General features: G+C 41.9%; 4 protein-coding genes and 1 long non-coding RNA gene across 11 annotated transcripts; 2 read left to right on the forward strand and 3 right to left on the reverse strand.

The window, feature by feature from the left end:
• The first annotated feature begins 7,469 nt into the window (after positions 1 to 7,469).
• Positions 7,470 to 12,983, forward strand: LOC147628209 (uncharacterized). Of its 2 annotated transcripts, none has more exons than XM_086813264.1 (8): positions 7,470 to 9,444; positions 10,436 to 10,663; positions 11,093 to 11,158; positions 11,268 to 11,336; positions 11,423 to 11,494; positions 11,958 to 12,182; positions 12,284 to 12,380; positions 12,486 to 12,983. In XM_086813264.1, the coding sequence occupies exons 1-8, from the start codon at positions 8,167 to 8,169 to the stop codon at positions 12,521 to 12,523; spliced, it is 2,073 nt and encodes a 690-aa protein (XP_086669390.1). In that variant the 5' UTR covers positions 7,470 to 8,166; the 3' UTR covers positions 12,524 to 12,983. The 2 variants fall into 2 exon arrangements, with proteins under 2 accessions (XP_086669390.1, XP_086669391.1); XM_086813265.1 differs by having other exon boundaries at positions 12,287 to 12,380.
• A 9,937-nt stretch (positions 12,984 to 22,920) lies between these two features.
• LOC147628210 (uncharacterized) lies at positions 22,921 to 23,604 on the forward strand. 2 transcript variants are annotated; one of them, XM_086813267.1, is made up of 2 exons: positions 22,921 to 23,089; positions 23,244 to 23,604. In XM_086813267.1, exons 1-2 carry the CDS (start codon positions 22,957 to 22,959, stop codon positions 23,327 to 23,329), a joined length of 219 nt encoding a protein of 72 aa, XP_086669393.1. In that variant the 5' UTR covers positions 22,921 to 22,956; the 3' UTR covers positions 23,330 to 23,604. The 2 variants fall into 2 exon arrangements, with proteins under 2 accessions (XP_086669393.1, XP_086669394.1); XM_086813268.1 differs by having other exon boundaries at positions 23,247 to 23,604.
• Positions 23,605 to 35,553: 11,949 nt separating this feature from the next.
• On the reverse strand, positions 35,554 to 97,315 carry LOC147628211 (chloroplastic import inner membrane translocase subunit TIM22-2-like). Its single transcript, XM_086813269.1, has 5 exons — positions 97,026 to 97,315; positions 40,378 to 40,442; positions 40,210 to 40,282; positions 36,307 to 36,360; positions 35,554 to 36,080 (listed from the first exon to the last, which is right to left on the reverse strand). Exons 1-5 carry the CDS (start codon positions 97,192 to 97,194, stop codon positions 35,830 to 35,832), a joined length of 612 nt encoding a protein of 203 aa, XP_086669395.1. The 5' UTR covers positions 97,195 to 97,315; the 3' UTR covers positions 35,554 to 35,829.
• On the reverse strand, positions 49,213 to 50,589 carry LOC147628212 (uncharacterized). Its single transcript, XR_015268066.1, has 3 exons — positions 50,280 to 50,589; positions 50,022 to 50,183; positions 49,213 to 49,939 (listed from the first exon to the last, which is right to left on the reverse strand). It is a non-coding gene; the product is annotated as an uncharacterized LOC147628212 (long non-coding RNA).
• Positions 97,316 to 128,663: 31,348 nt separating the features above from the next.
• Positions 128,664 to 133,417, reverse strand: LOC147628213 (auxin response factor 1-like). 5 transcript variants are annotated; one of them, XM_086813272.1, is made up of 15 exons: positions 133,269 to 133,391; positions 133,032 to 133,185; positions 132,810 to 132,913; positions 132,605 to 132,703; positions 132,455 to 132,502; positions 132,178 to 132,252; positions 131,937 to 132,089; positions 131,727 to 131,811; positions 131,545 to 131,635; positions 131,259 to 131,420; positions 131,035 to 131,154; positions 130,606 to 130,847; positions 129,704 to 130,485; positions 129,412 to 129,602; positions 128,664 to 129,285 (listed from the first exon to the last, which is right to left on the reverse strand). In XM_086813272.1, the coding sequence occupies exons 5-15, from the start codon at positions 132,479 to 132,481 to the stop codon at positions 129,135 to 129,137; spliced, it is 2,079 nt and encodes a 692-aa protein (XP_086669398.1). In that variant the 5' UTR covers positions 132,482 to 132,502; positions 132,605 to 132,703; positions 132,810 to 132,913; positions 133,032 to 133,185; positions 133,269 to 133,391; the 3' UTR covers positions 128,664 to 129,134. The 5 variants fall into 5 exon arrangements, with proteins under 5 accessions (XP_086669398.1, XP_086669400.1, XP_086669397.1 ...); XM_086813274.1 differs by having other exon boundaries at positions 132,455 to 132,505; XM_086813271.1 differs by lacking the exon at positions 132,455 to 132,502 and having other exon boundaries at positions 133,269 to 133,417.
• Between the last annotated feature and the right edge of the window lie 10,762 nt (positions 133,418 to 144,179).

Below are 144,179 nucleotides of genomic sequence, written 5' to 3' on the forward strand. Positions count from 1 at the left end.
TTTCCCCCTTAGATTTCATCTATATATTTGTAATTTATATAATCATGTAACTTATTATACATGTGCCTATATTTCCCCCTTATATTTCATCTACGTCTTTGTAATTTATATAATCATGTAACTTATTATACATGTGCCTATATTTCCCCCTTATACTTCATCTACATCTTTCATTTTTTATCCACTTTAAACTTTGGTCCTTACAATGGCATCTATTATCAAAATCATATCCATGTTCTATAAATATAATTGTTATCTATCTATAAAAGGAATGGGTTCTTTTTTTGTAGTAGTATTTTCAACCAACAAACTCACCTTGTCTAGTCAAGACAATGTCACTTTTCTTCCACCTTCCTTAGTAAAGTGAAATTCTTTTCAAATAATCAAATGTTGATTTCTCTTTTAGCTATGCATATTTAAGATTTACATCTTATCTTGCATTTAGAAATAATAGAAATCTTTTGGCTATGCATATTGAGGATTTACATCTTATTTTGCATTTAGAATAATAGAAATTGTTATGAGACTTACCAATTGTAGTCTAGTAAATGAAATCATCTTAAATTTTCCTATTAGTGTTGCATATTGTTGGTTGACAAGGTTTTTATTAGTGTTGTATATTGTTGGTTGACAAGGTTTCAGTGTTGTATATTGTTGGTTGACAAGTTTTTTATCACTATTTATGCCCTCTAAACTTGGGGAAGCACTTGATTTGATATTGAATTTGTATGCTTATTAAACCTTATTTATTTTGATATCATGTAGTCGCTTATTAAAGTCTAGGCTTTTTCTTTGCCTACCATAGTTTGACTATTTGCACTTTACGTGATTGTTAATATCAAGGATCACCCAGTGGGGCTATATAGACTAGGTGGAAAGGATTAGATTTCAAACATTTCAGGATTCTCTATGTTATTCTCCCCATAAGATCCCTTAAACATTAAGACTCAAGATAGACAAAGAGGTCTACTTTGACATTTATGGGACATTTGAAAACATTGAAGATAACTTCTACCTCCACACTTTTACTTTATTTTTAAGTCATTATTATATAAAAATGATTGGTCTTTTGAACAACTGGATTGGAATCTTTATGGGATTTGCCAATAAAACTATAATTAGGCCAATTCTCTAGTTGTAAAATTAGGCTTGTGAGGTATCCCTTTTATTTTTTTAACTTTTTTGATAAAACATTTAAAACTCTTTTTAATGAGGAATGTTGTAAGAAAGTATTTGAGTAGTGTAGAGAGGTCTTTATATAAATTCCTCAAGTGATTTAAACACCAACATTTGGGCTAAAATTATCCTTCAAAAAGCACACTAATTTCTCTAAAATATAGTGGGTGGGACATCTAATGTATTTTAAAAAAATGAAAGAGATAAAAAGTGCACATATAAAAAAGGTTATGTTCTTACATGAGGTAGATTAAGTTTGTGATCTTCTATGTCTTAGATAAATATTACCACAACTAAATTGACTTATAGTATGAAGGAATGCCTTGGTGTTCTGCTTATATGCATGATATTAACCTTGTTAAGATGTTTTATGGGTGTTCAAGTCTTAATGCATGTGAAGTAGCTCACTATCCTTGACCAAGTCGTAGGTTGGCTAATGTGGCTAACCTAATTGGATGATATGGTTGGTTGGTTATTTTGGACCAAGTCTTGGCATGGACATGGATAACCTTCATCCATACCGATCCCTCAGTACTATATATAGACTAGTTTGGAGCCTTAGTTTATCATTGAGTTCAAGCACTCTTGGAAGCAAGATTCCCTCCCTTGGAGCATATTAATTTCTCTAACAATAGTGGGTGGGTGTGAAGTTCAAAAGAAAAAATTCAAAGAGATGAAAAGTACATTGATAGATGGTGCTTTAAATTATATGGTAGGGTAAGATTCTCTTACAAGAGCTAGAGTAAATGGAGTTTGGCAAAGAATAGGTGTGAGAAGTCAAGAATGCAATCATTTTTGGGAAGAAGGGATCAGGCAGAGATAGCACTCTCAATTAAGATAATTCACGAGAAATTGACGAGAAATTGATGGGATCTTGCTTGGAAGGAAATGATTATGTTTGTTGATAGCACTAGAAAAGTCCTAGACTGCTAGTCCTAATATGCAAACAATTGATAGCATGGCTACCATAAGAAAGTAAATACTACATTTTTCTTCTTCCTATACATTGATTTTCTTCGCAAAATAGGATGCCTCTTGGTTTTCTATGTTTTCTAAGGAGGTGATGGGATAAATTAACTTATAGTAGGCTTATGCCCTTGCTTGTGTACACATACAATCTAAAACAATCCCTACCAACCTCCACACACAACCCCCCCAAACAAAAACACACACACATACACCTCCCCCTCAGAGAAAAAGAAAATCTTCCCAGACACTCTCCCCTTTCTTGTTATTCTTTCTTTCTTTAGAGCCCAAAAGGAAAAGATAGTTCCTTTTACCCTTTTTTGAGAATATAAGTTGGCACCAACTACAAGTTCTCTTGTATTTATTTCTAAAAAGTAGTGCAAAATCTATTCTCTTCTTAGTACTCTCTAAGTTTCACTTGCTTTGTTATGGATTCCAGTGCATATGGTTAACTTTAAGAGACCACATGACATTATATTGATTTTTCACTGTCCTATATCAAGATGGGCCCCTCCTTTATTCGGCTTTTTTCAAAAGATTTTGTATAAGTAAGAGGGATACAGTTGTACTCACTAATAACATGTTGTTCAAAATGTTTCTATATTTTCCATAGAGCTTGTCCCTCCATATATACATACCCTCATTGAAATTAATGGCATAATTGAGTGCCCTAGACTTACCTCCCTCTCTCATTGGACACAAGACTAGTTTCAATCAAGATCACTTAGAAATCGAGGCTTAGAATCTTGAGTGTTAACTACACATGGGAAAATGGAATAAGTAGAAAGATCATACTCATTATCAATGTTGGAAGCCAAGCCATGGCACTACATGCAAGACCTCGTTTTTCACAAATTAAGTTGTTTAATACAAAAGCCTGTTACCGATTTGTCAAGAATGCATTTATAACAAAGGTGGTTCAAGCTTTTTGCTTCATTATTATGATTCAACATGATTGAAGAGTAACATTAAAAAATTCATTGGAATGAAAAGAAAATTCACATTAAATTTTATAAATACCTTGCTTTAAGATACTAAATGAAAGTCCCCATTCATGGATTTCTTCATTGGAACAAAATAAACATTCACATTGAAGTTTACAAACATTTTTTTGGAGATACTCTAAGAAAGTCCCCATTGATGGATTACCAAGAGAATATAAAAGTTTGAGGAAATTGGTTTCTCACTTGAAAATAGCAATTTCTTGTGTAAAAAAAGTGAAATAGTAATCGAGAGGTGATTTATCATAACATCGGGATGACTTGGAATTGTGGTGAGGCTCATAAAGTGAATTAGTTTTATCCTAACCTCTTTTTGAAACGAAAACCAAGTACTACTGTTTTTTTGCAAAACTAAACATGAATAGACAGGAGAGCTGGTGAGGTTGAGTGAGAGAAGGAAATAACACCTAACAACCTTTTTCACTTTTTTGTTGTAAATGATGGGTTGTATTCACAACCTTCAAGGACTTCATAAAGTTGTAATATTTTAAGTACATTAATTGGAAATATTCAAGGTCTTAGATACATTTTCTCACAATGTTGAGGAGAAATCAAGCATCAAGGTAAGATAAACCACTGTATCAAAAAGAACTAATTTTGATGCTTTAACCATGCTATCAATGTTTTTTGTTGATGAATGTGAATAGCTTGATGTGCATGGGGAAGCTTTTTAGGATGTATTAGCCCTTTCATCTTTGTGTTAGGCACAAAATTTGCAAAATTAAAGCAATCAAATAATTTAAGAAGATGACAAAGTTTTTTAATCTTTAAAATATTGAAGATGATATCCTATTCACATAATAAACCAAAATGTCCAAACCAGTGCTTAAAAAAACCATTTTTGAGCCAAATAAAGTAAAGGAAATCCTCAAATGTTGCCCATCTTTTCAAATTAAAAAATATCCAAAAAGTTACTACATGCTAGAATTATAACTAACTTATTAAAAAATGTTTCCTTGTAAAATAAAGACAAGGGCAAATTTCAACTAAGAAAAAAATACACTTAATGCCGGTTTTTTCTAGCATTGGACTAAACCTAGAGCATGGCCAACACATGTTTAATTTTGCTAATTAGTTGCTTTCCTTTTAATCAATTGTTGAATTTGAATTTTTCATAATGATTTTGCTTCATTCCATAATAACTAGCTCTAGATTGTAGTATTTACTTGGTTCAAAGATTGAAATGGCCAATGCATCACATGATTACCATGTCATAAACATAAGACTTAGTAGAAGTCCTTATCAAGAAGGTTGTATCTAGTACAAATGTGTTTTTTGTAATTTATAAACATCAACCAACTCAAGTAATATTCATGGAAACTCACAATGGAGTGAATGAGGATATGAATGCAATATTCTAAGCCATCTTCAAGCTATGGGGAACCGTCACAATTATGAGATGGTAGTTGGTGGTGGCTAACTTCCCTATAAAAGTTCTTACATGAATGCTATATGACATGTAGGTTTGGTGTATGTGTGGGAATTGAAAGAAAGGTGAGCTCGTTTTTCTAAGGGGTGGATGTGATGTTATGTGGTATTGGGAAGATAAGTTTTTCTATATACATATTCTTTGTGGAAGCTTTGTACATACAAGCAAACATTGTCAATTGGAAATTCTTGAATGTTGTTTAAATTGGTTGAGGCATTACAATATACCAATTAAAACAAGAAGAGTTGTTACACCACTAGAACTCTAGGTGGTGGGGAACATATCACCCATGGAAGGACTAATGACTCTTCCATTTACATGTGTAGAAAATCTCTACATGCAAATGTGTGCATGCATCTACAATGCATACATGTGTGCACGCAAATGTGAGGATGCATTTGCAATGCAATCCATGTGTACACACACACACACACACACACACACACACACACACACACACACACACACACACATTATGCCTCAAATTTTGATATACACCTTTAGATGAAATCACAAAACTTAAGTGGTTTGTTAGCAATTAAAAAAACCTTAAACACAACTTGTATAGGAGGAGATGTTTACATTGCGTTATTAAGATATTTGTTAAATTTTTTGATATTTTTTATATTATTGAATCACTCATTTTGCAAGGTGGAGGGCCTACTTGATTTGGCCTCATCAATCATTATATCTTGGCGAATTTTGTTATCTAGGTGGAGCTAGTAGAGTGGATGCGAACAAGAACATGAGAGATTGTGGATCTAAACAAAATCTAAAAAATTGGTCCTTAAACTTATTCTCAACAAGTGTAAGTGTGCATACATCAACAATATGTACCTCAAGCACGCATCCACACACACAATACACACACACACACACACACACACACACACACACACACACAGAGGAGAGAGAGAGAGAGAGAGAGAGAGAGAGAGAGAGAGAGAGAGAGAGAGAGAGTTTCTATTTGGTTTTGTTATGTGATCGCCTCATATTTTTTGTAGATGCAATTAGGTGAAATCACATAGCTTAAGTGCTTGGTAAATAAAGAAAACTTGCACAGGAGGAGATGGTAGTAGGTTTACATTGCCTCATTGAGATCTTTGTTAAGAATTTAGATATTTTTGTCTTATTGCATCACTCCTCTTGCAATGTGAGGGGCTTGTTTGATTTGAACTCTATAATCACTATAACTTGGCAAAGTTATAGTGATCTAGATGGATCTATATGAGCCTCTACCCTGGGTGGATCTAGATGGGTCTATATTAGCCCTCTAACCTTAGAGGATGTGAATTCGGAACACCAAAGATTGTGATTGAGGGTGGATCTAAGTAAGAACTTAGCAATTTGGTTTTTAAACTATGCTTAACAAGTGTAAGGGGACGTTGCTCTCTACCCCATTTGTACAAATACAAGCATGACCTCTATTATGTTCTTACACGAGGTGCTCTTGTCATAGTTGTGCATGGGAAAAGCTTGCGTGTTCAACTCTTTGTTCAGTCTCATGACAACACAACCACTTTAGCCCCCACCTACTCTCCCTTCCACATGATGTGTTTTTATGGGGGGCATCGATCATCAATATCAGAATGCCAGTGCAAACATGTAACATAGGGTAACGGGCCATGTTTAAGAATGGCACATTGCAATTAGCTAAAATTGGTTGATGATATACATCATGACATAATTTTCAACTATGGTTTTCAATGTTGCAATCCACAACCCTCTTTGCATTTATTTAGAGCAAACAAAGTCATGCTTTGCTGTTTGAAGAGGTTAACATTTGTAGCATTTTGTGTGGGCCAAAACAAGATTTTATAAATCACCATGAAAATCGTGCTATGGTTTACTTCCAATGGGACTAATCATCTTTCAAGTCATGATCATCATGAATTGAATTATGATCAAATGGCTTAGGTCTCCATCTCCCAAGACTTTTAATCCAAAGAGTTTCAACAAGTCACCTATTCAAAAAGAGTTATGGGTAGTTATTTCGATCGTCACTGAATTGAATTATGATCAAATGGCTTAGGGTCTCCATCTCCCAAGACTTTCAATCCAAAGAGTTTCAACAAGTCACCTATTCAAAAAGAGTTATGGGTAGTTATTTCGATCGTCTTTGCATAGTCAGAGGACCATAATATGTAATTGTTACATTGTATTGTTGGCGACACAATTTGCCATCGTGCTTGAGGTGAGGAGGAAGGCGTTCTCCTAGTGGCCCTTGCGCAACAATGTTGGGGAAACTATGTTTCCTTAGCCTTATATCAATCCTTCTCACAGTGGATTGAAGAATTGAAATTTTGAGTAAACATTTTTCTTAGCTAACTATAACTAAATCTTTGAGGATGTGTTTCTCCCATCAATTGAATTTGACAAGGCTTTTCAAGAAAATTGAACAAGTTGTAGGCTAAGTAAAACCTTTGTTTTCCGAATTTTTGTATTGGACCTAGGGATCCAGTTTTGGCCCCAAACTGGTCTCCAGCTGGACTACTTATAGTCTGCGGGGCCCATTAACCTCCAATCCAAAAGTGCCACGTGGAAATAGGACTAAAAGGTAGTCAACGGAACAGGGTGATTTTTGGCGGGACCGGGAGGAGCCAGTTACGACCGGCTACTGCCACCCGCGAGCTAATCACTCGACGTCAGACTAATCGCGACGATCTAATCACTCGTCGTCAGCCTAATCGCGAGCTAATCACTCTCGTCAACACCGAACTCTTCACTGCCCAACCAAAGCACCTAATTACTCCGAAACCTTTCTCTGATCTCTATGTTAGCTTCCCCTAATGGAAGTCACTGCCCAATTAACCTCCTTGCGCCCTTTAATTAGCTGATTTTCCCACCATCTGTAGACCAATTAGAGATGATCACAACCCGCATTGCAACATGGAAAAGGTAGCAAATTCAATGAATTTCTTTTGGCTCCCTTTTTGGGTTCCTTTCTTGCCCCTCCACTGCCTCCTACCTCCAGGCGCTCTCTCTCTCCCATTCCGTTGCATGTCAGCTGAACGGCAGACACACTGCACTGGTCTCCAATGATCAAGGACAAGGGCCCTTTCCATCATCATCATCATCATCATACCCCTCACCCCTTTTCACAGATTCCCCCAAATGGCCCTTGATCTGCAGAATTTGTCGAAATGTTGGTGGCGGATCGATTTGATACCTTGATGTGAGCGCAATTGGGCACTGTTATCCTGTCTTTTTCTGTCTCAGCCCCCAGTTGGTGGCAATTATACTGCGACTGGGGGCCTAGATCACTAGCAACGGCGTAGTGCGGAGCATAACCCAGCTGCTCGAACAAGGGTTTATACTAGGGTTTTCAGCATATTTAGCGTTAAGTAAGCAAGCAACGCAGATCTAAAGAGGGCAAGGAAGGGTGTCTTGTTAGCAAAAATTTTAACCAAAAGAGAGAGGAACCATGGGCCTCCCTGACCCATATTGCAAAGCCCAGCAGCCAATTGAGCTCAGGTTTGCCTTCTTTCAACAACCCAACAGCATTTAGGGTTAAGTGAGCAAACAATGCAAATCAAAAGAGGGGCAAGAGGGGGTGTCTTCTTAGCAGACCTCTGATTAAAAGAGAGAGAGATCATGGCTCTCCTGCCCCATAATGCAGAGCCCAACAGCGAGTTAAGCTCAGATTTGCCTTCTTTCATCGACCCAACAGTGGATAATCATCATCACCATCATCACTCTCCCCTCAGTTTGCCAAGTTTCCCACCCACAGTTTTGCCTGATTTTGGGGCTCACCTACATTCTGCAAGTTTCCAGCAAGAAATCCATGGCAAATTTCACCAAGAATCTTGGCAAAACCCCCCAGTTCACCTTGAAAAACACATCAAAATGCCTTTCAACTCTCCCTTCAGTTTTGCACCAGACAACTGTAGCACTCCCGCCTTCGCCAGCTATGGCAACCACAAACAGAGCTTCACAGACATGGCTGCAGGGAGCTGGGATGGAAAGCTAGCTTACATGTTGTCCTCTGCGAATGGACTCTCTGAAAACCCAATAAGCCTTCTGGCACATTTGCAGATGCCACAAGGAAGTTCTGTATCAGAAATGATGGCTAATTTGGCAAGCACTGGGGTTGCTAAAGGAGGGATTTCATCTATTGTGGATTCTTCACAGCCATATCCATATATGGAGAAATTTTTCCACAACAATTGGGGTTCTTTTAGCCATAATGTTGGTCTCACAGTTGATCCTTGCAAGGGGGGCCTAGCCAGCCAAGGTGTGAATCTCTCTGCTGGACAGAATTGCTTGCCCACTTTCTCCACAGACCCCGAGTTTGCAGAGAGGGCAGCCAAATTCTCCTGCTTCAACAAGCAGGCCAGCTTTTCTTCGTCGTCATCTGAGCTTGCCCAAGCTGCTGCTTACCTACTGGAGGAGGATGGAGGGAAAACAAATTTAAATTCAAACAGATTGGCTAAGGTGGGCAGTCAGAATAAACTGATGAGAGTGCCCAGTGGGCTTGGTACATCAAGATGCTCGGCGCCCAACAGTCCAAATGGCTACAATGTTGGTCAACAAGATGCAGTGAAGCAAACACAGGAAGTTTCAGCTTCAGCTGCTAACAATGATAATGCTAATGTTACTTATAATTTTGTCATGATGGAGGACCCCAAGATGGGTTTGGACAAGAAACCCTCCCTTTCTGCTACCCTTATTGAGGTTGATGGGAGTGACGGTACCCAAAGGTACTGCACATCCATTAATGAGTCTGATGAGAGCATGGGCCGAGAGGTTTCTTCTAGCTGTGAAAGGAATGGTGGTGGCTCCCAGACCGCCTCACATGGAGACAACCCTGGCAAGAAAAAGAGGACCAGAAACAGATCAAAAGACGGTGTTGCTCGGGTTTCAAATCTGAAGGTGAAAAACCTTTGATTGACAAGCACTTTCTGCTTTTGAGATCACATGATTCTTCAGAAAAACAACAGGTTTCTGCTATGGAATGACAAAATGATCTAACTAGCAAGTTCTTTCTGATTTGAAATGAAAAAAAATAAAAATCAGCAACTTAAGGGTAAAAATAAAAATCATGCCTTATGACTTTGTTTTGGTGCTTGCATTGCTGTTTCTTGCTCGTTACTTAGCTTTCAGATTTCTGGCCTTATGATCCCAGGTTTCTTGGCTTCTTGCCATTGGCTTTTTTAAACGTTTTAAGGTTTATGACCCCATGGCCTCGAGGCTTATGATTCTTGTCATTAGCTTCTTACTTAACACTTAGACATGGGTCATAGACAGTTGTTTTGGATACCCAAAATTGGTATTACCTTGTTCAGGGGCTCATGTAAAAGCCCTTTGGGGTACTGCATTGCTAGTTGCTTGCACTGCTTATAAAGCTTTGAAGAGCCTTGTACATATCTGGCCATCTATTTTTAGGAGCTTTTGGACACTTCAAAGCTAATGTATCCTTGTCAAACGATGCTCCTTGATGTTCAGAGTACCTGCATTTCCTTTCATAACCATGCCAATTACATGACCTTGCCCTTCTTAAGTTAAGTTTCTTCATGCATTTGAGCAACATGTATTTTCCTTTACCATGGATATTACATTGGCTTTTTAGAACTTTATCCTTCTAAATTTAGAATTTTTGATCCTATTGAGTACTTGCATGCTCTTTATCTTGCATGGTACATAGAGTTCAGGACCTTATCCTTTGAAATTTGGGTTTTATGATGCCTTGTTGCATAGCACATGGCTTTCAGGACCATTTAACCTTCTTTGACAACCCAGTAGCTACATTTTCCTTAATTATGCATAATACACATGGCTTCAAGGTCTTCTGCTTCCAAGTTAAGTTTCTTGATGCTTTTGAGTACCTGTATTGCCCTGAATCATGCATATACATGGCTCACAGGATCCTGAAACTGATGAAGCTAAAGGCAAACGCCACAAGAGCGGAGATGATGCTAATGAGGAGGATCCAAAACAAAACGTGGAGCAAAGTATTAGTGCCAATTCTGGTGATTCAATTCCTAAATCCGCCAAAGAAAGCTCAAAGCCTCCTGAACCATCTAAGCTGGATTACATTCATGTGCGAGCTAGGAGAGGTCAAGCCACGGACAGCCACAGTCTGGCTGAGAGGGTAAGCTTAACAAATCCATGAAGGACACAAAACACACACACACACACACACACACACACACAAAATACATGCACTTTGTTCCAGTTTATAAACATACATAAACATGTGACACATGCATATCACATATGATTGTTTTGAGGTAATGACCTCCTTAATATAAGTTTAGGGTAATGAACCCCTCAAAAGTACTATAGTTTTTGAAAGTCTTGTCCAAGTATGGTTTGTACACCTACTGTTAGTTGTGGTGATGACATGAGTGGAGATGTCAGAGCATGTAGTCTAAAGCTTTGAGAATAGACTCTCATGGAATTCAAATCGCACTTTGGCTTTTGCAATGTGTAGGAAATAATCTGAACTTTCTATTGGTGTATACATACTCAAGACATTGATCATCAAGCTTGGCAATGTGCATGTGTTGACATTGAACAGGTTAGAAGGGAAAAGATCAGTGAGAGGATGAAGTTCTTACAAGATCTTGTTCCTGGTTGTAGCAAGGTAAGCCTACTCTGTTTTCTGATAAGTTTCCTGCATCTTGTGTGCTTTTTATCGAATGTACAGCAGCTGCCATGAAGTGCTAAACCAATTGCTGGTTTCCCATGTACAGGTAACTGGCAAGGCTGTAATGCTTGATGAAATAATTAATTATGTTCAGTCTCTCCAGCGACAAGTGGTGGTGAGATACCACAGAAATCTGCAATTGCCTTATTTGTGGTTTTAGCTTGTGATCTTTTCTGATTGATCGTATCCTCTTGACTGCAGCTTCTGGCCATGAAGCTGGCTGCAGTGAACCCGAGAGTGGAGCTCAACATGGATGGTCTATTTGGGAGAGAAGTAAGCGCTAAAACAAACTGCTATTAGCTCAAATGCAGATTGTGTGCTGAGTGTACGGCATAGAAGGGTTCTAGCTGATTGTCAATAGTATCAGATCCGTAGGATTTGGGTGCTATTTACAAAAATCTGATGCTCATAAAGATACTAGATTTCAAGAAGTGTGCCACATAATTGTTTTTTTATTATATTTGTGGGGGTCATAGTCACAGGAAACGGCCGTTTCAGTCCCTAGAAACACGTTTCTCGGTTTCAGGACCCCATCCGTTTCAATATCCGTTTCTCGTTTCCCAAGTGATATTGTCACAGGAAGCAGCCGTTTCCATCCCTAAAAACTCGTTTCCCCGTTTCTCATTTCTGGTGACTATGGTGGGGGTGTATGCTGAATGGCTAGAACTGTTTGTGTGTGCATGACGCGTGCACCACGGCTCAGCATGGTTTAATCTTCCAATTTGTTCCTATGCAGATGATTCAGCCTCGAGTACCTCCCCACCAGCCTTTGATGTTCTCCACAGAGAACCCTAACTCTTACCCATCCCTGCATCATCAGCAACCACAAGCCCCTTTGCAAGTGGGAGGTTCATGCCCTCCTGTTGATGTACACTCTCTCGGAGGATCAGATCTGGCATTGAGGCAAACAATGAGCACACCTCTGCCATCCATGGATGCCTATGGGGACTCAGTTTCGCAGGTATGCATGTATCATTGATGAGGTGGAAGCAATTTGAACACTAAATGATCTAGTCATTGAAGTTAATCCTCATCGATAATGCAAGTTTTTGGAATGTGCAGCAGACCTCACAAGCTTGGGATGATGAGCTACAAAATGTGGTGCAAATGAGTTTCGCCCAAGGCAGGCAAACCCCTCTGACATCCCCTAGCCTTCAAGGTTTGGAAGCCAATTTCCATCAAGTGGACCTTTGTATTACATGTGCTTTGCATGGGGAGAGGGGGACTTGACATGGTTTAACATGGATGGAGTGTCTCCTTGCAGGCCAATTGTTCAGTGGGCGAACGAAGGTCGATGTTTAACATAGTTTCGCAAGCAAACACCTGCAGTTGATACAGTTTCTCATAAAATTAAAAGCTTCCCTACATTCATTGAAGGGGGTAAAGCCTCCCCCAATTTGATCCATAAGATGGGGTATATATTGGCAATACAGGCTTCTCAAATTTGGAAGGGTTAGCCATCCATATCTATGTAAAAAAGAGATCAAGTTGCCCATGCTTTATCAAGCACAGGGCATTTATATAATGAAGGCTCTCCTGTGTATTGTTTTTTAGAGGTCCTGGTTATAGCCTCTCTCTAAACCCTTTATATGATCCTTTACATGTAGCCTCCTAACTGCTCCTTTTTACATACCAGTGAACCCACATAGCATGGAACATGGGTCCTCTTGATTTTCAATTTCTTGATTAGCTTGTATTGATTCTCAAACGATTTTACATTTTTAATTTCAGAGTTTTCCCCCTGCTTAAAAAAATAAATAAATCAAGTTACCAACCTGTCTACATTTATTTATACCATGATATTGGCATCTTACATTTTACGCTTACACACACACACACACACACACACACACACACACACACACACACACACACACACACACATCATCATCATCATCATCTTTTAGCTCCACTATGAGCAATAGCAATCATTTTTCAATAGTCATTTAGCATCATGAACTTTAGTATGCTCTTGTAATCATTCCATTTTGATAATATAATCCAGATGTTGTAGTTCTTTCCATTTTGATAATATAATCCAAATGTCATAGATCTTTCCATCCTTTTTTTCCCATTTGCTCTCACATCATTAGATTTCAATTCTGGAAATTTGGAAGTAATAAAAGATATCTGCGAAGAGTGAGATTGTTTCTATCATATTGAGCTCAACAGAGCTCAATGAATAGAATTAACTTACTTAGTAGAATTATCTTACATAGAAGAACTCCAATGACTAGAATTAATTTACTCTAGGCTACACATGTTCTTCTCTTTGAATTTTCTAGAGTCCTTGTTATAGACATTTGATGCATGGTAAAGACACACATGACGTGCCCTTGCCTAAAGATTTAAGTATCAAATAGCAGATATAAAAAGATTGCAGATATAAAAAGTTTGCATTTCTATTTGTTTAAAATAGCACTAAAGAGATAAGAGGTATCTTTAGATCCTTTTTGGTGATAAAGGGACACAAATTCAAATAGAGATAATAGTCTGTGCATAGAATTAAACACATACTAGAATATGAGAGTCATCATCATAATCCCATACAAAATATGCAATTTGAAGATTTCAAACCTAAGTTGCAATATTTAAATTTAGTAATTTGCTTAAATACTTGTCTGGCCATAGAACTCGAGCAAATTCTTTGTTGACACATCATAAAATTTTCACTATTTGTTCTAACCTTTACAAAAGAAAGAAAATCTCATGAATTTTTTTCATACAAAATATTTTTTGTACAAAGATAATTATTTTGTATGAAATATTTACTCCCTCTATATAGGTTGTGGATGCCTCTTTGCACTAGTGCTCCTTGGATTTTGCTTTGAAAAGTATTCAAAAACTAAAAATCAAACCCAAAGTAGGCATTTGGGTCTTTGGAAAGTCATGTGCTTGACATTGCTAGGAGTTGACATGTGTTTGAGCTTGCTTTGCATTTGTTGTTGATCTCTTTAGTGAAGTCTTTGTTTTGTACTTAACATTTTCTAAGAGCTTGATGTTGTGTGCTTGAGGTTTCCTTAACAATTTATCCATTGTAAGGAGATAATGCTTTTGCACATTAACTAAAGCTTTTCACTTTAATGTTGACTTTTGTTTGAGCTTTTTTTATTATAAAGTTTATCATATACAAGATGACACCTTGGACTCGGTTCCGAGGAGTGCTTGGAAAAAAAAATGGCAAGCTTTTTTAAAAGTATTTTTTTTCCAAAACCATACACTTTTTTTTTCAAGCCTTTGGAGAGTGGTGTATCAAAATTTAAATTTAAAACATATATGTATAGTTCTTATCAATCACATGAACAATATTTCATGGCAACTTTTGAGGTAGGGGAAGAAAGGAGACTCCTAATTTAGCAAGAATCTGCTAGTAATGACCATATATTGATCCAAGAATTTTCTTAAATGCATATTTTTTCACATTTTTCTTTATGCAACATGTCATCAATAGAGTGGAGACCTGGCAATAAAGAAGAATTGGACAAGTTATACATAAGATGGAGATGGAATGAAGAGAAACCATTATGGTAGGTAGGATGGAGTCTCGAGAGCTCTTACAATAAAATATAGACTGCTGAAAGAGAACCCTAGGGTGAATTAGGCTACCATCCTTATGCCAAGGAATAGTTATGTAAAAATTAAAGAACAAATTCATAAGATTGTGTGATCCATAAGATTAGAATGGTAAACATAAGTTAAGTAAAAAAAGTGAAGGATTTGATAAAAGGAAAAGGCTATAATCATCCTATGCTAACGCCTAAGATATGTAGTAAGTGCATACCCATAGATGATTTTTAGATTAAGCATACAAGTAGGCGCTTCCATGTGCTGTTGAATGACAGCATGAACACTGGTTGGTACACACTTATCAGGAGGATTACCAGCAAATCTGAGCACATCTCTGAAAAACCTTGCCCGTCGATCTTCATCTTCCTCCCACCCGGCACGAAGAGAGGTACTATCATGACAAGAAGGGGCACAAACCTGCAGTTTGAGATCACCTGAGAACTCAAGAAGGCACTATAGAAACTACAGTAAAAGACTGCGAAAGAAACAAACCAACCGTTGCATATTCATAGTTAGCTGGCACAGCAAACTCAATGCCAGGAGTGCTTGGCATTCGTTGAATTCTTAAGCCAATCAAACCCAGCATGTGGGGTTTTCCAAGCCTTATAAAACTTTAAGAACAAGATTGCATTATATATATATATATATGTGTGTATATATATATATGTGTATATATATATATATATGTGTGTGTGTGTGTGTGTATATAAAGAAAACAAGGGTACATAATACAATATAGTAGATGTAATTTATGTAGGTATATATATATATATATATATATATATATATATATATATACCTACATAAATTACAAACAAAATAGAGAAAGGTGGAATCCATGGCAAGGGGGAAAAGAGAAAGAGGAAATGATATTCAATAAAAAATAATTTGAAAAATACAAGCAAAGGAGAATAAGAAACACTAAGGATAGTACCTTAATAGCACAATGCCTATCAAAACATGATAGAGTTCCTTAGAGGATTTTTGAAGGTACAATCCCAACACGATCACTAACTTTTGGGTACACATAAAGGAACAATCCCAACACGATCACTAACTTTTGGGTACACATAAAGGAACATCAAAGAAATGTCAACCAAACCATCCTTAATATAAAACCCTTCATAACATCGAAGAAATGCTAGCCAAACCATCCTAATCTAAACCCCTTTATAATCTCTATCAGGATTTGACACTAAAAAAAAATCAGGGTGAAATTAAAGAAGTATTTAGATGCTTAAGATCTTACCATTGATAAAAAGGGCTTGTCATTATCAATGAATACCATAATATTCATATTCTAAACCTTTTAGCTTGATTCAAAGGACAAAAAATAGAAATGTCTACTAAAAATGCAAAAAGTAGTGCAAGGGAAGCCAAGTGTCTTAAGAGAGAAAGTAGTGCAAGGGAAGCCAAGTGTCTTAAGAGAGAAAGTAGTGCAAGGGAAGCCAAGTGCCTTAGGAGAGAAAGGAAAACTATAGAACAAGAGAGAATATTATAAACAATCTCTTGCATTAAAAAAAAAAGAAGAGAATATTAAGGCTTCCTATTGAAGCAATGCATTGAAAAAACAGCTATAAGAATCAAAATTACACAAACCACAGAAAAGAAATACTCGAATTAAAAAAGTACATCTTGATATCAAAGAAGAACTTATTGTAGAAAAATAATTTTAAGTAATTAGGCTGGTGAATATATTTAATTATTCTCGTACGCATAAGCTCGATTCATAGAGCTCTTATTAGAAAATAAGGTGTTTAAAAGTTTAAAAAAACATTAAAAATGAAATGCTTGGGTGCTGCATAACAAAAATATTTAAGAGAGAAGAATCTTACCTCATGAGGAGAGTGGATGTTAACTTGAAATCTACAAGAAGACCTTACAAACAAAAGGAAACACAAAACAAAAGACAAGTGATTATGAAACCTTAAAATACTATGCATAATGTCCTTGAGATGTAGCCCTTAAAGGTTGAAAGTACTAACCTATAAAACCTATGCCTAATGTCTTTGTGATGTAGCCCTTAAAGGTTATAATGGGAGGCTAAACTAAGGATGTTTAAAAAATTGGTTTCAAGAAATAAATTCCTTACAAAAAGTCATTTATTATACCCCTTTATGACATAATTTAACTTGCAATACTACTAAGCTCTTATACATAAAACCTTTATGCATAGAGTTGTAGGCATAAGCTCTTATACATGGAGCTAAATTAATTATAGTGAAAGATTAATTACATTAGGGCTTGTGCATAGTTCTCTATGCATAAAAGCTCATACATAGAGCATTTATGCTCATGAAGCTCTAGACTCCTAAAGGGTGTAATGCCATAGTGGGAGGATAGCCTTACTAGCCATGGGGACTGCTAGTAGAGGCTATGAAATGCATCTCATTTTTTGGATTGATAACTATTTATGATAAGAATGTAAAGGAATGCTTTATGATCTTGATTTAATGTACGATGATGAGATTTTTGAGATGTAAGAGTTATCTTAAGCTTTGCTATTTAAAGAAAGATTAATGTCTTATGGTCCATGTGATTTGTTTTGAAGGAAAACCTTGATGAAACATGAGAGGACCCTTGGCAAGGTAACTATGAGAAAAATCTTGAGCTTTGGAGAGCAGCTCAAGTATGCTTATGAAGCCCTAGACTCCCAAAGGGTGTAATGCCATAGTGGGAGGAAAGCCTCACCATCCATGGGCAGCTCTATGTCAATAGGTGGAAAGAGGGTGGAAGGGTGGTACAAAGCCAGTAGAGGGCTATGACATCCCTCTATAATATATGTTTATGTTGAGAATGTGTGAGGTCTTTCTTGATAATAAGCAAGTCAAAGATACATTGCAAGAAGATATTACTAGGCCATGGACTCTTACGCCATTATGTTTGAATTCATTTATGAAAAAAAATTGATACTGTTCTTCTATAAGTTATAGTTGATAATCAGATGCTTCTAATGAAATAGAAGGCCTTTTAGAAGATTACAAATACAAAAAGACAAATTGATATAAGAATTCTTGAAGGGGGTAGTCATTTATTTTTTGTACACAAAAAAATGGTTTAGAGTTGAGGTGCTTTGTATATTTTTTAAAAAATTTATTAAGAACTTTACTTTAATTGAGCTTATGCATGACATATATGAATAAGAGCACGAAGCTCCAAGCTCTTATGCATAAGAGCTCTGATGCCCTACACATAGAGCTCAATGCATAAAGCTCTTATATCTCTTTATAGCTCTATGCATAAGAGCTCTTATGTGTAGGGCATAAGAGCTCTTATGTGTAGGGCATAAGAGCATTTATGCCCTACACATAGAGCTCAATGCATAAGAGTATAGTAGCTCCATGCACAGAACTCTTATATCCCTTCATAGTTAGCATAGAGATTATGCATAAGGCATAAGAGCATAGAGCTCTTATATATATTTATAGCTACTAGCATAGAGATCTTATATCTCTTTATAGCTACTAGCATAGAGATTATGCATAAGAGAATAAGAGCTTTATGCATAAAGCTCTTATATCTATTTATAGTTATCATAGAGGTTATGCATAAGAGCATAATAGCTCTATACATAGAGCTCTTATATCTATTTGTAGCTAGCGTAGAGATTATACATAAGATATCTTATATCTATTTGTAGCTAGCATAGAGATTATGCATAAGATATCTTATATCTATTTGTAGAGCTAGCATAGAGATTATGCATAAGAGCTAGACTAACATAGAGATTATGTGTGTTGCGAAGAGATTATGTAGCATAGACACCTTGAGCTTGGTACGAGTTGTATTAACATTTATTTTATGATTAGTCTTTCTAAAATCCCATTAAATAAAAAATTATATCTTTTCTCTGCGAGTAGGACATGATCATAGCCCTCTATGTGGACAACCTTATTTTGATAGGCAAACCATGTACATGATCATAACCCTTTACGTGGACAACCTTATTTTGATAGGAAACCATGTACATGATCATAGCCTTTTACATGGATAACCTTATTTTGATAGGTGGCCATGAGCAGAAGATTCAATATATGGAGGAGATGTTGAGTTCAAATTTTGAGATGAGACCTTAGACATGCATTTTTTCGGGGGATTGAGTTATATGGCATGAGTGGCTTGCATATATTTCTTAGCAAAATTATTCAGGAGGAATACTAAAGGTATTTGGTATGGCCAAGTGTATTATAGTATTAACTTTTTAGCAAAAGTATTTAGGAGGAATACTAAGGTATTTGATATGGCCAAGTGTATTATAGTATCAAATTTTTAGCAAAAATATGTAGGAGAGGTATTTGGTATGTCCAAGTGTAGTGTCACTTTTTGGTAAAGGCTTATAATTGCAACCTATATGGTTCTAGGTTGATGCAAAATTTTTTAGGGATGATACTTCTCCATTGGTGCCATTGGTGGATGTGAAGGAGTATAGAAAGCTTGTGGGGGGTTTTATTTTACAAGGTCATGGGCATATAGTTGGTGTATTGAATGAGTAGGTTTTCAAAATAGCCACAAGAGAACCATTAGAAGATAGGGATAGGGGTGTTGAAATACTTTTGAGGTATCTTTTGGAGTACAACATTTCTTATACCGCGGGCAAGACCTTAATTGGATATTGTGAATCAAATCGGACAAGACATTATGATTGCAGGAAATTAGCTTTTGTTTCTTGGTTTTTTAATTGGTTTTGGAGTTAGCTCCTAGCTTATAATGGATCTTTCTTCTACTAAGGAGGTAGCTTGCTTTGCATCCTGTGAATTAGTTTGGTTGAGAAGAACTTTAAAATGGATCTTACTTCTACAAAAGGAGGCAGCTTGCTTTCCATCCTATGAATTAGTTTGGTTGAGAAGAACTTTAGGGGATATATATGAGCTACACAAAAGCATTTAACAAAGTGCAACATTCAAACTTATATGGTAATTATGAAGAACATTAAGATATATTATCACTGTGGCAATTACGAAGAATGTCCATGTCAAAGAACCTTCTTTCCCTCATGCAAGGAATCATAGGATAGTAGCCAAAACACTTATCTTGGATCTTGGAAGTCCCATTAGGAGAGGAAAAAGAGGCCAAAAGGAGTGTCAATCCCTCTTATTTGAACTCTTCCTCTACTCTCGATCCTCTAAGGTAATCCTTCCCATGGTTAAGCAAGAATTCTTAAACCACTCTGCACTCGACTCTAACTCAATCACTCCCTCACTCAAGCTAAGTATATACACTCAACACACTATAAGAAATCACGCAAGCATGCATGCATACAACAAGCAAGCAACAGGGTAAGAGCACAAGGGAAGAAGGAAGCTTTGCACAAAAGAAATGTGTGATTCCCCCCATTCACATTATCAAATATATACAAGGAGGTAGGGGGGGTTCACACTTTCCATACATTAGAAATCCCCACCTCTAGCTTAATAGCATTCACATTATGTATAGCCATGAGCCCCATTAATGTAACAATAACCATAAGGCTTGTATGTATAGTAGAGATAGGCTATGGGCACCCACTTAAGTTGGGCGGTTGGGCAAAGCCATTCCTACTTCCATCCTCGGAAGTTATGAGGAACAATCTTCGTCTCGTTGGTATAGTAGAGATAGGCTATGGGCACCCACTTAAGTTGGGCGGTTGGGCAAAGCCATTCCTACTTCCATCCTCGGAAGTTATGAGGAACAATCTTTGTCTCGTTGGTGGCATCTTCACACAATGATCTCTACATGTGGAAGTGCTGCACCGCCTTCAGTATTGGAGTGGCTTGGAGTGGCTTGTTGTATGCCGGGAGGATGAACTTAAAGGAGAACATCTCTTTAAAGGAAGAGGGTAAGAGCACAAGAGAAAAAGAAAGCTTTGTAAGAGGGAAAGAGCACAAGAGAAGAAGAAAGCATTGCACAAAATAAATGTTTGATTCTCCCCATTCACATTATCAAAAGTTATATATATACAAGGGGCTTTGTGCGGTTGCCCAATTGAAGTGAGCAACCATAGCCTATCTCCACTTATACATACAGGTCTTATGGATGAACATCGATGGGGCCCATGACCATACACAAATGTGAATGCTATTAGGCTACTAGGGAGGATTTCTAATGTGCAAAAAGTGTGAACCCTCCCCTCTACCTAGTCTTGCTTCTATCCTTAGAAGCTGTAGGAATGGTCTTCGTCGGTGGTGGCATCTTTAGGATGACCTTTACATGTGGAAGTGTTGCACTACCTTCAATGCTGGAGTGGCTTGCAGATGAACACAAAGTTGTATCCTAAGAGGATGAACTCAGAGGAGAGCATCTCTTCAAAGGCTTGAGGTAGAGGTAAAGGTAGAAGTCGTGGTCGAGGCCAAGGTGGTGGCCATTTTGGAAATCATAATTATGGACAATAGCAATCCAATGATTCGCACACAAACACACACACATGTGGAAGAGACTAGTCTCAAGGCATGGGGGGCCAGAGAGGCTAAGGTAACAAGGACAACAATCGGGATCAGGTTCAAAGGATTATTTTTATTGTGGCAAACCAGGTGACTTTGCAGCAGAATGTGGCAAGAAGCAAAATGACATAAAAAATGGCAAACGAAAATGCATAAGCCTAAGGTCTGTCATTTTAAGCTCTTACCATATCCTTAGTCTGTTAGATCTTCTCATGGGAGTTCAGCATAGATATTATGATAAAATCGTGTAATTTTTCATGCAGCGAATATAAATTTTAAAAAAGTAAAATGTAATGTAGTGTAATTGAGTTGATAAAAAGGTTGGAGTCCAAAGTGCGACACCATGGGATCAATTCTTGGTTGCTACATGGGTGGATGTATTTATCTAAGAGTCGAGTTCAAGCCCAAAAATTCTTTTACAAAACAAGTAAAAGTCTAAGCAAACAAGTGTTTTTATGAGACATTAAGCTCAAATGTGTGTTTTAACGAGACATTAAGCTTAAACTTTAAGGTTGTGAGACTTAAAATTGTTAGAAATAAGCAAATAATCATCGATCAACAAATAGAGTGTGCAAAGGTTTAAAGGCTTTGGGGTACCTTAGGAAATATTCTTGGGTATGCTTGGGTGATGCTCACTTTTATATACTTTTGGTGCCTATAAAAGGCTCATCAACTAATAGAGAAATCTTTCTAACTCTTACAATCTTGGCCCATTCTTGCTTTTGTCATTCATGTGTGTTCATCTCTTGTGCTACCTTGGAGAATATTCTTGGATGTTCACTTTTATGTACTTTGGTGCTTATAAAAGGCTCATCAATTAATGGAGACACCACTTCTACTCTTGCAATCTTGGCTCATTCTTGCTTTTGCCAGTCATGTGTGTTCATCTTGTGCTACTCTCATTAGTATTAATCATCTTCTTCATTAGCATTAATCATCATACTTAATCATCACCACTCTTTTTACCCTAATCTCATTAGTATTAATCATCTTCTTCATTAGCATTAATCATCATACTTAATCATCACCACTCTTTTTACCCTAATCTCTCCAAACCCTACTTTTAACATGGTATTGGAGCCATGATCTCTAGCTATCGTCATTAAGCCATAATTGTAACTCCATTAGCCATAACCATCTCTCTTCCCTCAACACTAATCACCTTGAGTTTCAAGCTCTAAAGCACAAGTTTATGAGTTGTTGTGACTCTGAATTGCATCAACCCCTCTCATTTCTCATTCTCTCCAAATCACACTAGTTTTTTACCTATCTTTTTATCCTGTACAAATTATCATTAAGATGTAAGGGATTAAGATGTAAGTTTATGAGTTGTTGTGACTCTGAATTGCATCAACCCCTCTCATTTCTCATTCTCTCCAAATCACACTAGTTTTTTACCTTACGTTGTAAGGGATTAGGAACCGCCAATGAGGCTAATTTGAGCTGGCAAGACCTTCCCATATTAAAGAAAGCATCTGATTCCATGAGGTTGGATAGTTTTGATGGGAGTGTGCTCCAAAAGTTGGCAAATGAAGGTGAAGTCTTCTACTCCCAAAAACAAAAAACAAAAAACCATAAACAAAAAAAGGGATTTTCCAAGAGCAAAGCCTAATTGATGATAGGCCTAAAGGACGTGGGAGGTGATGTAGGGGGGAGTGTCATATTGGAAGGAAAGGGTAAGGGAGGTGGGACGGTTATAACCGCTTACAGATTCAGCTGAAGTTGCGAGGTGGTGAGAATTAAGAGCGAGCTATGGCGGATGAAGATACGCGCAGTAACAACAACAACCCAAGAAGGGTCGCCATGGAAGACTACAGCATGCGGCAAGACGTCTACAATCTCCTCTTCCGTTTTGCCACCGAGCTTTTGACAAGCCAACCCTCTGGTAAACCTCCAAACCTCTCTCTTCTGTTTTTTTTTTTTTTTCTAAAGCCTGTTTGCTCACCCTCTCTTCACTAATTATCTCTCTGGTAACCCTCTCTTCTGTTTTTTGTTAAGCCTGTTTCTCTTCACTAATTATCTGTTCCTACCATGGCCAGCAGATCCATTGAAGTACATGATCGAATGGAGTCATCATCAGTTGGACCAGAGAGAGAAAGCACATGAACCCAGGGTTCTTAATTGACCACCATATGGGACTCTTCACTAGCCCTTATTGTAGTGCATTGCTAGTTGGAGTCCCCCTTTTGCAAGTTTTTCACTAAGACTCTCTATCATCAACATGTTTAATCATATCTTTAATCACAGATAATTCCAATCACGCAAGGTTTCTCGAAGACATTGAGTGGATATAGCTTTAAATTCTTCACCTTATTACTTTCTCAATTCTCCATATAAAAACCAAAATCCACCTAATCTCTCATTTTTTTTCTTACTAGTATAGTGTTTCAGGTGGCCATCCTAAGAGCCATAATCTCCAAGAAGCATGCTTATGCTCTCTTGTAAATGTGGTTATGTCTAATCTGAGGGTCCTCACTATAAGTGTTGAACCTATGAAATGAGTGCAAGATAGGGGTTTCTTTAATGTGTCACACACACACACACACACACACACACACACAAACACAAACATACATACATACATACATACATATGTATATATATAACACATGCACACACGTGTACATGAATCTCCTTTTAGGTAGTTTATTTGGTAAGACACATTTATATACGTGTGTGTGTGTGCGCGCGCGTACGCGCACATGCACACAGATGCACATGATTCCGCTTTTAGGTACTTTATTTGGTAACATACAAAAGGTACAAGGATTTTTTTTCTCTAATATTATGTCCCTTTGTGGTAATAACTCTCCTCTTATTCAAGTTTTTTGGGTGATATTACCATGTAATTTTGGTCTAATTTTACTCAAGAGAAAACACCTAGACCCATTTATATTTTATCTTGTTCTTTCTTATTTTCCTACACTTATCTTGACACCTTTTAATTGCTTACTTTTTAAAAATCATAATCGTAAACAAATCAATCATTTCCATGTGTTCAATTCATCATTTTCTCTCATAAATCTATGTAACTAGAGTCCTTGATTTAGAAACATTTGAAGTTCTCTTATCTATTTACTCAATGGTAGATAAAAATGAATAACTATACACAAGGATAGCTTACCTTCATTCTTGTCACAACATGCTGAGCTTCTTTTTCATTAGTTGCCTTTTAAATTAGTAACTTTATTCCATAATCATGAGGCACCATGTTAAAAAAATCTTTAAGCTATACTAACCTTCTTATATGCTATCATGTATTCACATGCATTGCCTTGTAGTTCTTGAACACCAAGTGCGCAAACTAAGTCTTTACTAATCCCATATCAAGCATATATACACACCATCTAACAACATCATCAACTAACAATACACCCTTTCATTGATGAGCAATCTATCTCCTTGTTTATGTGTGTACCTTGTATAAAAGCAGCATATATCAATCCATAAATAAAAGAGTTCCATCATTAATTCACCAAGAATCAAGTCTAAACTAGATTAGATTTTATGCTTAAATAAACCATTATTACCATAAACTATTAGTATATCTAAGTAACCCACTTCCATAACAGCAAATCCATAACCTTATGGATGATATAAAATAATGAAACTCAATCCATACATTGGTAAAATAAGGCATTGAAAATTCCCTGATGAAGACATCCCAACAAGAGCAAGAAGTCTCATGATCTAAATAATAGACAAAACTTAGTCGATAAAGGATGAGGGAAGATACTAGCGTAGCATATCCCAAATTCATGGTTCTCGAATAAACTATGGTTCTTAAAACTTAATCATGGGTTTTATTCCTCCCTTAATCCACCCTCTTTTTTCATATTTTTCACAGGGGTCCTTATGCTGGCGAGGCTATTCCGTCATGGCATGACACACCTAATCCATAAGCTTTAAGAGATGTTGGGGGTCTATATCTTTCTTATACTTTCATAACTTGCATAGGGGGGATCAACACCCGCCTTCACATCGTATCCTTCAAATGAACACGTCAACCATACGTAGGTGTTCTCATCTTAAAAATATAATCTTTCAAGTCACACTATCTCACAAACATCAAAGAATACACCCTTTCTTTGTTGATGAACAATCTCTATATATCTTCTTGTTTGCACATTATAAAAGCATCATATATCAATCCAAAAATACGAGAGTGTTCCATCATTAATTCACCCAGTAATCAAGTCTAAACTACATTAAATTTTATGCTTAAATAAACCATTATTACCTTAAGCTATTAGTATCTAATTAAAACTCCAAATCCATAACTTTATGGATTTGGTGTAACATATCCATGGAGCTCAATCCATACATCCGTAAAATGAGGCATCATAAATTCCCTAATGAAGACATCCCAACAAGAGTGAGAAGTCTTATGATTTAATTAATAGAAAAATCCATGATGAGATTAAGGATACTTCATGATTTAACTTTATGGATGATGTAACATATCCATGGAACTCAATCCATACATCGGTAAAATGAGGCATCATAAATTCCCTAATGAAAACATCCCAACAAGAGTGAGAAGTCTTATGATTTAATTAATAGAAAAATTTGTGTGATGAGATTAACGATACTTCATTTGATTTTGATCTTAAACATTTGGCTGAAGGAAAAGCCTTTAAGCATAGATTATATGCTCCAAATGTTTCTAAAATTTAGAGAAGAATTTTAAAAGATTACCATATTCGTTAATTTTTTTGGTTATGTCGAGTTCAATAGACTTATTGGAAAGTATGAAAGTCTTTTATTTGGCTTATTGGTCATGTTGGGTTCAAGACTCACCAAAACGACTCATTTTATTTCCATGAAGAAAATAGATGGAGCACTTAAGATAGCAAACGACTGTGTGAAGGAGATCTGTAGACTTCATGCCTTACCCAAGCACAGTGTATCTTGATAGAGATTCACAATTTACCTCAAACTTTTAAAAAGCAACATTCAAAGCAATTGAGATTCAATTTCACTTGAACTCATGGAGAGACGGTGAGGATGAATCAAGTGTTAGAAGATACGTTGGAGATTTATATGAATAAAAAGCAAACCAATTGGATGGAACTTCTATCACTTGTCAAGTTTGCTTATACTAGTTCTTGGTGCTCATCAATTAAGATGTCTCCTTTTGAAGAAGTGCCTGGTCAAAACTATTAGGTTTTCAGATTCAACAAGGTATCTAGAGAAATGTTGGATAGCATCAAAAGTGACTTGAGAATGATCAAAGATTACCTAAAGAAAGCAACACCATATTATAATAAGCACATCTTAAAAGAGAGTTTTAGATGGAAGACTTGTTGTTTTGAGAGTGAAACCCAAGAGTTGTAACTTGAAACTAGGGAAAGATAAGAGTTTAATTTCTATTTGATTTAGAGTCTTAAGGAGACATAGTAGATAGGCTTACCTATTAAAACTACCCAAAAATAATCAAATTCACCCTATATCTCATGTGAGCTTACCTAAGAGCTACGTTGCTAACCCCAAACATATTTTGCAAGATGGGACTATATAAGTGAAGCAGTTTGTATAAGAAAGTCAGACAACTTAAATATGGGGTCATTAGGGAATTCTAAGTAAAATGGGATTTATATCCACTACTAGAGAATGGCACTTGGGAGGAGTGGGATATGTTGACTTTACAATACCTATGTTTTTGCTTTGAGGACAAGCTCTTTATAAGAAGGGAACGAGCGTGATGTCCTGTTTTGCTTTTTGCTATTTTTACATGTCACTTGTATATTAGATAAGTCTTAAGATTACCTTACACCATGGCACATAACGATGATTTACACGTGAAGTATGACATGGCCAAGTACATACTCTACGAGAAATAAAATTGTGTCTCTTGAGTCATTTTGTCTTCTCGAAATTTTAAAAACTAGCTTTTTTACCATTAGGGATGACAATTTTAAAGATTTTATACTCTCAATTTAAAGAAAAGTTGTATGAGAGAGTTGTAGATAATTAAGTGGAGAGCAACTTAGCTTTGTTGAACCCCTATAAATTCAATCATCTTGATTTTGGATATGAAGACCAAACACTTCAAATATAGGGTCATTAGGGAATTCTAAATTTAATGGGATTTATATCCACTAGAGACTGAGGAGTGGGATAGGTTGTCTTTAGAATACTAAGGACAAAGCCTTTAAATCTTTATGTGACCCCTTGTTTTTCTTTTCCACATGTCACTTGTATTGGAAAAGTCTCAAGATTATCTGAAAATCAAAACTACGTCTCTTGAGTCATTTTTTCCCCTCATTTGGCCTTAGGCCCAAGATCCCCCCGTAGATATCATTTTTCATTGCCCGTAGTAGGCAACCCTTTGTAGGTACTTTTTTATTCGTCCATAATTTATGCTACCGAGGAAGCACCTTGTGGGGTTTTGAACCCAGGACCTCCTGGTCCTAGACAAACACCTTTACCAATTGAGCTATCACCTCATTGGCCTTGTTTGAGTCATTTTGTCTTGTAGAAATTCTAAAAACTAGGTTTTTGTCATTTTGGAGCATTGAATTTTATGCTCTAATATGAAGAAATTTTGATTAAGAGAGTTGTATATAATTTAGTGGAGGGCAACCTAGCTCTGTTCCTATACAAATTCAATCATCTTGATGATCGTATGGCAGCTTAAAGTAGGACTTTGAGCTCTTTTTCTACATAGCTTTTCATGTCATGTTTTGTAAGAAAGATATGAGACCTAAAACGATGAAATTTGGTCTAAAGGCACGAAGCTACTTCAAGCTATGTAGCTTTTCGTGTCATGGAAAGATATGAGACCTAAAACGATGATATTTGGCCTAAAGACACCATGGAAAGTTTTGTAGAACAACACAAATAATCTCCAATGTGTGTGTGTGTGTGTGTGTGTGTGTGTGTGTGTGTGTGTGTGTGTGGAAGAGGGAGATTACACTGGTGTAATTGCTTGCCCCATTACAGCCTGTGCCTCCTCTTGAAACCAAAGAGAGACTAGATGATTGGTCATTTGTTCCAAGTAGGCCTCAACTCCGCCCTTTTCCTATACCTTTGCTTTCTGCTGTTGCGAAAGCATATCACTTGTTATTACCCCCCCCTTGGATTCAACAACATAAAAATTGCTTATGGCATCTAAACAAGCCTCAAAGGTGGTGGCGTGATGTGCTCTCACATATTTGGAAAAATAATCTCCCTCTTAATAAGCAAAAGGTCTTTCTATGGAGATGTGTGGTGGGAGTATTTTCGGTTGGGGTTTTCTTAGCCCATAGGCGCATTGCATCACCAGGTTGTAGAAGATGCTCTGGAAGAAACAGTCTCCCACATGCTATGGTTTTTTCCCTCTGCTCATCAATTCCTCGTCGACAATCTCTCGACACGTTTACGCATCCGATTTCCAAGTCAAAGATTCGGTCGAGACTTCTAGCTATTTTCCGCAGTTTCACCACCATTACCAGATTATACACCCTTTCTTAATTGGATGAGATTCTGGGCTCTGTTGACCTTCTACACAACCCGGAATCATCTTATCTTTCATACTATTAATTTCTCTTGCTTCATTTACTTCAGGAGATCTCTTTTTCTGTCTCTTCAAGATTGCCATGATCTTGGAGAGCTTCCTTACAATCAGTTAGAGGTGTTCATTGTTTTTGAGTAGTGTGTGACTTGCAGTGAGACACACTCCTTTGTACATTTAATTAATAAACAGAACAGTGCTTTCACCAAAGAAAAAGAGTGTGTGTGTGTGTGGAAGATTGCCAACTGCTTCTGCAGTGCCTGCGCCCTGCCCTCTTTGTTGCTTCTGCAGCGTCGGCTACCCCCCGCCCTTTGCAGGGCCAGCCTGCTGGTCGCCCTTCGCTGCCTTTGCAGCGCTGGCTTCTTATTGCTTCCTCTACAGCGCCTCCTCTCACTTCAGCTTCACGCCTTTCTTTGTTGTTTATAGCTCCTCCCGTTATCTTTAATGTGCTGCGTGGGTGCGACTGTGTGTGTGTGTGTGAGTGAGTGTGTGCGCGCGTCTTGTCTTCTCGTCCCAATATCATAAGCAACCCAGTTGCAAGTTTCCCTTTTATGTCTACTTCTTCTTCGGAGCGGAATTTCTCCTACAAACGCAAGAAAGACGTGGTAGATGAAGATGGCCCATGCTTGCATGATAGTTTGTCAGAAGAACTTGCTCAAGCAAGGAAGACATTGGAGGGTCCCTTGCCAAACCTTAAATTTCAGATTCCAAGGTAGGGTCTCATGGACTCAATGAAGCAGTATGTGCAAAATGCAGTCATTTTGTTTTTCCCTGGTAAGATGCCTTCAGCCCAAGATGTGGCTCAGTGGATAGTCTCCGTCCTGAAAAAACATGTTGTGCAAGGAATTTTCTTTGGTGCTCACGGGTTTTATGAGGTCTTGCTTTCAGACAATGATGCAAAAAATTAGTTGTTGGAAATGTCTCCTCTTATGTTCAACACACAAATGGTGCATGTGTTGCCTTGGTCGCTCAAGAGGGATTTCCAAAGTTTGATAAGACATAAATGCCCGGTACGGGTCGAGGTTGTCAACTTTCCTCGCACGTGGAGACATTTGCTTCTTAGAATTGCGGCAAGGTTGGGGAAAGTAGTTTTCCCCCCCTAGAATGAATGGAAACATGAATCGATTTGCATCTTGTGGGATACTGACAAACCCACCCTTCCAGGTATTGTCATTGACTTAGGGGACCCTGTGTGATAGGAGAAAGGCCTTTCAAATTAAAATGGGAGAAATTTGCAGGTGCATGTTTCCAATGTGGAAAATTTGGACATATGCAGTCAAAATGTCCCAAATTGCAATTACAGCTGCCTCCCTCGACTATCCCTAAAGAGTCAGATCTTGTTATATCAAGGCACAATATCCAACAAAAGGCTAAATTGCCAGATGTTACACAAAGTCAAAACAATGTAAATGAAAAAGGCAAAGGAAAGCAAGTCTCGATATCTCAACCACTAACTCTGGCGTCTACCTCGAAACGAAAGGAAAAAATGCAGGTCTCCGAGGCTTCAGAGGGTTGGACCTTGCCAAAAAAGCCTCTTAAAGCAAAATGACCAATAATTGAAGGAAACTATATGGTTCCTATGTCTAATGGCAAGCAACCAAATGTCTATGTGAATAAAGGAGATGATGGTATAACCATTAATGATGCTTGGGCAAAAATTGCAAAAGGTATAGATAAGGATGTCCTTACAGTTTCAAGACAACAATCCTATCTTGGGGAGCATTCTGATGCTTATTTTCAAGATGGTCTTGGTAATGATGTTTTGGATCCGAGTGATGTTCCCATGAACACCGTCTGATGTCCTATAATTACAGTTTCATGGCCTTGTACATACACTGCATTGTATATACATGACTGCACCAATCAAATGCATAACATATTGTGCAAACCTAAAAAATGGTGACTTTTATGATCTTATATTGCTAGCATGAAGCCAGATATGATATCTTTCCAAGAGCACAATCAAATGCATAACATATTGTGCAAACCTAAAAAATGGTGACTTTTATGATCTTATATTGCTAGCATGAAGCCAGATATGATATCTTTCCAAGAGCACAATCAACACGAATTTACTGGTCAATTGTGTTACTTTACCGGATATAGTATATTCTATGCAGGCACATGGGATTACTTCGGTGTGCTTATCAAGGTTTGAAATGAATTACACCCAACTCTTGCATTCAATGATCTAGCTGGATGTTGGTTGGCTGTACATTGTTTGTTACACGGGGAAATTTTTGAGTTTGCTACAGTTTGCACACACATCATCGTCAGACAAGTGGGCTGCCTTATGGGCTCAAATTAGAGCTTATCCATGGTTGCACAATGCCTTTATCCGTGGTGATCTCAATAATGCACCCTCATTGGGAGATAATTCCTCGAGACACTCACATATGCTACCTTTGGAAAGTTGCTTGGGCAAACATGGTTGGTGAAATACATGCACTAGATTTATGGCCACATGTTAGACGAAGGATGCCTAGTTACACTTCCTCGCATTTGGCCATATTTTCTTACCGTGCTAGGTTGGACAGATGGTACTTGTTAAATGCAAATCAATATGATGATTTTGTTTGCAAAATGTGAATTGACCATGCATTGCAACTTTCAGATCATGTTCCGCTAAGGATGGGTCTGACTGCCAATAGATGATATGCCCTTGTATAACAAACGCCTATTGCAAATAAACAATAGCCATCTCTTACATGAACGCTATCTCTTACATGAACGCTTCCAACAAATGGTGAAGAATATCATACCTTCGCTAGCCGCTGACGTGTTTCAAAAACTAGATGTTGCATGGTATAGATTTGTGATCCGTATGCAAGCTATTATTCAAGATTATGGCGAAAGCTTTTTGTATGAACAAAGGAAAATGGTATCAGAAGCCAAGGTCAAATGTCAGGTCTTGCAAGAACTAGCTGATGCATGCCCATTACAACGTGCTGAGGAAGAAGCTGGCTGCAAATGACAAGAGAAAACTAGAAAAATGGAAAGTGAGAGCCAAGAAGAAATCCTTTCGGGATAAGGGTTTCTCCTCTAAAAAATTCTTCCAACAGCTTTATCATGCCCGACAACAAGATAACATTAAGAGGGTTAAAATGGACAGAGGAAGATGAACATCCACAAAACAAGAACTTGCAAATGCATATGCAGCATTCTTTGCTGCCCCGCAATCCCCTTCGCTGCAAATGCAGGCTGCTAGGGAAGCCTTATTGGTTCATGTACATCCAATACTGTCCCTAGATGATGCGAATAATATGGGAATGCCCTTTACTGAAGCAGAATTACAACATGCTTTGCATGACATGGGGAGATGGAAATCCCCCAGTGGAATTCTTTGTGCAATTTCGGGACCAATTGAAAGTGCTGTTGCTATATATGATAAATCTTGCATGGGAAAATTGGGAATTGCCTTCTTCCTGGAAAGACGGAATGTTAAAACTCTTTCCTAAAAAGAGCTTGTGTGAGTCTTTTGCAAATTGGAGACCCATCACACTCATGCCAATGGTATACAAATTGGTTGCAAAAAAGCTGCCGGTTTGCATCCGGCCCAATATTGTGCCTCGGAGACACATTACAGACAACACTGCGAATGTGTATATTGGCATTGAGTATGTTAAATACACAAAACAAGATGTGCTTGTGATGCAAATAGATATTGAAAAGGCTTTTGACACAATCCAATGGAACTTTGTTGCAGAAACCATGCGACGTATGGCCTTTGGTCACAAAATGAGAAATATTGTTTACTTGCTTTATCAAGATAGCCGGGCATCGGACATTGTGGATGGAGAACTCATAGAGGCATGGAGCTTAGGCAAATCGGTATGCCATGGCTGCCCCTTGAGTGTGTTACTGTATGCCATTGCCACGCATCCACTGCTTTTACATATGGATCACCTTCTCGCCACGCATACTTTGCATGGGTTGGTTTTGCCATTACGTGATCAACTTGTGGGACAACCATCTGCAGATGATTCCTTTTTTTTGATTAGAAATCATCCGGATGATCTCAAGTCCGTAATGGAAGCACTTGACCTCTTCGCATGTGCGACAGGCCTTAAAGTCAATTTCAGGAATTCCAAACTCTTGCCATTGAAAATTGAAGCTTGGCATGCTCATATATGCCAAGGCAAAAAATTGAGCCTTCACAGATTGTGCGTCATTTGGGATATCCGCTGGCATGGAACACTACTGCTAATGCATAGGCAGACTGGATATTACAGTGCATAAAAGAGAAATTGTACTACTAGACGCTTTCCACTTGGCCTTTGCATGTGCGCCTGAGAATAGTGCAATCCATACTCATTGCATATATTCAGGTCTTTTTACCTCTTCTGTTTTGGCCAAGGGATCGGATTGATGCCTTTATGTCGAACATATTAGAGTCCTTTTGGAAATCAAAGCACCATAAGAAAGCACTCAAGCTATTGTCGATGGCAAAGCTATGTACTCTCGGTATGCATGGTGGATTGAACATCCTCAACATACATATACATGTCCTTGCACAAAAAGCTACTTTATTGTCAGATTTTGCAACACAACGATAGCCTTGGTCATGGATGCTAGCGGCCATGTGTGTTAGAATGAGATCCTCAAGCTTTGGTGAGACTGGACTACTCCACACTAAGAGGTTGTGTTCGATCATTTTGTTGGAAAGATACCTGGCTACCCATACAGTATGCACCTTATTCAAGATTGGAAGAAAGTTTTACAACATGTAACATAGAATGGCCCGTGACATGGTGCAAGGGAATTCGTTGAGGACTGAAAGCGGCTTTTGCCCGCCCATTGGCTTTCACACAACCACGAAAAGCTTTTTTTTTTGGCAAAAAAGGATATAATTGAGATCCATGATGTGGTGGACCAGGTCGAAAACATTAAGTCCTTCCCTCTGGCTGGACATAGTTTTGGATTGGATATGCATTATAGACCTTTGTGGCATGAGAGATGAGTTGTTGTCTCCCTTTGCACCAATACCACCACTGTGTATGCATGACCGCCTAGCTAGCTAGAAAGTTTTGGGGGTGCCTTTGGATATTGTATCGATTAAGAATTTATATGTGAGGCTACAGCCACCGGCATGGATTACCCATGTATGTGATGATCAATGGCACTTACAAAAACCATTACTATGGTGGAGGAAATGTTTAAGAGGGATCTGGAGGAGCGGTTTGCCATTCAAGGAACGCTTATTCCTTTGGAGATGGATGCTTGGAGTTCTCCTAGTGGATGTGCTTCTGCACTCATGGTGTATATGTGCCTTGTCATGCCACTGCTATGGTAGACAAGCTGAGACAGTGTTGCACCTTCTTTGGTCCTGTCCACGTTCCAGACGCCTAGCAAGGTTTTAGCTTGCTTGCGCATTAGATTTCCTGCACTTTTTTCAAAAAGAGTTCTGGATTTTTGGAGTGTTGACAGTTGGCTCCAACCTTATGTTGTGTTCTTCTCTTGGGTACAGTTATGGGCTCTGTGGACAATTTGGACCAATTGGAACCGATTCATGTTTAACCAACATATGTCAGACACGTCCTCCTTCTTCAGGCTCTCCTTGCAACAGACACTGCATTGTTATGCGAGCTAGGATGTCGATTTGCAAACGTCTTCTCTTTTCTTTGACTGTTTCTCAAGAATCTAGTATGGGTCCTTTTTGGACTCAACATTGTACATTGCATATTTCTTCATGGGCTTTCACCTCATTGACCTCACATTGAGGTTTTCCACTAGTAATATATCATTACTATAAAAAAAATGTGTGTGTGTGTGTGTGTGTGTGCGTGTGTTTGTGTGTGTGTGTGTGTGTGTGAGAGAGAGAGAGAGAGAGAGAGAGAGAGACAGAGAGAGAGAGAGATCTCACCATTTCAAAGATCCAACCTCTTTAATAAGGCTACTTTTATGCGTTTTTTTAAAACTTCACCAACTTTAGATGAGATGACTATATTCGTTGCAAGGATTAGCGACTATAGATAGAAACTTTGGGACCTGATTGCAAATTTTGCATGCTAATCAAGACGTGGATAGATAATAAAGAAAAGCGACCCTAGCTCTTCTTAAATTCCTGACTCAAGAGATCAAGGATTCTATGCACTCTCTCTTACTTTTCGAGCCTCACAAACATGCAAAGATCTCATGCATTACAAGGTCTCACCATTGGCAAAAACACTTCACAAGATTCTCAATGGAATCCCCCCCATTCCCAATGCTTTACATTCCCCTTCTCTTACATTCTCCTCTGCACAAGTTCTTAACAAGAAATATTCAAGCATTCACATGTATGTGTCCGATTAACAAAACAAGTCTACAGCATAATACCATTTTCAAGGAACAAATGTTCTCTTGGGATGTCTAGAGAATAAAGATCATTTTTAAAGAAACTCCACTAGAGTACAAGTTAGGACAATCTTTATTAAAGAGACCCATTAAGTACAATTAAAGTATTAACTTGTAAAATACAAGTTAATTCAAACTGAAGATCTTCTCAAAAATAAGCTGAAAGTTAACCAACATTTGAGCCAACACTTGAGTCCATGAACATACACCCTTCGCTGCACTCCCAGTCCATGAACTTTCATAACTTACAGGTCCTTTAGTTGGACCACTTCCTTCCTTGAAACACTTCCAAGTGTCTCCCAGTGGCTTTGCATCGTATGAGTTTAGCGCCCTTTACTTACCAACCTTTACTTACCGAGCCCCCCCTTAATTTTTCTTTGCTGGCCCCCTCTCATATGCCATCAGCAATGCATAACATACAAGCATTACCAAAATTTATTAACACCATTGACACCCTCAAGGAGCGTACACTGATCTAATAACCACATCAGATTAGACAGCACAAACTCACTCCATCATCTTGAACTTGAGATAGAAGAATAGAGCAAAAGAGACCGACACATCTGCATTGCTATGGGTGGTAAGCAATGGAGCCCAGGCCAAAAAGAACAATCTTTAGATTTCTTCAATCAGTACCCAATTCTCCATTGAAACTATAAACAGTGCTATTTCTCATACTTCACATCTTGAATACAAAACCAAATTTAAGGCACCCTTCGCAAGAACCTTGCTTGACTACCAGAACTCTTTGTTCACTCGTCTCCAAGGAGGAATGAAGATTCTTGAAGATTCTGCTAAAATTTCACACTTGTGTACTCCATTTTCCCTCTACTTGAGATCTCAAGACTCTCTAGAAAAGTGGGTGCCAGAACAAAAGGGGGAAGAACAGAAAAAGAGAACTCTTTTCCTACCTGCTTTCCTTCTTTACGAGCTGGAGAATGGTGAAGGGGGCCTGCTATAGCAGCTTGCGGCTTGCTAAACCTTTCCATGATATACGAGAAAGCCGCAAATGTAACACAACTGCGGAGTAATGCATCTGGATTTCCTGCATTTGGTCAGTACAAGTCATTATGTGTGTGTGTGTGTGGTGCGTGTGCGTGTGCATGTGAGAGAGAGAGAGAGAGAGAGAGAGAGAGAGAGAGAGAGAGAGACCTAGGAACACATGCGCATGTGAGAGAGAGAGAGAGAGAGAGAGAGAGAGACCTAGGAACACATCAAAAAGCGAAAAAATGAATTGATGGCATTGATAAAATTCTTCAAATAAACCTTACCTGGAGTGCTGAGAGCAAGACCAGTTGCACATCCAGCAATACCTGCATTTATAGCTGGAAGTATTGTACAATAAAGAGCGTCACATATCTGTCATTAAAACAAAACATAGATGTGCTTACAGCTAAACAAGCATAAAGGAAAAGGGGTGGGGGATGACCAATCAGAAGATGAAGCGGCTGAAAAAAAATAACATTTGGCAATTGCAATGATCAGACGCTCACCATCTTGGAGTGCCTAGAAAAATAGGGTTGCCTGAGTTGCCTTGAAGCACAAGGGTTGCCTAAGATCGATCTCTTTCATCCAGTCATAAATAGCCAGTAACCAGTTTTCGGCGGGAGCTGGAGCCCCCCCTGCACACACTGGTCAAACCCCTCCCCTTCTCCCCTCGGCACGTTCCTGCGCCTCCCCTTCTCCTGCTCTTCACGCCCCCCGTCCCTGGCACCCCTCTGTTCCCACCTCCTCCCATGTTCCCCCTTCCCACCTTGTCACCGTCCCTTTGTGCCCTGTCTCGCCCACCCCTTGTGCCGCCATCACCCTTTATGCCTGCCTGTCAGCACCGCCCTCTCCTCTCCTCATTCTGCCACTCTCCCTCAGTTCCCCGTCTCTTATCAGCCCACTGCACCTTCTCACCTCCCTGGTCTTCCTTCATGCCCCACCCTCCTCTCCACCTTCCATCTTTGCACCCCGCCTCCTTCCTCCTTCGAGCCTTCGACGCCATACTCCATCATGTCCCCCGCTTCCATACACATGCTTTCTACTCTTTGAGCACCACCAAACCTGCCCATCTCCCCCCCTCCTCCTTCGCCGCCCCCCTCTTCTCCCTCAGCTTCTCAGCACAGGTCAATGTTGCACTCGGATGTCCACTTCAAGGAAGGGATTGGGTCTATTTGCATAACACGAAACAGAGATTGAAACAAGTGGGAAAACGCTGTCCCAAGCTTTCTTTTCATAGTTTTGGACCCTTTCCTATAGTTCAAAAGATAAGTGATGTCTCCTAAAGTTGAAGTTACCTAACAGTTGAACGATGCATGATGTTTTCCATGTTTCTTGGCTAAAACCATATGTTGGACCAGAAGTGTTTGATGTTTTAAATGAATAGCAGCCAGACGTGGTAGATGAATCACAAGTCATTGAGCCTGAGTAGATTCTTCTTCATCATTGGAAGCATGGTTCCGGTCGAAGACTCCATCAGTTCTATACGAAGTTTTGAGATCGAGGTACCCACGAAGCAGTTTGACTAGACAAAGAGTTCTTTCAAGAGTACTCCCAGTTGTTGGCGGGCTACTTGAAAGCCATGAACCTGCTGCCAAGCTAAGCAAGAGGGAATGTCACATACACTCTGCACTATAGTGCATGGTGACAAGATGGCTCATCATCAGTCCAACATTGTACAACAATAGAATCCTTTAGGATTTGATATTTGTCGTACGTCGTGACCCCATTGTAATCCTCCGTCCAGGATATATCATGCATGAGCTACGTAGGTCATTCCTCAGCCTTAGTGAATCAGTCAATCAATCGAAGTCCCTACCCACTTGGAGAGAATCATTCATGCATATAGAAGTCATCGAAGCCTTAGGATTTGCATCGCGACATGTTTGCATTTTGCATAGCATTCATCCCATGTGCATTTAAACCACCTAGACCATTGCAAAAGCCTCAAAATATTATCTAGTATTTTTTCCATATTTTATAGTATTCACCTGAAATTTTTCCACATTATTATCACCATTATTCATTTATTTGCAAGCCATGAAGAAGTCGGCAAGTTTTAGAAAGCCGACTTGCTCATGTAGTGCATATAAATAGCATCACTTGCTCATCCCATCAATTATCTCATAATTCAGCCATCAAGCCTTCAAGCACTTCATCCTTCCGCACAAGGAGCATTAACGCTTGAGCATTCAGCACATCATCAATAAAACGCGGCAGCATTCAGCATTCGGCATTCAGCATTCAGCCCATACAATACCTTGCGTTTTCAGCATCTACACAGTTTTCAGCATTCATATCATCATCGTTTTGCTGCAGCCCTTCCGGTGAAGGTAAAACGCACGCATTCATTCATTTTCAGCATTCATTCACAGCCTAGAAACAGTCCCGATCAGCCCATATGTCAGCCTCGGATTTGCAGCCTTCCTACATTCCATTGGAAGAGTACATAGGCTTGAGATCGGTCATCATTGGTGCTTCTACAGCCGTGTACAGTTCAGCCCGACTCTTGGTCTTTCAGAGATTTTGTGTTTGGCTTCTCTACAGTCCAAAGTCATTCTCTTCAAAGATAATAAAGCAAATACTCCTAGCAATAGGAGGGGACCCTTCAATGGGTAATTTGGGACCCAATCTGGGGTACAGTTCTATCTTTCTCTCTCTCTCTAAATCTCTTAAAGTTTGAAGTGCTAAAAGTGGATTGCTAAAGACTCGCGAAACTCAAGATAAAGAAGGCCATGTGAGACTTGTGAGACAGGATCCCTAATTACGCATAATTCCGTTGCATGTTACAGTTGCCTCACATGAATCGTGGACATGATGCTATCTGGGTAGTAGTGGATAGACTAACCATAGGCTATGTTTCTCCCAACACAATCTACGACTAAGAGTCATGAGTTGGCTGCTTTTTTCGTGGACCAATTGTGGACATAGTCACAAAAAAACGCGTTTCGTCTAAACAAAACCTCTGAAACGTAGGTTCACGCGTTTCGTCTAAACAAAACCTCTGAAACGTTTCCACGAAACCTACGAACTTCTGCCTGGTCAGGTTTCGTTTTTTTTTCCCCCCTTTCATATCCTCCTCGTCACTTTGCAACTCCTCTCCTTCTTTCTCTAAAAAACCTCAAAACCTCAAATTTCAAGTTTCGTTTTTTTTTTTTTTTGGGCTTCCATTTCCTCCTCTTCACCTCTCTTCCTTCTTGTCTCCTCTTCCATCCTCTATTGTCTCCTCTTCTTCTCCATCTCCTTCTCTTCTCCTTTCTTCTCCTTCCTTCCAATCTTCTTCCACTTCTCTTTTTTTTTCACCACCTCTGCTTTTCTCTTCTTCTCCTCCTACCACTAGAAGAGGAGACACCTCAAATACAATCAGAGGATAATAGCAGAAAGCCACAAAATATTTATATAGACAACACACTAAGCCGGAACAACCAACCCCCCGTAGGTACTTCTTTCTTACGTAGAAACCTTACAAGGAATTCAAGATGAGTGTACAATCAGCACTGGATTTTCCACACAGGTCCTCGGTAACTTTCTTTACAAAGCTCATATGACGCTCTAACCACACTCTCTTCAAAAACAAGCCAACTCAATCTTGCAAAATAGTTCAAATAGTCCCTGAATCTGTCCCAAGGCAGTCCTCTGTTCACAGCCTGTTCTTTGCGAAGAAGTCTAGGGAACAACTCTCTACTATACGGCTAGTATGGATATAATCTACTACTCCTCTTTCTTTCATTTTCATACCTGATGCAACTTCTTGTATGCACATGCCCACACATCCACAGTCAAGCATGTACACATGCCTGCCCACCACAGCAGACATGCACGTGCACACACACAATATAATGTTCTCATCAGCACCCAAACATAAATTGCTCACTGGGTTTTGAAAAAGTCGGGACTCTTGCATGTACACACGCTCACAAATATCCTTTCTTCAAAAAGGTCTACTTTTTCTACAAACTACCATAACCGACATAATTTCCTATCACCCCCCCAAAAAACCCTTGCACACATAAAGTCAAAGAAAACCTGCATCTACTATCCATCCAAAAAAACAACTTACATTTCTCTCCATAACATAACTTGTGCATTAATAGCATCAAACACATACAAAAATACTGATGCAATACAAGACACCTCAACAGCTAAAATATACAGCATTGTAGCACATGCTGAAAGATGGTGATTCTTACCATCTTGCTTCCCTCGAATTTTCCTCAAGCAACACGTAACCAACGTGTGTACTCCAGAAAGTAAAGCAAACATCTGAGAAAAGAAATACTTAATCAGAAAAGCACGGAAAACAAGGGAGCCGTGAAAGCATTTGTTTCTTCCCTTTCATGTATGACTCTGATAATAACCTTTGCCGAAGAGCCAGCCTCCTTCAAGGACCCTTTGAAACCTTGCCTCTTGAATAATCCTTGGCCTAAGTAAGAGGATTAAAAATTTTTCAAAAACTTTGATAATGAAAGGTACATGCTAGAAATTCCAAGAACAGTACAATGACATAATTGCAAAAACATGTTTAAGTGATCTGAATGCAGGTCAGCATATAAGACGACATCTCTCGCCACCCCTGTGAACATGCCCCCCTTCTTCGCGCCAGTCCACCCTCGCCCTCACCCACTGCCCAGTGTGTCCCTCTGCCCCCGCCCGAGTCCCTTCCTCTCCCCCCCCCCCCCCCCCCCCCCCCCCCGCCCGAGTCCCTTCCTCCGCCGCCTTCAGCTGCTGCCCCTGCTCCACTCCTGCTGCCCTGACTTCGCCCCACCTTCGCCCTGCCACCGCCCTTGCCCCTTGCGCTCCTGTGCCGCCCCACTTGCCTCCTCTTCTGCTCCTGCCCCACAGCTGCCTCCCCTGCCTCCTGTACTGCCTCGCCCCCCCTTCTCCACCTCCCTGCCTCCTTGTCTGTCCCCCTTTCCCTTTTCAGCCCCGCCCGCCACCCGCGTTCTTCGCCCACTTCCTCCTCAGCCGCCCGTTTGCCTGCCCCTTGCCCACGCCTCCCCCCTGTTCCTTCTCCCCCTCCTCGCCCCATTTCCTGACAGGTCTCACAAGCTGCTCTTCAGCAGTTGGGTGACCGTCCCTGGTCTCACCCCCTTGAAGTACTCCAATGGCAGCCGCTCCATCTACCCCATCCGAGGTCTGCCCCAGCTGCACATTTTCTGATGCTGACCTCAAGCTCCTAGCCTCTTCAGTTCAGTTGTGGAAACGATCACTCTTGTCTGCAAACCGGTCAGCAGTCGACCAGTGCCTGGGCAACTCCAAGACCTTTTACAAGCAGCCCTCAATGGGGGCAGGTGTGGATCACCAGCATTCAGTTCTTGGGCAATGGCTTCATCATGATAGCTTTCGACTTCGACACTGGCAGACACCACCCTGTCACAGAGCCCATTCAGGAGGCACAGGCTTTCTTTGCTAGATGGGACCATTACTTTTCTCCTAATGCAGACCCATTGGCTGGAGTCACCAGCTTCCCGGTCACCGTTTGCTTCCCCGTGCTCCCTGAGGAGAACTTGACACTCCTTCCGGCAATTGGGAGCACCCTGGGCCAGGCTCTTGATGCTGGGATTCGGAGTCTTGTATTGTGAACAGCCCCTAAAAAGGCTAGTGTGTTATCTGTGTATGAACACTCCCTATGAGTGTTAGTGTGTGTGCGTGTGTGTGTGTGTGTGTGTGAACCCTCTCTTAGGAAAGTGGATAAGTATGCATTTAATGTGAGCCTATGAGGTAGATGAACCTCTAAGGCTTTAAAAGCAATGTACTTAGTGAAGGCTATCATATCAATCAATCTATCATTGAGTTGTGCAAAACTCTCTCTACAGTTCAGCACTCTCTCTCTCTCTCTCTCTCTCTCTCTCTCTTCGCAATAGAAGATATATTACCAAAAATTACTTTACAAATGGCCACATGGCCGCCATGTGATGTACTAGCTTTCCCTCGCTAATTACTATGAACCACAAGTGTAGCTCGGAGTACCACCAAATGAGCTGACCGCAAGGAGGAGACTTGCCACAATAGTAGCCCTTTTATACGACCTATGTGAGCTGTAATACCCACTTTTGCATCAAATATGAAGGCATTCCTAGTTAACCAGATATGCCACAAACCTGTCCACCTGAAAAAATGAAAGAAAACTAAATGTTCTAGGTTATCCGGCCCATTCGGAATCTTGCCAAGAATCCAGTCTTTAACCTTTACGGGCCTATCTGTCAACGGAATCCATACGCAAGAAAGAAAATCCCACACCTTCTTTGCCACCGGACATGAAATGAAAAGATGTGGGCATGTTTCCAAGCATGTAGTACAAAACACACAATTACCAGAAGTAATCCGCCACTTTCGCAACTGGTCCCCCAATGGTAGGCCTCCAACTAGCATGCACCATAGGAACATCTTCCCTTGATATGGAATCTTAGACCACCAGCCCTGTAAGATTACTTCCTTCCACCACGCCCTACTTTTCATGATATTCCATACCCTATTAGCCTTCTAAGTGATCCAGCGCTTGTCTTCCACCATTATATGGTACACTTGATTTGTTGTACTCTGGACAATGTCCTGAGGCTTTCTAAATGTCCAATCTAGCCACGGTTGCTGATCCTCCAACTAAGAAATATCACCAAACGGTGTAAGGCATGCCCTCACCTTCTCCCATAACTGTACATATCCACGTGGAACCCGAAAACATTGACAGATTTTTTGAAAAGACGATAAGCGGCCTCTACGTGGCAACAAAGCATCCATAATTTAAACTAGTCCCAATCGAGCCATTCTATTGAATTTTGGCCGCTCAACAAGTTTTTCAGGCCACTCCAAAAGTCGTGAAATAGCCAACACCTCACTTGCCATAGAATTCAACTACAACCATTGATCTAAAGGCTTCCATTTAGCATGTGTCAACACCTCCTTCCATGAGATCATCAAATGAGAAAGGAGAGGTGAAGTGACCACTCGAACCTGTTGGAAACCATTCACTACATCCCACCATGTACCATTAATCCTGGTATTACCATGTACAAGTGCGACCTCTTCTATGAGGGCCTTAGCCATTACCACCATGGCTCTTGAGATACACACATATCTTGCAATAAAGGCCATCTCCTAGCGAACATATGTAATCTAACATCTAATAGGACTGCCCCTTCCACTTCTTCAAAGTAGTAACATGTTCCCAAGAAATCCACATCTGCCCTGGCTTATTTTCTACTCTTTTCCATAGCATAAATGTAATTGGTTGTTGTATCTGATGCAAAGTTTTTCCCGTCCATGGCAATAAAGGCAAGAAAAAAGATATCATGCTAATCATAATGGATTGTGCCGCTTTGAGCCGAATATGCATAGGCCAACCCTGAGATTTCTAATACACAAACTTATCATTTATCCTTGCAGAAATCCATGCCAACAAAGTCTGTGAATCAACATCAACTCCAATCGGATAACCCAAGTGGCGTGTGATGCATCCCCTTTGTATGACCTACACATTCCATCCCAAACCAAGCAAATCGCTCTCGATACAACTTATCAGAGTAGATTTCCGCATATTAATGTATAACCCTGAAGCAAGACCAAAAGTATCCCAAACAACCATAGCCTTCTGAACATTCTCTTTGAGCCTTAAGAACATGAAAGAATCATTGCCTAGCCGACCATCTGCTCTCCGCTTGAAAGAGTAAGCCCTACAACTTCACCATCCTCCACTAGCTTATCTAATCGAGATAAGATTGGATATGTAACAATTGCAAACAAGAGAGGGCTAAGTGGACATCCCTGCTTGACCGATCTCGTCAAATGAATGGGCTCAATCACCCCACCATTAATCATAAGCCTAGCCACTGCATGTTGGCTAATAGTATAAATCAAAGAAGACATGCAAGTGCCAAATCCCATAGCCTGCATAAGCTTTGAAAGAAAAGACCAACTAACGTGATCATAAGCCTTTTCAATATCCAGTTGAATCATAACCACCTCTTGCCTCGAAGCCCTTGCATAATCAATTCCAATTTATACATTCAGTATATTATGCAAAATATTCTGACCTTTAACAAATCCATATTACCTTGAATGAATCAAAGTAGGAAAAAATCATTGCAACCTGCTAGCCAAGACTTTGTAAATATCTTATACATGGCTCCCCTCAATGTGATTAGTCTCCATTGACGTACATTAACTAGGGATAGAACTTTAGGCAATAAACGTACAAGCCCAATCTTCCAACTTGCAGGCATGATACCTATATTTCACCCCTCCTGAAAAATAGAAGCAAGAGGGACCTTCAACTCATCAACATACTTCGTGAAAAGCTCATTGAGAAGCCCATCCCACCCTGGACTTTTCCCTTTAGGCAAATGCTTGAACACATCTTCCACCTCATCCGCAAAAATATCTCTTTCCAATTCATTTGCAGAAACGTCTGATACCTAGTGACGAACCAAGTGAAACAAAAACTCTCTAGCTGCAATGACATTAGGAGATATGACCTCATGTGGACCCAACAAATGGCGATAAAAGTCCATACACACATCTAGAACACAAAGTAGGATGAGCAATCAATACTCCTTGCTTATCTTGCATCCTGACAATATTCTCACATGCATGCTTTTGCTCCAAATGAGCAAAGAACGCATGTGACTGACAATTAGAATCCATTAGGACATCCATTCCAGCCATAAGCTTATATCTCACATATTGAATCTTGTGCAATGTTGCAACCCAATGGGACAACCAATCGATAGCTATCTCAATGTCAGGACAAGAAGCGTCCTCTTGAACCACCTGGTTCAAATCAACCAACAACAATTCTAGGTTCCGTAACTTCTCCCTAAAATATGATGCATTATGAATCCCATACTGGCGAGCAAGCTTTTGAATATTAAGCATATAACACTCCCAAGCTGACAACCCGATAGAGATTACATGGCCTCGAAAGTTTCATAACATCTCCAACATAAACTCATGGAAAACAATATGCTCCAAGAAAGTCTGGTTAACCTTAAGAGGAGCGTTTTCCAATAATGGCCCATAAGCATCCACAGAATGGCTATGCATCTCCAATACCAAAGGGAAATGATCTTACAAAATATGATTATATTCCACATGCATGGATAATATCTCTAGCAGAAACAAATCATGCTGGCAAATATACATTCGGTCCAAACAAGCTCTTGTACCCACGTACTGTTGAAAGGCATATGTGAATCCTCTCTCATGCGGATGTAGCCATGACCACGTATCTTGTTTCAAAACTTGATTGGCAAACACATTCCAGCTGAGCCTCTCCAGCCCATCCATAATTGAGTGAGGTGTAGAAGCATGCTCTGCAATTCACATATATTAAAATCGCCCAACACAAAGCCAAGCTTAGCGTTGCACAAACACAATAAATCATCCCATAACTAACGACGTTGTGCAACACCATTAGGTGCATACAACCCCACAAGCCATAATGTTTTATCCATAAACTCCACTTCCACAACAATGAACCGCCCCCGGATATCCTCCATAACCAATGATGGCTTAAACTGAGATTTCATTGCAATCATGACCCCTAATTGTGTAGTGGGATGCCCACTATAAAACACATGAAATTCCTTGTAATCGTACACTTGTCCAGCCATGGAATGTTGTTTATGCTCCATAACACAAAACATATCCCATTGACCTTGAAACACAGTACGCCACATGCGATAATTCTTGGATAGTGAACACACACCTTTTACATTCCAAAGAGCAATCTTCATAATCCATCAAAACAAAAAGCTAATCAATGAGTGGTACCACCATCAGCCTCTCTTTCCTTAAAATATTGCATAGGATCCTCAATGCCTTCTCTCTCCATCTGTTCCCATACTCTACGCAGCACAACATCCACCTATTCCTTCTCACCTAAAGTACGGGCATCATTAGGTGATGTATCATGTCTCCACTTGACATCCGGATACTTCTTGTCCCAAGCTGAGACCATAGCCCCTTTTTTATCAAATAGAAGAGAAAACTTTACTTGATTTTCTTTCATAACTCGAGGTCTCATATTATCCCAAGAGTGTGATACCTTGTCTTGGTTATCTTTCTCTAAAGTCCCATCTTGTGGCACCAGGACGAAATATCAATCAGTCGACCAAGAGATATAGAGAGAAGAAACCACTCTTTGGCCAGCTTCTGCAGCCTCTAGGTGGAATTAGAAACAATCAGCTGATGTCGGCTAGTTTTTCAACAGGAGACCAACAATAACATGAGTAACACTACTGTCAACCTGCTCAAAGGCGGTAGCCAAATGAGAGAGAACACTGTGTAGCAACAGTACAACCAGCCTTGCAAGAGGGTGCAACTATACGGCCAACGCTGAATAGAGAGAGTGTGTTCCCGACTGCTGCCCCTTCTTTCTTCCACGAATTCAGCCCATCCTCCCTTTTGTTGGAGTCGGCCAACCCTTTTTTAGCCCTTGCTTTTTCCCCTTTTGCCACAAGTGGCCTTAGTTGCCAAAAATATCAACCTTATGTTTTTCCCAAGCTTGTAGCCCAAGTTTAAGCTAGGCGCCTTCTTTTGTTCACCTATCCATGCCCAAAATAATAATTATGTCCAACCCGTCTTTAATGATATGTGAACACACCAACTTATAAACATGATAAGCCGCTTTAATGATAAAAATCCCATAGTGCTCATGCTGCATAGCCATCTTTCAAGCCAAATTTTGCCAACAAATGCTTCACCTTTCTTCTGTGGAAAAATCCGGTTCCACTCAATGCCTGAAACACGGGTTAAGACTAGTGAAGGGACCAAATGGTGACATGGTGTACATTAGGAAACATGAGTGTAACTATTTGGCCCTCCTAGCTCTATTTCACATGATGAAACCCATGTCTGGACACCAAACAGGTGGAAGAAGACATGGGGACAAGGTCCATAAGGTTTGATTAAGAAAAAGAACCATTCTTGGTCAAAAAGCAAAAAAAAAGCAAAAAGACAAACAAGGTTGACCATGAGCCGAGTGTACCATTGGAAAGAGGAGACTGAGCCGGACCAAAAAGCTAAAAGCTTCTTTTTGAAAAAGCAGCTCTAGGGCCAAAAAGCAAGGCCCTGAAGCTAGAAAAGCAAAATAAAAACTTTTGACTAAAGTTGAGTAGTATTTTACTATTAAAAAGACCAAAAGCAAAGCAAAAGCATCACTTTCTGGCAAAAAGCAAGGCTTTCCCAAGTATAAAAGAAGCATGAGCCTCTTTTGAGCATCAAGTTGAAGAACCACCTCTTCATCGCGTTGCCATCTTCATTGAAGCGGGGAGATCATCTTCTCCATCATCATCTCTGAACCAAATCATGGGGTTTTCATCGCTGACCGCTGATTTCAGAGTGCCTTTATCAACTCCAGTGCCACATCATCATCTGTATCCGTACATCCATACAGAACTATACAGACGTGTACGGGACTGTACGGGCCAAAAAAAAAAATCCAGAAACCCTAAAACTGCTTCAAAAAACCCTAACTGCTTTTTGGAGATTTTTATCGCCCAAAAACCATTAAAACAGGATTTATATCAGTTTTTCTTTCCAGAAATAGCTTTTCCATGGTTTTCTTCATCGACAAGGCTGTAGAAGTTGTGGAGATTACTCATGGGATGAGCAAGTGACACTTGGACTTGGATCTAGACTTGATCATTGGATTGAAACTCGAACTTGGACTTCATCAATGGATTGGAACTAGAGCTTGGACTTGATCATTGGATTGGACTAGATCTTGGATTGGAACTGGAACTTGGACTAGACCTTGGATTGGAACTAGAACTTGGACTTGGACTTGGACTTGGACTTGGATATGGACTTGGACTTAGATATGAAATTGGACTTGGACATTGGATTGGAACTTAGACTTGGATTCATTGGATTTGGATTTTCGATCTGGTACTAGCCCAGTGAGAGATACTTGTGGGTCATTCCCGTGGTGTGCTCGGCATCAGAGATCTTGTGTCTCAACATCGACATCGACTTGGATATCCTACACGGCATATTTGTTTGTTTTGGATTCATTGCTTGTATTGATCTTGGCCAGTGTGCCCGTGGATTATTCCTAAATAAATTCTTGAAAGGGAGCGAGACATGTTCCCCGCTCAATGTGGTGTATTGTGCAAGATCTCTATTCCCTTCTCTCTCTCCCCTCTCTCTATGTATCTTTATCTCTTGGACACATGGTTAAGTCTGTCACTGCATGCACCACTAGGCTTACAAGGAGCATGTGAGACAGCCATCCCATGGCAAAGAGAAAATGCAGGAAGAAGAGTCCATAGCCTTAAGGGCTGAACTTACTCGTATGCAAGCTCTTCTTTATGCACAACAAGAAGAATATAAGCTCTACTGCCGTGAGGATCCATTGGTACATGATCGTTTGAAGGCCAAGAAAGCTAAATCTTATATGGATCATGCAATGGCAATGATTACTCAAGAGTTACACATGCAACCGAGGGATGCAACACGTGCATACTTGGCTCGTACACCTATGCAAAAAAAGCAACCATCCTGCATGTCTTAGTATCCCCACAGGTGCTCAAACAAGAACTTATGTCTAAGAGGATGAATCCTCATGCTATTGGAGAGGAACCATCGGCAACTTCACGCCATGCAGGAGTACCTTATGTAGCCTATGAAGGATGCAATGTTTATGGCAGTGGTTAAAATGTATGTCCAACAAAAAATGTGCATGCACAACAATTTCAACATGAGTTGCAATTTTCTGTTGGTGCAGATATTCCGCATATCTCTCATGTCTCTCATGCCCTCAAGTGTGCTCGTGAGAGAGAAGTTATGGGTGAAAATGCACCAATGTGTGTTGAGGAGCCAGCCATGCCTCATGCTTACAGGGCACACGTATCTCTGCCTAACGCACTACAGGGACTGTCCCAATAATGGACAAACATGCGGGAAAACATGTTGAGATGCAGGCTAATGCATCAAAGTCTCGTGACTTCAAAGCCGGAGACAAATCTATAAAGTTCAACGCATATCATGGGAAATATGATGCATCAAAGGCACTTGCTTTTATTGCCCAGTTTGATATTGCTTTTAGTAATGAGGATTTCACTCAGAAATCCATGATCCAGCATGTAAGAATGTTCATGAAAGGCATTGCTGTCCATTGGTGGCTCACAGAGAACATAGTTGTCAAGTACGAAACGAAGGTATGAAAAAACGGTACCGGTATGGAACTTTTAAATTTTGAAAAATAAGTTCGATTGAGGTACGATCCACTTTTAAAAACACTTGAAAAAAAGATATTTGTACACATTTAGAGATGCAAAGTCTAGAGAAGTTGTAATTTGTCATATGACATAAACTAGTACAAAAACTCAAGAGTCATGAACAATGAACACTGAACATGCCATAAATAAGAGTCGTGGCCCACGGCCTACAATAGGAAATACAAAAAAGTGTGTTGTAACCACTGACTAGTCACAACACTAAGTACAAAAATGTCTAAAGTCTAAACTCTAAAGACTAGAGTCTAGAGTCTAGACTCTAGTCCTCCTCAGAGAAATCACTAGGAGAAGGAATGCCCTCGCTAGAGGTGCTTCCGTCATCAGAGGCCAACCCAAAACTGCCCTCACTAAGGACATTGCTCTCGTCATCGTACTCGGGCTCTCTGATGCCTGCAATAGGAGCATCCTCTTCTTCAGCAACAGGTGCTAAAGTGCTCCTCGAAGTCGAGCCAGAGCCATGCCTCACATATGTAGCCACCGGGGTCGAAGTAGGGTGCCGAACAGTGCATCTGTGACCTCCTACTCGTGTGCCACCTCTAGCTACACGACCTCTACAAGTACGAGAAACTCAACGGTCAATCTCCTCTAGCTCCCTATAGAGATCGGCATATATGGCCTCCTCATCTGGATCTCGCTCCTTGTGGTTAAGAGTGTCCACTGTCAACTTGAACTCATCGACATTCACCTGAAAGCAAAGTTGAAACATTTATAAATTATTAGACTTTAGTCATGCATTTATTTGAACTTTGAACTCTGGAGATCTCTACCTGTTTGGAGATCTCCATGTCATGCATCTTCTCCACCATGCGCATGTTAGCACAGCAATATACAAGCTACTCTAACTGCATGGTGCTGAGACGGTTTCGTATCTTTGTGTGTATGAGTGAGTAGGAACTCCAGTTCCTCTCACATGCCCCCGAAGAGCAATCCTATGAAAAATAAGAGAGTTAGAAATTAGAATGTAAAAACTAGTTAGTAGTTACGACTCTAGAGACTAGAGTATACACCATATATTCAATAGTCACCTGTGACAAGACTCTCAAAGCCACTTTTTGTACGTGAGCCTTTTGATAACCAATGACTCCCACCAAAAAAGTGGCCAGACCATTGACTCCCTACTCGAGCAAAGTGGGTTCGTGAAAGCGGCTCCCCTCTGATCATTATACCGAATGAGCTCTTGGAGAAAGTCTCTTTGCTCGTGGACGGAAAGTATCCTTGGCATGTTAGGCATCCCGATCGGAAAGTAGCTCCTCATTGGCGAAGAGCCTTGGTACTTTGTAAGCGGGATGCAACAAGGCTGCAAGACCATGGATAGGTCTATGCATCCATCGCCACCTCCTCTCCACAAGCGCCACAATCGCGGAGTGAGTGGAGGCTCGGTGGGATCCGTAGAATGCAAAAATTTCACTTTAAGGTTAAGTCTTTAAGGAACGAGAAAGAGATGTGAAAACGAGATTTGAAAACATGGGACATGGGTTTACCTAATCCCCTCCATAGGAGTGTCGGGGTCCTCCTCATCAAGCACGGTGGTCGCACGAATCTCCGCTAGAGCCTCTCGCATGAAGTGGGTGAGTAGCCCTAATGTGGAGCCCTCCATGTTGGCCATGTGCTAAACCACTCGGCAATAATTATGTCCCCTGACATACCGGAACTAGCAGTGACACCACCCGTAGTTGGATAAGTAAGAACCGATAATTGAGTCGGACCCCTAGTTTGAGTACAAACCGATAAGATAATAAGAAGAATCTTTCTAGTACGATCGCGAGGTTCTTGCAAAAGGAATACCCCCAGGGGAATTCGAATCCCCGTCGCCGCAATGACAATGGCATGCACCTCGCACAAAAAGGACTCTCTCATGCATTGAACGGCTCGGGCCTCATCCGCACTAGCCACCAACTCCTCCCTTAGCCATGCGACGAAATCTGGGGAGACCACGGTCATCTAGAGCTTCGGTTGCACGTCGTATAGCCGCTCCAAGAGAAGCCACATGTAGGCAAACCGCGTGGAAGAGGGCTTCTTAAGCTCCAAGTCGCTTTGCTCACGAAACATAGCGAGCACCCTTACCTTCTTTGTGAAGAAATTCACAATGGATAGGCCTTGTGCAACCACCCTCTTCACCCACTCTAGCTTCCCAAAAAGGAGAATCCCCAATGTCATAGTGCTAATGCTAGAGCACAGTAGTACATAAATGCATCACCATAAATGCATGGCAAAGATCATGTGGACATCAACTGCATCAAATCAAGAGGCATCACATAATACCCCCCTGAAGGCAAGTACCAAATGCCAAGCTGAACTGCATGTAATCCACATCAATGCTCTGAAACTGCACCAATGATAAGCATAAGAAGAGGTCGCAGATATACGCATGTGTAAAGGCAACAGGATCCAAAAGCCATGCCTGCGAGACATGCAATGTAAGCTGCAAAAGTGAAACTCGTCAATGGAGGATCCGATGAGGAAAATCAGCAATGGTAGGGCTGATAAAAGTAAAAATTCAGCAATGGGAAAAGCTGAAAATGGAGAGAAAAAGTGGGGGCTTGAGGTGGGCATCAGCCAATGCTATGAGAGGATAGGTAAACTCTCAACGATGCCATGATCAGTGGCATGTATGGCAAGTGTAAAGATGCATAATCCCACAATGAATAATATACATGTGACATGTCAAAACCATGAGAACAAGCCAACACTGGCCAAGTGTGTAAAAGGAACTCCCAGTAAACATCACATGTGCGAAAGTGACAATGTCAACGATGTAAAAACAATCCCGTTGCAAGGGAAAACAGCATAAAAGGCATCTCCAGTAGACACCACATCAGAGAAAGCGTCTAGCATAGACCAGCATAAGGGTCAACAAGCATAAGTGACCATGAGGCATCACCAACTGCATGTGGGCAAGCAAACCCCCCCCCCCCTGAAATGCATCTACCAGACAATGCATACCATGGAGTACAAACTATAGAGCATAGTCATCAAAAGACATCTCTACGGGCGATGAAGATGTAAGGGTCAAGGCTGACACATGTGTAGCCAAATTGGCCTAATCTGCACCTATGGAAGAAGATGCCGACTTCTTCTTTTTTTCACTCTCAATACGCTTCCTGCATTCCTCTATGGTGTGCCCTGTTTTCCTGCAATAGTTAAAGCGCTTTTTTCTTTTCAGGCTTGTCCTCTATCTTGGGAGGATCCGATGGGCTAGGTTTAGGCCGAGATCTATTCCCACGAAAGGGAGCAGCCATTGTTGACTCAGCAGACATCATGTTCTTCCTATTGGAACGAGACTGCTCTTCACTGAGCAAGAGAGTCACAAGGTTGTCAAAAGTGACCACATTAGGTGCATTGCTAGCCAACAACCGCAAAGTGGTACCAAATGTCTGATAAGAGTCAGGCAAATTATGCAAAACTGTCTGAACAAGATAGCTATCTGTCAAGACCTCATCAATGTTAATGAGCTACTCTCGCAGGTCTTTCACATGCATAAGGTACTGATCGGTAGAGTCACCTTCAAGCATGCGGTCAATCTCAAGCTTGCCCCGAAGGTAAGCTACACGAGCCTCATTGCGACCTGAATACAATGCCGCCAAGGTATCCCAAGCACCCTTTGCAATGGTGCAAGAACGAATGTGCGGAATGATATGTCTACGGCACAAGAGAGCAATCAATGCATGGGCCTGAGCATCCCTAGCATCCCAAGTACGTTGGTGCTGAGTATGTGTGGCATGTAAAATGTGCAATAGGCTGAAGTACTAGGCTGAAGGGCATCAAGTGGGTAAACCCTAACCCTAATGTTGAGGGGCAGCAAGATGTAACCCTAACCCTAACCCTAACCACGCTCTAATACCAATGTTGGGTAGGAGGGAAGCTAGCCTGCACACACAATGCACACACACACACACACAACCTCAAGCACAGAGAAACCTGAGTGCTGAAAAAGATGTACTCAATAATGATATGAAATGAAAGTACAAGTGAGTACTAAAAGGCCTAGGGCAAAGTGCCCAACACACATAAGTGTGTTCACACTGGGAAAAAAACATGTGTCCAGTCACAGGAAAAAGTGCACGTGAGTAAGCTGGGTTCACACCTGAACTAGCCGGGAGTGGACATGACCAACAAGCGCCCCATTTTGCGGCAATTCGACGCATTGTCCATGATGACTTGAATGACATTTTCATGTCCGACCTACAAGTAACACAATGGCAATTTGGCAAATGCAATGACATTCTTAGAAGTTAGAAGCTTGAACATAGTACATAGTACATACCTCTATGATGGCTTGCTGGATGTGACGATAGATAGTCCCCCGATGTTTTTTGCATAGTCACAAGGGACAGGGGACGGTGACGGGGGACGAGGATGGGGACGGGACGGGGGACGGCCATAAGTAGGGAACGGGGACGGGGGGAGGAACGGCACTCAAAAAATACTTTTTTTTTTCTACTCTACACTTATTCTACTTTGAAAGTACATCAAAATGAGCACAAATTTACACTAAAATGGTAAGCTTTTGAGTCATATTAATAATTAAGTAGATACAAAATGAGTCATGACTCAGGAGTCAGGACTAAGCCTTAAGGAGGCAAAATACATGGACGGACTCAAATGAGTCAATGACAAAAAAGTGCTGAAGACTAGAGGCTAGAGGCTAGAGCTAAGTAGTAAGGCCCATGAATCATGATCCATGAATGATCATCCACGTGAAGTGCTCGCCTCATGGTCATGGGTAGCTTGTGCCAAAGAAGCATCAAGCTCATCCTCAGTCTCATCCTCACTGGCATGCTGCTCCTGCACCTCATCCTCTTGTTGCTCTTCTTGTTGACTCATCTCCCACTCGGTGAAGGAATCTGTCTTCTTGGTCACGCTCTTGCAAAGCATTCGCAAGTTCGCGTTGACGAAGACAAGGTCATTGGCACGCTCTACTCCGAGTCGGTTCCTCTTCCTAGAGGCAATGTGGCTGTAGGTACTCCAAAGTTGCTCCAAGCAAGAGGAGCTGACGGCCTGGCTAAGTATGCGGATGGCAAGCTGCTGCAGCTCTGGTCCATCTGAACCAAAGTCCTCCCACCATAGAGCAGCACCAACTTTGGAGCGGTCATGACAGCCATAGGAGCCATGAAATGACCTGTACATCGAAAGCTGGTCCCTGATCTTGCGCCTAACCGATGCATCAAGCACAAGACGATCCAAGATGATCCTCCATCCAGCGCTCACCTCCCAGTCGCTCTCCTGCTTGTTGCCTTGGAATTCTGGGTCCACCACATAAGCTGCTGCATGCAATGGAGAGTAGTAGGAATTCCACCTTTCTAGACACAAGGCATGGATCTCCTCGTATCTGTCTTCGTCAGGCACGAAGTCTTTCAACTTCTCTATCATGCGATCCATGGCCTCGTAGACCTTGCCTATGCATGGTTGCATAGCGTCTGCAATCCTCAATAGGTGGACTATGGGCCTCACCATAGCATCTGTGGTCTTCACACGCTCCCACCAAGAGGCGTCATCCGCCCGTAGCCTACACTCTTGGCTAGTGTTTGTATGGGACTCTTGCATGGCGACAAACTCGTCGCTAAGGAAAAGCCCCCTCAAAGCACCGTCGCTACAATCCTTCAACCGGCCCAACATGAGAAAGTTGTAGGCAAACCGGGTGTCGGAATATTTAAGGAGAGAGAGACAGGACCTCTTGTTGAACTCATGCCGAAGTCTTTGGTGGTTGAGGACAAAGGAGACCATGGTGTTGGCCTCCTCAATGAGCGGGCTGATCCATGGTAATGCCTCGATGTCCTTGAGGAGGTTGTTTAGGCAATGAGCCATACAAAAGGACACCGTGACATGTCCATACATACCTTGGAGAATAGCTCCCGCCGCCCTATTGGAAGGCTCCCCATCCGCAACAAAGCCCACTACATGCTCGGGGCCAACGATCTCCATGGTGGTAGCCCACTCCGCCGCAAGCACATCCGCGCTCTTCCCAGTGCCGGATGCATCATGAGATGAGATGAAGTACATCTCTCCGCGCGAATATGCAACCATGCCGTGAATACTCCTCTTGCGGGTGTCACTCCATCCATCCACAATGAGGGAGACTCCGTTCCTCTCCCATTGCCACTTTGTGTTGTCGGCCGCTTGCTCTACAATGCGCTTCTCCTTCTCGAGCAATGTAGTGCGCAAGCTCTCGGATGAGGGGGGCTTATAGGTTGAGCCATACTCCCCAATCTTCTTAACCATGACCTTGAAGTATTCCGACCTATTCAAGAAAGTACTTTACTAATGAGAAGGGAACTAGGATGATGAAAACATGAATGATGAATTAGCAATGATCGATTGCACTTACCTAGCCGCTTGAAAGGCAATGTGGTCGTGGAAGAAGAAACGGGCCACCACCATATCCACCTCCTCCTTCAACTTGGGGTTTCAATTCTCCCCAAGTGTAGATTGTCGCCGTGGGCCACGTAATGATTGAGAGGCCGTGGAGATGGAGGGTGCCGGTGTCGTGGATGGAGAAACATTCCGACTTGATGGTGAAGGTGATGGTGTGCATGATCCCGATCCACCACATGACTCCATTGTAGAGGCTTGAGTTCCTCTCCCCATCGTCGCAGGATCCACGGCCACTCGTGGTGTCCTTCTTGTTGCTTCGACCACTTCGTAGACGCTAAGCTTGTCAAGAAGTTCCCGTCTCTTCTCGGGCGTGACATTCGTGCAAAACCTCACCTCTGTCAGAATATGCAGCGGAAATGACAGCCAAACTTGGGTAGACAAGAGCAAGTAGACTGCAGAAAATAATCAGCACAAGAAACACAGAGAGATAGGTGTGTAAACTCTTCTCTATACACAAGATCCCGAAAAATTGAATGAGAAAGTGGTGGGGGCTGAGGGGCAATATATACATCTCTATGTGAGCAGTCGGCCAGCTCCAGAAGGTGCCCACGACTGTGAAAAATGCCCACGACTGCTGAAAATAGCAGTCGGCCAGCTACAGATGCCCACGCCTGAGCAGAGCAAGTCGGCCAGCACTCCTACAGCCCACGACTGAAGTAGATCAAGTCGGCCAGCAATAGGATGCTCCTGGCATCACCTGGCAGCCCTCCAACCACTAGGAAAAAATGGAAAAAATAGGGAAAAAATACGGGGAGTGTGGAAAAATGATATACGGGCGGGCACACCCACAACAGAGGCCCTGGTGTATACAAATAGACATGAGATGACTTCTAACACCCCCTCTCAGCTCCTGGCTGTGTAACCAACCCCAGGGAGCTGGAGTGCCGCCTGAGCGTAGCCTGAGGTAGAGACTTCGTGAAGAGGTCCGCCGCATTGTCCTCCGTCGAACAATAAAGTAGCAAGATGTCACCCGCCAAGATCTTCTCACGTACAAAGTGATACTGTATCTCTATATGCTTGGTCCGGGCATGGAAAACCGGGTTCCGAGCAATAGCTATACAACTCTGGTTATCACACTGGATGACTGTGGGCTCCCTCTGTGGAAACCTCATCTCGCCTAGCAGCCTCCGCAGCCATACAACCTCACAAGCAGCACCACAAGCAGCCCGATACTCTGCCTCTGTCGAAGAAAGGGCAATAGTAGGCTGCTTCTTGCTGCTCCAAGAAACTGCTCCTAAGCCGAGGGTAAAAGTGTATCCTGAAGTAGACCTCCTCATGTCTGGATCTCCTCCCCAATCTGAGTCACTCCAACCTTGGAGCTTGACTCCATTCCCTCCTGTGTAAAAGAGTCCCAGATCCTTCGTACGCTGCAGATACCGCAAGATCCGCAATCATGCGTCCCAATGAGTCTTCAATGGCGTCTGCATAAAAGAGCTCAACAGCCCCACGGAGAAGCTCAAGTCCAATCTGGTGTTCAGCAACCAGATCAATGAACCAACCAACTTCCGGTACTGCGAGGCATCAACTGGCTCACAAGGATCTGTAACGGTTAACTTTGTGTTCAGGTCCATCGGCGAAGTAATAGGCTTGCAGTTCTCCATCCCAAAGGCCTCAAGCAACTCATGAACATACCGCTGCTGAGAGACGAAAAACCCCCTCTGGGTCTGCCAGATCTCCAATCCCAAGAAGAAGTGGAGTAAGCCTAAGTCGGTCATCTCAAACTCCTTTGACAAGGCAGCCTTCGTCACTCCAATGTGCTCCACATGACCGCCGGTGAGAATGAGATCATCCACATAAAGGATGATGAGTGTGACCAAGCAGCGTTCCCGAAAGAGATACAGGTTCGGATCTGCAACCGATCTCTGAAATCCAGTCCGAATAAAGAAGGAATCAATCTTCTGATTCCAAGCCCTCGGAGCCTCCTTAAGACCATACAAGGCCTTACGTAACTTGTAAACCATCCCTTCCGATCCTGGAACAATAAAGCCTGGAGGCTGCTCAACGTACACCTCCTCCTACAGGTCACCATTAAGGAACGCCGATTTTACATCCATCTGGTACACGGGCCACCTCTGAGAAGAAGCAAGGGCAAGAATGGTCCGAATCGTGGTCATCCGCGCTGTCGGTGCAAAGGTATCCTCGTAGTCGATGCCTGGCCGCTGAGCATAACCCTTAGCCACGAGCCTGGCTTTGTGTTTGTCCACCGACCCATCAGCCGCGTACTTGGTCTTAAAGACCCATTTGACACCAATGACTGACCGCTTCGACGGCCTCGGTACCAACTCCCAAGTGTTGTTCTTCTCGATGGCGTCTAGTTCCACCTGCATGGCTTCCCTCCAAGTATCCTGTGAAAGGGCTTCCTTTACGGAAGTGGGCTCTTTATCCCGCATGATACGAGACATAAGAGCATAGTTCACCTGAAGAAGCTCCGCCGTGTTGCTTTTATCTCGAACTCGATGTGATCTTCGAGGGCCGTCCTCTATGGTCCACTCGGAGGGTAGCTCCGTAACACCTGACTCCCGAAGGGTGTCTAACAACCACCTAGGTACTCGAACAGATCGTGGGGCCTCCTGTGGTCGCGGGGGCTCAACTCCAGCTGCGGGCTCAACCTCCTGTGATGACTGAGGTGGATCAACTGGAGTGGTAGACTGGGAATCATCATCAGACTCCTCTGGATCTCCAAGAAGTGGCGGCTCCTCGACAGTGGATGCTGGAACATGCTCGTCAAAGACCACATCCCGGCTGACAACAATCTCGTTCCTCTCTGGATCATACAACCTATATCCTTTGGAAAGAGAGTTATACCCCACAAATAGCAGCTTGCGGGACTTGGAGTCAAGCTTCCCCCTCTGCTTCTTCGGAATATGTACATACGCGTCACTCCCAAAAACACGGAAGTGCGAGACATCGGGTTTCCTGCCAAAATATGTCTCAAATGGAGTCATATGGGGTACAGAAGTCGTCGGAGAGCGGTTAATGGTATGGACAGCTGTTGCCACAGCCTCACCCCAAAGTGGACGAGGAAGATCACGATGCTCCAGCATGGTCCTCGCCATCTCCACCACAGTCCTGTTCTTACGTTCAACAACTCCATTCTCTGAAGGCGATCCGGTATTGGCCAATTCCCTCTTGATGCCATGATCTGCACAAAACCGGAAAAATACAGTCGAGGAGAATTCACCTCCTTTGTCAGCCCTGAGAGTCTTGACCTGAAATCCAGACTCTTTCTCCACCATCACGTGCCAATCCTTTAACCGAGCAAAAGCCCGGTCCTTCTGTGAAAGAAAGTAGACCCACGTGAATCTGGTACAATCATCAACAAGCAGCATGAAGTAGAGAGATCCTCCCAAGGATGGTATCTGCTGTGGTCCACACAAGTCAGTGTGAATCAACTCCAAAGGTTTCGAAGCCCGCCTGGAAGCCTGCTTCGGAAAGGATTCCCTGTGCTGCTTACCACGTATGCAAGAACTGCAGCGTCCTTGCCTACTACCAACATCTGGCAAGCCAACCACCATCTGGTCCCGGAAGGCGCGCCGCAAAGCATCCACATTTAAGTGGCCAAAACGAAAGTGCCACAAATCTCCGACCTGAGAGCCTGTCAGTGAGGAGAGTGCAGAGAGCTTGTAGATGCCATTCTCCACACCGCCTTCCCAAACAACTTTGCCTGTCTCACGGTCCCTCAGAGCAACTGAATGCTCCTCAAATTCCACCCGAAAGCCAGTCTTGCATACCTCATGCATTGACAAAAGATGAAAGCCCAGGGCAGGGACATAAAGAACACGGGAAGCATGCTTGCCCCCCTTGCCGTCGGGAATAATCTCCATCCGGCCCTCACTATGTATCGGAATAGTGGAGTTATCGCCAATAAAAATACGACCTGACTGCCGTTTCAGATCCAGAAAGAAGTCACGGGATGGAGTCATGTGCCTGGAAGCACCACTGTCGAGAATCCATTCCCGGGTATCCTTCGCGGTAAAGCCAACTGCCTCCTCGCTCGAAGATGATGAAGCATCGGTGTCCACCATCTCCAAGTGCACAAATGCCGGAGTCTTCGCAGCTGACGCTAAGGACTCAGCACTCTTCCCTGTTCGCTTAGGGCACTTCCTCCAGTAGTGGCCTTTCTCGCCACAATCATTACACGATCTTTCGGCCTTCAGCTTCTCTCATTCTGGATCAGGCTTCTTCTCGGAAGACTTCTCCGGTGAAGCCTTCCCTTTGCCCTTGTTGGTATTACGGCCTTTCGACCGTTGGCCAGTTAAGGCCTCCGAACCTCCGCCGTGAGGAGGGTTCGTGAAACGTTCCTCCTGGTCCAAGACCATTGGCACAAGCTCCTCCCAAGTAATGGTGCTGAGCCTGCCACTAGTGATCAACGAGGAATAGAAAGCAGAATACTGACCAGGCAAGTGGGAAAGTAACGTGATGGCCATATCTTCGGATGATATCTCTTTCTCAGCTTGAAGGACTTCCTGCTGAAGGGCTTGCAGCTTGTTAATGTGTTCCCGCATCGTCGAAGACTTTGCAGGGTTCATAACCCGCATCTGCACTTCCAAGGATATCCGCTTCATGGGTGACACCCTGTTGTACAAAGAAGCCAAGTGCTCCCATATGCCTCTCGCCAGCGTCATGTGCTTCACATGGTTAATCACCTGTGGTGTGCAATTGAGGAATATAAACGACCGGACCCTGGCGTTGACACGGTCCCACATGTGTGCCTGTGCCTCGCGGTCCTTCCTCGTCGATAATAACTCCCCTTCCTCAGCTTCCGGCCGTGGCACCCCTATGATAATAAAATCAGCAAGATCATATGACTCCAAAACTGACTCCATCATGACCTTCCAGATGCCATAATTGGACCCGTCCAACTGACGATCCACTGGGAACGTGGGGAGAGTCGGAATCTTCACGTGCTTCTCAGCCATCTCGAGTAAATCTGCCATCTCGGAGAGTAACCTGAAAGGGTGGGTGGGTGGGAAAAAAAATCTGAAAATCAGAAAATATGCAAGTGGCTGTCCAGCCCCTTAGCCCGCCTTCCTCTTGCACCTTCTCTTCCCGTTCAGCCCGAAACAGTCCACCGATCAGCAACCTGTTGCTCCCCCTCTTGCTCAAAAAAAACGCCCAAGATCTCCTAGAGCCTAGGGCTCTGCTACCATGTCAGAATATGCAGCGGAAATGACAACCAAACTTGGGTAGACAAGAGCAAGTAGACTGCAGAAAATAATCAGCACAAGAAACACAGAGAGATAGGTGTGTAAACTCTTCTCTATACACAAGATCCCGAAAAACTGAATGAGAAAGTGGTGGGGGCTGAGGGGCAATATATACATCTCTATGTGAGCAGTCGGCCAGCTCCAGAAGGTGCCCACGACTGTGAAAAATGCCCACGACTGCTGAAAATAGCAGTCGGCCAGCTACAGATGCCCACGCCTGAGCAGAGCAAGTCGGCCAGCACTCCTACAGCCCACGACTGAAGTAGATCAAGTCGGCCAGCAATAGGATGCTCCTAGCATCACCTGGCAGCCCTCCAACCACTAGGAAAAAATGGGAAAAATAGGGAAAAAATACGGGGAGTGGAAAAATGATATACGGGCGGGCACACCCACAACAGAGGCCCTAGTGTATACAAATAGACAAGAGATGACTTCTAACAACTTCATGCCCACTCTCATGCAAGAGGTGGGCTCGCACTTTGTCGGCGCCACCCGTTCGCCGGTACGGGCAAAGCTTGCATACCCATGGCCGAGAACTGCCTCCATGAACGGATGTGGTGTAGTTAACCTCCTCCCACCATGTCCATCCCGTTGTCCTTCTACGAGAAGCCCCGGCACGTGAGGAGGATGCCATGGTTGAAGATGGCTTGACTCTTGAGCCTTGAGGAATGAGAGAGAGAGAGAGAGAGAGACTTGAGGAATGAGAGAGAGAGAGAGAGCCTAGAGGCTTGGAAGTTGGAAGAGTCAAGACTCAAGAGGCTTGAGGGAGAGGTGAGAGCCTAGGCCCTAGAGCTTGGAACTTGGAAGTTGGAAGAGAGAAGATTCAAGAAGCTTGAGCCTTGAGAGTTGTGAACTTGTGTGTGCTTGTAGCCTTGTAGAGGCTTGTTCTTATATAGATAGGCAAGAGAGAGAGAGAGGAAAGCCTCAAGGGCAAGAGAGAGAGAGAGGGCCAAGCCTCAAAGAGCCAACAGCCAACGGCTAGAAATGGGCAGGCGCAACGGCTCTCTGCCGTCCCCGCACAGCACCGTCCCCGTCGCCGTCCCCTGTGAGCAACGTTCCGTGGGGGACGTCTGTCCGTCCCCGTCCATCCCCATCCCTACGCCGTCCCGATTCGCCGTCCCAGCGTTCCAAGCCTCCGCCCCTCCGTCCCCTGTGACTCTGGTTTTTTGCCCCGCCTTTCCAGTATCCACGGCGCGTAAGAAGTATGTGCCGAGAGCGCATGAAACAAGGATGTTCATGATACCTCTCTTCTTCCGATCACTCCATCCATCGGAGAGAATAGAGCAACCATACTTCGCCCATCCTTCCCGCACGGGTGTGAGTTTGTCGTTGATCCTCTGCCTCTCATCATCAAGCGCGGTGGTGCGCATCTCATGGTAAGTGATACCATGCCATTCACCATGGGATGGCCCCACCTCCGCAATGGCCTTCACCATTTTGTGCCATTGTGGAACCTTGAGCACATTGTAGGAGAGATTGCAGTCTATCACCGTGCGTGCAATCTCCTCATTCGTGGCTTTCATCTTCGCCTTCACATAGGTGAGGTTGTTAATGTTTGCACCGATGGCGGTTTGCCTCATTACCGGAGAGCTCTCCTCCCTTGGCCTCTTTGATTGTAAGTTGGAACCGCGGAGCCGGAGCCGGATGGGACGGGCGATGGAGTCACGGATGCGGAGGTACCGGACATGGAAGCTCCGGCTCCCCCACGTCCACCTTTGCCTTGGTTGCGGATAAGCAAGTACTTCTTCACTATACCATCCGCAATTTCTTGAGGAATCTCCTTGCACGGTGCCACTTCCCCACCAAGCTTGGACACATGTGCAAGGAGCCTTGTGACACGACTTGTGTAACCCTTACCGCAAAAGTTACACGTCCATTTCCATGACCCCGAATTACCGGTAGGTTTCTCACCGGTGGTGGTATATAAGGCAAATGCCTCATGCTTGTCCTTTCCTCCGGACCTCATTGCCAAAGTCCAAGGAGAGAGAGAGAGAGAGCTTGAGAGAGGGAAAGAGAGCTTGAGAGAGAGAAAGAAAGAAAGAAAGAAAGATTTTATTAACGTCTTCCAAAAGACCGAACTCGGCCTATGAGACAAATCGGAGTACCTGTATGGGGTATCCTCTGTCATCCCAACAAAATGAAAAAGTACTGAATAAAAAAAGCTGAATCTGGGTGTGCAGAAGATGGAGCTCTATTACTAGGAGAATGCAAAGCTATATGCATGGAGTATACAATCATGATATGCAACCTAGCTAGCTCCATCCTGTACCATACTAGGGGTATAAAATGGTATACATCAATGAAGGGGGTGTCCACAGCTCCCTGAAGAACATGCCTGGGTGTGCTCTGAAGCGAGCCAGTCGCTCCGCACCCTCTCTGTGAAACTGAGCTCTGATCTCTGTCATCTCTCTCTGGTATAGGCGTGGTGTCCGAAAGCCAGGTGTCCTCTGTCTCCTGCGGGCTCTAAGTGTCTCTGCTCTCTGGAGAGTAATTCCCTGCTGTGTAGGGGCTGGGAGGGGTATGGATCTCTGAAAAAATGTAGTAATCTGTGTCTGTCGCCCCCCCTCTGGAGCTGTCTGAGCCTGTAATAATGTCTCTCTGTGGCGCTGTATGTCTAGAATGTATCTCCCCAGTATGCGCTGGTCTGCTGTCTCAAAGATCTGGCGTAGGGAATGTGGCTCTCTGAATAAAATGGGATCTCTCTCTCTGATGGCTGTATATGCTCTGCATCTGCATACATAATGCTCCTCACTCTCCACCTCCTCTCTGCACAATCTGCATACCCTCTCCTCTCGGGGGATCCGTGCTGCTCTGCCAGTCTCAATCTCCAATCGGTGTGATGAAACTCTGAGCTGACCAATAGCCACTCGGGAGCCGTGTGGTAAAAAGCCCTCCATGTATCTAGGCCTCTCTATAAATCCATCATCACTGATACTCATGAAGTGATCTCTGTAGTATAGCATCTTCGGTGGAAGAGGCTGTGTAGGCGATATCCATGTCTCTCGTGTATAGAGCTGCCATAGATCTTGTCTCAATACTCTGTTCCTCTCACTATGAGAGAGACGGATATGTGGTGCATCCCTTCCATACTGGAATGGTGGTAGATGATCCATGTCTAGGCCATGCTGTGAGAACCAATGTGTGACCTGTGCATACCATGATCCTCTGTCTCCTGCCTCAGCCAACTGTCTAGATGCCTGAAAAGCTCTGTATGATAATCTGTCCTGTGGCATCTCTCTGAATCTGTCTAGCAGGCATATAGTCTGAAATATGGCCTCTACCATCATAGGAGGCGCAGCAAACTCTGCTCGGATAATGTCATGAGGTACTGACGGTTTGCTGCGTATCATGCGTGCCATCATGAGGGCCTGTGGTCTCTCTATCTGTGTCCACCAATGGGTAGCAAGGCCTGGCGCCCATACTGCTGCTCCATACATCAATGCCGGTGTGACTAATGTGTCAAATAGCCACCCCTTCGTCCGGGGCTCCTGAAAATGCGCTTGGTGGCACTGTCTCTCTAGCATAGCCAATGCTGCATATCCCCGTGTCAATCTAGCTCTGGCTGCTGAACCCATGGTAAAGCGTGTGGCTGCTGCAGAGAAGGTAACCCCTAGGTACACGTATGATGTCACCACCTCCACCTGGCATCCGGCGAGAGTGAATGTCAGCTGACTCCTGCCCTGTCTCGATGTATGAGAGACCATAACCTTGGTTTTCCCAAGGTTCACAGTAAGACCCCTCTGTGTGCAGAAATCATGGAGTGCATGTAGATGCTGCTGTAGACCACCTGGGGACTCAGACACTAATACAATATCATCAGCATAGAGCATAATATGTACTGAGGTACCTACTAAATCAACTCCATCTCCGCCTCCCCGTGTAATGAAGTCAGCCACCTCATCAATGTATAACCCAAATAGCGTGGGGGAAAGTGGGCATCCTTGCTTCACACCAATGGTGCTAGCAATAGTCTCGGACATACCTCCTGGACATCTGACTCGCCCAAAAACCTGCTCATATAATGCATAGATGCCCCATGTCATATCTGCTGGTATGCCAAGAGACTGCAGGCGCTGAAAGAGCCTCTCTCGTGGTACTGTGTCAAATGCCTTGCGGAAATCCACAAAGCAGCAATAGAGCTTTCTCTTCCTCACTCTGGCCTGATCAATCATACATCTCAAAGTGAATACATGGTCAGTGGTAGAGAAAGCTCTCCTGAAGCCTGCCTGCCCTGATGAGCGTAAACCTGCTCGCTCAGCATATAAGCTAAGCTCCTGCTCCAGCACTGCACCATAGAGTTTGGCCAGCACGTGGCCAACCATAACCGTCCTGTAGTTGCTCGGATCGAGCATATCCCCTGTTTTGTGAATCGGCACAATGGTGTGCATCGTCCACTCCGCAGGCAAACCCTCTGCTAGTGCCATGTTAAACAGGTGTGCAAGAAAAGGAGCTAAAGAATCTACTGCATATATGAGATGCTCACCCTGCAGGCCCATATGGTCGGCGGCCCGTCCATGCTGTAGGCGGCGGATAGCTTCCTGTACCATCGAGTGGGTAAAGAAGCTAGCTGTGGTAGGTCGAGGCTCCTGTGGCTGAGGTATAGGTAGATGCTGTGGGGCATGGTATAGACCCTCTGCATATGTGTGCCATGTCTGTGGGTCTGCAATAGGTGTCGGGGTCCGGGGCTCTCTGAAGTGCCGCCATGAGACAGGGCTATCTCTACTCATGAAGAAATGAAAGATCTCTAGCTCCTGCATCTCTGCGAAGGCCCGCCTTTTGCGCCGAGTAAGTCTCCTCATCTCTCTCCTCGACTCCTGCTCTGTGATGGCTCCCAAAGCTCTGTGTATGCGGAGTCGTGAGTATAGGGCTCTGCACTCGTCATCATACCATCTGTTATGGGGCATAGTCCCAGGTCTCGCAGGCTCTCCTGAGTGTACACGATGTGGGAAGCTCTGTAATGCAGCCGTGTGTAGGAGTGATGCGAGCTGGGCTGTAATGGTATCCATAGATGCCAGGGGATCCATGAGTAGGAGCCCATCCTCTACTCTGCCAGTGTATATGTCTGCCATGTCATGTGTGAAGTAGATGGTAGTGTGTGGCGTCGGTATGTGGGGGGCTGGTGATACTGGTGATCCGGCTAGTGAAAATGCCAAGTATGTATGATCTGCCCCAATAGGACGAGGTGGAATGGAGAATGAGGTGACAAGCTGTGATGCCTCCAAAGACCCCATAATGTAGTCTACCACCGTGCCTCCGGTCCGTGTATGACCCCCATGTGGGAAGCATGTCAGCCCTCCTAATCCCGGCCACTGTAGCATCCCGTTATAAATAACGAGACGATGCCTGGCTCCCAACTCTAGTAAGTGGTCCCCATAATGTCCTCTGTCTGGTCCAGTGTCCTCTGATGCCCGACTAGCCCCTATCTCCTCTGGATCCACAGGGTGGAGGATCTCCATGTCATCATAGTCATACACCTCACACTGTCTGCTCTGTGTGTGGGCATTGAAGTCGCCCGTAAGAAATACTTCCCCTAGTGTAGAATAATGCATAATCTCCTCTGACAGACAAGTGTATGGCGAGGCTCCTATCTCCTCCTCCTGTGGCATGTCCTCTGTAATGACATAGGAGGATCCTAATGGAGAAAAGTAACATAGAGCTATGTATATAACCCTGTCCTGTGAGAGCTGTAAGCTGATCCACATGTATCTGGCCTCTGGATCCTGTGCTACCACTCTCAGTCTCCCCTGTAGCTCCCGTCTGAATAGGACTGCTACTCCCCCCGACCCTCTCGAGGTACCCTGGCGTGTGGTCCTCCTGTATGCTGACTCCCACTGGAATCCCTCTACTCGAGGTAGCCCTCTCTCTGGGCTCTAATGTGTCTCTGTCAGAAGTATGATGTCTCTCCCCACCATAACATGCTTCAGTCGTCCAGGCTGCACCCATAGTGAACCATTACAGTTCCATACTGCTATGTGTATCTCTGTCAGTGGCCTGGTCTGTGTCCCATAGGCCCCAAACCGGCGAAAGAGTCAAAGACACGCGAAAAAACGAGCAAAAACAGTGTTTTTCCCAGGCACGTTTCGCATCTGTCCGGTACGATACACTACGACGGAACCGTTTCGCATCGTTTCGCTACAACAAACAGGCGAAAGAGTCAAAGACACGCGAAAAAACGAGCAAAAACAGTGTTTTTCTCGGTCACGTTTCGCATCTGTCCGGTACGATACACTACGACGGAACCGTTTCGCATCGTTTCGCTAGACCAAAACGTCTGCCGGCCTGTAACACGTTTCGGATACGTTTCGCTCCTGTAGTTTTGCACCGTCCCGTACTTTACGTACCTGTGCTACGGTTTGCGTCCCGCAGACAACTATGACAAAGAAGCTCTCACTGAATCCTGTTAGATCATGGGAAGAGTTCAAGGAGAGGTTCTATGCCCAATGCATTGAATGAGATAACAATGAAGTGGGATTGGGTGAAACGGTGAACGTATATGTGCAAAAGTTTTGGAAAGTGCTTTTGGAGGTGTCTCCATTTATGCATGTCACCGAAGCGGAAAGGAAGAGAAGGTTTCAATCGGGATTGCAACCCGTGTACAAAGCGGGACTACAAATGTATCCTAGTCACACCTTACACCAACTAATCGCAGTCACCACTGCCACCAAGCAATTGGAACTAAAATTGAGTCGATCCAATAAGGCTAAACCCTCATTTCAAGGCAAAAAAAGGGCTATCCAAAACCTGCGAAATAATAGATAGCCACCTAAAAAGGACCAAAACCAAGATAAAAATGGTCCAAAGGTTGAAAATAACTCTACCAAGAAACGTCCCTTCCAAGTGAGAGACTATGGTCTCACTCCGGAGCAAAAATAGCAATATACAAGCAAGGGGAAATGCTTTACTTGTGGTAGCACTGAGCATATTACAAATGCATGCCCAAACAAGAAGAAGCGTGATAATGCGAATGCATCAAAGCTCAATGTGCATATGGTTCCTGATGTGCAGGGCAACACTTCACATGATAGTAAAGACAGGGTTGTATGTAAACCTTGGGGACAACTTAAGGATCAATTTTTGCAAGAGTACAACGATTGTTTTGCCGATGAGTTACCAAATGAGTTGCCACCCATACGACTGGAAGATCATCGCATTGATCTTGTGCCGAGTAGCTCACCACCTAATAGGCCAGCCTATCATGTAAGTGCATCCCAAAAAGAGGAGATCATAAAGCAGGTAAATGAGCTCCTTGAGAAGGGTTTGGTTCAGCCAAGCTCTTCCCCATCTTGTTCACCCGTCCTCTTGATTTAAAAGAAGGATGGATCTTTTCATATGTGTGGATTATAGAGCTTTGAATAAGTCACCACCAAGAATCTGTTTCCGATTCCACGCATAGACAACATCCTTGATAAGTTGGATGGATCGGCATGCTTTAGCCGACTTGATCTCAAGAGTGGGTATCATCAAGTGCGTGTTTCGCCTCAGGATGTAAACAAAACTGCTTTCAGGACAACATTTGGGCTTTATAAGTATCTTGTTATGCCTTATGGTCTTACGAATGCCCCGGCTACATTCAATAGAATGAGGGATCGCATATTCCGTGGGTACAAGAAATTTACAGGTGTCTTCTTTGATGACATCCAAGTCTTCTCGAAGACAGAAGAACTCCGTAAACATAAACTCTTCATAAATGCAAAAAAAGATGAGTTCTTCTTGTTAGAGATACATTATCTTGGACATATTGCGTCCAAAGATAGAGTGCGGATGAATCCTCCAAAGATTGAAGCAATTCGGAATTGGCCCGAATTGAGATCAGTGCATGAGATCCATAGTTTTCTTGGATTATGCTCTTACTACCGCAAGTTCATTCAGCACTTTGCAAGGATTGCTTCTCCTTTGCATGAATTGACAAAGAAGAAGGATACATTCAAATCGATTCATGTAGAGAGAGATGCATTCCTCAAATTGAAAGATGCAATACACATGGTCCAGTGTTGATCACTCCGGATTTGCAAAAGCCTTTTAGTGTGGAATGTGATGCATCTCAAAATTGCAAAGAAGCTGTCCTAAATCAAGAGGGACATGCCAGGGCTTATGAGAGCCGTAGATTGCATGATGCAAAGCTCTCTCTTTGCATTTATGAGAAAGAGCTCTTGGCTGTAATTCATACACTTATCATATGGAAACATTACCTTCTTGGGGCTGATTTCACTGTGAAGACAGATCACCAGAGTTTGAGGTATTTTTGAATGAGTGCACAAAGCGGAAGCAAACAAGCACTAGAGTGTGTTGAGAGAGAGTGTAAGAGAGAGAGAGATATAAAGCAACTATACTGAATACACTGAAGTGATACAGTCCTAAGCAAGAGACATGAACAGTCTCATAAGTGACGGAAGCAAAAGGAAGACTAGACTATGAGAAAAGATAGAGGCAAACCCACCTATTTATAAGTAAGAAGGGTTGGCCGACTGAACATGGGACAACTGGCCGCATGGGCACGAGGTACCCGACCTGGGAAAAATGCCAAAAAAATATACAAAAATAGGGTGGCCAACCCACAACCAAGGGCCATGAAAAGGGACCAAAAAGAGGACTCCAGTGATGAGTAGAATTTGGGGATGTGTAACTTGGTTGAACACAATGCTAATCAATACACTTAAATACACTAAGATTTGATGGACACATGCTCAATACAAGAAGTAATTTGCTGAATTGACGAGACACAATGAGCCGGAACGGCCAGTCCCTCCCTCAAATAAAGTATATTGATCTTGAAAGAATCAAGTACATAGTGTCATGGGCATTTCTGACCAGATTTCCATATCAATGCATATGAATACAGTATTGCAAACAAGTGGTTGTCGATGTAGACTTGCAACTCACACTACCCTCTCAAGTGCCCATCTTCCCTACCATCTGCTCTCTATTGTTCCACCAATACATGGTAGCAACAATCTACAAGAGAGCACATAGGACAAGAGAACACTACACAGGGTATGTGATCTTGTAATCCGGTTCCTCCCTCTTGCTACTTGCTTCCATTGCAAGTTGAGTCGATAACAGTGGAAGTCTTCGCGATGGAAGTCCTTGAAGTGATGATATCTTCAATTTGTTGCATTTCTTTGCAACAAAAGTCTTCAAGAGGATGAAGGGAACCCTGGGAAAGCTTCCCCTATGGTTCAAATTGAAAAAGGAGGGCTGAAATTAGGGTTTTCAACAAAAAGACCAGAAATTACAGCAATAAAGAGAGCTGTTTTGCTGAATTTCAGTCATTGGGAGTGTGTAGGAGAGTGATTAGCACCCAGAAAACACTCTTGGAGGCTTGGGAAACACCTTAGCAAGCTTGGATATGGAGTAGGAAGGAAAAAGCAAAAAAATACAGCCCAAATGCCCTCATGAAGGAGGCGCCAATCTCTAGAGAGAGTAGTAGTGAGGTGGTGAGTTGTCCAGTGTAGGTGGCAGGCAGGTGCTTTGTGGAGCAAGCTAGAGTGGACACATGGCTAGTTACTCCCTTTGTACAAAGGGGATAAGGTCTGGGTGGTGGACATTGGGTTTTGTCCATCTCGGGACATCAGTGTGTGTGAACACCGAGCTGGTCATAATTTATAAGTGAGTTTTTGGTCGCCCAAAACTTAATGAAGTATGTACACTCACTTATAAATTGCAAGTCTTGCTTTCTCAAATTTCAACGATACCCAATCATTCTCTTTAACATCCAATTGCCTTCTATGCTTGTCTTGTGACCTTGCAATGGCTGTCCGCACCTAAGCAAAAGTAATATCCAAGTCTCTTACATACTCATCAGCTGCAAATATCTCATCTTTTGTGCGAAGGATAGGTGGCAAAACCACCTTACCATAAACAATCTCAAACGAGGCCTTTCCCGTAGATGCATGCACCGTGTTGTTGTATGCAAATTCTACAAGCAGTAAGTACTTCTCCCAAGAAGACTTATGATCCGCCACATAAAATTTCAAGAGATCCAACACGGCTGAATTTGCAGCCTCACTTTGCCCATCCGTTTAAGGGTGATAAGCTGATGAGAAGTCCAATTTGGTGCCCATATTATCAAATAAGGCCCGCCAAAAGAGACTTGCTGTCCTGGGACCTCTATCTCCCACAATGGACTTCAGCATTCCATGATGCTTGAACACTTGTGCAAGACATATTTTAACCATATGCTCAGCTTTGATGGTCTTTTTGACCGGCAAGAAGTGAGCTTGCTTGCTAAACCTATCCACAATCGTCCAAATTGCATCATTACGCTCGTGGGTCCGTGGCAAGTCCATAATGAAATCCATTGTAATACTTTCCCATGGCTGCGTGAGAATAGGCAATGGCTGAAGCAAACCTGGTGCCTTTTGCCTATCAAATTTCACCTTTTGACAGGTGATACATGCACGTGCATGTGTCTCTATGTCCTTCCCGCATACCTGGCCAAAAGAAATACCGCTCAATCATGTTCGTAGTAGGCATTATGCCTCTATGACCAACATATGGAGGAGCATGGCACTCATCCAAAACCTTTTGCCTCAAGTCCGATACCACACATAGGCAATTATCTTTCATGAGATAACCCTCTTTGATCACATATGAGGCATGTGCATGACCAGCCATCAAATCAGTCCAAATAGTGGCAAAATCGACATCCGTATGATACAAATCACGCTGATCTGGGCTCCACTTAGCCTGTCTAGAAGCTCATCAATTCTAGGGATAGGATACTTATTCTTAACTGTCAGCTGATTAACTTAGTTTGGGTAAAAAAATACCTCAAACTCTGGTGATCTGTTTTCACAGTGAAATCAGCCCTAAGAAGGTAATGTTTCCATTTAGTAAGTGCATGAATTACAGCCAAGAGCTCTTTCTCATAAATGCCAAGAGATAGCTCTCATCATGCAATCTACGGCTCTCATAAGCCACGGCATGTCCCTCCTAATTTAAGACAGCTCCTATGCAATTTCCAAATGCATCACATTCCATACTAAAAGACTTTTGCAAATCCAGAATGATCAACACTGGACCATGAGTAGTTGCATCTTTCAATTTGAGGAATGCATCCCTCTCTACATTAGTCCATTTGAATGTGGCCTTCTTCTTTGTCAAATCATGCAAAGGAGAAGCAATCCATGCAAAGTGAAAGCAGTTTTGTGTACATCCTCACACACTACACGCACTTAATGATACCCACTCTTGAGATCAATTCGGCTAAAGCATGCTGATCCATCCAACTTGTCAAGGATGTCATCTATGCGTAGAATCGGAAACCAATTCTTGATGGTAAGCTTATTCAAAGCTCTATAATCCACACACATACGAAAGGATCCATTCTTCTTTTTGGACGGGTGAACAATATGGGGAAGAGCTTGGTAAACCCTTCTCAAGAAGCTCATTCACCTACTTCATGATCTCCTCTTTTTGGGATGCGCTTACACGTTAGGCTGGCCTATTAGGTAGTGAGCTACCCACCACAAGATCAATGCGATGATCTTCCAGTCGTACGAGTGGCAACTCATTTGGTAACTCATCAACAAAACAATCATTGTACTCTTGCAAGAATTTCAGCCTATCATTACTAAGAGTGTTTACATGTACATTATTTTTCTCAACATGATCCCATACAAAAATCAAGTTATTTTTCTCAACATGATCCCATACAAAAATCAAGCACACAAAAACACTCTTTTTCATTACTTTCTTAATTTGTACATGAGATACAAGGGAAATGGTATCACCCTCTTCACCGGCATCAATTATATGCTCTCAACCTTTATGCATGAAGGTTATTCTGTTGGTTTTGTAAACCTTGCATGGATCAATACGTGTATGCCAAGACTTTCCAAGCAATACATCACAGCCATTCAAAGACGCCACAAGAAAATCCTCATGATCCACATAGCCTTAAATGTGTATGGACAATTGACCAATAATAGACATAACCTGCACTTCTCTACCAACAAAGGCAGCCCCTACTTCAATTTGAGGACCCATGTCCTCCACTTCAATACCCAAAGAAGCTGTGTGTAGATATAAAGTTCTCAGTTGCACAATTATCAAACATAAACAAAGCAGGCTGATCCTTAAGCTGTCCCGAAGCTTTATGTACAACCCTGTCTTTGCTATCATGTGAAGTGTTGCCCTGCACATCTGGAACCACATGCACATTAGGCTTTGATGCACTTGCATTATCACGCTTCTTCTTATTTGGGTATGCCTTTGCAATATGCTCGGTGCTACCACAAGTAAAACATTTTCCCTCGCTCGTATATTGCTTTTTCTGCTCCGCAGTGAGAGTCTCTCACTTTGAAGGGATGTTTCTTGGTAGTGTTATTTTCAATCTTTGGACCATTTTTATCTTGGTTTTTTAGGTGGCTGTCCATTATTTTGCAGGTTTTGGACAACCCTCTCTTTGCCTTGCAATGAGGGTTTAGCCTTATTGGATTGACTCAATTTGAGTTCCAATTGCTCGGTGACAATAGCGCCCGCGATTAATTAGTGTAAGGTGTGACCAGGATACATTTGTAGTCCTGCTTTGTACACGGGTTGCAATCCCGATTGAAACCTTCTCTTCCTTTCCGCCTCGGTGACATGCATAAATGGAGACACCTCCAAAAGCACTTTCAAAAACTTTCATACATATGCATTCACTGATTCCCCCTCATTTTGCTTCACCCAATCCCACTTCATTGTTATCTCATTCAATGCATTGGAAGGCAAGAATTGAGCATAGAACCTCTCCCATGATCTAACAGGATTCAATGAGAGCTTCTCAGTGAGCCACCAATGGGCAGCAGTGCCTTCATAAACATGCTTGCACGCCGGATCATGGATTTCTAAGTGAAATCCTCATCATTGAAAGCAATATCAAACTGGGTAATAAAAGCAAGTGCCTTTGATGCATCATATTTTCCATGATATGCGTCAAACTTCACAGATTTGTCTCCGGCTTTGAAGTCACGAGACTTTGATGCACGTGTCTACATCTCAACATGTTTTCCCACATGTTTGTCCATTGGGACAGCCCCTGTGTGACTGGCATCATTTTAGGAGTAAAAGGTGATGCATAAGGCATAGATACATGTGCCCTGTAAGCATGAGGCATGGCTGGCCCCTCAACATGCATTGGTACATTTTCAGCCATAGCTTCTCCCTCGCGAGCACACTCGAAGGCATGAGTGGCATGAGAGATACGCGGAATACTTGCACCAACAAAAAATTACAACCCATGTTGCATGTGTTGTGCATGCACATTTTCAGCCGACAATGGCATTTGACATACATTTTGACCACTACCATAAACATTGTGTGCTTCACGGCATAGTAGCAACGGAACGGGTACGGGAACGAAACGAAAGCACCACCAAGGGAACGGGAACGGAAAAAAGGGGGAACAAGAACGAAAACACGGAACGACCTAGATAATTCCTAGAAATGACAATAAATCTTAACATACAATGCTCATTTATATAACCAAATTAGTGCACCACACAATTTGCATCGCTAGTTACTAACACTGAACAGATCTCACAAGTCAAAATAAATTAGTCCACATGTGACATCATACATGACATAAGTGACAAAAAAGCACAAAATGTGGCCCACAGCCTACATAAAAGAAACAAACCAAGTCCAGAGTCCAAGCCTCAAGGTGACATGCAAATAGTAAGGAGATATGCATGGCTACTGCCGGTGATGCCATCAAGGAGACTATCATCTATGTCATCCAAGAAAGCCATATCATCAAGACCAACATCTGCAGCATTCAAATCTTCAACCCCATCCTGACCAAGATATGCAAGTCCATGTGTCTCCTCATCATCCGAGGACTCCTCATTAAGTAATATAAACTTCTCTGGTTTGGGAGAAGCCATATCCCCAAGCAAGCGCAAATTAGCACTTACAAAAATCAAGTCATTGACTTGTTTTGTCCCAAATTTGTTCCTCTTCTTGGATGCAACATGGCTAAACACACTCCATAGTTACTCAATCAGAGAGGAGCTTGCACCTTGAGACAAGATCCTTACTGCCAATGATTGAAGCTGTGGTGTACGAGTCCCATAATCCTCCCACCATAAAGTGGCCCCTATCTTAAACCTATACCTTTGTGCATCAGCCGATCCAAACCTTCCCAACTTGCTGTGATAAAATCCAAGTTGGTCTTTCACCAACCTTCGTTTATCTGCATCACGAACCTGCCTAGAAAGCACTGTCTCCCAACCATTCATCACCTCATCATCGGCCTCTTATCCACATCCTTGGAACTCAGGATCCAAGACATACGTAGCAGCATGCATAGGAGAATGATAACCATTCCATAGTGCTTCACATAATTCTCGAACCTCTGCATATTTCTCATCAAACAAGCCCATTTCCCCTATTTTCTCAATCATTCGGTCAACCCCCTCATAAACCTTGCCAATGCAACAATCCGCATCAAGCGCATGATCGGCTTCATCATAGCATTGATAGTGTTGACTTCATCCCAAAATGTGAAGTCTTGTATGGTTCTTGCAACCTCTATGCCGGCTCTTGACCGAGAAAGAGCCCATCCCATTCACTCATTGCATACAACCAACTACTTCAAAGGCAAGTGCACTTTGGATAACCTCTTCATCATGAGAAAGTTATAACCAAAGTGTGTCTCTGAGTACTTCAAGAGATCCTTTTTGGGTGATCTCTTGCGGAATTCATTCAAAATAAACTGATGGTTTTGAATGAAGCTTATTATCTCCTTGCCTTTTTGAATGTGTGGATCAACCCATGGCAAGCTCCCAACATCCTTCAATAAGTTGCTCAAACAATGAGCAAAGCATGGACTAAATGTGATATGCAGATACCTATCTTCAAGCTTAAGACCAGCTGCTCTATTTGTTGCCTCACCATCAGCTAAGAACTGAATAACATTCTCTGGTCCAACCTTCTCAATATCTTCGGCCCACTCTTCCACAAGCTGATCTGCAGTTTTTCCAGTCCCAAAAGCATCATGTGAGGAAATGAATTCCATTCTTCCTCGATAATAAGCAACCATGCCATGAATGGACCTTTTTCGAGTGTCACTCCAACCATCTGCAATAAGTGACACACCATTCTTTGCCCAACTTTCATGCACAGACTCTAAAGCACATTCAATTGCAGCTTTCTCCTTTTGCAACAAGGTGGTGCGTACTATCTCATACGAAGGAGACTTGTATGTTGGGCCATACCGTACAATCTCCTTGACCATTTCAATGAAATATGGAGACCTGGCAACATTGAATGCTACATGATCATGATAAAAGAACCTTGCAACAGCTGCATCTATCCTCTCTTTCTTGCGGGGATCCCAAGCTGCTCCCAAGGTTTGTTGCTTGTCGGAGCTTGCACCCATAGGCTGCGAATCTTGGGAAAATGCAAAGCTCCCAAGTCCTCCATATTGTTGTCCATCTCCCAAGTGTACATCTTCCCCATGTCTACTGAAGTAAGATGCATCAATTGCCGGTTTCTTTCATGCACATGCTTTCTCCTCTTCACTTGGGTACTTTGCGAAAAGCTCTCTACGCATTTCAGGTGTTCTCCCTCGGCATTTGTTCACTTGTGCTTTTTCATTGTTTACATGGCATAGATGTGCTCTCACACAGTTTGCTCCTCCTGACTTCTCTTTGTTACATTGCTTGCATTTCCATCGTGTTGCACCTCCCTTTGATGAATACCTTTCTAGCCTTTCAACTTCGTCCCACCAAGTAGCATTCAAAGCTGATCGCTTTGAACCCGAGTAAGCCATGATTTCTACAAATTCAGGCAAGAGGTTGAATAGACTTTCAAAGTCCTTTTTCTGTCTATTGTTTAATGGGGAGAGACTGTGTAGTCCAGGAGAGTAAGGCCCTCAAAGCTTGTACATGATATTATTCTCCTTGGGTAATAAAATACTCCAAGGGGGGGGTCAGCCCATTCCGGCCTCTATGTGGTGTCACATGTGCAAGATCCATTTTCAGCATTTGTGGATGTTTTGTCCAGCTTTTATGTTTTATGCAAAGTGATGATGGATATGTGTTAAGGTTGTGACATAGGTAATTTTTAAAAGACCAAAAGTTCAAACTTCAAACAGAGAAAGAGAGAGAGAAGAAAGAGAAAAGCTTGCTGCCTTGCCTTGTAAAGATGTAAACTTGAGTCTTGATCACTCTGTTGCACAGGGCCCAGGCAGGTTGCAGTGTGCACTGTTGCTGCTTGCAGGCTAGTACTAGGCACGGTACTGAAGCCTGAGTGTCGTATGTTTGTAGACTGTAGTGTACAGTCACCACACAGCAACTTACAAGGACCGGGGGCCTGGAGGCTGGGGCGACTCAAGAGTCACGGCTGGCTGTAGTTGCACTGTGCAGGTCGGCCAGATGTATTGCTTGGAGGCTGGTACACAGTAGTACGTAGTACGGGCGCTGGGCGGCGACAGTACGCAGGTCGCAAGCGGCGACAGTACTACAAGCGGTGAAACGTGAAAGTACTACGGGCGGCCTGTAAGTACGGGCGAAGCAGTACGGGCAACATTTTTTTTTTAAAAGCCACGTCATTGTTCCCACGTGGGGGAACAGCAACCTAACGTTCCACCCGACGTTTCACGATCGTTCCCTGGCGTTCCAAGGCCATTCCACCACTTGCACGTTCCTGAGCGCCGTTTCCACCGTTCTCTTCTTGTTGGCCAGGGGGGAACGCGTTCCACCATTCGCCAAGGGGGGAAACGGGGTTCCCTGCTACTATGCTTCACGGGCTACATAAGGTATCCTTGCATGGCATGAAGTCACTAATTGTTCTTCTCCCATAGCATGGAGATTCATCCTCTTAATTCTTGTTCGGGCACCTGTGGGGATTCCAAGACCTGTGGAATGGTTGTCTTTTCTGCATAGGCATCCTCGGTACGAGCCAAGTATGCACGTGCTACATCCCTCGGTAACATGTGCCACTCTTGAGAAATCATTGCCATTGCATGATCCATATAAGATTCAACTTTCTTGGCTTTCAAACGGTCATGTATCAATGGATCATCGCGGCGGTAGAGATTCAATTCTTCTTGTTGTGCATGGAGAAGAGCCTGCATACGAGTAAGTTCAATCCTCAAGACTATGGACTCTTCTCCCTGCATCTTCTCTTTGCCATAGGACGGCTGTCCCACATATTCATGTTCCCTATTGTGCACCACATGAGTTTGCTCATCCTATAAAGCATTGGAGGCATGCATTTCATTGTCCCTATCTCTTGTGTTAGCATCTCCAACATTCATTGTAAGGCTGTCCATAATGTTCTCACTGTAGAGATAGCTAGTGTTCACGGTGATCGTCTCTCACGATAGAAGTGAAAGAGAATCATACGCTCTGATACCAATGTAATTTGGTTGAACACAATGCTAATCAATACACTTAAATACACTAAGATTTGATGGACACATGCTCAATACAAGAAGTAATTTGCTGAATTGACAAGAGACACACAATGAGCCGGAATGGCCGGCTCCTCCCTCAAATAAAGTATATTGATCTTGGGAGAATCGAGTACATAGTGTCATGGGCATTTCTGACCAGATTTCCATACCAATGCATATGAATACAGTATTACAAACAAGTGGTTGTCGATGTAGACTTGCAACTCACACTACCCTCTCAAGTGCCCATGTTCCCTACCATACGCTCTCTATTGTTCCACCAATACATGGTAGCAACAATATGCAAGAGAGCACGCAGGACAAGAGAACACTACACACGGTATGTGATCTTGTAATCCGGTTCCTCCCTCTTGCTACTTCCTTCCATTGCAAGTTGAGTCGATAACAGCGGAAGTCTTCGCGATGGAAGTCCTTGGAGTGATGATATCTTCAATTTGTTGCATTTCTTTGCGATAAAAGTTTTCAAGAGGATGAAGGGAACCCTGGGAAAGCTTCCCCTATGGTTCAACTTGAAAAAGAAGGGCTGAAATTAGGATTTTCAGCCAAAAAGACCAAAAATTACAACAATAAAGAGAGTTGTTTTGCTGAATTTCAGTCATTGGGAGTGTGTTAGAGAGTGATTAGCACCCGGAAAACACTCTTGGAGGCTTGGGAAACACCTTAGCAAGCTTGGATATGGAGTAGGAAGAAAAAAGTACAGAAAAATACAGCCCAAATGCCCTCATGAAGGAGGCGCCAATCTCTAGAGAGAGGAGGCGAAGTGAGGTGGTGAGTTGTCCAGTGTAGGTGGTAGGCAGGTGCTTTGTGGAGCAAGCTAGAGTGGACACATGGCTGGTTACTCCCTTTGTACAAAGGGGATAAGGTCTGGGCAGTGGACATTGGGTTTTGTCCACCTCGGAACATCAGTGTGTGTAAACACCGGGCTAGTCATAATTTATAAGTGAGTTTTTGGTCGCCCAAAACTTAATGAAGTGTGTACACACTCACTTATAAATTAGTGTTAACTCCTAAGGCTAGGTTTATGACCAATACTTACCACATGTCCAAGGTGGTTCCAAACGTAGTGAACAATACGTTTAGTACGCTTGAAAAACATGTTGAAAAGATTCCAAACGTAGTGAACGTTGCCCCCGATATATATATATATATATATATATATATATATATATATATATATATATACAAAATTTATAATTTACTAATAAAATTTTGAAATATGAAGTTTGAAGATTCATCGATGAACATTAAAGCACTTACTAATACTATACAACCTTTAGTTTCAATTTTGCGGAAGGGAGAAAGAAAGAAAGAAAGCTTTATTAACGTCTACTAGAGGCCGAGAGAGACTTGAGCGTGTGCGGGAGGGAGGGAGGGAGAGAGAGAGAGAGAGGACTTGAGCACTGCATAGAGATGCCCGCATGAGAAAACTTAAGCGCCGCACAGAGGCTGCCACACGCAAACAAGGAAAAGCGGAAAAAAAACGACATTGACTTGCGTCCGTTTTTTAACCTATAAAATCAAAAGTACACGTTCACTACGTTTCCAAACGTTAGTGAACGTTTCAAACGTTTGCAAACGTTTGGATTACACCCAAACGTAGTTTGGATGCAACTATGCACATGTCACATGCCACATAACCATGTCAGCAGACAGTTTCACACGCATGGTTCGCGGGCGGACATCCCCTTACCCGAAACTACACATTGGTCGAAGCAAGCATGAAACAACATGCAATTTCAATTGCAAGCAAGCACATAAAGATACTATGCAATGCAGCATTGGTATGGACAATTCCCGTTCATGAGATTATACCAAAATAGACGTGCTCCAGGCAAGTACACGAGGTACCAGACCCAATGGAACACCAATCCACCAAGCATTCGTGGGCATGTACACAGAGACACAAGTCCCAACGGAAAGCCGAGTCCACAGTATCACATAAGTGGCATTAATCCCCGACATATACAGCTGCCATGGACACCAATCCAATGTACATACATGATGAGAAAGCACGGGTGGACCAATTGGGTGGCCAAATGGTGACAGGATGAATGTGCTAACACCCCCTCTCACCACCAGATGTTGAGCATACTCCGAGAAGCCGAAGATAAGGAGTCAAGGAAGCGTGAGAAACCGGCTTGGTGAACAAATCTATTGCATTCCCCGCTGAAGGACAATACTCCAAACGCATATCTCCACCAAGAACCCATTCGCGAACATAGTTATACTATATCTCAATGTGTTTCGTACGAGCATGAAACACAGGGTTCTTGGCAATGGCAATGCAACTCTGATCGTCACACCAAAGAAGAGTAGATCCGGTAGGAGGACAGCCAAGCTCCCCCGAAAATCTCTGCAGTCAAATCACCTCACATGCAACATAACAAACCGCACGATACTCCGCCTCTGTAGAGGGAGGCACCACAATAGGCTACTTTTTACTGCTCCATGAAATGGCCCCAGACCCAAGTGAAAAAACACAACCGGTGGTCGAACGCTGCATATCTGTATCTCCAACCCAATCTGAATCCGACCATCCAAGAAGAGTGCATCCTTGGCCATAGAATATGCCAAAGTCCAGAGTACCACGCAAGTACCAAAGAACTCTGAGAGTACACCGCCAATGCTAGTGACGGGATTTGGATGAGAAAGAAGTTAAGAACTCAACAAGCTGACTGCGAAACAAATGTCCAATCAGGAGTAGGCCAACCAAACCAAACAACCGACGGGAACCCGATACTGTCCTTGATCAATCCCTGGAGAAGCATTAAGAAGAGAAAGCTTCTCACTAGGATCCATAGGAGAAGATACTGATTTGCATCCAGTCATCTGAAATCTGTGAAGTATCTCCCGTGTGTACTGCTGCTAAGAGACCTTCAGGGTCTACCAAATCTAAAAGTCAAGAAAATAATGCAGAAGGCTAAGATCCGACATCTCAAACTCTATCTCCAAAGCATCCATGACTGAATGGATCCACACAGAATAAGAACCTGTAAAGATGAGGTCATCAACATAGACCACACTGATAACAATCAACCCCCTCTCAAGGAGGATATAAAGGTTCGAATCTGCATGAGAGCAATACAGGCCAAGCTTCTAAAAGAACTCATCAATCCGCTGGTACCAAGCCCACAGAGCCCGCTTCATACCATATAAAGCTTTCTTCAGCCGGTACATCCTAGCAGCTGATCAACATAAACCTCCTATGTAAGCTCCCCATTCAGGAAAGCCGACTTGGCATCCATCTAGAATACGGGCCATCTATGATGTCCTACAAGAGCAAGAACGGTGCGAATGGTAGTCATCCGGGCCGTCAGAGCAAAGGTCACATCGAAGTCGACTCCAGGGCACTAAGCATAACCCTTGGCAACCAACCTCACCTTGTGCTTGTCCAAGCTGCCATCAACTCAGAACTTCGATAATCTCGTTGTAGAGGCTGATAACTCAAATGGCCAAACCGATCATGCCAAAGAGCTGAAGAAGAACCAAAAGAAAGAAAAGTGGTCAACTTGTACAAACCACTATCTTGGACTCCCTGAGCCAAGATGTTACCAATCTCCTTATCACAAACAGCAATCTCATAACAAGAGAAGATCACCTCCACACCCTAAGCGGTAAGAGCACTCACTAACAAAAGGTTAAATGCCAAATCTGGAATGTACAGAACATTACAGAAGTACCTCTTGTCCTTGGAGGAGCAGAAGATGGGAATGGTGCCATGTCCATGCACTAGCACGGAAGAAGAATCACCCAAAGTGATCTCGCCGTCCTGGCAGTGAAGTCCTCAAACCAATCTCGATGGAGTGTCATGTGAGCACTAGCACCACTATCCACAATCCACAGCCGCAAATGAGAAGTCACAAGAGCAAGTATACGGCAAGTACCTGCTAATAGAAGAATACCATTATCCTTCTTGGTCTGAGACACCGCTGTAGAGGAAGAGTTCTTTGCTTTTTCATCCCGCTTCTTCTTGTCACATTGGGGTGATTTATGACCCTTCTTGCCACAATAATGACACTCAATGTCCTTGTTTTTAGAAGATCTACTTTTGTCTTTGTCTTTATCCTTGTCGTTATCCTTGGAATTCTTGTCAGAACCCCCTTTTCCTTTCTTCTGTTGATTAATCCCTTTATCTCGTGCAGCCAAAGCTCCATCAGAACCACCAGAGGTGCTAGTCCGCTCCTCAAAGCAAGACTCAATCTACATAATGGAGGGAAGAACTTCATCAAAAGTAACTGGAACGGGACGAGGAGAAGAAACAAGAGACTGAAAATAAGCATCAAACCTCTCTAGAAGCTTAGAGAGAAGCCGAATAGTCATATCCTCTGTAGAGATATCCTTGCCACAAACAGCAAGCTCATCTCGGAGATCTTTCATCTTCGAGATGAAAGCAGATAAAGATGGAGAGGTAAAAACTGACAAGTTCATAAGCTGCTTTTCCAACGCCAAAATCCGACCTGAAGACTTAATCTCGTAAAGATCTGCAAATGCCTTCCAAACTTCATGTGCAGTGTCTGCTGTACGCACATGAGAGAGAACAAAATCCTGACAATTCAACATCAGAAAAGAGAAAACACGACGATCATTTGCCTGCCAAATTCAATCTGTGCCCGAGTCACACCACCGGAAGCAAGGGTGGGAGGGGTGGCATTGGCACGTGTAACAAGCCAATTGTTATGACCCTGTGAAAGTGGAACAGCACAAGTGTGGGCATGGTGGTTGGTGAGCAAGATAAATATTTAATGATTCACATTTGGGTTCCTGGACAAATAGAAATATGGTGGACATCTTCAAATGTGAAGGGGGACCAAGGACATTAATATTTTTAATGTTTTAACGTTGGGTGGCCCCTAGGCATAAGTGACCCTTAGGAAGTTGATAAACTTTAGAAAGGGGCACTAGGATATTTTTGGGAAAAAGGGGCAACTCCACTTTGGGAGTTACACGTCTCTCTCTCTCTCTCTCTCTCTCTCTCTCTCTTGGGGGATCGTGCAAGCTACCTGCGTGGAGGAGAAGAAAAATTCTGTCGACTGGCTGCATAGAGATGGCGGCTGGATTTGCTGTGTGGAGAACAGGCTGTACTGAATACAGGCCGTACAAAGCCTGGCCGTACAGACCACGTGGTTGCAGGCCGTACAGGGCAAGCAGCTGCAGTCCTATTGGCAGCTGGTTTAGGCAGCGCTGGTGGGCCACGTGGTTGCAAGCAACTGCAGTCCTATAGCGGCTGGTTTAGGCAGCGCTGGCAAGTACGGACAGCAAGTACAATCTGTACTGTTGGTACTGGCGGCGGCGGTTGTACGACAGCAGGTACAAGCTGCTGCACACCGATTGGTTCAAGCGGCTGCTGTGCAGGCGGGTACTGTACGGTACAGAATAACACACAAGCGGGTACTGTACGAGTAACACTGACGCTGCAGGACATCTGACACAAGCTGGTATGGCTGCTGTACGACAGCCGACACAGGCAGCAGTTGCACGTACAGTACTGTACGGACATGTACAATCAGGTACTGCAAACTTGTACGGACAGGTTTGCAGTGTCCGTACAGGTTTGCAGTACCTGATTGTACATGTCCGTACAGTACTGTATGGACATGTACAATCAAGTACTGCAAACCTGTACGGACAAGTACAGGTGGGTGCAGTCCTGAACACTTGCAGGCGGTGCATCTTCAGCTGCAGGCGGCGCTTTATCAGAGTATAGTTGGTGCATCAGTCAGGCGGCTGCAAGGAGAAAAGTACAGACAGGCTGTTGCAAGTACAGACTGGTACAGTCAATCCCTCTTGTGCAGATCCACGCATAAAAATTGGTAAGCTCTGAACATATCAATCTTTCTTTCTTTCCACTGGCTTATGTCTGCTGCAGAGTTGTGTCATCTGGCCCCTTGTGAGAGGAGGGGTATGGCAGTTTGAAGGGTGGAAACAGAGATTGGACAGTGGATGTGTATTTGAACTAAGTTGAAACCATGTTCATGGAACAGCCAGATGTGTGCTCAAGGCTGCCCTGCTGAATTGTCTTGGTTGACTAGAGGGAAGCACAATGTGTTGGTTTTGTGGGACACAGATCTGTGTGTGAATCCCTTGTGCTAAGAGGTCTTGAGGGCTGCCAGATTGGACATGCAGGTTTACTCTCCTGGACTAGATTTGTTGTACTCAGTTATACATTTCATTGAATTTGAATAAAGAAATACCGAAAGGGGCGCCAAGCTTTGGGGCCAACAGGTGTCGATTTCCTTTCAGTTCTGGAGCATTCTAGCTCCTGTTAATTTTGTTATTTATTTGGACTACAATTGGAAGGGTGACTGCTAGTCTACCGCACTTTGGTTTCTACCAAAGGCCGGTTTCACCAATCCCAAAGTGTTGGACATGATAATTCAATTGATCAAAACATACTCAAGGTGGATCAAAGCTTGTACAAAACATCATGAATATGAGAGACAAAAACTGGTATATGCAAAAAATTGCTTTGAGATTAACACAAGAAGACACTAATTATGATTAGACATGAACCAAACTTACATAATCACTTGATCACGACTTGTACCTTATTTAGAGACTCCTCTACCCTATTTTTAGTTACATGAGTTGCATGAACAACGTGCACCAACCATTTGTAGGCTTTACACACCAACCACTGACCACTAGCCTAACAACCACACATTAAATTGGACTAAGGAGTTGGGATTACATTTATCCAACACAGAGATCCATGCCACGCAAGGCTGATTTCACCTTCACCTTCCACAAAGTGTAGTTGGAGCCATCCAACTTTGCAGACTCGGAGAACATATGAAGTGTAGTCAAGGTAGCCATCACAAGAGCTTGGCCTCAATCTCAAAAAGAAATACACAATCTCGGAAGGAGTGTCCACCACAGGTACCAGAAGCCACCAATCCTCAACTCAGAACACCAAAAAATGCAAAAGCCACTTGTAGGGAAGAAAACGCAGCAAATCAGATGCTACAGCCCTGAAAAGGAGCAGCGGACAGGTGACAAGGGGGATCTCAAGAGATCAAACCAGTGAGGGAAGACCTGAATCTGTGGTGGAGAAGCGCCGGAAGAAGCCGGCCGACCAGCAACGGATCTGAGAAGAAAGCGCAGATGTGAAGGTGCTGAAAACTGAGACAGATCTGGGGCAAAAAGTTAATGCTGACTAGGGCAGTAGATTAACGCTGAACCGGGAGCGATGATACCATGAATGAGTGCACAAAGCGGAAGCAAACAAGCACTAGAGTGTGTTGAGAGAGAGTGCGAGAGAGAGATGAAGCAACTATGCTGAATATACTGCAGTGATACAGTCCCAAGCAAGAGTCTCATAAGTGAGGGAAGCAAAAGGAAGACTAGACTATGAGAAAAGAGGGAGGCAAGCTCACCTATTTATAGGTAAGAAGGGCTGGCCGATTGGACATGGGACAGCTGGCAGATTGGGCATGAGGTACCGACCTAGGAAAAATGCCAAAAAAATATACAAAAATAGGGTGGCCAGCCCACAACCAAGGGCCATGAAAAGGGACCAAAAAGGGTACTCCAATGATGAGCAAAATCTAGGGATGAATGTGCTAACAATTTTCTTACCCAAACTAAATTGTCGGAGAAGCATATGAGGATGGCCGATTTCCTCTCTATGTTTCATTTTCAGATCTTACACACCCCAAGAAAGAAGAACGTAGTGGTAGATGCATTGTCACGAAAGCTATATGTAGCAGCTATCTCGATTACCTCTCATGGAGACTTGTCTTCCATGCGTGATTTGTATCATATGGATGCCGATTTTGCCACTATTTGGACTGATTTGATGGCTGGTCATGCACATGCCTCATATGTGATCAAAGAGGGTTATCTCATGAAAGATAATTGCCTATGTGTGGTATCCGACTTAAGGCAAAAGGTTTTGGATGAGTGCCATGCTCCTCCATATGCTGGTCATAGAGGCATAATGCCTACTATGCACCTGATTGAGCGGTATTTCTTTTGGCCAGGTATGCGGGAAGGACATAGAGGCACATGTACATGCATGTATCACCTGTTAAAAGGTGAAATTTGATAGGCAAAAGGCACCAGGTTTGCTTCAGCCATTGCCTATTCCCACGCAGCCATAGGAAAGTATTACAATGGATTTCATTATGGACTTGCCACGGACCCAACAGCGTAATGCAATTTGGACAATTGTGGACAGGTTTAGCAAGCAAGCTCACTTCTTGCCAGTCAAAAAGACCATCAAAGCTGAGCATATGGTTAAAATATGTCTTGCACAAGTGTTCAAGCATCATGGAATGCCGAAGTCCATTGTGGGGGATAGAGATCCCAGGACTACAAGTCTCTTTTGGCGGGCCTTATTTGATAATATGGGCATGAAATTGGACTTCTCATCAACTTATCACCCTCAAACGGATGAGCAAAGTGAGGTTGCAAATTCAACCGTGTTGGATCTCTTGAAATGTTGTGGCGGATCAAAAGTCTTCTTGGAAGAAGTACTTACCGCTTGTGGAATTCGCATACAACACGGTGCATGCATCTATGGTAAAGGACCCGTTTGAGATTGTTTACCCTAATTTCAACCTTCCTTTTTCAAGTTGAACCATAGGGGAAGCTTTCTCAGGGTTTCCTTTATCGTCTTGAAGACTTTTGTCACGAAGGATTACGATAGATTGAAGATTTTAATACTCCAAACGCTTCCATCGTCGCGAAGACTTCCAGTGTCGTCGACTCTACTTACAATTGGTAAGCTTTGATGCTTAAATATGGAAGCAAGTAGCAGGAGGGAGGACCAGGACTCCATGTTCACATACCCTGTGTAGTCAAAGTTACTCCTGCCGTTTGCGCGGCCGCGCTTGGTTGAATTTCTTCACTTTGACATTCAGAGCACTAGGCAAAAATCACATTGCGTCAACATCCATGGGGACCATCGCAATGCTTTGTTTTAATTAAACAATCGGATTCCCGTTGTCTGTACTAGTTCTGAGACGGTTGTCCCCCCCCCCCCCCCTCTTCGGGGCGGCCAGTGCGATTGACTTATTCGCTGTCCACTAAACAGTGAACTGAGACACCTTGAGGATTGTTTTGGGCTGAATAGAACCTCTGTTTTGGGGCTGATTTGGGGCACCTTTAGGGCTACATTTTCTCTCTGTATATACCCTGTTGCTGCAGATCTCTGGCAGGCCTGTACGCTGAATTTTCTAGCTGTTGTTGTAGGCTGCTTATGTGCTGTGCGTGTTTGCTCCAGAGGTGGCCTTCTTGATGTCATGTGCAAGACATGCACTGGCTGAACTTAGAGCTAATTCTGAGGAGAGCAACAAGATAAAGACAGATAAGAACCAGAGATTTGGAACATGTGTGGCTGATTTGGCAGGGATTTGACTGATGGTGGAATGGAGTGCTGTCGGCCAGCATATACAGGTTTATATCCAGTCGGCTACAGCAAGATGAATAAAGCTTGTCCATGAAGCTGGCGGCCAGTTTATTATGTCATGTCCTGCCTATAAAAGGCAAACAATGCTCATCGTTTTAGTCATTCAGGCCAGCAATGGGCTGAGTCATAGGATTAGGCCTAGACTGGGGTTTACACCTTTTCATGGAAGGCAGCCAAGGGCTGCAAGACTGTTGTCCCTTTTTGTACTCTATGATATACTGAATACTCAGCTCTCTCTCTCTCTCTCTTCTGCATGTGTTTTGCATCAGCATGTTTCCAGATGGTGTTTAGGGTTGAAAGAAGACTCCCAAAGCTTCCGCATGTGACATGTGCTGCCCATGTCCCTCTGAGATATTGTTGCTGGCCATGTGCCACCCACCCTTATTGCATCACGAATGGATGAAACCATCGCATGTGTCTTGATCTTGTGGTGATGCGAGAATCAGGCAACTTTGTCTCAGCATCAGGCTCAACAAGCCTAAACACTGATTCAGTCCCAGTTGAAGGTGCGCATGTCCAAGGTACAGGAAAGCATACAGGTACGAGGCCCAAGGCAAGGAACACAAGCCATGGAAGAATTCCCACGAGGCTGGTTGGTGGTGTTCCACAGAGCCCAAGGGGATGGCAATCCTCTGAGTCGGGTGCCACTTGGGGCACACCAGGAAAGGCTTTCAAGCAACGGTTCCAGATCCTCCAAGGCGTAGAGTGAGACTACCAGACTCATGTCTCAGTAAAGAAGACCAACGACAATGTTCAGGGACAGGGCAGAAACGGAATGGGGACTTGATGGAACAGATGCATAGATCATCATCAAAGTTAGAGTGGATTTGGAGACCAAGACGGGTTTTCAGTGAAAGGTTGCCAGAGTAGGAAGGATGGCGGAATAGAATGTGATGATGACAGTCATCCAAGAAAACAAATTGGAATCTCGTCATCAAGTTTAAAAGAGGGGGATGTCATGTGCAAGACATGCACTGGCTGAACTTGGAGCTAATCCTCAGGAGAGCAACCAGATAACGACAGATCAGAACTAGAGATTTGGAGCATGTGTTGCTGATTTGGAAGGGATTTGACTAATGGTGGACATGGAGTGCTGTCGACCACTATATACAAGTTTATATCCAGTCGGCTGCACCAAGATGAATAAAGCTTGTCTAGGAAACTGGCCGACCAGCAATCGGCCAGTTTATTATGTCATGTCCAGCCTATAAAAGGCAAACAATGCTCATCGTTTTAGTCATTCATGCCACCAATGGGCTGAGTCATAGGATTAGTCCTAGACTAGGGTTTACACCTTTTCATGAAAGCAACCAAGGGCTGCTGTACCTTTTTGTACTGATATACTGAATACTCAGCTATCTCTCTCTCTCTCTTCTACATGCGTTTTGCATCAGCATGTTTCCAGATGGTGTTTAGTGCTGAAAGAAGACTCCCAAAGCTTCCGCATGTGACACTTGATGACCTGCGTTTTAGGGTTACAGCTTGCTGGACAACTTTCTATGTTCTCCTTCAAATGATGATGATATGATTTGATCTGTATGCTCCCCTTATGCAAGCTATTCAAGGGTCAATTGCCTCTTCATGCTTGGGCAGACCCTTGAGCTCACAGGTTGCAAGATGATTTATGCCCTTGGCTAGCTGCTCTTAAACAGACATAAAGAGCTAGGGTTGCTCTCAAAAGAAATAATTGCCTTTTGATACTTTGACATGACACATTTGCCAGGGACTTGGACAAGGATTTGACACGCACTTCGGCTTCTCCGGGCACCCGGCCAAATAGTCTAATAAGTGCCCGGTTGGTTTATACAACTTGCAAAGAGGGTTACATAGACTACCACCAACAAAACCCATGTGTAAAACGCCCAATAGTGCAAAGACTGAAGCATGTCTATTAGATCACACCCATCCAGGGTTTCCTGGGTGTTCCCAAGGTCCATGAACAAATCACATTCATGAAATCCACGCATTAATACAATTCATGTGAAAGCCCATCAAGGGAAGATAATTTCTCGCACGAGAAGTGAGGCTGGTGACAAAAGCTAGAGAGAAAGTATTTATGGCCCCACTTGCCTCAAGAAGTATTTGATTATATGAGTGTTAGATTTGCCAAAAAGCCAAGGTGCCTTGTGGGAAGGCACCTATATGCTAAAGAGGGAAAGTGCTTTGCATGTAAAAGCAAAAATCAAGTGTTTAGGGAATGCCCGCAACGCAAAAAGAATCAGAATGACAGACAGCCCAAGGTGAATGTACATGTTGTTCCTAACATACAAGGGAATACAAGTCAAGAGGGTAATGAGAGAGTGGTATGCAAAGCTTGGGGACAAATTAAGGACCAACCCGCTCTCTTCATAGTTGATGATTGTGTGAATATGTGAATATGACGCAGAAGCAAATAGAGATCACACAAGAGAGAGTAGACAGCCAAAAGAGATCCAACACTTGAGCCAAGAACTGAAAGTATTGAATGAATTATGAATGAACAATGTGTTGGAAATTATTTCATCCCCAGATGGACTTTCCCATGCATATTCATGCTTGTATCTGGCTCCATATGAAGCCCTGCATTGCCATATCTTAGCAGAGATTTTTCAGCATTTTTTCTACCATTTTTCTGGTATTTTTTAGGCATTTTATAGCATTTTTTGCCACAGCCTTGCTGTCAGCCTGCTCCAGCTGGCCGACCAGCATTCTGAGGTACTATAAAAGGGTTGGCTCCCTTTTCCCTCATATCATCTCATTTTTTCAGCTTCTGCAATGATACGCAGCATCTATGGGACCTCCCTCATGCTGCTCCACATGATGTACTACCTTTTCTGGTGATATTCAGCAGTGATCTTCTTTTCTCCTCTATGCTTGCTGTCCATATACAGTTTTGTACAGTTCTTGCAGCATTTCTGAGTGGGTATCTCAGCATAGTACCCATTCTTTCATGGTATCAGAGCGGGTAACATCTACAGGAACCTGCGTTTTCTATTCCCATGCTACTATTGACTGTTTACAGCATATAGGAGCTGTTCACCAGCTGCGTTTTCTTCATCAGTAACCTGCGTTTTCCTGTGGAGCTGCGTTTTCACTTGGGACTGCCTCAAGTGCTGCGTTTTCTTCCTGTAGAGCTGCTTTACAGCCTTTACCACTGCAGAGTCATTCTATTCTCTTCTCTTTCTGGTTCCCTCTCACCCACCCTCTCTTCTAGTCTTTCTAAAGGAGGCTTGGGCTCTTGGAGGTGATGGCTTCTGGAGATCACCATTCTCCCCTCTTGGGGAATCTCTTCTCTTCTCTTATGGAGGTCACACAGGAGACTTCTGATTCAGAAGTCAACGCCCTATCCGCAACTAAGGATTATTTACAAGAGTTTCTGACAGAGACCTTATCAGTTCCTCTAATCCCTTTGGATGAGTATCTTCCTTCTCTTGTGTTGTTTCATGCTAATGCTATTATTGCAAATTTTCTCTCCTCTCTTTCAGAGGAGAATAGTGGTTCTTCTACAGTGCAGGTGGACGATTTTGTTGAGATATCCTCACATATTCTGGAGCTTCCTACTTTGGCGGCTTCTCTCCTGGCAGTTGCTTCTCCTTCTTATGTTTCGCCTGTTCCTGCTTCGAACCTGGCAAATTCAACTATCACTGATGATCAGTTTATTCCAGTGGTTGTTTCAGTTTCTCTTCTTCAGAGGAGGATTCTACTTCGGTCCCGATACTTGTTGTAGATGCAGAGGAGATACCACATTTTTCGGAGCCATCTGAGGGCTTCTCTCTCCAGATTGATCCTGGTGTTTTGTCTTGGTTATCTTCTCGATCTTCTCGTGGCTTCTTCCAGAGACCTTCTCGGTATTTAGATGTACCATATCTTCGCGAGCTTTGTGCCTTTTATGAGGAGGTTGTTCCTTCAGACTCTTTGGAGGATTTTTTGCAGCGTACCAGACTTGGTCCACCCATCTGGTGCTGAAGAGGAGGTGTTGGAAATTATTCCAACCCCAGATGGACTTTCCCATGCATATTCATGTTTGTATCTGGCTCCATATGAAGCCCTGCATTTGGCATATCTTAGCAGAGATTTTTCAACATTTTTTCTACCATTTTTCTGGTATTTTTTAGGCATTTTATAGCATTTTTTGCTACAGCCTGCTACAGCTAGCCGACCAACATACTGAGGTACTATAAAAGGGCTGGCTCCCTTTTCCCTCATATCATCTCATTTTTTCAGCTTCTGTAGTGATAGGCAACATCTACGGGACCTCCCTCATGCTGCTCCACATGAGGTACTACCTTTTTTGGTGATATTCAGCAATGATCTTCTTTTCTCCTCTATGCTTGTTGTCCATATACAGTGTTGTACAGTTCTTGCAGCATTTCTAAGTGGGTATCTCAGCATAGTACCCATTCTTTTACAATGTCCATGCTTATATACATATCTGTACAGCCAGTCGGCCTGGAGGACAAATGTCCACAGCTGATAAAAATGCCTTAAATTGCCTAAGAAATATGGAAAAAATCCCTATTTACATCATATAAATATCTGGATTAGAGGGGAAATAAAATGGGATAAAATGGAGATTAAATGCTGGAGATGACATGTCCAACACCTCCTCTCAGCTCCAGCATAGGGGCATACCAGTAAGGAGCTAATCAATAGTATCTCGAGGAAGAGGTTTGGTGAAGGGATCAACAAGGTTGTCCTAAGAAGGACAATCCTCCAGTGTAATGATGCCGTCGGCGACCAGCTCTCGAACGAAGTGAAAGTGGACCTCAATATGTTTGGTCCTACCATGGAAGGATAAAATTCGAGCCAATGCCAAAGCACTCTGGCATCAGTAAGAATACGGATAAGAGAATCCGAGAGTACATCAAGATTGCTCAACATCTGGAACAACCATAACACCTCACAACAGATATCCAGATAAGCACAACACTCAGCCTCGATATAAGATAATGAAATTGTATTCTGCTTCTTGGATCTCTAGGAAATAAGATCGGAACCAAGAGTGAAGCAATGACCAAAAGTGGATCGTCAAGTATCCTTATCACCTTTCCAATCAACATCAGAGTATCCAACAAGCTCAATGCCTCCTCTGAAAGTCTACAATACCGGATAAGTATTGGAGAACCCTCAGAGTGGCTTGCCAATGAGAATGTCAAGGAGCGAAAGAAAACTAACTAAGAACACTGACACCGTAAGAAATGTCGGGCCTGGTGTAAGTCAAATAAATAAGAGAACTAACAAGCCTCCGGTACTGTGTACTGTCCTCAAAGAGGGGAGAGGAATCATCACAGGAGAGCTTGGAGTTAGGATCCATTGGACAAGAAAGTGGACGCCACTTGGCAACCAACCTAGCTTTGTGTTTGTCCAAAGATCCATCAGCATGAAACTTTGTCTTAAAGACCCACTTGACCCCAATAACCTGTCAATGCAGAGGCCAGTCCACAAGCTCCCATGTGCAATTCCTCTCAATGAAATCAATCTCAATCTCCATGGCTGCCCACCACTCAAGAAGAGCAAGAGCCTCTTTAGCTGTAGTAGGCTCGTATGACTGTATCATTGTACTCGTCAAGGCAAGGTTACAAGGATGACGAAGCTGCTGTAATCTCCGTGCCCGTGTCAAAGATTGTGCTGAAGAATCAGCAAGCTGATGAAGTTCCATATCGAAGAGATGAGAATCACGAACAGTGGTTTCCAGCCATCGTGAAATCTTGGGGGCAATCCTCCGTTGCACAAAAGGAGGAGGAGGAGAAGCCAAGGAAGGAGGAAGTGGGGGTGGAGAGGCAAGGGTTAAAGAAGTTGATGGTGGAGAAGCTGGTGGTGAAGTTGGGGTGGCCGAGGAAGGAGAAGGAACCTCGATGGTAAGCTTGGGATGAGAGCGAGGATCATCTGAGGGTTCAACAAAGTAAACATCCCGAGAAATCACCAGGGATCGCGACTTTGAATCTCATAATCTGGAAGCTTTGGAGAAACCACATTTGAAGGAGAATGGTTGATAATGTAAACAACAGTGCTCACAGCTTCTCCCCACAAAGAGGGAGGAAGATCAAAAGAAGAAAGCATGGTACGGGCCATCTCTTGAACAGTCCTATTCTTGCGTTCAACCACACCATTTTGCTGAGGAGTGTGAGGTGTGGAAAATTAACGGCTTATACCTTTCTGTGAGAAAAAATTATGGAAGGGTCTGGAGATGAATTCTCATCCATTGTCGGAGCAAACTTGTCGAACCTTCTGTGTGGTCGCAATCTCGACCAAAGTCACCCCCTCTTGGAAGCGGGAGAAAGCTTGAGATTTTTCTGCCAAGAGATAAACCCAAACTTTGCGTGAGTAATCATCAATAATAAGCATAAAGTACCTAGCTCCTCCTTGGGGATAGTCTGCATGGGGCCGCACATGTCCATATGAATGAGCTCCAAAATATGAGAAGCCCGATGAGTAGCCTCGTGAGGAAAGGCATCTCAGGTTGCTTGCCATGAAGACAAGCCACACAAGCAAAGTGGGAGGGTTTCAGTGGTGGAAGACCCTCGACCATCTGCTGAGAAGACAGCAACTGCTGAGAAGTCTAATTCGGATGCCCGTAGCGAGCATGCCACAAATTTGTATCCACATGAGCTACCAAGGCATGATAGCTGTTAGGAAGTTTCGGCAGATGAGATTGGGACTCATTCAAAGAGCCACCAAAGTCCTCGGAAGTATCCTGGCTGGTCTTCTTTCTCATGGCCCTATCCTGAAGCATGCCAACAATGCTATGTTGATCAGGAGTAGAAGGAAGAAGTGATATAGTATCACAAAAAGCACAGAAAGTCTCGAGCAATTTGGCGAGAAGCTGATTGACAAAGTCTTCGTCGGTAGATTTGATCCCCAAAGAGACCAACTTCTTTTGAATGGTTATGAACTTCGTAACAAAATCCATGATGTTACCGGTATTGGCAATCTTAGAGTTGGAGAGCTAATTCTCAAAGGCTACCTTCTGAGTAGAGTTCTCACGATGATACCTTCTCAGGATGGTATCCCACAATTCTTCTACAGTTTCCTCATCATTGTCATCACATTGACGAGCAATAGAGGGTTTAATGTTGAAGAAGATAAAGGCATGAGCCCTTACATCTTTGTCAACCAAGGCATCAATTGCAACCTGACGAGAAGTAGTATCAGTAGAGGCACCAGAAACAATACCCCAATGATATCGAAGGAGAGTCTTCATCTATAGTGCCCAATCAAGATAATTGGTTCCATCTAAGATGGATTCCTTCGCAAGTTGAGGAATGGATGGAGAGATGACAATCGGTGTAGAAGCCATGGAATCCTCCTCTTGAATTTGCAACAAAAAGGCTTCAAAAGTGGGTACCCGAGGGTTGTCCACTCCTCCCTAGACTCTAGGTGAGGTGAAAGAAAGATGTAGAACTGTACTCCTACAAGAGATCAAGGCGCATGGGTGACAACAGGAGCCGACCCGATGCGCGATGAAGTAAGGGAGGGAGAGACTAATGGAGCAAGTGCATGGTGCTACCACTAGTCCAAGGTAGACACAGAATACAAAATTAGGGGAGGAGAGGGAGGGTTGGGAAAAAAAAAACGCAACAAGGTACTGTTGTAAGAGAAATGCAGCAAAGAAGTGTTGTCCAGAAGGCAAAAACCAGCCCTGAATCAGTGCAGAAAAAACGGTGATTTGTGCTCGAAGTAACTCTCCAAAATGCAGCCACCAAGGGAGTAGAGGAGCAAAAAAAATACAGGCTGAAAACTCTTCTTATTGATCTATGGAAGCACAAGATCTCTGATACCATGTGAGAATATGTGAATTTGAAGCGGAAGCAAATAGAGATCACACAAGAGAGAGTAGACAGCCAAGAGAGATCCAACACTTGAGGCAAGAACTGAAGTATTGAATGAATTATGAATGAACAATGTCTATGCTTATATACATATCTTTAGAGCCAGTCGGCTTGTAGGACTAGAGGACAAATGTCCACGAATGATAAAAATGCCTAAAATAGCCTAAGAAATATGGAAAAAAACCCTAATTACATCAGATAGATATCTCGATAAAAGGGGAAATAAAATCGAGATTAAATGGAGATTAAATGCTGATGATGACATGTCCAACTGATTGCGCACCAACTGGTAACTTCATCTCTGTGCGAATGGCCGCCGCTTTGGGCATTGAGGTAGGGAACTTGGGACCCAAATTGAAGCGGAAGAAGTCCAATCTACAAATGCCATTAGAGATTCTAGACAATCCTTTCAAACAAATCAACATGGACTTCATTACGAATGTCAACTGATTTGGGTAAGAGAAACACCCAAAGACTAACTATTGGAGTAAGCTTAGCAAGTTTTACTATGTTGGTCCCATGTAAGGACATCATTGCCACGGAAGAGAACTAGATTATTTTTGCGATAATCTAGAAGTATTGGTTTCCTAGTGCTCGCATACCTAAGGAAATTGCTCAAGTTGTGATGTAAATCCACACGGCAATTTTGGAAGACATTGTTTCTTAATCATCCCCTTAACTCTCAGGCAGCTCTTGCAAGACAAACACACAGCACAAACCACAATAGATATGGTGTTAACAGCTCACCACCCGTAACCTGGAGAGTGGGGTCTTGAAGCACTTAACTATTAATTCATCTAATCACTTAAAATGACCACGAGATTCACACACTTGAAAATCATTAACAGAGCAATAGAGTGTTTCACGAATAATTCCGAGACCATCAACATAAGATGGACCAACCCCCCTCTAGGAATTTTATTACCGGAAGGAGTATTTATAAAACAAGCTTGTGGGTGATCCTCAATCGCGGGTTGCCGAATACAATTAGGAATGTAGAACAACCTTCCACACAAGCTCACCAACAAAAACACTACTATAAAGGACCAATGCCATGTGCAGCCATGGAAAGACAGATTGCATGGGTACAATGTTGAGAAGGCGGCATCATGAGCTTAACATTGCCTAAATAATAGGCACATCCGCTCAGCTCAACACCTGGACTCTACAGTAGAAAGGAGAGTGCCAAACCCCTGTCCAATGTGCAATCCTGCGATATGTGTGTGTATATGTGTGTATGTATGGGGTCTGCAAGTGCATTCAAAGCTAAACTGATGAGAGGGTATATGTGTGATAAAAATGTACGTGTGTGTGTGTGTGCACGTGCATGTGTGTGTATGTACGTGCATACGTACGTGCGTATGTATGTATGTGCATTTACAGGTAGGCTGGTCCCTAGGGGTATATGTTCGTAGGCATGATTGTATGAAAGTGCAAGATGAAAGGCTATAATGCACTCTTCGGATTGGATAAGCATATTACAGTGCTTACTGGAATTACTTCAGAATTCTGATTACAGAAATGCAAAGAGTGCCATTGTTACATAAAGGAACGATTTAAGAAGCGAGTACCAAAGCCGAAGACGGAGCCCATGACACCTCCTGCGAAACCGTCGCGAAGGCCTGTGACGAGGCAGACCACGGGCCCACCTTCGCCTGGAGTCCCAGGCGGAGCAAGGCTGTCTGTTCGTGGTGGCTGCTGCGCATCTTCGGACGAGCCCGGAGAAGGGTAAGCTTCCATGATGCGGGAAATGAATTTTAATAACGTGGCTAAGTGATTTCCATGATAATAACAAGCTTAATTTCCTATACTAATTTCAAAGCAAATGCAAATGCATCGGTGTAAAATGAAGCCATCTAAACACTAAATCATTACTAGTATTGGACCCGCCCGGGAGCAAGGTTCCAGAAAAGAACTAGTTCTCTCTCTACAGCCATCTCTCTCTATATATCTCACACAAACTCACACACAGCCCCCATCTCTCTCTCTCTCTCTCTCTTCCCCCCTCTCTCTCTCTCTCTCTCTCTCTCTCTCACACACACACGCACGCATGCACGCATGCACACTCCCTCTCCCACAGATAGAAGCTCGCTCTCTCTCTCTCTCTCTCTCTCTCTCTCTCACATACTCACACATACTCTCTCTCTCTCTCTCTCTCTCTCTCTCTCTCTCTCACACACACACACACATGTAAATATTAGTATATACAATATTATGTTTTAGATACATATAGCTATACATAGACACATATACTTATACATACTTATATAGGTGAATTTAAAAATATAAATACACACATATACATAATTTTAATTAAATTTGATTAAATTTTAATTAATTTTGATCAAATTTTAATTAATTTTGATCAAATTTTAATGTATATAGATGGGTGGTAAGGTGTGCTCACTTTTAAATATATAGATAGATATATTATACACACACACACACACACATACACGCACACATATATATATTTCTATATATGTGTGTGTGTGTGTGTATACATTTACATATATATATGTATATACACACACACACACACACATCTGTATATACACACACATATATATATATCTGTATGTATGTATAAATGTAAATAAAAACACACATACATGTATACACACATATACATATATTTTTTTTATTTAATTTAATTTATATTTATATTTTATTAAAAGCTACTTTTTATTCTCTATCTCTCGCTCTCTTTTCACCCTCTCCCTCTTTGCACCTCTCTCTCTCTCTCTCTCTCTCTCTCTCTCTCTCTCTCTATGCCCCATCTCACTCTCTCTCAAGCACACGCACATAGATGCAGATGTACACACACGCATGCACTCTCTCTCTCTCTCTCTCTCTCTCTCTCTCTCACACACACATACACACACACACACGTAAACACCTGCATATGCACTAATGCAAACACACACTCTCTCCTCCCACACAAACTATCTCGCCAATAGAAATTCTCTCTCTCTCTCTCTCTCTCTCTCTCTCTCTCTCTCTCTCTCACACACACACACACACATAAGTTTAATTAATTAAATTTTAATGGTGGGGATGTGTGGTGAGGTTTGTGCACACACACATGCACATGCACACCCTCTCTCTCTCTCTCTCTCTCTCTCACACACACACACACACAAGCACACACACACACACACATGTACACACCTGCACATGCACTAATGCAAACACACTCTTCCCCCCCCCCCCCCCCCACACACACACTCTCACACATAGACTTCCATGAATCTCTCTCTCTCTCTCTCTCTCTCTCTCTCTCTCATACATACACGTACACACACTCTCTTTGTCATGCACGCATGTACACACACACTCACACATATATGTAAATACATAATATCTATAATATTATGTTTTATTATATTTAGAGACATGTATGTGTGAGTGTGTGTGCATATACCTATATACACATGTGCATTTATAAAATAAATAAACACACATACACATATACTTTTAATTAATACTAAATTTTAATAAGTAGGGATACATGGTGAGGTGTGCTCACTCTTAAATAAGTGTATCTTAAATACAATGTCTTTTGTGTTTTCTTTTGCACTCTAATGTGTGTGATTGTGTGTGCATATACACACGTATACACGATTGTGTAATGTTGACTTCATGTGCATATGTGTCGCGCAAGTCTCTTGATTGTGTGTATATACTAGTGTGTGTATGGTGTGAGTGTGTGTACGTGGTGTGTATGTTTGTGTTTGTGTGTATCCATGTGCATGTGTGTGTAACCATGTGAATATATCGATGTACATCTTTTTTTTTCTATGTGTGTACATGCATGTGCATATGTGTGTGGTGTGAGTGTGTGCATGTACCATGTGCGAGAGTGTGCATGCACGTGTGTGTAACCATGTGAATATATCGATGTACATCTTTTTTTTCTATGTGTGTACATGCATGTGCATATGTGTGTGTGAGTGTGTGCGTGTACCATGTGCAAATGTGTATGAGCTTACGTCTATGTATACATGTGTGCACATGTACTTGTGAATGTGAGTGTATGTATGTGTGTATATGTATGTGCTTGTGTGCATGTACACGCATGTATGTGTATGTGAAAGCTTGAGTGTGTGTGCATGTAAGTGTGCATATCTCTGTGTATGCACGTGTGTCCATGAGTGCGAGTATGTGTGTTTGTGTGCATGCACATGCATGTGTACGTCAACATACATACATATCTATTTATATATAAAAGCTTATATACCTATAGATACATACATACATACATATTATATATGTGTGTATGTATGTATTTATCTATGTGTGTGTCTGTGTGTGTGTGTGTGTATTTATCGATGTATGTATAGGTAGGTATATTCTCTCTCTTACACATGTATATAATAAAATATTAGAAGATATGTGTGTGTGTGTGTGTGTGGAGGAGGAGGAGGAGGAGGAGAGAGGGGTGGGTAATTTGCTTTCTAATGTATTATATGTATATATAGGTGTATGTATATATATATATATATATAAGAAACTCATTCAATGAGCAAATGACTTAATGGTGATAATTAATTGTGAGCCCCAATGTAGCTAGGCATATGGGAAAGACACCCCCAAAGACTGTCTTCTCTTCTCGTTTCTTCTTTTCAAAAGTTATCACTGTCCTTTCTCCACGTAAAGGCTAGGTTTTTAGGGTAGGCACCCTTGCTCTATCTTGTACAGATATAGATGTATGTGCATATATACGTGTATATGTGTGTGTGAGTGTGTGCATGTACACGTGCAATTGTGTATACATGTGTGTCTATGTATACATGTGTACATGTGTACTTGTGTATGTGAGTGTGTGTATGTGTATCTATTTGTGCTTATATGCGTGCATATGCATGTATGTGTATGTGCATGCTTGAGTGTGTGTGTGTGTGTGAAAGTGTGCATATCTCTGTGTGTATGCGTGTCCATGCATGCAAGTGTGTGTTTATGTAGGTGAGTGTACATATACGTGTATGCATATACAAGCGTGCAACTCTATGCATATGTTTATGTAGGTGAGTGTATGTGTATACATGTGTGTACATGTGAGTGAGTGTGTGTACGTCTAAGTGTGTGTGCATGTACTCTATGTGGTGTGCATGCCATGTGTATACACGTGTTTATATGTGCTAGTGTGAATGTGTCTATGTTCATGTGTGTGCATGTATGCATGTGCATGCGTGTATGTGTGCATGTGTACATGCGTGTGTGTGTCTCTCATAGAGACACACTCAATCTCCCACATATGCGCATACAAACATCCTCACAGATACACATGCACATGCACCCTCTCTCTCTCTCTCTCTCTCTCTCTCTCTCACACACACACACACACACATATACATGCACATGTACTGTCTCTTCTCACACCCCCTCACATACATAGAAACTCTCGTTCTCTCTCTCTCTCTCTCTCTCTCTCTCTCTCTCTCTCTCTCACACACACACACACACACACACATGCACACATACTTGCACGCTCATCTGTGTGACTGTGTGTGTACATACACGTGTTTGTGATTATGTAATGTCGACTTCATGCGTGCATGCATCGTGCAAGTGTCTTGATTATGCGCATGTGATGTGTATGTGCATGAGTTTGTGTGTACGGTGTGAGTGTGTGTACGTGTGTATGTTTGTGTTTGTATGTCCATGTGCGAGCGTGTAAGCATGTGAATGTGTCTGTGTGTGCATCTTTGTGCCTATGTGTGTGCATGTACACGTGTAAATGTGTATGCGTGTGCATCTATATATACATGGATGTGCATGTGGGTGTGCACATGCATGTGTGCACACGTGTACTTGTGTGTGTGAGTTTGTGTATGTGTGTATATATATGTATATACCTTTGTGCGTGTATATGCATGTATATGTGTGTGTAAGCTCAAGTGTGTGTGTGTGTGCATGAATACATGTACGCTCATGTGTGCATGTGTGTGTGTGTGTGTGTGTGTGTGTGCATGAATACATGTACGCTCATGTGTGTGCATGTGTGTGTGTGTGTGTCTCTCTCTCTCTCTCACTCACAGAGACACAATCTCCCACACACGCACACACAGACATCCTATCTTCTCACATGCACGCACATACACGTGGAATATACCCCTCTCTCTCTCCGTCACACACACACACCCCCCCTCTCTCTCTCACACACACACACACACACGTGGAATATACCTCTCTCTCTCTCTCTCTCTCTCTCTCTCTCTCTCTCTCTCACACACACACACACACACCCCTCTCTTATGCATACACATGCACATGTACTCTCTCTTCACACCCCCTCACACACGCATAGAAAAACACACACATTCTCTCTCTCTCTCTCTCTCTCTCTCTCTCTCTCTCTCTCTCTCTCTCTCCACACACACACACACACTTGCACACATATGTGTGTGATTATGTGTGCACATATATACGTGTGTGATTGTGTGATCTCGACTTCATGCATCGTACAAGTGTCTTGATTGTAGGTGGTGTGTATGTTTATTTTTGTGTGTATCCATATGCGAGTGTGTGCATATACGTGTGTGAATATGTGAATATGTCCGTATGTACATCTTTGGGTCTGTGTGTGCACGTGCACGTGTGTGAGTGTGTGCATGTAGCATGTGTGAATGTGTATGTGTTTCCATCTATGTATACATGTGTGCATGCATGTACTTGTGTATGTGAGCGTATGTACTGTGCATGTAGCATGTGCGAATGTGTATGCGTTTCCATCTATGTATACATGTGTGCATGCATGTACTTGTGTATGTGAGCGTATATATGTGCGTGTGTGCATATATACACATGTATGTGTATGTGTAAGCTTGTGTGTGTGTGTGTGTGTGTGTGTGTACATATCTTTATGTGTGCACATGTGTCCATGCATGCGAGTGTGTGTATGTGTGTGTTTATGTGTGTGTGTGTGTGTGTGTATAGATCTATTTATATATACATGCTTACATACCTATAGATACATACATACATAATATATATGTGTGTGTGTGTATGTATGTATTTATATACGTGTGTGTATGTGTGTGTATTTATATACGTGTGTGTGTGTGTGTGTGTGTGTATTTATCTATATATATGTGTGTGTGTGTATTTATCTATATATGTATAAGTTTGTATATTCTCTCACTTACACATGCACATAATATAATATTAGAAGATATATGTGTGTGTATGTGAAGGAGGCAGGGATTGCTTTCTAATGTATGATATATATATATATTTATATATACATGCTTACATACCTATAGATACATACATACATACATACATAATATGTGTGTGTGTGTATGTGTGTATTTATCTATGTATGCATTGGTTTTTTTTATTCTCTCTCTTACACATGTACATAATATAATATTAAAAGATATATATGTGTGCTTATGTGGAAGGGTGGGGCAATTTGCTTTCTAATGTATTATATATATATAAGAAACTCATTCAATGAGCAAATGACTTGATGGTGTGACAATTAATTGTGAGCCCCAATGCATCTAGGCGTGGGAAAAAGAAACCCCCAAAGAGTGTCTTCTCTTCTCCTTTCTCCTTTTCAAAAATTCTCCCTCTCCTTTCTCCACGTAAAAGGGGTAAGCACCCTTGCTTTATCTAGATTTGAAAGAATTTGAATAAACACCTCTTCCTTTGCCCACGTGGAGGGAGGGACAGTCGTCCTTTATCTTATATAGATAACTAATCACTCATTTTCTTTCTTTTTTTTTCTTTTTGGGGATTAATAATAATTACTTATATTAATTCAAGTTGTTCATCAAAAGCTGTCATACAACCAAGTAAGGGTTACAACTTACTACTCCTCCTCAACCTTATTCAAAATTTTACACAGGAATTCCCATCTTTCATCTTCTATCAAAAAGCAGGACTGTTCCCAAGAAATCTGATACCCCAAAAGTATGCAAGCCTTCATCATAGGTTCTGTAGTAAAACCACGGGGGGGGACTATTTTTCTAGCATTCCCCCTTTCTTGGACCAAGCTTTAACAGTGGGTCTGGTTCCAACCGGGTCTTCTATGAAAGCAACAAATGTATGATCAATTTGTTTTTCTTTACGGTACCACCTTTGAGTTTTTGGACCAAACTTGGGAGGCCTTTTCTTCCCTTCCCAACATCTCACCTGCATCATACAATCCAAAGTTAGGGGTTTATCCCTAGTATGTTTGAAGCTCACCAAGTACTGGGGCAGAATTCAGAACATATTCCTTTGCAGATTCTGAATCAACAAATCAATCTTAGGGCATCTAATTTTATTCACAATACAAACAGACCAGCACATGTAAACACATTTATGCATCAAATCTGAGTCTTGCAAGCCTATACTACATACTCCCCTCATAAATACAATTGCATTCTTACTAGACCAGATTTCCAATAAGATGCAAGCTCTGATAATATTAAAAACCAGACCAATGTGTTCATTATTAAAACTGACCATTTACCCAGGATCTAGTCCCCCCAATATGTTTGCATACCCAAGCTCTTCTCTCTCCATTTAGACATTTTGAACCAGGTACCCCTGATTGTTGGGCATTCCCAAAACACATGTTTACCATCTTCAAGTGATGACCTACACCTGGGACAGATGCCACTAGAGATATTTCTCCTTTGGAGTTTAGAGCCAATAGGTAATGCCCACATGCAAACCTTCCACAAAAAGACTTGAAACTTCTTAGGGATCTGGCAATCCCAGAGCAGGTTCCATCTCTTTTTCTAGCTAGAGGGGCTTCAATTTACATTCCAGATTTTGTTGCAATAAAGCACATTGGCAACCCCATTTCTCATTAATGAATATATATCTTTTGTTTTGCCATCCTTAAGTTTGACACCATTGAGCCAAGACCAATCTTTAATCCAAACTGATATATCAGTAGGCTGTAGAGCATAACTCCCAATCTTTAATCCAAACTGATATTCAGTAGGCTATAGATCATAACTCCCTTTGAAGCACCTCCAAAACCTAAGCCACATTAGATCTCTTTCCCTCCTAACTAGTTGAAATTCCAAAGATTCACATCTTTCCACCCTACCAAATCCCTATCCCAATAGTCAACCAGGTGCCTAATGCCTTTGTTGTTGAGACTCTTTGCAACATATGTATCAAGTAGGGCTAGAGGGGGATTAAATTTATGAGTCCACCATATACCCAAACTGATCATAGAATTGCCTGTTACTCTGCCTCCTCCATCCCAGACCATGAGACCCAAATTGTCCTTCCAACATTTGCATAGCATTTTGCAAAGATCTGAGCTGGTGATCTTAAGAGGAGCACATGAAAAGAGTTTATCCTTCCAATTTAGATTCCCCCATTTACCTTTAGCCCCATAACATCAGCAAGCTCCACCAGTTCCCTTGTCATTAGTGCCCAAGTGATGTTCAGAGATAAAAATCTAGGGAGCATTAAAGTATTTGTCGCAATACAATGAGTGGGCATATGAATAATGCCAATTCCCCCTTCCTTTTTAGGAACTGAAAGTTTGTCCCATGCAAGCCAAGTAGAGACTTTTTTTTCCCCATTACCATTTCTCCAAAGAAAATCTCTAATAGGGCCTATGATTTTCTTCCAGTGACACTTCCCAATATTCAACACATGGCATAAAACATAACATAGGCATTCAGTACTGTGTTGCAACTATCAACCCTGCTATGAAAGGGGACTTTGATGCCTTCCCACTTTTTCAATTTGTCCAAAAACCTATTTATAGCCAACATTACCAATTGTTTATTAGTAACCCCAACACCAAAAGGTATACCAAGCAGTTTGACAATTTGGCCCTTTTGCACCACCTCACAGCCCTTCACTTGTCATTTTCTTCACTTGTCAAATCTTACTAGTACTTCAAAGTCCACCATGTGGCCTGTGCACTACCCTCCTGGTACAACATTGATACCATGTGGCACGTGGCTAGAGAAGCACATGTGTGCACCCGCACGTCTCTCTCTCTCTCTCTCTCTCTCTCTCTCTCAACACATATGCACCCGCACGTGTACCCCCACACACACACACACTATCTCTCTCTCTCTCTCTCTCTCTCTCTCTCTCTCTCTCTCTCTCTCTCTCGTGCTACTGTAGGTATAGACCCTTGCACTCAGATAGTGTGTGTGTGTGTGTGTGTGTGTTTTTTTATGTGTACACACACATGGACATGTATGTGTGTATACGTGTGCATGTGTGTGTCAACTGTGTATGCTAATTTTGTGAGTGTGCACGTGCATGCGAGTGTGTGTGTGCCTTTATGTGTCGATAGTGTGTGCGTCGTGCCTATGTGAGTGCACCATCAAGTAGTAAAGCCTTAATGAAGGTGGCTCATGCTACCCTCATGCTTAGACTATGTGTGTGACTATTTGCATCAACTCTGTGTACACATGTGTGTGATTGTGTGTGTGTGTGTGTGTGCGCGCACATGCGCCAATGTGTATGTATGTGTATATCTCTGTGTGCATGTGCGCAAGAGAGTGTGGGTGTGCATCTATGTGCTTGTGCTTGTGTGTGTGGATACACGTGTGTATGTACATGCATGTCTGTGTACGTGTACGCATGCACGAACACTTGTGTGTGCATGCAAATGTGCACGTGTGTGTGTGTGTGTGTGTGTGTGTGTGTATAGATGTGTATGTGTGTGTGTGTTTACATGCTTGAGTGTGTGCATGCATATGCATGTGTATATCTGTGTGTGTTGTACATATGTATAAAAGTGTGTGTGTGTGTGTGTGTACAAGTGTGTATATGCGTGTGTGTGTGTATATGCAAGTGTGTGTGTGTATGTGTATATGCACATAAATGCATATACAAGTGTGTGTGTGTGTGTGTGTGTGTGTGTACAAGTGTGTATATGCAAGTGTGTGTGTGTGTGTGTGTGTATGTGTGTATGCACATAAATGCATGTGTGTGGGTGTGTGCAAGCATATGCATGTATGTGTCGATTCTATGTCTATGTGTAAGTGTGTGTAGATTTCTTTATGTTTATGTATGTGTACACACGACGTGGAAGTGTATGTGTGCATGTATGTTATGTTGCCAAAGCACAAGAGGGCAAGGAGCTCTAGTTCACCATAGCCATAAAGGGAAGTGTGGATAACACCACAGTACCGGGCACTTATAGGGGCCTGCCCAGTCACCCCTAAACCCCAAATGCACTTATCATTTGCACTCCGGCATTTAGGCTTCGCATCTGGTCAAGCTCCCGCGCACTGTTACATGCTACCCACTCCCTTAAGAATAGTTTTCATCCATGAAAATAAATAGGGAAAATATTTTGGTAAGCGTATTTAATTGTTCTAATGTTTAAGCCTCCTCTGACCTATCGTTCCAGTTAACAAGTGTCTATAGTACATAGTATGCCTCGTGTTCCAATCTCTAAACCCATGAATCCTCTCTCATTCAAATGGAAGTGAACGTAACTGTAAGGACACAACTGGAACTTCAAGGCAAAGTACATTGCCTTGGTGATACATTGTTTTCACATACCACTGACATGAAAAACTAAATGTACTCGAAAGCTCTTCAGCAACTCCAATTTGTAGACTACGCTACCAAAGTGCTAAATCTTCTCCTTATATAGCTCTACGACCATAGGAGATCTAGCCCAGAATCGATGCATCAACCTAAATGGAGTAAATCTAGTTAGTGAATGTTTATCTCAACTGGATTGCTTTCTACTCATATATGTACAATCATGTGCTCTAGAACTTGGTTGACTTTTCGATCTAGCCATCAAACTCTAGATGGTTGGCCGTACACATACTCAAAGTCATATCCAACTTTTTGAAGATTTCCCTTCAAAACCAACTATTCAACTTCCTATCTCTATACAATACTATATCTACAGCGCGGCGGGCAGGCCATATAGTTTGTAGAGATGTTCGATAAAGAATGTAGCAAGCTCGGATGTTTTCACATCTTTAGTTGAAATGAACTTTGCCATAGTGGTCAACCTTACCCCTCTTTTTTAAGAAGCGTTTTTGTTTGCAAAACAATAAAAAAAGCTATAAACAAATGTTCCTGTGTGCAGACCAATACGATCATCTACACCTGCAAGTTGCCACTTGTAACTATGAAAGATGTTAATAAAACACAAACTGCTACTAAGGCATCAAATAATATCATGCCTTGTATATAATAAAATATTAGAAGATGTGTGTGTGTGTGTGTGTGTGTGTGTGGAGGAGGAGGAGGAGGAGAGAGGGGTGGGTAATTTGCTTTCTAATGTATTATATATATATAAGAAACTCATTCAATGAGCAAATGACTTGATGGTGATAATTCATTGTGAGCCCCAATGTAGCTAGGCATATGGGAAAGAAACCCCCAAAGACTGTCTTCTCTTCTCGTTTCTTCTTTTCAAAAGTTCTCCTTGTCCTTTCTCCACGTAAAGGCTAGGTTTATAGGGTAGGCACCCTTGCTTTATCTTGTACAGATATAGATGTATGTGCATATATACGTGTATATGTGTGTGAGAGTGTGTGCATGTACACGTGCAATTGTGTATACATGTGTGTCTATGTATACATATGTGTACATGTGTACTTGTGTATGTGAGTGTGTGTATGTGTATCTATTTGTGCTTATATGCGTGCATATGCATGTATGTGTATGTGCAAGCTTGAGTGTATGTGTGTGTGTATGAAAGTGTGCATATCTCTGTGTGTGTATGCGTGTCCATGCATGCAAGTGTGTGTTTATGTAGGTGAGTGTACATGTGCGTGTATGCATATACAAGCGTGCAACTCTATGCATATGTTTGTGTAGGTGAGTGTATGTGTATACATGTGTGTACATGTGAGTGAGTGTGTGTACGTCTAAGTGTGTGTGCATGTACTCTATGTGGTGTGCATACCATGTGTATACACGTGTTTATATGTGCTAGTGTGAATGTGTCTATGTTCATGTGTGTGCATGTATGCATGTGCATGCGTGTATGTGTGCATGTGTACATGCGTGTGTGTGTGTCTCACAGAGACACCCTCAATCTCCCACATATGCGCATACAAACATCCTCACAGATACACATGCACATGCTCTCTCTCTCTCTCTCTCTCTCTCTCACACACACACACACACACATTCACACCCCTCTCTCTCTCTCTCTCACACATATACATGCACATATACTGTCTCTTCTCACACCCCCCTACCATACATAGAAACTCTCTTTCTCTCTCTCTCTCTCTCTCTCTCACACACACACACACACACACATGCACACACATACTTGCACGCTCATCTGTGTGACTGTGTGTGTACATACACGTGTTTGTGATTATGTAATGTCGACTTCATGCCTGCATGCATCGTGCAAGTGTCTTGATTATGCGCATGTGCTAGTGTGTGTATGTGCATGAGTTTGTGTGTACGGTGTGAGTGTGTGTACATGTGTATGTTTGTGTTTGTATATCCATGTGCGAGCGTGTGAGCATGTGAATGTGTCTGTGTGTGCATCTTTGTGCCTATGTGTGTGCATGTACACATGTAAATGTGTATGCGTGTGCATCTATATGTACATGGATGTGCATGTCGGTGTGCACATGCATGTGTGCATACGTGTACTTGTGTGTGAGTTTGTGTATGTGTGTATATATATGTATATACCTATGTGCGTGCATATGCATGTATATGTGTGTGTAAGCTCAAGTGTGTGTGTGTGTGCATGAATACATGTACGTTCATGTGTGTGTGTGTGTGTGTGTCTCTCTCTCTCTCTCTCTCTCTCACGGAGACACAATCTCCCACACACGCACACACAGACATCCTATCTTCTCACATGCACGCACATACACGTGCAATATACCCCCCTCTCTCTCTCTCTCTCTCTCTCACACACACACACACACACACACCCCTCTCTTATGCATACACATGCACATGTACTCTCTCTTCACACCCCCTCACACACACATAGAAACACACACACACATTCTCTCTCTCTCTCTCTCTCTCTCCACACACACACACACACACACACACACACACACACGTGCACGCATATGTGATTATGTGTGCATATATATACGTGTGTGATTGTGTAATCTCGACTTCATGCATCATACAAGTGTCTTGATTGTAGGCGGTGTGTATGTTTATGTTTGTGTGTATCCATATGCAAATGTGTGCATATACGTGTGTGTGAATATGTGAATATATCTGTATGTACATCTTCGGGTCTATGTGTGTGCACGTGTGTGAGTGTGTGCATGTAGCATGTGTGAATGTGTATGTGTTTCCATCTATGTATACATGTATGCATGCATGTACTTGTGTATGTGAGCTTATGTATGTGCTTGTGTGCATATATACACATGTATGTGTATGTGTACATGTGAGTGAGTGTGTGTACGTCTAAGTGTGTGCATGTACTCAATGCGGTGTGCATGCCATGTATATGTTCATGTGTGTGCATGTATGCATGTGCATGCATGTATGTGTGCATGTGTACATGTGTGTGTGTCTCTCATAGAGACACAATCTCCCACGTATGTGCATACAAACATCCTCACAGATACACATGCACATGCACCCATCCTCTCTCTCTCTCTCTCTCTCTCTCTCTCTCTCACACACACACACACACACACACACACATTCACACTCTCTCTCGCTCTCTCTCTCTCTCTCTCTCTCTCTCTCTCTCACGCATATACATGCACATGTACTATCTCTTCTCACACCCCCTCACATATATAGAAACTCTCTCTCTCTCTCTCTCTCTCCCCCCCCCTCTCCCACACATGCACACACATACATACTTGCACGCTCATCTGTGTGACTGTGTGTATACATACACACGTGTCTGTGATTATGTAATGTCGACTTCATGCCTGCATACATCGTGCAAGTGTCTTGATTATGCGCATGTGCTAGTGTGTGTATGTGCATGAGTTTGTGTGTACGTGTGTATGTTTGTGTTTATATGTCCATGTGCGAGCGTGTGAGCATGTGAATGTGTCTGTGTGTGCATCTTTGTGCCTATGTGTGTGCATGTACATGTGTAAATGTGTATGCGTGTGCATCTATATATACATGGATGTGCATGTGGGTGGGCACATCCATGTGTGCACACGTGTACTTGTGTGTGTGAGTTTGTGTATATGTGTATATATAGTATATACTTTTGTGCATGCATATGCATGTATATGTGTGTGTAAGCTCAAGTGTGTGTGTGTGTGCATGAATACATGTACGTTCATGTGTGTGCATGTATGTGTGTGTGTGTCTCTCTCTCTCTCTCTCACACAAAGACACAATCTCCCACACACGCACACACAAACATCCTATCTTCTCACATGCACGCACATACATGTGCAATATACCTCTCTCTCTCTCTCTCTCTCTCTCTCTCTCTCACACACACACACACACACACACACCTCTTATGCATACACATGCACATGCACTCTCTCTTCACACCCCCTCACACACGCATAGAAACACACACACATTCTCTCTCTCTCTCTCTCTCTCTCCACACACACACACACACACTTGCACGCATATGCGTGTGATTATGTGTGAACATATATACGTGTGTGATTGTGTAATCTCGACTTCATGTGTTGTGTAAGTGTCTTGATTGTGCGTATGGGTAGTGTCTGTATGTGTACGTGGTGTGTATGTTTATGTTTGGTGTATCCATATGCGAGTGTGTGCATATACATGTGTGAATATGTGAATATGTCCGTATGTACATCTTTGGGTCTGTATGTGTGCACGTGCACGTGTGTGTGTGCATGTAGCATGTGCAAATGTGTATGCGTTTCCATCTATGTATACATGTGTGCATGCATGTACTTGTGTATGTGAGCGTATGTATGTGCGTGTGTGCATATATACACATGGATGTGTATGTGTAAGCTTGTGTGTGTGTGTGTGTGTGTGTGTGTGTGTGTGTGTGTACATATCTTTATGTGTGCACGTGTGTCTATGCATGCGAGTGTGTGTATGTGTGTGTTTGTGTGGTGTGCGTGTGTGTGTGTGTGTAGATCTATTTATATATACATGCTTACATACCTATAGATACATACATACATAATATATATGTATGTGTGTGTATGTATGTATTTATATATATATGTGTGTGTGTGTGTGTGTGTGTGTATTTATCTATATATGTATAAGTTTGTATATTCTCTCACTTACACATGCACATAATATAATATTAGAAGATATATGTGTGTGTATGTGGAGGAGGTAGGGATTGCTTTCTAATGTATGATATATATATATATATTTATATATACATGCTTACATACCTATAGATACATACATACATACATACATACATAATATGTGTGTGTGTGTATGTGTGTATGTATCTATGTATGCATTGGTTTTTTATATTCTCTCTCTTACACATGTACATAATATAATATTAAAAGATATATATGTGTGCTTATGTGGAAGGGTGGGCAATTTGCTTTTTAATGTATTATATATATATAATACATTAGAAAGCAATTTGCTTTCTAATGTATTATATGTATATAATATAATATTAAAAGATATATATGTGTGCTTATGTGGAAGGGTGGGCAATTTGCTTTCTAATGTATTATATATATAAGAAACTCATTCAATGAGCAAATGACTTGATGGTGACAATTAATTGTGAGCCCCAATGCATCTAGGCGTGTGGGAAAGAAACCCCCAAAGAGTGTCTTCTCTTCTCCTTTCTCCTTTTCAAAAATTCTCCCTCTCCTTTCTCCACGTAAAAGGGGTAAGCACCCTTGCTTTATCTAGATTTGAAAGAATTTGAATAAACACCTCTTCCTTTGCCCACGTGGAGGGAGGGACAGTCGTCCTTTATCTTATATAGATAACTAATCACTCATTTTCTTTCTTTTTTTTTCTTTTTGGGGATTAATAATAATTACTTATATTTATTCAAGTTGTTCATCAAAAGCTGTCATACAACCAAGTAAGGGTTACAACTTACTACTCCTTCTCAACCTTATTCAAAATTTTTCACAGGAATTCCCATCTTTCATCTTCTATCAAAAAGCAGGACTAATTTGTTTTTCTTTACGGTACCACCTTTGAGTTTTTGGACCAAACTTGGGAGGCCTTTTCTTCCCTTCCCATCTCACCTTTGAGTTTTTGGACCAAACTTGGGAGGCCTTTTCTTCCCTTCCCAACATCTCACCTGCATTATACAATCCAAAGTTAGGGGTTTATCCCTAATATGTTTGAAGCTCACAAAGTACTGGGGCAGAATTCAAAACATATTCCTTTGCAGATTCTGAATCAACAAATCAATCTCAGGGCATCTAATTTTATTCACAATACAAACAGACCAGCACATGTAAACACATTTATGCATCAAATCTGAGTCTTGCAAGCCTATACATACTACCCTCATAAATACAATTGCATTCTTACTAGACCAGATTTCCAATAAGATGCAAGCTCTGATAATATTAAAAACCAGACCAATGTGTTTATTACTAAAACTGACCATTTACCCAGGATCTAGTCCCCCCAATATGTTTGCATACCCAAGCTCTCCTCTCTCCATTTAGACATTTTGAACCAGGTACCCCTGATTGTTGGGCATTCCCAAAACACATGTTTACCATCTTCAAGTGACCTACACCTGGGACAGATGCCACTAGAGATATTTCTCCTTTGGAGTTTAGAGCCAATAGGTAATGCCCACATGCAAACCTTCCACAAAAAGACTTGAAACTTCTTAGGGATCTGGCAATCCCAGAGCAGGTTCCATCTCTTTTTCTAGCTAGAGGGGCTTCAATTTACATTCCAGATTTTGTTGCAATAAAGCACATTGGCAACCCCATTTCTCATTAATGAATATATATCTTTTGTTTTGCCATCCTTAAGTTTGACACCATTGAGCCAAGACCAATCTTTAATCCAAACTGATATATCAGTAGGCTGTAGAGCATAACTCCCAATCTTTAATCCAAACTGATATTCAGTAGGCTATAGATCATAACTCCCTTTGAAGCACCTCCAAAACCTAAGCCACATTAGATCTCTTTCCCTCCTAACTAGTTGAAATTCCAAAGATTCACATCTTTCCACCCTACCAAATCCCTATCCCAATAGTCAACCAGGTGCCTAATGCCTTTGTTGTTGAGACTCTTTGCAACATATGTATCAAGTAGGGCTAGAGGGGGATTAAATTTATGAGTCCACCATATACCCAAACTGATCATAGAATTTCCTGTTACTCTGCCTCCTCCATCCCAGACCATGAGACCCAAATTGTCCTTCCAACATTTGCATAGCATTTTGCAAAGATCTGAGCTGGTCATCTTAAGAGGAGCACATGAAAAGAGTTTATCCTTCCAATTTAGATTCCCCCATTTACCTTTAGCCCCATAACATCAGCAAGCTCCACCAGTTCCCTTGTCATTAGTGCCCAAGTGATGTTCAGAGATAAAAATCTAGGGAGCATTAAAGTATTTCTCGCAATACAATGAGTGGGCATATGAATAATGCCAATTCCCCCTTCCTTTTTAGGAACTGAAAGTTTGTCCCATGCAAGCCAAGTAGAGACTTTTTTTTCCCCATTACCATTTCTCCAAAGAAAATCTCTTATAGGGCCTATGATTTTCTTCCAGTGACACTTCCCAATATTCAACACATGGCATAAAACATAACATAGGCATTTAGTACTGTGTTGCAACTATCAACCCTGCTATGAAAGAGGACTTGGATGCCTTCCCACTTTTTCAATTTGTCCAAAAACCTATTTATAGCCAACATTACCAATTGTTTATTAGTAACCCCAACACCAAAAGGTATACCAAGCAGTTTGACAATTTGGCCCTTTTGCACCACCTCACAGCCCTTCACTTGTCATTTTCTTCACTTTGTCAAATCTTGCTAGTACTTCACCCGTCAAATCTTACTAGTACTTCATAGTTCACCATGTGGCCTGTGCACTACCCTCCTGGTACTACATTGCTACCATGTGGCACGTGGCTAGAGGAGCACATGTGTGCACCCGCATGTCTCTCACTCTCTCTCTCTCTCTCTCTCAACACATATGCACCCGCACGTGTACCCTCTCTCTCTCTCTCTCTCTCTCTCTCTCTCTCTCTCTCTCTCTCTCTCTCTCTCTCTCTCTCTCGTGCTACTGTGGGTATAGACCCTTGCACTCAGATAGTGTGTGTGTGTGTGTGTGTGTGTGTGTGTGTTTTAATGTGTACACACACATGGACATGTATGTGTGTATACGTGTGCATGTCTGTGTCAACTGTGTATGCTAATTTTGTGAGTGTGCACGTGCATGCGAGTGTGTGTGTGCCTTTATGTGTCGATAGCGTGTACACCGTGCCTATGTGAGTGCACCATCAAGTAATAAAGCCTTGATGAAGGTGGCTCATGCTACCCTCATGCTTAGACTATGTGTGTGACTATTTGCGTCAACTCTGTATACACATGTGTGCGATTGTGTGTGTGTGTGTGCGCATGTGCCAATGTGTATGTATGTGTATATCTCTGTGTGCATGTGCACGAGAGAGTGTGGGTGTGCATCTATGTGCTTGTGCTTGTGTGTGTGGATACACGTGTGTATGTACATGCATGTCTGTGTACGTGTACGCATGCACGAACACTTGTGTGTGCATGCATATGTGCACGTGTGTGTGTGTGTGTGTGTGTGTGTATAGATATATGTGTATGTGTGTGTGTGTTTACATGCTTGAGTGTGTGCATACATGTGCATGTGTATATCTGTGTGTGTTGTACATATGTATAAAAGTGTGTGTGTGTGTGTACAAGTGTGTATATGCAAGTGTGTGTGCACATAAATGCATGTGTGTGGGTGTGTTCATGCATATGCATGTATGTGTCGATTCTATGTCTATGTATGAGTATGTGTAGATTCTGCATGTTTATGTATGTGTACACATGACGTGGAAGTGTATGTGTGCATGTATGTTATGTCGCCAAAGCACAAGAGGGCAAAGAGCTCTAATCACCATAGCCATAAAGGGAAGTGTGGATAACACCACAGTCGCGGGCACTTATAGGGGCCTACCTAGTCACCCAAGTAGTCTGACTTGGGCACCCTCACCCCTAAACCCCAAATACACTCATCATCTGCACTCCGGCATTTAGGCTTCGCATCTGGTCAAGCTCCCGCGCACCGTTACATGCTACCCACTCCCTTAAGAATAGTTTTCATCCACGAAAATAAACTGGGAAAAGATTTTGGTAAGCGTATTTAATTGTTCTAATGTTCAAGCCTCCTCTGACCTATCCTTCCAGTTTCGAATAAAAATCTTGGACTCAAGATGTGAGCCATGGGAGAAACTAAACAATGCTCAATTGAAGAGATGTTTCATAATGGGAATAAAGTGATACAACTTACACAACTGGATCATTGTATCCAATTCGAAAACATTCGATCAATGTTGTAAAGAAGCAATATGTTTAGATGACAACTTGATGGGGAATAACCATGATGTAAGATGTTCCTCATCTAAACCAAGTGAAACAATGGCTAAAGAAAAATTGATCTCGGAATTGTCATCTAAATTCTATACAGCCTTGCTTAAAAGCTTTGAACTAGAATCTCCAAGAGAGGATAAGCTCCCTCAAAACCAAACATCTTTAATGCCTCTTAAAGTGATAGGCGAAATGCCGCCATCACTATGTCCATCCCAATCCCCAATGTGCTTACAAAAGGCCTATCTTTTTGTACTGCATACATTACAAAACCTTTGGTCACGACACACCCCAATGTCCCTATTCACCTATAATTATCTCAAAACCTCAATCTCCTGTATCTCAAATGAACATAGTTCAAAGAATTAGTTCAACAAACACTGCGGTGTTTCTATTGTCGTGGACCGCACAAATTGGCATAGTTTGGAATACTTCTATGCCCATAGTCACTGACACTTTGCAACTAATATGTGAACGATATGGCATCAATCACATATTCCAAGATTGCCCAAGGCGAGTTGCTTCAATGTAACTTGCCTCGTAGAATACAACTCTTAACATCTTGAGTGTGTAAAACGGGCAATTTTCCACAGTACCCTTGAATGTGCTTACATGATTACATGCTTACATGCTTACAAGCCAAGGCACAAGAGACAGTAAAAAAGAATGCCTCGTAGAATACAACTTGCCTCGTAGAATACAACTCTTAACATCTTGAGTGTGTAAAACGGGCAATTTTCCACAGTACCCTTGAATGTGCTTACATGCTTACAAGCCAAGGCACAAGAGAGTAAAAAAGAATGCCAAAGAACACACTTCAAACGGGTAGAGGAGCATGTTTTGAAACAGAAACCAAAAGGTGAAGCAAAACCTTCTAAACCCAAGAAAAATAAGGGCCAACAAACTATCAAAACCAAGGTTGAAATAAAGGACATGGGAAAGGAGCCTGTGGCAGTCCTAACCCCAAAAGAGCCAAAAGCTACACATGATGCATAAGCATCCACCTCAAAGGCTACTACTCAAACCACAAAACCCACAAAAAAGACAAAGAACAAAAAAGCAAAAAAGAAAGTTCGTTCTCGTCGCATATAGGCAAACATAATGAAAACCTAATGATCCATGGAAAGTCAAAAGATGAAACAAGTTCTAGTACATCACTTAGTGAAGAAGAAACAAGTTGACTCGTCACTCAATGCACCTCACATTCCAATCAAGAAACTAGAACCCATCCAACCACCCCAAATTGAAAATCCTGATCACATATAAGGAATGCAAAAAGAAAGCTCAGGAGAGCATGCTCAACATTGTTAAGTGTCATATAGGATCACCGATTGTGATTGAACCTCATAATGTCAAACCTAAAAAAGCAACCAAAATATAAAAACCAAAGGACTATCACTTCCCCTTTCAAGAGGAAGACGTACTCTCTATAGAAATAATCTCGTCAAGCAAAGAAGAGTCATCAGATGAAGATTACACGAATATTGCAGTTGAAAAAGCACGTAAGGAATTTGATAATTCCCTTATGAAATTTAAGCAATCTCTCCAATCCTTATTTGGAGGAGTGCTCTTCTCTCGTGGGGTGAAACTAGTATAGCTTCCGTCCTTGCACCTTTAAAGGCTAACCATGAGTTGTACTACCAAGAGCTCAAGAGCTGTATATCACAGACCTCAATTAAAGTTGTCAAAGGACGGAGTGTACCATTATACACATTGGGCACTCTTGAAAAAGATTATAGCCAAAAAGAGGATGAAAGTGAATGGGAATATGAAACTGAAACGAGAATTGAAGCTGAAACAAAAACTAAAACATCCATGGTTCCTCTTAAAGATTGTATCAAGGTATGGCTAGATTTCCCTATGGACAATGATGTTAAGTGCAAATGCGCATTGATTAGCCCTCGAGCTAGTCATAACATCATGACAATAGATACTTGGGTGTCATTTAGGACAACTTAAAATCATCCCTAAAGACAACGGTATTGTAAGAGGTGCCAATGGACAAAACATTGAAGTTCCATGATGCTTTAGCTATGCTACTCAAACAATCGGTGAAAATGTGGAATTTAGATTCCATGTTATCCCAGATCCCCTTGAGTATGATGTCATCCTAGGTGGCACTTGGGTACATGACTCATGGTATTCAATTGATGAATCTATGCAAATAGTCACCTTGAACACTCCTACAAGCATTGTGAAATTGCTACGGGAGGAATAGACCTTGGAGGAGCTGGAACTTCCAACATATCTTACTTAGAATATCCCAAGAGTTATGGTTGGATTGGAACTTTTCAATAAAATCACCACAATCCAAGCATAGCTTTATCCATAATGAGAACACAATCTCATGACCCTTGAGTTATGGGATTTATTATATCAACCAACACTCAATGCTCATCCTGAGAAAATTCCATTCACACAAGACATCAACATGCCATGTTTGGGGTGCTTTGAACATATAATATATACTGAAACTAACCCCCTTACTTGCAAGTTTTTTTGTGGTTGAGTATGTTTTAAAAGAAGATTTGATCTTGGGACATAAATGGACTATTGCTACCCAAGCACCACTGTGCTTTGCTAGTGATAAGGTCATCATGATGGTCAATGATACAAAGTTGACATTACCATACTGCTCAGAAGAGGATCCCAACCCTAATGGATTTCTATGACGTTGAATGCAAAAAGCTACAAGCCTCTTCCTCGTCTCGAAAGCCCCTCTACTACATAAAGACCTCCCATTTACATCAATGACCAACTCGAACAAAGCATCTAACCCTTCAACTCCCTCCTCACCAACAAATTCCAATGCCAAAACCTTGCACTCAACGACTATTTCTGAAGAAGTCCCCCAAGCACAACTATCTCCAAAAAGGAACTCAAGGAAAAAACTCAAGGGAAAATCCCCAGAGCCAACGCCTCTTCATCAACCAACCTCACCAAAAGAGCGGGCTACATGCTTAAAAGCCTTAACATCAGCAAAACAGCCACCACCACTCCATAGGAGACTCAAGCTTCAACACCCATGAGTCTCAAACCCGCAAACTCAATGCCATCAATGTCAAGAAGGGCCCCAACCCTTCCACTTTATCCAAAAAGACAACTCCGCCACACGACAACCACGATCAAGGTATCTTAATGGTATCAAAATGTGGGTGGAAAAGCAACTACTTGTAGCTCAAGGCTACTATGAAGATGCCAATCCAATTTGGTTCCTCAACAATCAAAACCTCTTCCTCAATGCAAAACTCAAAGGCTAAGGAAGAATAACAGTACTCCACAACGTCGTCCATAAAAGTCTATGCGAGTTCCTCAAAGAGCTCTAACAATTCAACAAGTGTGGGTACCAAAAAGATTACTGCAAGCACAAGGGTACTACCAAGGTAATATTAATGCTTGGATTCCCAAGGGCATCAAAAAGTGCCCTAAGCCTACTCAAAGAACGAAGCCTCAAAAGCATCAACCATTAACTCGTAATGTTCATCAAAGATGGGTGCGTGTGCACGTGCTTTAGGAACTAGGATACTATGATGGAAATCCCATCATATGGTTACCAAAATCGAATAAAGAAAGGAACGTTTCACCAACACCTTCAACCCCAGTAGCTTCACTTAAAGTTCGATAAGAATGGAGACCTAAGCAACACCAAGCAAACCACTCAATCACTCTTGCGTATACAACACATACACAAGAGCTTGCGTATTCAGTCACCACTAATGGGGCAACCAAACAAAAGCTGTACCTACCGCCTCGATAACAATTGAGCCACAAATTCAAGAATCAATCCCCACATCTGCAACAACAGAGACTTATGAGTGCATCAAAAAGGACAAACTCACAATGCTCTTTTCACCCCTCTCGATGAGAAGTAAGAGTACAGAAGCTACACGGAAAACATAAGAACCTATTCTCTAAAAAAGGAGAGTAGACACACGAACCTGTTGCTCGCAAAGGTGGTAACAGAAAAAAGAAGACACATACACAAGAGAGTCACACATATGGCCTACCTAAAAATGGTAGGATATCGTAAGAAACTCCCAATGATCTTCAATAAGCAAAACATTTTTGTTAAGCTCATAGCTTACTATTCTTTTGGCTAAGTTAATGTAGCAGTTGCTCCATGAGTACATATCCATACTCATGCACTAGAGGACATTTGCACCAAAGCCTCATTATAACAACTTTTTGGGTACATCTTTGGATGGGGGGGCCATGGTGGGTGACAACCTGGTTAATGGTACAACCCATCGCCTAGAATTTTCCTTCGAATTGCAAACCTCTCCAAACAAAAACTTAATCTTCACAACACATTGATATCTAATTTTTAGTGAGGATATCTATATTAGCCTCACAAGTCGACGTAATTCTTTCATTCCTCACCAACCAATGGCTATTTCATCAAACAACAGGTCAATAAGAGCCCATTTGACTCATTTAATGTACTTCATGATTGTCTACTTCATAGAGTACTTAAATATACATAAAAGCACATGGGAAGAAACATGCAGGAACATGTCCTACTCACAGCAATACTTGACAAGAATCCTACCACAAAAAGAGACATCATCAAAGTCCAAATTCTTCAAGTGATGAATGTAACTTCAATAAATCAAATGAGAAACTGAGAATCACAATTTTGTTCTGATAATTTTATCTATGTTCCTCCCGATCCTTCCTTCTCTTCCCATTAACAACTCTTAGATTTCCCACCATTACCAATAACATGTAACTTTGCTTATGATTGCCAAAAACAAAGTAAGCAAAAAATATACCCACAATAAATTAAAAATGCTCACAAAAATATAAAAATACAATCACTCGCAAAAACCCCTACCACTCCCACCCCATTAGGAATTCCCGCTAATCTCTAACCCTTTCATTTACTAACTAGCCTTTATCATTCCTTCCGGAGGAGCAAGGATCATTGAATGTCACTCAACTCAAAAGCCATCAACAATACTCATCGTTGTCAATTCTTCCTACACAAAAGTCTTCAACGCAAACGAGGACGCGATCGGCATCAGGAAGGGGAGAATGCAAGGAGTTAAGGTAGATACACCAAAAGGTCATACATTCAAGATATGAAGCAATGGTATTCAAATCTACAACTTGGACGAGCGCCCATAATGGTCCGACGGAATACTTATGGAGCAATTTTCCCTTCAAGAGTTTGTGGTAACAAGTTAGGATGAAGTCCCAAGTGAGGTACTTCATGAATATATTATGAGAGTAGTCATTGTAATAGCATTAGGCCTCTTATGAGCCTAAAGTTCCTGCTAGCCATAATTTAAGTGAGTGTAAACACTTATGGCCATGTATATAAGTGAATATCTCTCATAATACAAAGAACTCTCCCATTGTGCAATAGATTCTTGCTATTGCTAATCTCTCTCTAATCCATGCTAGTGAGTGTGTGTGAGTGAAGTGAGGTGAGAGAAGGGACGAGTACACGTAGTGCAATGCGATAGTGTGACAACGCTCACCGAGGCATGGTGGAATTGCTTCTCAAGTAGTTGTAGAGCTTGGAGACCTCAAGGGTTATGATCTTGGCCATTGAAAAGATCCTCATGACAGTTGCGGTTCACCAGGTAATCTTTTGGTTGGATTCCAAAGGGGAGTTTGGGTGAGCCATAACAGCTAAGGTATTACTTGTGAAAGTAACAATGAAAGTAGATAAATCATATTTTATATTATGTATATTGTTGTGGAGAACAAAAAGCAAAAGACTACGCCTATTTTTTACTTTATAAAATGAATCATAATTTTAAAAATATATCATAGTGATTTCTCTAAGTAAACAAAATGCTCAAAAGGAATTAAGCTTGCATTTGTGCAAAATAAAGTTTACATGCATTCCATATCATGTATTTGAAACCTAATTTAAGAGATAAATGTGAAAAAGGACACAAGAAACTAATTTGAAGTAATCTAAAAATAGACAAGACACTAGAAGCTAAGGTATTACTCATGAAAGTAGTAAATGAAAGTAGAAAATTCATACTTTTATACCATAATCTCTTGTAAAAAGCAAAATTCACATAATATTTATGCATTTCACTTAACTCATGTTTCTCCCTCTTACCCATGGCCATGTGTTTATGTGCATACATAAGATCATATTAGGGAGTTTGGGAAAATGCCAATACCCATTTTTCAAGATTGAAAAATAGACACATTAAACAATTTTAAGATTTTGTCAAAACTCCCTCATGTGACATATCATTGAAAAGTTGTTGAAGACTAGGGTCTAAATCCACATTCTCCGACAACTTTGGAATTGGTATGCTCAAGATACACCAAGAACTAGATTAAAAATAAAATTCCCAAAGGAATAGGATTTTTCCAAACTCACTAATATGGTCTTACACATACGTGTAAGTGCATATATGTATGTATGTGTATGCATGTGTACGTGTGTGCATATGTACACAATGGATGCATACACGTGTGTGTTGTAGCTGTTGAGCACCACTTTAAAACCACCATAATATTTGTCTCAAAGGTGTCTCAAACATGTTTTGTATGAGTCTAAAAATCAAGGCATATGAAAACATAATGCCATTACAAACATGTCTTTTCTTTGCAATTGATTATTTTAAAACAAGAAAGATAAAGTCAGTACAACTTGTTTATGCATTTTTCTTTAAGCTTTGCTTGCCTTAAAATAGCATGAATATGAACTTTTGTTTTTCCTTTGTATATTTGTATCTAGAACCTAATGTCAAGAATATGTTTACATAATTATATATTAATCATGTGTCTTCTCATAGTAGTATAAATAAATATTACAACCTTACTTTGGTTAAAAAATATTGATCATATGTCTTCTCACAATAGTAAAAATAAATATTATAGCCTCACTTTGGTTTAAAAATATAATATTGAAAATGAACCAAAATTATTTGAGTCAAAGTTTCTATTGCATAATTAAATTTAGTATTTTCATACTCTTTTTGCATCATGATCTTAGAATATTTTGACTTATAAGCCACTACTAGAGTTACACTTAGTCAAATCCTATTCAACATTCCTATCCCTCGGTTTATTTAATCAATACAAAAAATGTTGTAGTGCCGCTACTCTACTAGAGTTAGACTTACTCAAATCATATTCAACATTCCTATAATCAAAACAGAAAGTGTTGGATTATTACAACTTTATAGTATCACTCACAATTATTTACTAATAAAACATATATAACAACCCTATATTTTTAGAAGTTCTTTAAATGATGCAATGAATTATTGAACTTGCATGTTGTTGTCTCTATAAAAAAGGGTAAACAAGGAGAGAGTTTAAATCTATTCATATCGAAGGCATGTTCATGAAAATATAAAAGAAAAGTACACATACTCTAACTATGTTAAAGGTAAAGAATTAATTAGGCATGATTGATAGGTGTACATATTTGTGATTGATTTGCATGCATAATAATATACATTTAAATATTGAAGCTAAATAGATCTATATTTTGTATTCTTTTGATTTTGTATACAAATGATTAATTACATGCCAAAGTTTACACTATAGTATTTTTTTCATTTTGTATTCTTTTCATTGTGGACACAAATGATTAATTTCATGCTAAAGTTTTTTGCACTTTAGAGCCTTGCATTGGACTGTTTAGGAATAGGAGTAAGGTGTGACATGAATCTTAAGTGCTAATGCACTAGTTGATCAAAGAAAGCTATTAAGAGTGCATGTATGTCACAATATTATTATCTAGAAACTAACTTTATCAACTAGTCAATCATACATAGTTAATGTATGTCACAATAATATGATCTAGATACTAACTTGTAATTATGTGCTTACGTGTTAGCTACACTAAGACAAGGCTAGATTCATAATCAAAAGAATGTCATTTTTAAATGGGATAAATTGAAACTTATCCTCTCTAAGAAAATCATTTCAATTAACTTTAAACATAGTTTGGCATTCAACCAATTTTATGATTATAAAATTTATAGATGAAACTAGATATTATTGGAGTGGAGATCAAGAAGGAAGTAATACACACATAGATGCATCAAGAAAGGATAGATAGATAGAAGCACAATGAGAGAAGTTTGAAGCTTTTTGCAAAGCTTTGGGCTTATTGTCATTTGTGGATTGATCAACTGCAAAAATCCCTACACATGTTCACATCACCACTACATGGGCCATTTATATAGTAGTGATGTATGGACATAGGCTAATAATGGGCCGAGGCACTTTTTCCTTCTTTAGGAGGTTTTTTCCCCTGAGTGTGTACACACTCTTATGAGTACATATAATTGACCTTATCACGTCACTTTACTTATACTTCACTCATTCTCATCAATCTACTTTGAGTGTCGTCGTACTTAATGCATAACACTTACTTTACTTGTACTTCACTCGTTCTCATAAATCTACTTTGAGAAAAAAATATTTTACAACTATTTGAAGAACACGCCATCCTCCTTACATTGCCAACACAAGAATATTGCAGATTAACCTGGTTGTAGGAGCAAAAGGTTTCTCAAAAATCTTTAGCGACTAGTTGTGCCTTATACTTTTTTAAAGTACCATCATATCTAAATTTTGCTTTGTAAACCCACTTAGTACCGATTACCTTACGCCTTCAAAGACGATCTCTAAAAGGTCCCAAGTTTGGTTTTTTAAGATTGAGTCATACTTTGGTTACATGGTTCCCATCCACTTCGATCCCCTTATGCTTTAACAAAGGTGGTGGGCTCCTAAATCTTGAGTACCACTGTCTCATAAGAGAAAAATTTACAAGATTCTCTCGAGCCCTATTTTACTTCTCTAACCTTCTCGATTTGCGAACATCTTGAAGCACATCCTCATCGAAGGTTCTACTCCATCCAAAAGTTGTATGCAACATGTCATCAACATATAAAACGATGACTAAAAAGAAATCTTTACTCCTCTTTCCATATTCAATTGGACTATCGTAAAAAATATTTACAACCAAGTATGTGTATCTTCTCATACCGTGCTATGGAAGTCTACTTAAGACCATATAAAGCTTTCCTTAACCTGCATACTTTATTTAGTCTTCTATCCCTTCTAAAAAAACATGAGGTTAAGATATATATACCTCCTAATGCAAATCACCATTCACGAAGGCAGTCTTGATATCCAGTTGATGTACATTCCAACCATGATGTGTTGTTAATGCAATAATACACTTGATTATAGTCATACAAGACGTGGGTGAAAATGTCTCATCTTAATCTATGCCCTTCTCCTAAGAATAACCCTTTGCAACAAGCCTTGCATTGTAGCCATCAACACTACCATCAGCTTTACACTTAAGCTTATAAACCCACTTTGTACTAATGGCCTTTTTACCATAAGGCAAAATTGTTAAATACCAAGTATCATTTTTAAGAATTGAGTCATACTCGTCCTCAATAGTATGCATCCAATGACCATTTTCATGTGCTTCCTTAAAGGAAATAGGATCCTCTTCATTGTATATACTAGCAATGACAGCATGATCCACAAAAAAATAAGATACATATGACGAGAATCTACATGTTTCACAATGTCTACACCAGCCATTTTGGCATACTCTTGGATGCTTGTATGGATGCCCTTTCCTCATCCATTGTATCATCCACCACAATTGTCTTATCAATAGACTGATATGTGGACTGAAATTTGAGCTAATTTTCAACCAGTATAGACTGATTTGTAACACCTTGTTGAGCATTCATTTTCTCTAGATACGATTGTCTGACATTTTACAAAGGTAGGGGTGTATCAAAGATGTCCTATGAGTATACATTTTACTTCTTTTTGCATAAAAACATAGGTTAAACGAAGTTTTCAATAAAGACAAATTTTTTACTCACCAAAATCTGCTTTGTGGCTAGATAGTAGAGTCTATACACTTTGCTTTTTGAGTTGTATCCCACAAAAAAGCATTTTTTCACCTTATCATCTAGCTTATTACATTATTCTAAGACATAAGAACATAAGCAAGACAACTAAAAACATGTAAATGAGCCATGGAAGGCTTCCTACCATTCCAAGCGTCATAAGGGGTAATTGTCTGCAAGGCCTTGTCGACGGGGCATGTGTTTAGTAGCACACATAGCTACCTCTAACCAAAAAACATGAGACAAATCTATGCAACATGCCATCTCCTTCAACTTGTGCATGATGACCGACTCTTGGTGGGTTTGGGTTGAGTTGGGATTAGAACCCTTGTGCAAGCTCGTCTTGACTCAAAACTACTAGTACCTCTCGTAAGAGATGCAATGCTTGTGTTGGTGGGTTCTCCCCTAAAGAAGTTTCCTAGGTGGGAGACATGGAGGTGTTGCAGGACTATGGGCAAAGCCTTTATGGCTTGCACCTTCTGATTTCTAAATATTTTTAAATCTAGGGATTTTCCCTCTTAGACAAAGATAACAACACCTTGGGTTGATGGATGGGTGCTACATGGGCATGATGTGCGTTGCCACTTGTTCGCACTCTCATATGATTCAAATAGTGGTTAGATTTGGATCCACCATTGGCAAGGAGCATGTATACTTGCTCCTATTGACACAATCTAGATGTGCCTACTATAGATGTACTTGTTTGCCTTCTCCCAAAAGTAGGACGTTTGAGCACTCTCTTCATGAAGCTTACTGCATTGTTTATGGAGGTCATTGAAGAGAATGGGAACACTACGGTGGCCCTTTGCCCATACTTGGCTCATTATAGTGGACTCCTTACTAAGAATGTCTTTATGGATCCTCCCCTTACGAGTCTAAATGTACTCTTTAGAGTATCGTTGGATTGGTGGGACCTAAGGCTTGGTTTATATGAAGTGTCAATGTTGTTGGATGTACCACAAGCTGATAGGTTATTCCAATATTTTTTCCAAATAGGAGGTACATGCGAGTGTATCGGTTGTTGCCAACAATTTCATCCAAAAGGAACAACTTTAAGATTGAACAACACTAAATCTTTTGTACAAGAGTCATGAGACTAGCCATCTAACGGAGGTAGTGTTTAATCAATAAAGCAAATCAAAACTAGATGCATGAATATGAATTTGTTAGTCTACCATAGTCAAACACTGACATGGGTAGTTGCACTGCGATACGAATTGGTATAAAAATTGGTATCAAAGAAGAAATTGTTTGTGCTTTCGTTTGTTCATTTGATTTATGATTGTGAGCACAAGTGTATATGTGCCAAGGGTCAAGGATGCCCAATTAGTTCCAAGGACAAGCATGTGTAAAATTTGGTATGAAAAAAGGAATTGTTTGTGCTTTCATTTGTTCATTTGATTTGTGATTGCAAGCATAAGTGTATATGTGCCAAGGGTCAAGGATGCCCGGTTAGTTCCAAGGACAAGCATGTGTGCACATGTTAAGTTTTGTAACATAGGAGTGTGTTGATCTTGACAAGAAGAGAATCATGCTATGAAACTCTTGCTTGAGGGCGACTCTAGAGGTGCAAGGGATGGGGGTATCTGCTTGAGAGGTCAAACCCAAGCTCACTTTACATGAAAGGTAAAAACCATGAGGGCAAGATGCTCCCCAAAGCCAAGCACAAGGACATTCCACATAGAGAACCGTGTCTCATAGAGGAGCTAGGTCCACAACAAGAAAAAGCATAGAAAAGCAAGACCTATTAGCTGAGAACTGTTTAATAAGAAACGCAACTTGCAAGCCCAAAAAAAAAAGGCTTTAAAAAAATAGTTCTGAAAAAAAGTGAGGTGCTGATGACACATGGCAACAAGGCCACCTGGCAAGTTTGGAATGATGCGACTTGACTAGCTTTTGGAAAGCAAAACATTGAAAAGAAAGAGGAGCGCTATTATTATTTAAAAGATGCTATATGTGAGTTTTTAAGCGCTTTTCCCAAGTGCTTTTGCGCGAGTACTATATGTTCACCTCCCTTGACAAGAGTGTCTTTCTTCTGTTGCACTGTGGGGAACGCCAAACTATTACTACCAAGACAACTTCAGAGGATTCGACCCTCATGCCACAATAGGAAAGCTTTGGTTTGGGATTAGTCCATTCATTCAAAAGAGGTTTTGTCATCGACTTTAGCACTCTTGCAGGAGGAACCAGATATCCCATTTCCTCTAGTTATTGCGATTCTACGGTCTCCTTGTTGACCAATGAAGAGATATCTTTGGTGCCTGGATGCTGGATAGCCTCTGGGACTGTACAATATTGTTTCTCGGATTGCAAAGTTTCCCAGAGGATGTGGGACTCCAGAGCTCAACTTTTAGGCAGACTAAGAAGAGGCACTGCCTGCCTCACTTGGGGCACTGTCTGCCTCATTTGGGGCTTCACTGCCTGGCTCACTTGGAGCTATCTTTGGTGCCAATCCAACTTGCCCTGGATGCTGAATAGCCTCAGGGACTGTACAACATTGTTTCTCGGATTGCAAAGTTTCCCAGAGGTTGTGCATCTCCAGAGCTCCACTTTTAGGCAGACTAAGAAGAGGCACTGTCTTGATATCTTTGAGAGCGAAAATCTTTAGAAATTATTTCACGTTGCAAACATCCAGACTTTAGACTTTAATTCACAGATTGCATTGACACTTTTTTTATTATCGATCACATGAACCGAATATCTAAGAAGAGAGGCCCAAATCGGAGAATTTTGCATCCACGGGGAGAGGTCCTCAAGTTTAACATAAATCCAAGCAAAGTAGTTCAAGGCTAGTCAATCCATTACGTCTAAATGAGACAGCTGCTTGCAGTGTAGAATTTGAAGGACGTTTTCTCAGTGCACCTACCAATTTACAGGGAGAAAAGGCCTTCCAGAAACAAAAAGAAAAAAGAAAAAAGCTCAAACAGGCTATCATAATCAATCACCTACATATACAACAGCTTAGTACATCCACTACGGCAGCTAAAATACAGGTTCTCCAAAATTGGGATGATATTGCATCCTTCTCCCCTTGGGTATGTCTGACCCATACATAATCATACAACACGTTACACAAAGCTCAAGCAGCTTATAAGCTGGACAGGGAGAGAGAGAGAGAGAGAGAGAGAGAGGGGGGGGGGGGGAGGTACACAAAACAACAGGGGAAGATGTACTAGGCAGGCATTTGGGTTTCAACCGGGAAAGCCTGCAATATTTGGGCGCTCAACCTTCACCAGACCTACAGCTGTCTTGGGAATCGACACATAGGGCTTTAAAGCAAGGATCTTTGCGAAAACACGATGGTCCAGATTTTTCATAATGACCCAGTCACCTTGACTACCTTGGCCCCTTACCTCCACAGCTGCAAGGCAACGATCATCCTGCCAAAGCAGTTGCTTGATGGTCCAGACTCTTCATGATGACCTTGTCACCTGTGCTGCCTTGACCCCTTCCCTCTGGTAGGCCAGCACTGTGCACTTCTTCAGGGCTAAGTATGAGGATCCTGCGGACCATAACGCAAAATTCCCTGCAGACATGCAAAATAATGGAACATAAGCTCTCCACAAAATAGCAATGCAGCAGTGCAGAAGAATAAAATTGGGTTTTTATCAGCCCAACTGTGATTTGCAGAGTGGTTGAACCAGATGCTTACAGCCAGGGGTCATCTCCAACATGCATAGTGTCCCCTTCATTGTCGCTGTAGGCCACCTGCCAACCTTTATCAGGGTCCGTAAGCTCTCCCTCCATGTGAAACATTGCTTCAAGCTCTTCAATAAGCTTCTCGTAGCTATCAAACTTGGACAGATCTACCGCTCTCCCTACCATGCTTCCTTTCTTGGTGACCTGCCAACACAAGGCAAGCAAAACCAAGACGAGGGCAGAGATTTGGATAAAGACTAACACAGCTTGCAGGCAACGAGACTGATGCGATGATAGTTCTTAACCTTGGTACAGCTCCTCACAGAATGGCTGCGAGAGTCGACTTCCTTGGAGGCATTTTGATCAAGCCTCTCCTGCTCTGATGCAGCATCCAACTTGCCAGGTGAAAAACTCTCAACATCCCTGACATGAATGTATGGCTTCTGCGAAACAACTGTCTCACCATCTGTATTGTCTTCCTCGGCTGCAGGGGCACTAGCAGTTTCAGCTGTTCTGGCTCCAGCAACCGGTGGCGAGCTATCAGTCAGAGAGACTCCAAACAGCTTGCAGCTGTTCTCAACTACGGGAGCAGAAGGCACAGCATCATGCCTCTCTTGCTTGGGGGGTTCCCATGCTGAGAATGTAGGAACAGCCGGATATGAGGTAGGATGAGCAGAGTTGACTGAAACAAGGGACTTCTCCAATCGAGAGAAACCAGAATGGGAAGGCATTAATGGCATAAACCAAGCGGAGTGCATGTCATTAGAAGGCCAAGAAGAACCCTCGATTACATTATTGCTAAGACCATGTCCATGACCATTGATGTTTACGCTCGGCACCTTTGGTGAAGCTGTGGACAGCTTCAAATCACCTTCAGATGCTGGAGCAAAAGGCGTACAAAATGCAGTTCTCGGGCTAGGTGGCTGAAGAACAGGCACCCCAGTGGCTCCTCCAAGCTGTTGAGTATGCGGGTTCTCCCAACTGCTGTGAGGGGAGCTCCTCCATAGAGAGCCTGCCCCTGAGATCCAGGGTTCTTGACCTTGCAGGACCCTGGAGAACGTGCACTCAAATGCTGCTTTTCCTGATCCTACATCAAACAGCAAAATTCAGTTTAGAGTTATTACAGATAAACCCATCACAACATCCACAACATAGTCACCAGCAACGACAAATACATGCAGCTAGAAGAGACCACAACAAATCTTACCAAGGACTGGAAAGTCATTTGTTGAAGAGGGAGAAGGGGGGGGACGAAAACGCTTGCTCCTAGGTGTAGGAGATGGGTTCACAACAGGAGATGACACGCACGGCTCAATTTCCCATGGAGACACCCTATCTTGCCGCTCATTGCTCATCATCTCATCCCAATTCACTTTCAAAAACCTCCATTTTGAGTTGGGCCAACGAATTGGATCCAAGTCTGCCATGCCAGTGATGGTACCTGAAAAGCTGCACGCACCACAATCAATGATACATCATGAGGTGCCGAAGCGAACACGTAAATCACACGTCAAAAAATGCTTATCAAAGCGAGCAAACCAGGCACACACATGCACAACAGCGGCAGTCACCAGACATCATGATAAGTAATAGCATCCTTTACACACTCATTACAGCCAATGGTGTAAATGTATACCTTCTCTCCGATGCATCATCTGTCTCAAATCTCATCTTGAACCGCATGCCGACAGATAAGGTTTGTGCCATTGCCTTGGCAACCTTCTGCGCAGGGACTAAAAAGGAAGAAAGGCTTACCCTGTTCACACCACCACAAAATGTCAAACAAATTCAATGGTCTGACACCTTAGCTGACTCTGATATCAAAAAAGCGATAAACATAGGCATCTGTCCCGAACATGCCTTGGTTTATAGAACACAGAAAACATGGTCCTCGTTGCAACAGCATGACTCGCAGTCGCCACCACACCCATGTGCATACTGTGGCTGGAAAGAACAGAAGGTTGGGTGGTCTGCTGCCGCTTTGCCCGACGAATACCCACCCTCAACTCTCCATTCTCACCTCTGCATACATTCCATAGTCACCAAGCCTCATATTATTGAGCACAACTACTGACTAAGCAAGACATAAGTATTCCGCCAAATCAGAATCAGGCACTCAAGACGTAGAAGCAGTTAGAGACCATACCGAAGAAAAATTACAGCATCCCCTGCAACAAGCCTCTTGTTGCTGACAAAAACACTCCATCCTGTTGTGAGCAAGTGCCTTCGTGGATGTCCTGGAAGTGAGGGGAGATGTTCTTAAATGTAGGAAAGGACCATCCAAACGCTGGAACTGCCCACAGAGACTAATAGAGTGCAATAACTCACCACGGTACGTGTGACGGAACCTCCATTGATGTCCATGAAGGTCTGTTGCCATCAGATCTTGGCAAGGGGGGTCCTGAGACATGTCCTGCAGAGACATCAGGAAGCAAACAATGCATCATTTAGCTACGAGGGCACAGAGTTCCTAACATTTCCTTGCATCAAAGCAGGTGTGGCAGAAAACAAGTACCGTATATATAAAAGGTTACATACCAAAGGTGGGAGACAATCCTCAGCATGCTTTCTAAGGACTGAGAAACCACCATGGGTACTGGTGTCTGAAGCTGTGAGGATCTTAGTGAAGAGGCGGACCGAATGCTGTGGATGCATAGGTTCTTCCTCTTTGCTATCTGAAGATTCGCCCATCTGCCGGGTAGAAAGACAAGGATATGAGCTGCCTGAGTAAAAAGCCATGGATGAGAGCACTAGAGGTAAAGAAAGTTTGTAAATTAACCTCCGAGGAAACTCCAACATCAGGCTCGGGTAGAAGCGAAATCTGTGTGAAAACTTCATCTGTGTCTGCTTCTGCCTGCAATCAGCAAGACCATGAAAGCCATCTTCAGGGGAAAAAAACCCTAAGCAGTGCGCAGGTAAAGGTCCTGAAGAATGTACAGCTTAAAGCACAAAGGCTCTAGTAAACATATCCTTGAGCAGAAAGCCTAGGCATGGCAAGGCAAAGAGAGTAAGGTGAAAACTGCTGGAACAGCAAGAAATGGGAACATGGGAAAGACCTTAAGTTCCTTGCAGACAAAAACCATAAACTATGTGCAGAAGAAGTTCTGCTGCAGCAAGGCATGAAGAAAAGTGGCAGAAATGTGGTTCGAATTAGTACAGAGTCAAAAAAAACTGAACCATGAAAGGATTTAGGGTTTGGAGCTTACACTAAGGGTGCGACTGACGACGCGGCAGAAGATTTTAGAGTCGAGGGAGGTGGAGTTCGGCAACTGCTGGTAGCTTCCATGATGTGTTGAAGCGGCGACCTGTTACAGAAAAGAAGAAGATAATGGTGATTGAAGGTGAAGCTCCATAGATTCATCCTGTTAAAGCTTTCTCCAACTCAAACTGTGTGCTCGTAGCCATGCTCACCTGCTCCATGTGGCCCTGCGGAAAATACCACACACGGTCACCTTCCTTTGGTACAGAGACCAAAGGCCCCGCACAGGCTTGCCATAGCTCATCAGAGTAGTTCCCTGCAGCATTGGAGAAAAAGAAACCCTTAGATCTTCCCTTCACATCTACCGAGACCTAACCCTGCAATCCAAAACCGAAACCCTCCTAGACCTAACCCGGATTCCGCGAAACCCTGACCTGAGTTCATGTTATTGTCGGAGGGAATCTGCGCATTCAGGTGAAAAGGAAGCGGCGCTTGCCTAGCCATGGCGTCTCCAGTACCTGCTGCAGGCAAACGGCTACAATCTACAACCATGGAAGAAGAGGGGCTAGAATTCGGAACCGCAAAGCCCTGTAAGAAGAAAGCCATTGCTGAGTGGTGGGGGGGGGGGGGAGGGGAGAAAAGGTAAAGCTGCAGGGCACTAGGCTATTTACCAAACAAGTTCCACTCAAGGCCCATTCCTCTCTCTGTCGCTGAACAGAAAGGAGCTTCTGGCTATAGCGGAATCGGGAAGAAAGCGTGGCTATGACGGACCAAGCAAGCACAATGAGTCAGAGAGAGAGAGAGAGAGAGAGTGAGAGAGGGAGAGGTATTCACGTCGGTAGAAAGAGAGACAGGGAAAAAGCGTGACCGTCTACAGCCAGTTTTTTTACTTGTTCCTTTCCTTCCACACTAGTTATCAGTCAACTTTCATTAAAAGATGACAGTTTATTAGTGACCCAAGCCTTTAATAGTTATTATTAATTATCATTATGTCACTTTAATATTCCTTTCCTAATCCACTAACCCCCGTTTAGCACTACCTGTATGCCCTAATTTCCATCATTATGAGGTTCGTGCTTATCCTAATCATTTTCACACATTGCCCCCCCCATCATCATTAACTATGCTTTTGACTATCAAGTAGTAGAATTTTCCCCCACCACCTTCACCTCAGTGTTCGAAAAAAACCCGGGTATAGTGTAATTTGCACTTGCAGATTTTTAAAATTACCTTCAAATTTGAAACTTAAGGGTACAAAAACCTGCATATTTTGAGGGGTTGTAGAACAAAAACCTTCAAAATTTGAAAATTTTCTTTATAAATAATTTCACAATTTTTAGATGAAGGTTTTTTACTTTTTGGGAAAATAGTTTTTTTCGAACACTGCTTCACCTGTCCCCCTTCTCCCAATTTCCCTTTATTTTTATTTAAAAAATCTCAATTTGCTTTCTTGCTCCCCTAAACCCCCCCACCTCCATCATCAACAATACAACAGCCCTATCTTCTTCTAAACCTCACCACCAATTGTTGGAAGTCTTTTATTTGGGTATGCACCCCTTTTCATCTCTCTCTCTCTCTCTCTCTCTCTCTCTCTCTCTCTCTCTCTCTCTCTCTCTCTCTATTCCCTACCTATGTGCCCTTCATCTTTGGCATGCCTCCCCTTTCTTATACCCAATTATCAAACCCTACTCATCTTCCAACGTTCCATCATGTTATTTGGAAAAGCATGCCGCCTTCAGAAGTTTTCTAGGAGCAATGAGCAAAGCTTGAGGAGGCAATAACTCTAACTTTAGCTTCTCTAGTAGACTTCATAAGTGTGCATGTCTCTCGATCACTTTTTAGTTCGTATGAAGGCACCCCACATCTACCAACTGACACACCAAAATTGCACACAGCTTTTAATCTCAATTCGCCTCTCTTTTAACTCAACAAAAGTTCATTGATATCATCCTTGAAATAAGAGAAGCATGCAAGAAACAACCTGCATTACATTGATAATTCTATGCTTAAACATAATCTTGTTTAGAACCACCTTTCCTTAAATGTAGACACATTTCAAGTAAATAGCTTCACATTCACAAGTCTCCTCAAAGCACTATGTTTTGGTATGTACACACCCACTCATGTGCACACACATACGCGTACATATATGTCTATTTATATATGTATATGTATATATATATATATACACACACATACATACATACATACACACACATAAGCATATGTATATGATGTATATGCATATGTAGGTATAAATATCTCTCTCTCTCTCTCTCTCTCTCTCTCTCTCTCTCTCTCTCTCTCTCTCTCTCTCTCTCTCTCAATACACGCACACACAATGAGACCTCGTGAAAAACTAATTCATTTATTACACACATTGCCTTGAGCATTTTTTACTTTCATTGAATAAGCGTTTGAAGTTATCTAGCATTTTTTTACGTTCATTGAATAAGCATTTGAAGTTGTCTAGCATCACAAAGTGTGAGTGCATATGAATGAATTATAGCAACAATATTTAAAAAGTATGATACAAAGCTATCATTCTTTCTTTCTTTAACAAACATGCTCAAAACAATGACTTTGCTTTAAAGCATTTGCTTTTTCAAGCATGCATAGCTTCATTGGTTAGACATAGCTACATTTAACAAAGTTGGAAGAGAAAACTTAGTTAGTTGGATATAGCTACACACGGCAAAGTTATATGATTACTGAGGTTTTTGGTTGTAGTGGTGGTGGCATCTTTGGTTGTAGTGGTGGTGGCATTGGATGGTAAGTTGAAAATAATAGAAACTATATGTATGTAAGTTTTTCTTCTTAATGCATTCGTGTATAATTAGTGTGAGATAGAGAAGCTATCTCACACTAACAAAGAATAGTGTGAGATAGAGAAGATAACTAGTGTGAGACATAGAGAAGCTATCTTACAATAATAGAGAATAGTGTGATGAGATAGAGAAGATAACTAGTGCGAGACATGGAAGCTATTAGGCATGTCATTTCACCTTAGAAATGTGTAACTACTTAGATGCTTAATCATTTCAAATAGCTCTCTTTGAAAAGTTAACTTTAAGGGGTTCATGTATCTTGGCATAGTTTGTCGCCCATCCTCTCCTCATGACAAGGATTGCAAGAAAAATAAAGTTGTTACAAAAGACAAAGTGCCTTGGAGCATGAATGACAAATTCCAATTCACACTCAATATGTACATGAATAAATGTAGAGATTTAGTGAATATGTGTTGCATGCATCTCTCTCTCTCTCTCTCTCTCTCTCTCTCTCTCTCTCTCTCTCTCTCTCTCTCTCTCTCTCCCCAACATCCAAAGAGAAACACACCCTCAAAGTTGTCATGCAAACAATGGTTTGATATGGAATGCCAAATCTAAAAAAGAGCATTAACTACCACAAAAACTTAGGAATTATATTAATGCCACATGCTATTTAAGAACCCTAAACTATATATGTGAGTAGAGAATCACACTTTGCCTCCACGAAGACAAGAGGAAACGCGAGAGAGAGAGAGAGAGAGAGAGAGAGAGAGAGGATAAGGTCAACCCCCTCCCCCCTAAATAACACCATGGTATACTATACGTTAAATCCACTTTTCCTTAAATACCCTTTTATTCTCACTATGAGTGTCTTATGTGCTCGCTCATTTCTAAGTGGCCCCTGTCCCGAGGGTTCCTTGTGCACAAGTCATGTAACCCTCTACCTACTAGCCGCAATCCTCTACCTACTAGCCGCAATCTGATTTTGCTTAAATATCATTTTATTCTCACTGTGAGTGTCCTATGTGCTCGCTCATTTCTAAGTGGCCCCTATCCCTAGGGTTCCTTGTGCATAAGTCATATAACCCTCTACCTACTAGCCGCAAACAAACAACACCTTGAATTTCTCATTCCTTAGCTCAGCTTAAACTCATTGCTCTATACACATGGACCACATGTGAGTGACCACTTGCAAACTATGTGAAACATGGACCACTTCTGTGTGAACCTTGTTAAAGCAACTCTCTATGGCCTTGGTCATATAATCCTTGTCCATAACCTTAGGAGTGTAACATTTTCTAAGAATCGTTATCTTCTTGGTTTGGTGCAAAATTTCTTTTGGTCCATGATCGACTTGATCTTGTCCTTAACCTAATCAACTAAGCTATCAATATCACATAGATATTGCTTCAATTCATTGACATAAAACACTAAATGGATAGAATTCTCTAAGCCACAACTTTGACTTTCTTTAGAATTATCTAAGGTCCACACTACCTAGGTAACAACTTAGTACGTTTCCCAATTTAGAGTCTTGGATTTAGGTTATGCAAGTACTTTCACACCTTTGTTAAAAGATCAAATTGTCCATACATTGTTAAATTGGGGGATGATGAAACTATGGATTAGAAAAGGATATGCACATTTGCTCACTTGGAGTGTGCGAGCAATGCACTCTCTTAGAATGCCCATCTCATATCACTATTCACACATATTCCAGAACATTTACACTTGCCCCTTGCAAAAGGGAAAGGCCATTACCCTTGCTACCTCCATTTAGAGATGTACACCAACATCGAAATGCTTTCTTGTTGAACCTTTTCTTTGCATGCCCATGTTACATTTTCTCTTTACTTTGTATATGTATGTGCATGAACCGCCATTCTCTCTCTCTCTCTCTCTCTCTCTCTCTCTCTCTCTCTCTCTCTCTCTCTCTCTCTCTCTCTCTCTCTCTCTCTCTCTCTCTCTCTCTCTCCATACATAAATGTGCACACACACATCTATGAATGTGTGTGTGTGTGTGTGTGTACATATATGCATATATACACACACACGTGTGCACCTGTGTATATATGTTTGTGCATATGCATACATATGTGTGCGTGTGCGTGCGCGCGCAATGTATGTGTGTATGTAAATGTGTTTGTGTATGCATATATATGTGTGCATGTGTGTGTAATAATAGGACCATACCACCATAGAAAAATAGAGATTGAGATGATATAAATACTATAAAAATGACATCACTTAATAAACTCAAATGTAGATGAAGTATAGGAAAAGGAAAGTCATATGCATTAATAGAGACTGATACAAAAGACATTGCCTAGCTAGAATGAGAAATACTAAATGCACTCCTAAATCCAATTCTTTCATTGCACTAAGTTTATTGAAGAGGGGAAGTTGTTACCTACCCCACCATTTAAAGAAATACCATGGGTTAAAACCACGACATCACATTTAGGAAGGTAGGTGTCAAAACCCACTCTCACATGTTATAGATGTGCCAGTAAATCTTAAAAAATAAAACTAAATCTAGTGGTAAAATGGTATTTTCGCATATACCTTTTACATGTCTAAACCAAGATCATGTTATAGGGAGAGAAAAAAGTATCATTGTATTCACGCCCAGATATAAGAGGTAAAGTTTACATATGAAAAAATGAAGTCAAAAAATTTGCTAAAATCCATGATTGTCATAAAAGAAACAGGTCTTTAGAGTAAATTTGGTGTTTAACCAAGGTTAGGGGAATGGTTATAGGAAGGGGTACATCATTAGAGTTTTTCTTTTTAAAAAAGTGTAAACTATGAGTAGGCAGAAGCCTTAGGGCAAAGGTTTTGAAGTCAAGGAAAAGGATTTAAAGCCTTGTCACTTAGGGGGGGAATTTTAAGAAAACGTATTAAGCAAAGGAAAAGGATTATAAAGCCACAAATAGAAAGGTAGTATGAATTTATCTAGAATAGTAGTGGGTAACAAAATCACCTAAATGATAGGAGACTGAGAGACCTTCTACACACACTATAGTACTCAAAGTTTCAAGAGGCCCTAAGAGCCATGCATAACTAGAGCCACACAGCCATAAAGCACATATAAGCCACGAAAAGATGTAGGGGAGAAGAGAGCTTGAGCTCACACACACTCACACAAACCCTAGAAGAGAACACACAAGATGAGAGGCTGAAAATTGTTCTTCTTCTTCTCACAACAAAAGAGGTCTACAAAGAAAATAAAGTGACTAACATACATACTAGAGTATATACAAGCGGTCCATAATGTGAACACGCTAGGTGGAGTAGATAGGTGTGGACTAGTCGGTGTAGTCCAGTGTAGAATCTCTGGCGAAGATATGTCGGTGCCAGCTACCAAACCCGCCAGTGATGTAAATGTCGAACGGTCATGTAGGCGCCTTGTGAGTGTCAGCTCATGTTGGCTTGGCATCTCAACACTTCCCTTCCAGCTCAACTCTAGCTTGTGAACTCCAAGTGTTGAAATATACAAGTGGATAGGGTGTGTGCGGGAACAAGCCCTTGGTTAGAGGCTGTAAAAGAGAATCTGTAAAAGTGAGAGAACCTGTGAAAAGGTGAGAAGAATCTACTGGGAGAGAATAAAGGGTAGCATGAGAAGATTTAGGAAGTGTGGAGATATTCTAGGAGAGGTGGAGAGAATCAAGCAAAAGAGGTGGAGTAAATCAAGGAGAAATCAGTGGGATTAGATGCCTGGATGTAAACTCTATAAATTGAGGCATTGGCCTAATGAGAATTTGCTGGTTTTTGATTATGCCTACATTAAGCTATTAGTTACTTGCTCACTAATTATCATCTAATCACTTTGTTAATGATGTTGATTCTAGCATTTGATCCACCATAGCTCATCACATTGCTGTAATTTTAACATGGTATCAGAGCCAAGCCTAGAATCCATCAAGTTTATGAGCCCATTATCTAGTTAATTAAGATTAGTAGATAATTAGAAAATAATCAATTTTTTTAGTTTTTTTCAACTAATCCTCTGTACTCCCAGAGCCAGTGGAGAAGTTCCTTTCCTTGTAGGCTCAACATTACTAGACTAATTGCTATTGATGGCCTTGAAAGGATTTGAGCTCATTTGAACTCTAAGGCCTCGGATTTGGGCTCCCCGTATACTCTGTTTTCTGCACACAAAAAGAGGATTATTTTGCTAATCAGTGATTAATCAATGCTAATCACTATATTTTGGTACAATTGAGGGTTCAAATTAACCATTAGGTATCTGATACTACAGATCCCTATAACTTCAGATTATAATTCGGAGTTGGTTTGATACTCCAACCATTCCGTACAAATTGGTTACCCTTGATTTAATGTAATTTCTGGTAAAATTATGCTGATAAATTTGTGGTAATCATCATTTTGCATTTAACCCTTGGTTAATGCCTGCAAATCACACTCAAGTTCAAGATTATTTACAGCCAGAGTTGCATTTGGAATGTGCATAAGAATGAATGCTATATGCATTATGTATTGGGCACATTACATCAGTGTAAAAATGGGATCAGACACTGCCCTTGTCCAGAATAAGGCAAGAGGTAAGACCTCCCGCATAGATTTGGGTTTGCATTGCATAATGACACAAGATAAACATCAAAAGCCCAAAAGAACTGTCAACAAAACATTTAAACATGTTGCTCACATGGAGCAAGAACTGACGGACAAGATGGAGCAAGAACTGACGGACAAGCTCATGGCCCCAGCCATGAAAGAAGAAGAACATCTCTTTCCAAGAGGAGGATCCACACCAAGAAGAAAAGCTGAAGGAAGACATGGACACGAGAAGAGAAGCTGCCACAACAAGAAGACTGAAAGAAAAAGAAGACACGGATGCGTGGAGAGAAGCTGCCACGACAAGAAGACTGAAGACAAGAGAAGATGTGAGGCTCCAAAGAGTGAGGAGCCATGTGAAAATCTCAGAGAGAGAGAGAGAGAGAGACCCCACAACCCAATGTAACCTGCCCCAACAAAGTAAAACCACCTCTGAGCCACCGATGATGTAGGCCATGTGGTAGATGTATGTGTGAGCACTTTAGTCAAGGTCCCGGGCACTTATAGTAGCCTTGGACACATAGAGAGAGAGTGTGTCAAGGACTATGAGTTTAGGGACTTGAGGCATTGGTCGCGGGCTATCAAGTAAGAGAGAAACTTGGTACAGGGTCCAGGTGTGCTAAGTTCACTTGAGGGGAGGTGTGCTAGGCACCGGTCGTGGACTATCAAGTAAGAGGGAAACTTGGTATAGGGTCCAGGTGTGCTAAATTCACTTGAGGGGAGGTGTTGAAATATACAAGTGAATAGGGTGTGTGCGGGAACAAGCCCTTGGTTAGAGGCTGTAAAAGAGAATCTGTAAAAGTGAGAGAACCTGTGAAAAGGTGAGAAGAACTTACTGGGAGAGAATAAAGGGTAGCATGAGAAGATTTGGGAAGTGTGGAGATATTCTGGGAGAGGTGGAGAGAATCAAGCAAAAGAGGTGGAGTGAATCAAGGAGAAATCAGTGGGATTAGATGCTTGGATGTAAACTCTATAAATTGAGGCATTGGCCTAATGAGAATTTGCTGGTTTTTGATTATCCATACCTACATTAAGCTATTAGTTAATTGCTCACTAATTACATCTTAATTATCATCTAATCACTTTGTTAATGATGTTGATTCTAGCATTTGATCCACCATCGCTCATCACATTGCTGTAATTTTAACACCAAGCATATCTCAAAATTTGTGGAGCTTCTTAGCTCCCAAGGCCTTCGTGAAGATGTAAGTGACCTGATCTTGTGTGCTGACATAGGCCAAGTCAATGTCGCCTTCCAAGACTCTCTCTGATGAAGTGGTAATGTACCTCAATGTGTTTCATCCACGCATGGAAAACTGGGTTCTTGGGGCCAACTGTACACTACTAAGATTGTCACAATATATGACAACCTTTCTCTTCACATGCAACCCCAAATAATCAGTAAGTAACTTGTGTAACCAAGCTACCTCACACGCTATCACCGGTAGCTCCTCTGCACTCTGCCTTTGTACTCGACAAGGCAACTGTGGGTTGCTTCTTGCTGCTTCATATCACAGCAACACTCCCCAAAGAAAACATAAATCCACTGGTAGATCTCTTGTTTGAGATACTACATACCCAATCTGCATCTGTGTACCCATATAACTCTAATGGTACACCTGTTGCATAAAGCAATGCATAATCAACAGTGGCTCTCAAATACTAAAGTGTGCGTCTCACACTGTCAAGACGTAGTTTGCGTAGAACCTGCATAAATTGGCTCTCTAAGCTAACCGTGTAGCTCTCTAAGCCAACAGTGTAGCTCAAATCTAGATTGCTGATCGTGACATAGATCAAACCCCCTGCCATCTTCCTGTACATAGTGGGGTCCTCCAACACATAACCTGTATTCGCACTAAGCTTGCCATTTTGTTCTAATGGCACCGAGATTGGCTTACAACCAGCCACCCCATACTTGGACAACATGTCCAATACATACTGTCTATATGACATCTAAATATCATCAGGTGTGTGAATGCCCTTAATGCCCAAAAAATAGCGTAGATCTCCTAAATCCTTCATGTCAAACTTCCTTTCAAGAAGACTTTTCACATGCTCAATCTCTTCCAAGTTGTCACCCCCCCAACAATAAGATCATCTACATAGATGGTGATGATCACAATACCCTTATCACTCTTGCGCATATATAAAGGGTGATCTCCATTTGCCATATGAAAACTAATAGTGACAAGATACTCAACAATCTTGTCATGCCATGCTCATGGAGCTTGCTTTAGACCATACAAGGCCTTACGAAGCTTACATACATACTCTAGGTGACCTATATCCTCAAAACCAGATAGATGATCCATATACACTTCTTCTTGAAAGTCAGTGTGCAAGAACACATTTTTTACATCCATTTGATGTAAAAACTAGCCTTTAGTTGCAGCCACCGCAATCACAACTCTTACAGTTACCATCTTTGCAACCAGGGCAAACATCTCCTCATAATCAATCCCATGTGTCTGTGCATATCCTTTGGCTACCAATCTAGCCTTGTAGCTGCTTATGCTACCATCACTATTATGTTTCATCTTATACACCCACTTACATCCAATAGCTTTCTTGCCTTTAGGCAATGGCACCAAATCCGAAGTCTCATTTCCATATAATGCATCCACCTCCTTATCCATAGCTTTCTCCCAATACACATTTCCAATAACCTCATCAAAACATGTGGGCTCTATAACCTGCACAACTTTTGCCATATAAGCATAGTGATGTGCCACATAACCATCATAAATCAACCTCTGCACAAAGTTTTTGACTCTTCCAGATCTTCGTAACTTTGCATTCATGGCTTCCAAAGCCTTCTTTACACTAGGTGTCCTCATTGCTGGAATCCCAAGCTCAAGGCTCATCTTCAAGCCACTAGACTTTCCATCGATAAGAGAATGCCCTACAGAAATATCAGGCATACCAAGGGGCTTCCATCATTCGACATCTTGTCTACAACACAAACTCACCAAAAATAACACTTTTGCTTGACCTGCACCAAACTGCTGTATTCTTTGCAGCAGCAGTATTGTACTGCACCAAAACTATCACAACCAGTGACCTCAATTTGTATACATATACCCAATGGCAACTTTAAGACCTTCCCTTTTTGCAGTTCCAAAAACAGAGCTCTATAGAGAATCGAAACTTACTCGTAGTGCCGTGAATATTTGCGAACTGAAAACGGAAGTCCAGATGCGCCCAAAACGCGTTTTCAGTCCCAAAAACATAGTCCAAAGAATAAAATAGTTGCCTTGCAGCTCCACTCCCACAAAGAAATCTCCTCAATCATCAGAGTTCATTTTTCGGTGCCTCCCGAAGAGCTCCCGAAACGACAAGGGTGTAGTAGCCAACATAAAGGGGAAAGAGTGGATGAAGCTCTTACCCTCGTACTGCTTCCTATGCTTCTCTTGCTTGTCGCTCAGCTCCTTAGCATGAACCAAGCTCTGATACCATGAAAAGATGCAATGGAGAAGAGAGCTTGAGCTCTTGTAAGCACACACACACTCACACAAACCTAGAAGAGAATATACAAGATGAGAGGCTGAAATTGTTCTTCTTCTTCTTATAACAAAAGAGGTCTACAAAGAAGATGAAATGACTAACATACATACTAGATTATATACAAGCGGTCCATAATGTGAACACGCTAGGTGGAGTGGATAGGTGTGTGGACTAGTCGGTGTAGTCTAGCTGTAGAATCTCTGGTGAAGATATGTCGGTGCTAGCTACCAAACCCGCCAACAGTGATGTAAATGTTGAACAGTCATGCAGGTACCTCGTGAGTATCAGCTCATGTTGAGCTTGACATATTAACAAGCCATATATATAGTGATAAATTTAAATGAAAATAATTAGGTGCTAGCCAAGTAAAAGTCGGTTTTCCATAAAAGTAGCTCTAATAACTAGGTAAAAACCTTAGCACAAAAAGATTGAAGAAGGGCAGAGACAAAGTGCATCATACATTATAACCTTTGCAAAGCACAAAGCTCAACTATCACAGCTCAACTATCACATACCATGCACTTGATTGAAACTACAAATTTCCATGTTGCACTGTGTATCAAATAATATCCATTTTACAAAAACACCATTATGAATGTAACAAATGATGGGTTTCAAAGGAAAAAACGATGTTAATTTGAAATAAATTTGGATGAATTAAAAAATATATAAATAAAACCTCTAGCCTTAGAATCCATTGTAGTGAAAGAAGGGAGAAATGGAGAGACTTGT

The sequence above is a fragment of the Cibotium barometz genome, chromosome 19 (assembly GCF_041138505.1).
Source record: "Cibotium barometz isolate CiBa-2024 chromosome 19, ASM4113850v1, whole genome shotgun sequence".
In the NCBI taxonomy this organism is placed as follows: domain Eukaryota; kingdom Viridiplantae; phylum Streptophyta; class Polypodiopsida; order Cyatheales; family Cibotiaceae; genus Cibotium; species Cibotium barometz.

Bases quoted from the DNA above. Each gene is read 5' to 3' on its own strand.
- LOC147628209 (XM_086813264.1), top strand. From the start codon at position 8,167: ATGGCTCTCCTGCCCCATAATGCAGAGCCCAACAGCGAGTTAAGCTCA. The intron at 10,664-11,092 runs GTAAGCTTAACA...GACATTGAACAG, and splicing joins GCCACAGTCTGGCTGAGAGG to GTTAGAAGGGAAAAGATCAG. The intron at 12,381-12,485 runs GTTTGGAAGCCA...GTCTCCTTGCAG, and splicing joins GACATCCCCTAGCCTTCAAG to GCCAATTGTTCAGTGGGCGA.
- LOC147628210 (XM_086813267.1), top strand. From the start codon at position 22,957: ATGGCGGATGAAGATACGCGCAGTAACAACAACAACCCAAGAAGGGTC. The intron at 23,090-23,243 runs GTAAACCTCCAA...TACCATGGCCAG, and splicing joins TTTGACAAGCCAACCCTCTG to CAGATCCATTGAAGTACATG.
- LOC147628211 (XM_086813269.1), bottom strand. From the start codon at position 97,194: ATGGAAGCTTACCCTTCTCCGGGCTCGTCCGAAGATGCGCAGCAGCCA. The intron at 40,443-97,025 runs GTACTCGCTTCT...CCTCTTACTTAG, and splicing joins GGGCTCCGTCTTCGGCTTTG to GCCAAGGATTATTCAAGAGG. The intron at 36,081-36,306 runs GTAAGGTTTATT...GACCAAATGCAG, and splicing joins TCTTGCTCTCAGCACTCCAG to GAAATCCAGATGCATTACTC.
- LOC147628213 (XM_086813270.1), bottom strand. From the start codon at position 133,203: ATGGCTTTCTTCTTACAGGGCTTTGCGGTTCCGAATTCTAGCCCCTCT. The intron at 132,704-132,809 runs GTGAGCATGGCT...TTTCTGTAACAG, and splicing joins CGCAGGGCCACATGGAGCAG to GTCGCCGCTTCAACACATCA. The intron at 130,848-131,034 runs GTATACATTTAC...TGGTGCGTGCAG, and splicing joins GATGATGCATCGGAGAGAAG to CTTTTCAGGTACCATCACTG.